At 42.1% G+C, this 144,179-nt stretch overlaps 2 protein-coding genes, 2 long non-coding RNA genes and 6 pseudogenes across 10 annotated transcripts in view; 4 read left to right on the top strand and 6 right to left on the bottom strand.

The window, feature by feature from the left end:
* Positions 1-98: 98 nt before the first annotated feature.
* Positions 99-611, bottom strand: ZCCHC13 (zinc finger CCHC-type containing 13; the record flags this gene model as incomplete). Its single annotated transcript, XM_080910939.1, has 1 exon — positions 99-611. One exon carries the CDS (start codon positions 609-611, stop codon positions 99-101), a length of 513 nt encoding a protein of 170 aa, XP_080767065.1.
* Positions 612-58,811: 58,200 nt separating this feature from the next.
* Positions 58,812-59,915, bottom strand: LOC308414936 (kelch domain-containing protein 3-like; annotated as a pseudogene). Its single transcript has one exon. The product of its transcript is annotated as a kelch domain-containing protein 3-like (transcript).
* A 1,382-nt stretch (positions 59,916-61,297) lies between these two features.
* Positions 61,298-120,785, bottom strand: LOC308416014. Its single transcript, XR_013974897.1, has 3 exons — positions 120,659-120,785; positions 115,844-115,920; positions 61,298-62,562 (listed from the first exon to the last, which is right to left on the bottom strand). It is a non-coding gene; the product is annotated as an uncharacterized lncRNA (long non-coding RNA).
* Positions 82,852-84,132, top strand: LOC308415720 (evolutionarily conserved signaling intermediate in Toll pathway, mitochondrial-like; annotated as a pseudogene). Its single transcript has one exon. The product of its transcript is annotated as an evolutionarily conserved signaling intermediate in Toll pathway, mitochondrial-like (transcript).
* Positions 88,700-89,305, bottom strand: LOC308415730 (large ribosomal subunit protein uL13-like; annotated as a pseudogene). Its single transcript has one exon. The product of its transcript is annotated as a large ribosomal subunit protein uL13-like (transcript).
* Positions 90,980-91,974, bottom strand: LOC308415788 (small ribosomal subunit protein uS13-like; annotated as a pseudogene). The gene is made up of 2 exons: positions 91,929-91,974; positions 90,980-91,503 (listed from the first exon to the last, which is right to left on the bottom strand). The product of its transcript is annotated as a small ribosomal subunit protein uS13-like (transcript).
* On the top strand, positions 92,352-93,170 carry LOC308415616 (structure-specific endonuclease subunit SLX1-like). Its single transcript, XM_080910668.1, is given in 3 exon segments — positions 92,352-92,758; positions 92,760-92,906; positions 93,021-93,170. Coding segments are annotated over 3 exon segments (528 nt in total). The 5' UTR covers positions 92,352-92,390; the 3' UTR covers positions 93,034-93,170.
* Positions 100,028-100,576, bottom strand: LOC308415787 (ferritin light chain 1-like; annotated as a pseudogene). Its single transcript has one exon. The product of its transcript is annotated as a ferritin light chain 1-like (transcript).
* On the top strand, positions 110,184-110,844 carry LOC308415786 (ADP-ribosylation factor 1-like; annotated as a pseudogene). The gene has a single exon. The product of its transcript is annotated as an ADP-ribosylation factor 1-like (transcript).
* Positions 120,786-127,653: 6,868 nt separating the features above from the next.
* The window catches only part of LOC308414418, a 20,912-nt gene continuing 4,386 nt past the window's right edge, over positions 127,654-144,179 (top strand). The window contains exons 1-7 of the long non-coding RNA XR_013974877.1: positions 127,654-136,374; positions 138,822-138,914; positions 139,034-139,159; positions 139,895-140,106; positions 140,320-140,475; positions 140,805-140,959; positions 141,427-143,227. This is a non-coding gene — a long non-coding RNA (uncharacterized lncRNA). The remainder of the gene's footprint in view (positions 136,375-138,821; positions 138,915-139,033; positions 139,160-139,894; positions 140,107-140,319; positions 140,476-140,804; positions 140,960-141,426; positions 143,228-144,179) is intronic.

Here is a 144,179-nt window from a genome sequence, read left to right as displayed (position 1 = left end):
TGGCATAGGAGTAGCTTCCGTCTATCATCATTTTGGTTAGTAAAGAAATGTTAGAGACAGCTTAACTAAGTAGTAGAGGAGAGGGTTAGGGGAGGGTATTAAGCGGTAGCCTCAATTGGGCATTCCCGGGCTAGGTGTCCAGACTCGCCACAGCGGTAGCAGCTCATTTCGCTTGCTTTGCTGCAGTTCCCCGCCATATGGCCATTCTCACCACATCTGTAGCATTTGATTTGGGTACAGTCTTTCTGGATGTGCCCAAATTCACCACAAGTGTAGCATTTCTGTTCTTCTTGTCGATCGCAATCCCGAGCCAGGTGACCAGGTCGGCTGCAGATGTAACAGCACTGTTCCCTCTCTCGCTTAGCCTGGGTACAGTCTTTAGCAATATGGCCTCTTCTCCCGCAATTGTAGCAGGTGTCCTGGACGAGATCGCAGTCCTTGGCGTAGTGACCAGTTTCTCCACAGCGATAACAGACATCGGACTGGCTGGCAGAGCTGCATTGGGGACCTCTGACACGACCTCTTGCTGTTCGCCCTCGAGTTCCTCCCTTAGGACACTCCCGGGCCCAGTGGCCACAGCGTCCACACTTGAAGCAACTTTTACTGCTCATGGGTGCGGTGAGATCTTCCTGTGAGCAGACCCACACACCGCTGCCACGGAAGCCCGAGGCTACCCCCCTAGGATGGCTTAGATGGAAATGGCAACTAGTCCTTGCGGGCCTTTGTGACGTTACCTGAGCTTTTGCACACGGCCTCAACAGCCACGTCAGAGGCCTTTGAGCTTTTTTTTTTTTTTTTTTTTTCTTTTTTTTCTTTTTTTTTTGACTTTTATTTTAATGTTGTCAGTTTAGGTTGGTTTACTTTTGGTTTTCTCAGATATCCCGATATCATCTCACCACATACTCCAGCTTCGTCTTGAACTCAAGATACTTTTGCCTGGGCCTCATGAGTGCTGGGGTTACTTATATGTACCACATCACAGCCTACCTTTTTCGGTTGGTTTTTAACACTTGAGTTTGAATCTCTTTCTTTATTTTTTCTTACAATTTGTTTTTTTAAAAAGATACAGGTATAAATTTTTAAAGCATTTTGGCATAAAACTATATGAATATATTTTTGTCAGTACTTGATTTTTTTTTTAAGGTTGAATCTCTTTCTGTTGAGGAATTGTGACCTGTAGAATGTTTCAGTTTGTCTCTTTAGAGACTGATGGCACAGGCCTGTAATCCCAGGCTCAGGAGGCTTACACATCAATGTTGGGTTCATAAACATGAAGGCTGTAGAGATGTCTCAGGAGTTAAGAGTACTGACTGCTCTTCCAGAGGTCCTGAGTTCAATTCCCAGCAACCACATGGTGGCTTACAAACATCTGTAATGGGATCTGATGCCTTCTTCTGGTGTGTCTGAAAACAGCTACAGTGTACTTATATATATATGTGTGTGTGTGTGTGTGTGTGTGTGTGTGTGTGTGTGTGTGTGTTAGAAAAAAAACTTGATTACTTCCTAGAATACTTTTTATGCTATATTAATTAATTACTTCGAAGCAGGGTCTTGCCATGTAATACCTGGACTCACTATGTACAATAGGTTGGCCTCAGACTTGCAGGAATCTTCCTGCCTTAGCCTCTTGAGTACTGAGTTTAGTGGTGTCTGCCATATCCAACTTTGATTACTCATGTTTGATCTTAATAAGATATGTTTATAAAAATAAGAAATTGACAAGCGCTGGGACGCATGGACACATCTACTCTTCCACCTCCAGAGCTGAAAACAACACATTAAAAAGATAAATATTTTCTAATAATCCACAGTGAAATTTGCTCACAGTTTAAAATTTTTAAGAATTATTCATCTTATGTATATGATTAGTACACTGTAGCTGTCTTCAGACACACCAGAAGAGGGCATCAGATCCCATTACAGACAGTTGTGAGCCACCATGTGGTTGCTGGGAATTGAACTCAAAACTTCTGGAAGAGCAGTCAGTGCTCTTAACCACTGAGCCACCTCTCCAGCCCAACTTTTTTATTATTTTCTTGCTGCAAGCATGACTTTTTATTTTTGTGGGAATGGGGGCTTTTCAAATAGCTCAGCTTGCCTTTAAAAGACTGAGGAGAAACTTCTGATCCTTCGGCCTCCATGTACTAGGATTATACAAGTGGGCTGTAATGCCTGACTTGCAATCTTAACTTTCAACATAAAAGCACTATTTAGGTTAGTAAAGAAAATTGTAACATTCAATATAAAACCAATGTTATTGCTAGAAAAGTATATTCAACTAAAAGGAGTTGAGATACAGCTCACTCATTTAAAAAAAAAGATTTATTTATTATATGTGAGTACACTGTTGCTGTCTTCAGACACAGCAGAAGAGGGCATCAGATCTCATTACAAATGGTTGTGAACTACCATGTGGTTGCTGGGATTTGAACTCAGGACCACTGGAAGTGCAGTCAATGCTCTTAACCACTGAGCCATCTCTCTAGCCCTACTTACTTATTTTCTTAGGACATAGGTTTGATCTCAACAAAAACAACACATTACTAAATACATTCAAATATTGGATTTCTTTCTCATAGGTGTTTTCCAGACTTTTAAAAAAGGACTTATTCACTGTATATAAGTACTCTGTAGCTGTCTTCAGACACAGCAGAAGAAGGCATGAGATTCCAATACAGATGGTTGTAAGCTACCATGTGGTTGCTGGGATTTGAACTCAGGACCTCTGGAAGAGCAGTCAATGCTCTTAACCACTAAGCCATCTCTCCAGCCCCACTCACTTATTTTGTTAGGACATGGGTTTGATCTCAACCAAAACAACACATTAGTAAATACATTCAAATATTGGATTTCTTTTCTCATAGGTGTTTTCCAGACGTTAAACAAAAGAAAAAAAAAAAAGATTCACTTCTTTCTTATAAATGAAGTACATACACTATAGCTGTCTTCAGACACACCAGAAGAGGGAATCAGATCCCATTACAGATGGTTGTGAGTCACCATGTAGTAGCTGGGAATTAAACTCAGGACCTCTGGAAGACCAGTCAGTGCTCTTAACCACTGAGCCATCTCTCCAGACCCACTTGCTTTTTTTCTTAGGACATAGGTTTGATCTTAACCAAAACAACACATTACTAAATACATTCAAATACTGGATTTCTTTCTCATAGGTGTTTTCCAGTTTTTTAAAAAAGGATTTATTTACTATATATGAGTATACTGTAGCTGTCTTCAGATACAGCAGAAGAGGGCATCAGATCTCATTACAGATGGTTGTAAGCCACCATGTGGTTGCTGGGATTTGAACTCAGGACCTCTGGAAAAGCAGTCAGTGCTCTTAACCGCTGAGCCATCTCTCCAGCTCTTCTAGACTGTTTATACCTTCTGTATAGACATGTACACTTAAACTAATACAGAAATATTAGGGCTAAGAAATTATTCATCTTTTAATTTTTTTATGTTGTTACTTTGTTGGTTGGTTAGTTTTTGAGTCTGGCTTTCATGTAGCCAAAGGTGGTCTTTAGCTTTATCCTCCCTCTGCTGCCTCCCAGTGCTAGGTTATAGGCATGTGATACCACACTCACTTTACATGAATGTGTGTGTGTGTGTGTGTGTGTGTGTGTGTGTGTGTGTGTGTGTGTGTGATACTGGAGGTCTAGGTCTCACGCTCTCACGCATGTTAGGAAACATTGTACCACTGGGCTATATCTCGAGCCCAATAGTCTTTCTCCTTTGTTTAAGTTTTTTTAAGGTTTATTTATTATAAGTACACTGTAGCTGTCTTCAGACACACCAGAAGAGGGCATCAGATCCCATTACAGATGGTTGTGAGCCACCACGTAGTTGCTGGGATTCGAACTCAGGACGTCTGGAAGAGCAGTCAGTGCTCTTAACCACTGAGCCCTCTCTCCAGCCCATGGCTTTCTTTATTTTAATGATCTTTTATTAGAGTGTGTAGCTAGGACTAGGTAAATAATCTTTCTGCCCTAGCCTCTTCAAGGGCTAGAATACATGGCACTCTACTATCTCGACCTTCATTGTATGTATGTATATAAGTATGTATGCATTCATGTATGTATAAAAAATAATATCTAATGGTTCATTTTCAAAATAACTCCTCAAGACAGTCAGCTTTGGTAGAACTAAAGAAAAACAGGAAGCACTGGGGCCCTTGGAATTGAAGCCTGCTTAAGTTAGCTACCCTCCTTCAAGTTCTGCTAGTATAAGCACCAGCTTATCAATTAAAACTCTAGAGTGCAAATTACTAACAGCCAGGCTTGCCTGGTAAACTCGAAAATAGCCAGTATATAAAACAGAGATGAACCTATTCATGTTGTTTTTTGCTGCTGAGAAAAGACAAATGTCAGCATCAAAGAGAAAGATGAGACCTACACGGCATGGAAGGTTATACCCTCCTAGCGACTTAGCCTGAGAAGAAAGAGAAGAATAGACTTGTTGTAGAGTTATAAAAATGGTTCTCTGCACTCTATCAGCATGCTAGATGGCCACGCGCTTTTGTTTTGTTTTTTAGATTTGTTTATTTTATTTATATGTAATGACACTGTAGTTGACCTTCAGAAGAGAACATCCCATTACAGATGGTTGTGAGCCCCCATGTGGTTGCTGGGATTTGAACTCAGGACCTCTGGAAGAGCAGTCAGTGCTCTTAACCACTGAGCCATCTCTCCAGCCCCACCACAGACTTTTTTGATAATTAACAAGCATTTTTTTAAAACTTGGTTATTGTCTCCTATTTAAAAGAATTGATTATAGCAATTGGAACCATTAATTTACCAAAAACAAACTAACAAAAGCCCAAAGACCCAAAAACCTATTTGCTAGAAAGAAAGAAAGCCAAGGAGGCAGGAAGGAGAGTGCCTGTGATCCCAGGGCTGGCAGAGGACCGGGGCTAAAGAAAAGTGGATTTCTGGTTCCGCACATACCAGTTTAACCAAAACAATGAGTTTCAGGTTCACTGATTGACCCTGTCTGACAAAATAAAGTGAACAGTTGTTGAGGGATACATCTAAAGTCAACGACTGGCCTATAAACACAACACACACACACACACACACACATACACACACAGAGGAATGAATGTAACTGCACACACACCAGTATGCACATATATACACACACACGCAGTGTAATTTAAATGAATTTGCAGTTTACATAGCTCAGTGGTAGAGCATTTCTTTATCATACACAAGGCCTGCCTTTGAACTCCTTCACCAGGAAAAAAAGAAGGAAGGATAATTTGTTAAAAGTATATACCTTAAAAAATTGGAAACAAAACTTGTTTGCTTTTCTTATCCACGATCTGTTATAATGTTAATGAATGTGCTTTTGTTTGTTTGTAGTGGCCACAGTTTGTCTTAAGTACAGATATTAGTATGGTATTGGTCAAAAATGCTGATAATCTACAAATGTCATATGTGTAAACATTAACTTTAATTTTTTTCTTTTTTTCTTCCCTTTTCTCTTCTTTCTTTCTTCCTTCCTTCCTTCCTTCCTTCCCTTCTTTCTTCCTTCCTTTCTTTTTCTTCTTTCTTTGCTTTTGGGACAGTCTCATTGTGTAGCCCTGGCTGTCCTGAAACTCACTCTGTAGACCAGGCTGGCCTCAACTCAGAAAGATCAGCTGCCTCTGCCTCCTGAGTGCTGGGATTAAAGGCATGTGCCATTACACAGCACATGGCTTTTTTTTTTTTTTTTTTTTTTTTTTTTTTTTGAAGCAGGATTTTATTCTATAACTCAGGCTGGCATGAAATTTACTATGTAGCCTAAGTTAACTTCAGATCTTTGATCCTTTGGCCTCATTTCCCAAGTGCTGAAATTACAGGGTCACAAACACAAACTAGCTTTCGGCCACCGAGCTTCAGTGCTGCATCCCCAGCCCCAAAGCTGGCTTTGGTCAGGATGTTACACAGCCCAGGCTGGTCTTGAACTTTCTATGTAGCCGCAGATGACCTTGAATTTTGATCTTTTGCTGTCTGTTTCCTGAATGCTGACATCGCAGGGGTGTGTGCCACCATCTAGGTGTCAATAATGCTGGGGATATGAAGCCAGAGCTTTTTCCAACTTAGGAAACTACTCTCCCCACTGAGCCGCATTCTAAAACCCCAAAATACAATTGTTCATAACCCTTGTAATTAAAAATATCAGAGAAATTAAAGTCTAGGAAAGAGATTCCTTGGCAGTTTATAGATGATTTCTAACATTTTTATTTGTATCTTCAGTTTGCCAGATGCAAAAATATGTTGTTTTCTCCTGATGGTAATCAAGAAAATTCTCCTAAATGGAGTCTTCAGACAGAACTAAGCTAGTTTTACAGGAAAAAAATTTTAAAAAGACTTTGTTTTTTTAAGGATTAATTTATTTTTATTTATATGAGTACACTGAGGCTGTCTTCAGACACCGGAAGAATGCATCAGATCCCATTACAGATGGTTGTGAGCCACCATGTGGTTGCTGGGAATTGAACTCAGGACCTCTGGAAGAACAGTCAGTGCCCTTAACCACTGAGCCATCTCTCCAGCCCTAGTCTGAACTTTTTAGGTACAACCTGTTTTAATTCTGTATGAGTACAACTTTGTTCTGAGATGCCAGCTAACACTTTTGCAGTGAAGTGCAGGTGAACTTAGCTTAAAGACTTCTTCTATTGCTCAAATTTGGCTGAAAAGAGCTTTTCCATTACATTCAACTTCCCCTCAACAAAAAAATAAGCTCTTTCAGAAACAAAACAGGGAATTGTCAAAGTGGGGATGGATGTCTTACTAGAGCTGAAACTAGGAGCTTTGTTTTTTTACTTCATGTTTTCTATATGTCCACTAGGTAGTTCAATATATTAGATGGCCCTGCCTTTTTTCAGCTTCTATTCTGCTCATGTTTGTTTCAGATGCAGGCATGAGACTGCTTTTCCTTTCCTCCTCTTCCTCCTCTCACTTCTCCTCCTCGTTCTCCTCCCCTTTCCTCTTTCTCTTCCTCCTCCTCTCCCTCCTCCTCTTCTTCCTTCTCTCCCGCCTCCTCCTCTCCCTCCTCTTCCTCTCCTCCTTCTCCCCTTTCTTCTTTCTCCTCCTCCTCCTCCCCCACTTCTTCTCCCACCCATCTCAGCTCCCTTTTAATTGTACACTTCTGGTGCTCTGGTGCTGTCCATGAAAAGCCACATTTTAGTCATAGATCCATAAGCGCCAGTCAGAGGACCTCTCAAGATCCAAGGATGAATAAGAAGGGGGTGGTAGATCTGAAGGAGACACTTAAAAACCAGAATCCCCACAGTAAACAACATGCTGCGAGTGAAAACAGTCTGCCCTAAGAGCTCTGGTTCTAGGTATTAGTAAAAGACTTATTCCTCAGTCTCAGTAACTTGGGCCCACAATTAAGTCTTCATACACATATTTCCCTACTCCCTAACCCCGCCCAGAGCGTTGGAGGCTTTCTCTCTCTCTCTCTCTCTCTCTCTCTCTCTCTCTCTCTCTCTCTCTCTCTCTCTCTCTCTCTCTCTCTCTCTCTTCAGGATCTTTTGTGGCCCGGGTTGGCCTAGAATTTGTCATGTAGGCGAGACTGTCTATAATCTGGAATTGCAGGCACTCATCACCGTGGCAGTATTTTTGTATTTTCAAAGCACTTGAAATTTTAAACACAAGAAACCCGAAAGGGCGTAGCAGAGCTCCAGAGAGGGCCAAAAACTGTAGGGTGGACCAGAAAGGGCATAACAGCAGTAGGGAGATTTGATGGTAAATTAGGAAGGATGGGGGCGTATTGATGACAGACGGGGCTGAGGAAGGGATGGGTGGTGGACGCCGTAAGCAGAGAGGTAGGGAAGGAAGGATGGGCTAGGGAGCCGAGTGCAGGGCAAACGGGGACGCTCAGTGGGCTGCTGGAGGCTGCGGAGGGGCGCGCTGAGGGAGGAGCGCGGCGCATGCGTTGCAGCGCAGCGCAGCGCTCCTGGAGAGGTTGTGGGTTCGTGGCATCCGCGCAGCGGCCGCAAAGGCAGCAGGTTCCGTACCTGGTGTTCATCGCCCCGAAGTCGTCGCGGCTGCCACCGAGGCACGGCTCTATCCCTCCTCTCCCTACCCTGTCGGTGCTGCCAGCAGGAAGGATTTTGGCTCCGACACTCGCTTCAGCAGGAGGTAAAGGAACGACGAAGGGCAAAGATGTAACATGGAGGGTGGAGGAAGGAACTTGGGCCAGGGAGATCTTTAATTTGTGCATTTTCTCCTTTGACGGGAGGGAGAACTGGAGACCAATACGAACCCCCAGGCCTCCAAAAAGGATGTTTAGCATTCCTTAATATTAGGAAAGATTTTTAGACTCTCTAAGCAGGTTTGAAGTACCTGAGCATCACTGTTTTCTTTGACATCTCCTATTTAAAACAAAACAAAAAAAAACTTTCCAGTTTTTCATTTGCTACGGGTGAATCAAAAGGATGAGCCGTTAGGATTAGGCTTCATCCGCTTTTTGTTTTCCTTGGGGGTGAATTTATATAGTTCGAGAGTGACGGCAGCAGGCCTCGAACTCGCGGCCATTCTCCTAGTAAAGCTGGGATTACAGGCGTAAATCACCACGCCGAGCTCTGATTCAGTGGTTTAAGGTTGGAGGGTTTTTAACTGTATTAAGAAGTCCGTGTACCATGTAGCCTGTCCCTTAGGTTGCTGACTGATTCCATCTGGATTTCGAATATGCTTTATCACCAACGACGTCTTTTTAATCCCATATGTAATTTAGTTTTTCAGTTAATCCTGTTAAGGAATGTTGTTAATGTTATAGTTTAGTCACTGGGGCACAACTTTGGCGAGAAACACGTGCAGACGCACCCAGCATGAATATATACGCATATTTATATGTAATATATATTTATATGTAATATATCTATGTTTAAGTAAAATCTTCGTGGTTACTGCGTTCTGCTACTCTGGTGAGATGAGTCTGTGGAGAATATATATATCATACACGGGAGGGGAGAATAGTAAAGATCGGCGCGCTTTGCTTGGATCCCAGAAGAGTAACTATAGCACCAGGCGGTGGCGCTCAAGTACTCTCGAGAGAGCCTGACGTGAAGGACAGAACTGCGCTGGCACGGGAGATCGTGACCCCTCAGGCGAGGGTGGGGCAGTCAGGGGAGAAGGTGAAATCACGCATGCTCACTGCAAGCAAAAGAAATCTGCGCGGGAATCAAAACGCGCATGCGTAAGTGGGACCTTTTTGCCGGTTTGAGTTTAACGCTAGGGATAGAGAGCTGCGCGTGCGTGTTTGCCAGTGACTTGGCTGGGAGGGCGGTAGGCGTGCAACGTTCTGGTAATTATGATTGCGAAATAGCGAGGGGCTCGGTAAGTTGTCCTTCGGCCAAATCGCCATTTTAGGCTGGGAGGGCCTTTAGAGAGGGAATTCTACCATTCTAAAGTTGTTGAAGGGATTAGTCTGAGTGGAGGGTGTGGCCAAACCCACTGAAAAAAAATCACTCAAGAATCCCTGGTCAGTCTGATAATGGGGATTTTAAAATGCAGAGGAGATAGTGAGACTGTGAAGGGTTGCTGCCGTAGCATGTTGCGCTTACAGTCCAACCACATTCAGACAAAGCCTATGCAAAAGACTCCTGAGTAATCCTAGCCAATATTGGCTCTCCACAGACCCATCTCACCAGAGTAGCAGAACGCAGTGACCACAGTGAAGTACATTACCACTGCACGTCTGCCCCAAATCCCTGGGTTTTTCTCCCCTACAGAACGTACGGGAGAGAATTTCGCTGTGTTTCTAAGTGCTTATTATACTGGTTAAAACCTAAGATCTGAGCAAACCGCCTCCTGAAACTCTGACATGCAGAGCGATGTCAGAGTCAATACACTGAAAAGTAAAGGCAGTGGTGATCATAAAATGTCCTGGGCTTAAGTGTGTTGCCCCCCCCATCCCCTTTCTCTTCTCTAGAACTTTCTGCGTGATTTGGTCTGAGGTAAAGCTGGGAGATTGGAGGTTGGTTGGTTTTGTTTGGCTGCTGAACTGTTGTGCCTTTGAGGATTGCTAGTGAAAAATCTATAGTGAATTACTTAAAGCTAGTAATTTAGCATTCAGAGAGAGGAAAGGGTACAGAAGTTTAAAATATTTTTTCTATTAATTCTGCTAATCTTTTGCAGTTTCAGTTTCATTCTCTGGGCCCATTTATCAAATAATTCATGTACTGGTCTTATAGTACTTGGTAGCACAAGAGACCAGTATAAAGGTTTTACGTAAGATGCTAACATTAACTTATTTCATAGTCTCCAAAATCCTATGGAATAGCTAAAGTCTTACTCATCTTTCTACAGATGAGAATTTTGAGGAACACAGATTAATTTGTCTAAGGTTTTCTAGCCAACTGAATGTCCGAGGCTGGGTATTTCTCCAAGTTTTATTGCTCCATAAGTCTGTTCTCAAACATGCTTTATCCCTTATATTGAAGAGACACATTTAAGAGAGTTATTTCAATTTTTGTTTGAAACCATAAACCTTAACGAAAGCATTAAGAAAGGAGGCTGTTTACTGTTTTTACCTCAGTGCACAGTATTTGGTCATGAAATGGGAGATTAATAAGTGAATTGTTGGTGTGGAACTTGTACAGTTGTCTTCTGTGTTTTGTTTTTGTTCTGCAGAAGGTATAAAATGGCTGACGGCAGGATGCTGGACACACTCTTGTTTTTGCTTGATTTGTGATATGGTCCAAGGATTTAAGGCAATCACACTTGCTGCAGACAGATTTTTTTGGAAAACCTTATATTGATAATGTATTATGTTGAATCATCTAATAGTAAAGATTGGCTTTTGTTGGTAATATAAGAAAGAAAAATTCTAGTTAAAATTATTTAGTTAGATCCATTTACATGAAATTATTATATCAAATGAAATGAACATTTTATCACTTGATCAAATAATTGCCAAATTCTTCCCCAAAAGGTTGTGTCAGTGTTTACTCAGAAGTACAGCCTGATGGCTTTAGATAAATTTTGCAAAAGAAAAAAAAAGCATTTTTTTAAATTGCTAAAATTAATTTTTTTCTTTGTATGTTTCCTAATTTTTTTATTCATGTGATATTTCCTATCTTAATATCTATAGAAATATTAACTTTTACTGTTTATTGCCCATTAGTGTTCTGCTCAGATTTCTATAACCTGGATTAATAACTACGTGCTGTTATTGACATCTCAGTGTTTTAAATTTGGGGGGAAGATTTGAGATCATGTGATTAGATTTTTTTTCTTCCATACTTTACATTTGAGTAGGTCTCCAAACAAATTAAATACTCACAGTGGCTTTGTCTGCGGATAACCATTCAGAGGAAAAAGCGAATATTACTCAGAGATAGCGTTAACTAGTTTTCTTTCTTTTTGTATTCTTCTGTATAGTTGACATTTCATACCATTTTCTGTTTAACATTATGTCTATATTTACACATTTGTCATTCACTGGTTTTTGTGTGTGTATTGTGCAATCTTTTTAGTAAATGATTTCATGAAAGTCTTTTAGTTTTTATTCATTTCTGGTTTGTTTCTTTTTTAAAAACTTTGCATATGTGCCAGGGCATGTGGAGATCAGATGTCAACTTTGAAGTTGGTGGGTTTCAGGAACTGAACTCAGGTTGGTCACCAGGTTATGTTTGCCCTGTCTTTTTTTTACCTCCCCCTCTTTCTTCATCAAGGTCCAGAATTGGAATTACTCATTAACGATTGGAATAAATGCCGGTCATAATTGCTTTCCCGAAAATTATGTCATACTTTGCACCTAGCCATTTAAATAATTTTTTCCATTCTTCTCACTTAATATGTAAAAGAATGATGTATGAAAATTATTTTGAAAAAAAAGTATATGTATTTTGTTTGAAGACAGGATCTTAAATATACTGGACTGGCGTCAAAATGGGTAATGTTGGGGAGGATGATATAGACTACTGAAACCCGTGCCTCCCTCTTTCATTACAAATGTATACCACTAGTTCTAGTTCTTGTTTTAAAATAAAATAATGAACTCATAGATATAGTGGGTCCCCAAACCCGGGTCTCCGTGTAACTGCCCATAATATACTATTGCCGTTTGTTGGAACAAGCCTAGAGCTTCAGCTCAGTAAGAGCTAAAGGTGCTAAGTGGCCTAAGCCTGACCACTGTTCAAACCCAGATCCACAGGGATGGATGAGATCCAACTCCTTGAATTCTGATCTTCACATGCACCTATATGCAGACACACAAATAGATGCAACAGTGATAAGAAAAAGCCCAGGCCATCTTATTTTAAAAGTGGTGTGGAAGGGTGGGATGATAGCTATCAATTGGTAAAGTACTTCACCAGAATGAACAAAGCCATGGGTTCAGTCCCCAGTGCAGCATAAAATCTGATAAGATGCACATCTTTTTTTTTTAATATTTATTTTTTATTTATATGAGTACACTGTAGCTGTCTTCAGAGATGGTTGTGAGCCACCATGTGGTTGCTGGGATTTGAACTCAGGACCTTCGGAAGAGCAGTCAGTGCTCTTCATCGCTGAGCCATTTCTCCAGCCCAAGATGCACATCTTTGTAGTCCTATCACTCAGGAAGTAAACATAAGGATTAGGAGTTCAAGACCATCCTTAGCCACATAATTCACTTAAGTCTAACCTGAACTACACGCACCCCTTCCTTAACAGAAAAAAACAGTGTTGAAACCAAGCATGGTGGCACATGCCTATCCTAGCACTGGAGAGAAGTTGGCTACAAAGCAAAACCTTGTCTCATAAAACAACAACGTCTCCCCCACCCACCCCACCCCCAAAAAAACTCCTCTATTGGACACAGAAAATTTCCATCTCACCTTTGTAAACCATCTGAACAAACCAAGAAACTTTTTGGAGGGGTTGTTTCAGAATAACAAAATTTTTACTATTAAAGATTTGCTGTTTCAGACAAGTTGTCCAGAATCATTACCAGATTTATTTATTTATTTATTTATTTTGAAGGGAAGAATCTACACTTGACAATAAAGGCTGTGGTTTTTAATATTCCAGTTTGAGTTCAGTCAAACTTGCTTGTATCTGCAATACTAAGTACTTAAACCTGCCTAGAGAGAATATTTATAAAGAATTGGTGAGATGCTTTTAAAACATATAACTAGAGCACTGTAAAGGGAAGGAAGGAGGCCAAAACAATTAAAAAGTACCTTCCCCTTCAAAACAACAAAAATCCTAAAGCAGAAGACCCATCGTCCCTGACAACTGCCTTTATTGGCAATGTTTTATCCTTAAACCACGATAGGGAAAGTTAGTAAAATCAATAAAAGTAGAGAGTCATTGCTTTAAAAGTTGTGCAAAATTCCAGATGATACATCTTTTGCTGTAGATCTTCTGGGTTAGGAGCATTTTTTAAAAAGCTGTGCAGAACTATGGGTGTGTCCAATACTAGGCACTGCTTGCTGATCTTTCAAAATGCTTAAACACTATCCTCAACTTGTCTATATTAAAATATACAAATTTGGTCAGGAAATACAATGTCAGATGCTGCCAGTAGTTATTCTGGGTCCTTTCAAATTTAAAGTCCCTTCCCCAGAGGTGGAATTCTGAGGGTCAGTACTGACCACATGAAAGTAACGCTTTGTTCTCTGGCATCTGAGGTTATGCGGGTGGGGCTGCTGAAGTCTCTGGGGCTGACTTCCATCTTCCTATGCAAGCCAGAAGAACAAAGCTTGATTTTAAGGTTTTCACATCCTAAATGCATGTTCATCTGATTCTGGTTTAAAGCCGGAAACTTGCTCTACTAGCAAACTCTGATTGGTCCTAAGATCCCTCCCTGGTGGAGTGCTCAACCATTTTGTTGGCTCCAGCCCGCTCGCCTCACGCGCCTGTAAGAGCTAGGATCCATTTCCGGGTGACATCACAACCACGGCCCCTAGGGAAATGTAGTCTTAGGTAGTGCGCGGGCTGAGCCAGCATTTCCCCCCCCCGCCCCCCCTCGCTTCCCCGCCGCCGCCCAGAGGAAGCTAGCTTCTTTTCCCGCCCGTCGCTCGCGAGCGCGGGTGACAGAGAAGGAAGTGACGCACCGGTAAGGCCCTGACTTGGCGCGGGTGGGGGGGGTGGGGGGATGGGGGGTGGGGGGTTAGCTGGCTCCTTGCAGCACTTGCTGCTGTGGCTGTTCCAGATGTTGGGACTCACAAATAACTTTACAGTGGTAATCTCTCCTTAAAGAGACTATTACTGTTACCCGGCTTTGAAGAAGGAGTGAAAATGTGTTACTTGTTTCATTCTGGTTTTTAAAATACAAGCGAACCAGATGTTCTCTGACACTGTCAGAAGGGTGGCCAGTATTCTTTTGATTCCTGAACTAAGTTGATCCTGATCCATATACGCTTTGCTTACTTAGGTTTATTAGATACAGTGGTCTAACTTATTTTTATTCTATATGTATGTTTTATCTATTTTGCATTTCTTAGTCTTTGTCCCTGTGCGCGTTGTGTCCCGCCGTGTGTGTGTGTGTGTGTGTGTGTGTGTGTGTGTGTGTGTGTGTGTGTGTGTGTGTTGGGGGGGTGTGAGTGCGTATGTGTAATGTAGTTTAACATAACCGTTGAATGTCTTGTCCTCCTGCCTCCACTTCTCTAGTGCTGGGATTGCGGGTGGCTTTGCTGTGTCTGGTTTTTACTTATTCTTTTGCTATTTTACATATTTCTCGATTGGTGCACATGGCTCAGGCTTGCTGCTAGTCGTAGGCATCGGATCGGTCTGCCTCAGTTCCATGTACTAGGATTATAGACCTAGCAAATGGAAATTGTTTAAAGTCGAAGTAAGCTGTAGATTTCGGGTTTTAAAGGTGCTAGGTGAGTTTAACTGCTTTCAACTACATCGTTACACTGTCTTTAACCTAGTTGTAACCTCTTTTCCGTATTTTTCTAGCTGTGGGTAATATTAAATAAGGTAGTGAGAAGTTGGGGTGGGGCCATGCTTTGCAAAAGGTTGATGGGAAACATTCTTTTTGGAGCTCTGTGCTTGTCTTACGCATTCTACCTCATGCCAGAATCTGTTTCTTCAATAGAACTAGGATCCGAATTAAGAGAAATTTGGAAATAATAATAATAATAATAATAATAATAATAATAATAATAATAATAATAATAATAAAGCATTTTAACCCTGTATTTTCCCATCTCCAGATGTTACAGCCTGGGAAGAAATTTTACAACAGCACGTATAATACAACCTGCATTTAGTCAGACTGTATTCTGTCTGCGTACATATCTGCTTTTCTATGAAGGCAGGGAAGTATTTCCAAAGCTCATTCTAGCATATTAGTAGGCCTCAGTAGATCTTTATTGGATGAGTAATTAATTAGTCCATCAGCAAGCATCTGTGTGCCTGGTAAAGTCACCTCTACAGGTTCTTGACTGTCAACTGTATTCAAATGGTCAGACTTTCCATTTCTTTCTAGTTATTTATTTTGTGGGCGATTTCAAGAGACAGTTCTGGTTTTTGTGTCTGAATCTCTGGCCTCACTATTTGCACGTTTCCATTGTTGGTACAGCTGACATTTACTTTTTTTTTTAACGCACTTTTCACGGATTTTATCGGCTGCAGACACGCCCAGCGTGGTCTTGAGCTCCTCTTGGAGGTGGTTGTGCAGCTGCCAGTGGCACAGAATGGTGCACATCTTCATTTCGCACACGCTTTGCGCTCTAGCTCCAAAATCTCGGCTGTCGGGTACGAGATTTTGGAGCTAGAGCGCAAAAATCCATCCAGGTACACGGGCGCCCGCGTGCCCACCCACTGTTCTTGTTGCCCATGCGCAGCAACCGGTGAACGCAGCCCACGGGGAACTGCCGGCCGGCGGGGAACTGCAGGCCCGCGCACCGTTAAGTGCAACTGGGCCTTGGTGCGTGCACCTCACGCCCGGACCTGCTCCACCCAATAGCTGGAGATCCCACCGGCTCAGGCTGCACGCCAGCCCTTTACTTGCTTTGATGGGACCCGCATGCTGGATCTGAGGCTGGTCCTCACGGCCCAGTGTTTGCCATATGGCTTTTTCTCAATAGACCCCTGTCGCCGCTGCCACCACTGGAGCCGTCTTGAGCTCCAGGGACCCTTATTTTTTTTGTAACTGCTTTTCTGTCTTAATACATTCATACTTATTCCTTAACATTTTCATTTCCAGCTGCTTTGGCAAAAGCTTTTGCATTCACTCACTTCATTCACCAGGGATCATATTACCATTTAGACACTCACTAAGCAGCGTATTGGTAATCACAGCACTGGAAAGTCGAGGCAGCAGGATCACCATGGGTTTGAAGCTAGCCTGTGATACCCTTCATCCACACCTCCCACCCCCATCCAAAAGGAAAAAGAAAGAAGCACCTTATTCCTTTTGCAAGGTTTTTGTTTTGTTTTTAAGATGTGCTAGGAGCACTAACTCTAGACATTTTTTTTTCTTCCAGGCAGCCTAGTTTATTGAGTGCACTGGACGAGGATGGCCTGCTCTCCCCCTTTAAAAAAAAATCCTTAATAATAACTTGAAGCATGTGGATGTGGCAAAACCTAAATGTCTTTCCCTTTGCCTCCCTGCAGTAAAAATACAGACAGGAAGGACTTTGGAATAAGGCAGAAGACTAGGCCGAGGCAGTATTTAAGTGCTGGTCTCTGCAGTTCTTTTGTTTGTTTTGGCAATGTCAGGACATAGAAAGTAGGCCTTTGAACATGCTAGATGCTAGCTGAGTGCAGTTCCGAATTATAACTGTATCTATCACCTGTTCGGGATGGGTACTAAAGTGTTTGTTTTGTTTAGATCTGGTTCCGTAGAACTGTGGCTGTCTGGCTTTACACTAGATATGTACTGGATGTATCCTCTCTGCCTTAACAAGTTCTTCTGCCACCAGTCTTTGTTTGGTTTTGTTTGTTTGTTTGAGACAGGGTTTCTCTCTGTGTAGTCTTGACTGCTCTGGAACATGCTCCTCAGATCAGACTAGTGCTTCCAACTGTTAAATGAACAGTCTATCACCTGAACTACCTTATCACTCCCCTGCTCCTTTATAATAGAGATTACTTTTGAGCTAGGGTCAGATGTAGACCAGTCTGCCTTTGAACTCCTGATCCTCCAGTCTTCAGCCTGCAGAGTGCCAGGATTGCAGGCATGGGCTACTGGGCCTGGCAGTTAATTACTACTAGTTTCATTTTTTTGACCTTTATTTTTATATGTATTGATGTTTTGCCTATAGAGTGTGTTCGAAGGTCTAGAAGTGCCAAATGACACCAGAAAAATATGCCAGAATCCCTGGAACTGGAGTTAAAATAGGTTGTGAGCCACCACGTGGGAGCTGGGAAGAGCAACCACTGCTCCAAACTGCCAAAGCCATCTCTCCAGCCCCTAACTTTTTGTGTTTTGTTTTGTGCAACAAGGTTTCTCTGTGTAGCCCTGGTTGTTCTGGAACTTGCGCTGTAGACCAGGCTGGCCTCAAACTCAGATCTGCCTGCCTCTGTTTCCGAAGTACTGAGATTAAAGGCGTTTGCTACCACTGCCCCTAATTTTTTTTTAATGCACTACTCTGTTTTTAAATCAAGTCAACACTTATTATCAGTTGCATGTTTTAGAAATGGTTGTGAAGAATTGGGTTAAGGTTGTAATTTAAAAAAAATTTTAGGGCTGGAGAGATGACTCAGTGGTTAAGAGCATTGTCTGTTCTTCCAGAGGTCCTGAGTTCAATTCCCAGCAACCACATGGTGGCTCACAACCATCTGTAATGGGATCTGATGCCCTCTGGTGTGTCAGCAACAGGATGCTCATAAACATTAAATAAATAAATAAATAAATAAATAAATAAATAAATAAAATAAATATAATAAATAAATAAAAATTTTAAAAACTAGTTGTTTTTGTTTTTCTATTCTCTGTATGTGGTTGTGAAGATGTCCCCAGTTCAGATGCAGCAGCCACACTTGTCCAAAACTTCTTTGTAGGTACACCCCTGGGCACTTCCAGCAGCGACTGTTCTTGCAGGAGCTGGTGCAAGAACAGGATTCATCTGTGGCCAAGGAGCAGTTGGTGTCCACTGGGAGCGGAGGCAGCAGTTTGGAGACAGAAGAGAGACCAGAGCCGGTATGCTAGGAGAAGACCTCATCTAAGTTTCTCATTTTTAGCAAGAGAAACCAGGAGTGTAAAGCTACTCACTTACCTAGATTGATTCTGCTCACCAGCTGGAGTAGAGAAGAGCCCCACCCCTGACCCAAGAGCAAAAGCACTGCTTTGGTACTCTGCCTAAGAGCTTGTTATGATTCATTTTTCCAGGACGAAAAGTAAAAGAGCTATAAGTCAGACACAAGAAAGGTTTTTTAAAAAGCGAAATAAAATGAAACAAACTCTGCCTCATGGTACAGCTTTGTGGGAGTCCAAGGCCTGGAGTTCGCTGCCTATCTCCAAAGCAAGCATTCAAATAAACAAAGCCCCACCCTAATGGGGGTTAAGGTCGAAGATCTGGGCCAGTGTTAGCTTAAGGGTATAAGGGTTTGCTCAGTCTCATCCCCTGCACCAAAAGAAACCCAGGGACATTGCTTAGCCTTATTTTTGTAATGAGTTCATGCTGGAGGTAAAATGGTGGGGTGGGCTTCACAGTTTGATTTTTCAAACTACTTTCATGTACCCACATAGAACTCCTAATTCCTAGATTTGTAGGGGAATTTTACCGTATTTGCTTTATCTTATTAATTTCTTTTTTTTTCCTCTTTCAACCTTATTTTTTAAAAAGATCTTATTAATTTCTGATGGGCTTTTTAAAGAAGTTTATTTTAATCTCATTTGTATTTGATTTATCAGGATGCAGAAAAACCGCTTCTTTTAATACTTATATATTCCACACTGAGATGAATATTAGTCAGCAAAGTCTATCTAAATACATAAGCAAATTCACCCAGGAAGAGATGGTGGTAAGCAACCACTTAGCTTTTGAAAGAATAGCTTCTGCTCATAACTTGCTGAAAATCAGAAGAGGAAGGAAGGTTCCATTTTCCTTCTCTGCCTCAAGTACTTCATGCTGGTTAATTGTCTACAGCAAAAGTCAACACTGAAATGCCAATGAAGGTAGAGTTAGCATTAGCATAACTTTGAAATTCTAGTAATGGGACTTCAAATGCACACTGCCGGTAGTTTATTGGGTAAATTAGAGAAGAAGACAAAATCTGGGTGGCATATTTACACCCAGGTCTCAGGTATGGTCAGAATGGCTTGGGGCTTCCCAGAGAAACCCTGAATTGAAAACAAACAAACACAAGCAAGATACACCCCCCTTGTTTATTTTTACCTGGAACTCTGGTTACCTCTGTTTTGCTACCTTAATTGAAGTGAAAGGGCGGAAACCATGTCATAGTCCTCTTTATTTCCCTTAGGAACGAAGATTTAAGGATTGGCGTGTTCACAGTTTTGGTCGCAGTAAATAATAGAAAACTCTGTTCATGAGTAGGAAGTCTGTTAACTAAAACTTAGTGTATTTGTGCACAATAACAAAGCACCTAAAAATAAAAATATTCCCAACAGTTGAGAGGCAGAGTTGACGGCTAGTGAGGTCTACGTAGCAAGATCCAGACTAACCAAGACGACATTAGTGAGACCGCCTCAAAAATAAATAAATCAATGTAGAAGGAGCTTTAAAAGTAATGAAGCTAATGTAATAAAGAATTTACTATTAGATTTGCTTAGGAGACATCTAATCACAAAAGTAAAATTAGAAAACGGAGGTCTGCTTCTAAAGTTCCGCAAAGATGAGTAGACAACCAGGCCTTTTAGAAATAAGCATTTAGGATATACTAGGCATAAATGTTTTTCTGCCAGGATTGACCAGCCTTTAGGCCCATTCACATAACAAAAGGAGACAACCTTGGCTTAAAACAACTATTAAGTCCATTCTCAGGGAATATTACTCTAGCAACTCAAAGGGGGCAGTACAGGACCGAAACCAATGTTAAGTCCTGGCTTGTTATAAAGTTCTTGGGTTTCTTTTGCAAAGGCAGGAGCATAATTATGTCAGATGAAAAGATCACCCTGGGGAACAGCTATTTAAAAGGAACAACACTGGTGTGCTTGAATGATTCTGGCTAGCCTGGCCTTGGAGGCACGCACCTTTAATTCCAGTACGGAAGAGGCAAAGGCAAATGGATCTCTTGAGTTTGAGGCCAGCCTGAATGAAAGCAAAAGAAGAGGGAAAAAACAAACAAACAAACAAAAACCCAGAAATTGTTCTGGCATTATCTTTGCTGTGTAATTCGATCTGTCACAGCGGCAAGACTAAATCTCCAGTCTCTGTTTATTGTTTAAAGTGTAACCTGGGCTCCAGGACATAAAAAAAGGTTTAAGGATATGTTGAATGAGTGAGCCTAAGGTGTATATATTTTCTTTTCAAGGCCCCTCTGGCATTAGCCAGAGAAAGTGGAATATTTTTGTATAACAAATAAATAAAAAGGGCCATCAGAGCATGGTGGCGCATGTCTGTAATCCTGGCCCCTGGGAAGGGGAGGCAGCATGATCAGGAGTGGAGTCTTAGCTACATGGAGTTTAAGGCTTGTCTGGGTTACATAAGACCAACTCAAAACAAAGAAAATGTCTGAGATGAATATTGACTTAGATTACATGATAGTAATTGAAGAAAATGACTATAAAATAATAAACATAGTTGATGTGATTTTTATAGAACCAGAGCTCCTACTTGTACTTTTACATGAAAGTAATTAGAAAACATATATTACATGTTGTGGACTTTTTGGGTGGTTTTGGTTTTGTCCTTTATTAATAGAGTTGTGATCTATTTTGTCCTCCTTTACAAGGGATTGAACAAGGCCTTATACACATTCAGCATGGTACTCAACACGGACCCACATCCTCAGCCTCTACTCCCCATGCACTGAGGTTTCATCATGACTTGGTCGTACAGCGCTAGGCATCGTATTAATAACTCAGGGCCTTGCACTCTGGGGGACTCAAGTACACAAATCTGTACCATGAAGCAGTGTTTAAGACTTTAGCATTTTTGCATCTGACGTAAGGCTCTTACTCTTCAATGAAGTGCCCTCAACAGAAGTGGAGTAAATAAAAATGGTCACAGGACTTGGAAGGTGACAAAATTTGTTTGGAAAGGAGCTGGCTTGGTGCATAACTGAAGGGAGCGATGGAAACAAGGTCATTCCTTTCAGAAACAGGCACTGACCAATAGACAAGTACAGGCATTTTACAGACTACAGTTTATACTTAACATTCATTGCCCTGTAAGGTCATGTCCATTTTCTCTCACCCTTGGCTTGCCAGATTAAACATGGGATTATCAGGAGTGGCAGCAGCTACTTGTTGCTACATAGATCTTGCTCTTGTAAATAAGCTTTAGTTTCCCATCAGCGGAGACACCAGACTTTCCCCACCTATGGTGAGAGAACTTTGTGGTTCTGTGTGCATCAGTACACTAGAGGACAGATAGTATTTGGATGGTGGATGACAGTATGCAATCTAAGCACTGGGAATCTGCTTCTTGACTTTCCTGAGGTTTAAGCTGAGAATACCTTTCCTCTTTCCGGGAAACAGGAAACCTAGCAACTTTTGCTGCTGCTGCCCACCGCTAGTAACAGGTTAATAGCCTGGGGATTGGGTCATTGCTGAGTTGCTGAATTTTGGGTTCCTTTTTATATTAAGCAGTTGAAAAGCTATAAACATACAAGCAATACGATGCCTTTTCAGAATCATGGATACGCCCAGGTTCTTTGACTTCTTCTGTGACGTCTCACCTACCAGTTATTCCATCAACGAAGAGTCTTGGAGGTAGGATACTCGTGACTGCTGATAGTAGCAGCTGCTATTTTTTGCTTACTATGTAAGTGCCATGGTGATGGAATTGTGAATGGTAGTGTTTGGTCTAGAACCCAGTTTTGTGAATCACATACTATCTTATTATTAACTAAATGAACGTTTCGTTACCTTGTAGGGACTCTCTTTGTTCCTGAGATACGGTTGCTAAGGCTGGCCTTAAACTTTTTAGTCCTTATGCCTCAGCCTTTTATGTGATTAAGATTGTGTGTGTGTGTGTGTGTGTGTGTGTGTGTTCTGTTGGGCTGTTTTCGTCAGGAATATGGATTTTTAGAACGCTTGCCAGAGTCACACTTTTCTCCTATTCAAAGACAGGACCAATGATTAGACATTTGACAATTTGGGGCCTTTTTTAAGACAGGCTTGCATCAGAGGTCATCCTACCTCCTACACAGCCCTGCCTCGGTCTCTGGAGTGCTGGGTTGTAGGTCTGTGCCATCTTGGCTATTTAAAATTCCACAATGCAAACAAACAAACAGGAAAGGAGGGGGACTTCTGGGGAGAAGGAGTACAGGGATTAGAGAATAGGTAACTGGATAATATGATAAATTATTCTATACATGCATGACAATATCAAGATACAGTTTTTTAATGAAAAATGGGGAAGATATGAGAAAATCATGGGCCTGGAGAGATGACTCAGTCGTTAAGAGCACTCACTGCTCTTCCAGAGGTCCTGAGTTCAAATCCCAGCAACCACATGGTGGCTCACAACCATCTGTGATGAGATCTGATGCCTTCTTCTGGTGTGTCTGAAGACAACCACAGTATAATCATACAAACATTTTTTTAAAAGAGTAAAAATACTTCTTTTAGTTCTAAACATTTACTTGTGCTAAGGAGTAAATCAAGGTCTCAAACTACCCTTGAGACAGGGGAAGGAGGGAGTAAAAGTGATTTAAATGACAAAAGAGGAAAAAGTAATGTTAGGATTTCCACCCTGAATATTCCTTGTGAATTTGTTTCTTTTCCTATCTCCAGATGATGCCTATCAGAAATCATGCTGCTTATGAAGAGATAAACTGAGCCCTTTTGATTCCATGAGGTTATTAAGAAATGTAGTTTTCAAGTCACAGTAAAATCTTGGTAAGTGACTCAGTGACTCTACTTGGCTTGCTCAGTTAATGAGAGCATACCGGAAGGGGATCTTACTAAGCATCAAACAATTACTCCACATTTACCCATTAACTGAAAACAGACTGAAATACCCTAACCTTTTCTTACGTTACATGTTTATAAATGGTAAAACTGGAAATTGTCTAAGATGATAGCTCTAGTAGAAGGTTGATATATTCCCTGCTAAAAGATTTTTATTAAAGGTTATTATTGCTTGTTTGTGTGTGAGAGTGTGTGTGTGTGTATGTGTGTTATGTTCTCAATATGGAGCGAGGGCTGATATAAGACATAGCAGTCCTTCTGCCTCAGTCTCCCTATCCTGGTAAAAGCATAAGCGATCACTCTTGGAGTATAACAGATTCCGAGATTATACTTTCCTGATGATGGTAATTACCATGATATAAAATATTATTTATTACATGATAAGTCTTCTGAAATGCTTGTGGCTCATACAGATTGCTGGGAAGTCAGACTTCTGTCATTGGTCAAATCTGTCCCTTACTTATACTGAGGTTTTCTGTTCAAATTCAACAACACACCAGGGTGAATCATTGTTTTCATGGACAACTTTGGGAGGCAGTTGAAGGCCTAGATAAGCTGTCAATAATTTTGGGTGAAGTTTCTCATTTTGTAACAAAAGGAAAGTGGTCACATGTGGCATTTTCTGCCTTCAATAGATAGTATGTGCTTACCTGATATCATTTTAGGTGTTAAGAAAGCCCTGTCCAAAATAAAACAGAAAGAAAGCTGTGCCCTTTTCTTTTTGTGAGGTAAAAATGGGACTTTCCTTTTTGTGACGTAAAAAAGAGAGAGAGAAATATTAAATGTATAAAGTATCATATGTGTTATATTGTTTTTTCCCTCTATGATATGAAAAATTACACTGAATAAAATTACCCAAGCATAGTGGCTCAAGCCTTTAATCTCAGTAAAGATTACCAGTTTGAAGCTATCATAGTCTACACAGCAATCTCCTGCCTCAAAACAACAGCAGATGCCTGATTTCATAACTGAAGCAGTGTCGTCTGTTGTCCTCTCTTCTTTCTATTGTTTATTTTTTAAAGTTGACAAGGTTCCTGGAGTCTGAAGCATTAGCCCAGCATGGCCTCAAAGTTGGTTGTTTTCTGCTACCACATCCTGAGTACTGGGACTCCGAGTTCGCATGAACCTGCCCATCTCTGCCACCGTTACCGCCTGCTGTTGCCTCTTCATGAAATGATGGCTGACCTGGACGAGTGGGAAGATCAGAGGTAGTGCAGGACATTTTTTCCTTGCCCCTTTTTGTCTAGATTATAAATGGCCTTTTCTTTCTTTTTTAAACTTGTGGTGCTACACAGGGTTTTGGACATACTAAACAATTGCTCTACTACTGAACTGTATCTTTGGCTCTAGGAAAGTTATTTTTGAAAAATGGATTTGAGTTTGCCAGATCCTATGAGTGAGTGACCTCAAAAGAGAAGAGGAGGGGACTCCTCCGTGATAAAGGTAACACAGTAAGCAAGGTAAGTAAGGAAATAAAGGCTAACGTTGACCTCACTTTTGACAGGGAGACTCTGAGCACAAGTCATTTGACAGCACATATATCCTCCTCAAATGGTTCGGGTCGATCATATGCTTCCCAAGCTGAGGGCCAGAAGAGCTGAAATGGCTCCCAAGGAAAGCTAAGCTGGCTGTCAGAAGCTCTTGGTCTGGTTTGGTTTTGTGTGGAGGATGTTCCTAATGCTCATATTTGCGCTTTGTCACTGAGTTACATCGCCAGCCCCCAAGGCCCGGCTTAAAATAGAATGTTTCCTTCAAACATGCTGGATTCCATTTAGCGCTGTCTGTGGTATTTTGTGCTACTGCATAGCTGGTAGAAAAATGCTGCGCTCTGTGAGCCTCATATATTACCATTCGGCCTTCTTAGGAAGTTTGGCCATTGCCAGCGTAAATCCTCTTCCCATGTTATTTCTATGGTATTTGCCTTTACAACTGATACTACAAATTGAAATCACCTTGCTTCTGAATTTCTTCCCAGGGGAATTAAGACCAATAATGTCCATTTGGGGCTGGAGAGATGGCTCAGTGGTTAAGAGCACTGACTGCTCTTCCAGAGGTCCTGAGTTCAATTCCCAGCAACCACATGGTGGCTCACAACCATCTGTGATGGACTAGTGTCCTTCTAGCCTGCAGGAACACGTGATAGAAGAGTGCTGTATATATAATAAAATAAATAGATCTTTAAAAGGGGGTATACATTGACACAGAAGGGTATGATCATGCCCTCCTGTGATCGCAGCATTTGGGGACTGACTTCAGGAAGAGCAGGAGAACAAGGCCAGCCTCAGTAACACGACACCCATTTGAAAAAATACAAAAGCATTTTCAGACTGGATGTGAATACAGAAAGGCTCTCTTATATGCCTCATAGTAGTCAACTATTTTATTCTATATGACTGTCCCCTTTCTTTTTCTGTTCATGGATGACATTTAAAAATCCAGTTCTTGCTTGTTTGCTTTCGGTTTTGACACAGTGTTACACAACATAGCCTTAGCTGGCTGGACTTCCTATGTAAACTGTTTAGTCTCAGAGAGTCACTTCCCTCTTGCCTCTTGAGTGCCAGGATTACAGTTGTGCACTATCACACCCAGCCTTACCTGGCTTCTTAAAAAATGAAGGAATTATTGTAACGTGTGTATATGCACATGTAATGTGATAGTTGAGCCTTTTATTACTTGGTGCCTTTTATTGAGCATCTACTATGAGACTTGGATATGTCTTTTTTTTAAAAAAAAGATTTATTTATTATATATACATGAGTACACTATAGCTGTCTTCAGACACACCAGAAGATGGCATTGGATCTCATTACAGATGGTTGTGAGCCACCATGTGGTTGCTGGGAATTGAACTCAGGACCTCTGGAAGAGCAGTCAGTGCTCTTAACCACTGAGCCATCTCTCCAGCCCAGATATATCTCTTCTGAATTACTAAAACCTGGAAGAGTTACTGCTTCCATCTCCAAATTGAGTTTTTCAAACATACATACATATATATATATATATATATATATATATGTATGTATGTATGTATGTATGTATATGTATATGTATATATATATGTGTATATATATATATATGTATGTATATGACATTAACCTAAACCACTGCTATAAGGTTTGGATTTTCTTCTTTTTTCTTTTTTTTCTCTTTTTTATTCTTTAATTGTATTGTGCCATGTAATGCAGACTGGTTCAAATGATTGTGGCTTTACTCATAGTAGGACTACAAATAGTGAGTACACAACACTTTGTGATTGGATTGGGGTTTTTATTGCTGTCACTTTTTTTTTTTTTTTGAGGGAGTCTCCTAGTTCTGCTTGTCTTTGAGCTCACTGTGTAGAGCAGGCTGGTGTGGAATTCATAGAGCTGTGCCTACCCATGCTTCCTGGGTACTAAAATTAAAGGGGTGTGCCACCATGCCCAAGGTAGGATTGAATTTTTAAATGTCCTTTGAAGGTTCATTTGTCTGAGGCTTCGTTTCTTGCTATGACATGGGAATGCTATGGGGATGGCTTTTTGCTTCCTTTGGAGGGGCAAGGAAGTTGAGGGTGTAGCCTTGAAAGAACCAGTGGCTGTAACTCCCCCTTCTCAGCTATCCCCCACCCCCACCTCCTTTTTTCTCCTGCACAGCACAATGACTTGTTCTCTTTGCCATGATGATTTCTTTCTTGCCATAGGTTAAAAGGAACAGAACCAGCTGGCTGTGGACTGGAACTTTTGGAACTGTGAGTCAAAAGAGACTTTTCTCCTTTGAAGCTGTTTGTCATAGAGACAGTAGGTTAATAGCCACAGTCAGCTTTCTAATTAGTGATAGAATTAGATGTTAGGAGCATAATTAAAATTGCCATTTTCTTTTATCCTTTTCACCCCATGCCGAGATTTGACTCGGACCTTTTGGTGAGCAGCGCTTGCTTTTCTCACTGAGCTATCCAAGGCCACTTTTCCCCTGCAGTTCTAGAAACTGAACCTACAGTGTCACAGAGAATCTAGGCAAACAGTCTGTCACTGAACTTGGTTCAAAGCCTACTCTACCAGCCCAGAATGGTCAGATGTTTGTCCATGTGCATACCTTACCAGTGAGCTATGCCTACCGCCTTCTCATTTTCTTTAAAAACATTGTAAAATAGTTATTTTCTGTGTATGTGTATCTTGATTATATGCATGTGTGCACCACAGGCATGTATAGTAGAATCCAGAAGAGGGGGAAAGACCCCAGGAAGAACTGCCAGTATTCTTAATCACCAAGCCATCTTCAAAACACCCCCCTACCCCACCACATTCTTTAAGTTAAGTATTTGAAGTTTTAGAGTGGGGCTGGAGAGATGGCTCAGTGGTTCAGAGCACTGACTGCTCTTCCAGAGGTCCTGAGTTCAATTCCCAGCAACCACATGGTGGCTCACAACCATCTGTAATGGGATCGACGACCTCTCCTTATGTATTTGAAGACAGGGACAGCATACTTCTATGCAATAAATAAATAAATAATTTTGAAAGAAGTGGTAGTAGTTGTTGTATTTGTTGTTGTTTAGGGGAGTTTTTTTCTAGTTTGGAGATTGACCCTGAGGTCTTCTGCATGTTAGGCAAGCACTCTACTGCTGATTCCCCATTTTGAGACAGGGATCTCAGTTAATTGTCCAGGCTCCCATTAAATTCACTCTGCAGCCTCAGTCTTTCAAGTTGCTGGGTTACAAACTGACATTTTTTTATTTTCTTGTTGACACCTAAGACCTTAGGGATACTAGACAAGCAGTGTACCACTGGACACCAGCCCTATTCTTACATTTTAATAATATTAGAATTTGGGAGCTGGGGAAGATGGCTTAGTCCGTAAGAACGCTTGGTATGCATGTGCGAAGACCTCCGTCTCAGTTCCCGACACATTGAAAAGGCTTGCTGCTCTGCAGTGGATAAGAGTTTGCTCCTAATACCCATGTCACACTCCCTATAACTCCAGCTCCAGGGGACCCAATACCCTTCTGGCCTCCATGGACACACTCATCATGCACATAAAAAATTAACTCCCCAAAACCAAACAAGCAAACAAAAAAGTCTGGCATGGCCATGAGTGCCACTGAGTCTAGAGTCTAGCTCCAGATTCAGTAAGACCCTGTGTCAAAAGACTGACAGAGAGAGTCCTCTGGCATCCATGTGAACATTCCCATGCATACATATGCAGATATATACATTACATACATGCATATATATACACAAATATGAATTTGTCCTTTAATGAGCAGGAAATAGCAAAGTATAACTGAATTATTCAGAAATACATCGCTGCTAACTGGAATCAGAAAGCCGGTTTTGACATGTTCCTGTATAGTTCCCTTTCTTCTTCCCAAGCATATGACTAGCCCTACCCCAGACCCTGTGAGCCAGAGTGACCTGCCGGTTTTCTAACACTACTCCTAGCAGTTTGTCTCCTATACTGCCTTCTGTCAAAGGCAGCTATGTACACGCTTTCTAGCACTTTTGTTCCTCACTTTATCTTTTCTCCCCCTTAAAATCATTTATTTATTTATCTTTCTGTGCATTTGTGTTTTGCCTGCATGTAGGCATGTGTACCATGCATGTATCTGATTTCCACGGAGCTTAGAAGAGGATGTCAAATCCCCTGAAACAGGACTTGCTCACAGTCATAAGCAAGCAAGTAGGTCTGGAGAACTGAACCTCTGCAAAGGCAGTAAGTGTCTTTAACAGCTCAACAAACCCTCTAGATCCTGGCCCTAATGTTTTCAAAACAGTGAACAGTTTTATGCACAAGCAAAGAATTAGGAGTATATCCCCCTCAGCCTTTTTTCTGTTTTAATAGCTAATAGCACTAGGTGACTGGGATTCTGGGAGATTGTAGGAAAATTTAAATTTATGTTCACATTTTAGATTTTTTTCTCTTTTTGTTTTTTCTTTTTTGAATGCAGGTTTATTGCATAGACTAGCCATGAATGGTTAGCCTGAAACAATCCTGCTTTTTGTCTTCTGTTCTATCTGTGTCTTTGTACAACGTTTCATTTGTGTATTTGTTTTTGTAGCTTGGTTAGAAATCTGTTTCCCTGTTGATTGGGTGGCTTTAAACTCACTACCTACATTGCCTCGGCCTCTTTTTACCCCATTTACAGAACTGACTTTCCCTCACTATTATGATTTCTGTGTGCAGGTATATATGTGCCTTTCTGTGTGTCCATGTGTGTACACATGAAGGTCAAAGGTCAATCTGGAGTGTCTTCTTGGCCTTCTACCTTGTTTGAGACAAGATCTCTTTTATTTACCAGTGTATACACCAGGCTAGCTGGCCCTTCAGCTTCCAGGCCTTCTGCGTCTCCACCTCCATCTCAGAGCGCACTGGTTTCCTCAGGCTTACCTAGCACATGCTTTTAACTACTAAGCCATTGTCATAGCCCTGTCTTTTAATTTTTGAGTCAGTCTGTTTTAAAAACTGATTGTGATCTTTCTGGCTCAGCTTTCTAAATGCAGGATTATAGGTTCAAGCCACCATGCTAGCTTATACATAGCTTTCTTTTTTTTTTAAGGTTTAGTTATAAGTACACTGTAGCTGTCTTCAGCTGTGAACCACTGAGCCATCTCTAGCCTCACATAGATTTCTTGATTGTGTTACTTGTAACACCAGGGAAAATAGTCAACGTTGGCTTTGTCAACTGAAAGAGTACAGTCAAGGCAAATGTAGGACACATAGAACTATATCTTGCCTCAAGAAAATCTAATAATTAAAATTAAAGTCCTTGCATTCTTTGGGATCCCACACCCCCCCTTTTTGGTTTCCTTGAGGCATGCTATAGCTATATAATGTATCCAGACTGACATTAATATCCCCCTTTCTTTTTTTAAAAAAGATTTATTTTATGTATGTGAGTACACTGTAGCTGTCTTCAGACATACCAGAAGAAGGCATCAGACCCCATTACAGATGGTTGTGAGACACCATGTGGTTGCTGGGAATTGAACTCAGGAACTCTGGTAGAGCAATCAGTGTGCTCTTAACTGCTGAGCCATCTATGCAATCGAGACCCCCTTTCTTATTTTTTTAAAGATAGTGTCTTAGTGTATGTCTTAGCCTGGCATCCTGAGGTCTTCATCTCTCCAGTGTGAGAATTATAGACTAGCCTATGCTTTGTAATGCCGGACTTTTTTGTTACTGGTTTTTTTGTTTTATTTTGCATGTGAATATCAATGTGTACCTTGTTTATTCCTGCACACAGAGGGCTAAAGGAAATATTTAATCCTTTGGAATTACAGTGTTACAGATGGTCACAGGTGCTGTGAAATGAACTATGATCCTTTGGAAGAACACGAAGAGCAAGGATTTATTTGGGTTACAGTTTCAGAAAATACAGTCCATCATGATGGGGAAGAGTTAAGGCTTGTTCCGCTTCTTGGGAGCTCTGTGATATGATTTCTGTATCTTGAGGCAGGAAATGAGAGAGATAGTAAGGCTCAGTTATTACCTTCCAAGGGTCTTCCTCCATACCTCACCCGCCCACAACTTCTCAAAGATTCTATAGACACATCACTCCCGCCAAATCACGCTTTATGTTGTTTATTATACTGTCCAAATAGTTAAATTCAGGTGGTTTGCTATGTCAGCCTTTCCATTTGACTTTCAGGATTCTGAGGAGTAAATGTTTCCATGACTATCTCAGAAGGAGACGTGGACAAAGGAACAGGTATCCTACTCCTCGGGTAAGTGATTGTTGACTAAGGAAGAAATATTTAACCGGTGTAGAGGTTCGTGCCTGTAATGCCAGCCCTTGAGGTTGAGCCAGGAGGATCCAGGCAGGGCTACATAAGAAAACTTCTCAACAAATAAAGAAAGGGGCAGATCTCCTCTTTCTTTCTTTCTTTCTTTCTTTCTTTCTTTCTTTCTTTCTTTCTTTCTTTATTTCTTTTGCTGTTGTGTGGTATTTGCTACACTCAGTAGTTTTTTTTCTTTCTTTTTTAAACATTTATGTGTGTGTGTGTATATATATATATATATATATATACACACATACATATATACATACATACAGTAGCTGTCTTCAGACACACCAGAAGAGGGCATTGGATCTCATTACAGATGGTTGTGAGCCACCATGTGGTTGCTGGGAATTGAACTCAGGACCTCTGGAAGAGCAGTCAGTGCTCTTAACCACTGAGTCATCTCTCAAGCCCCTCAGTAGCGTTTCTAAGACTATGCTAGTCTTACTTTTCTGGGAAAACTCCCTACTTTTCAAAGATTCTGAATTCAATTTGTTAAGTTTGCTGTTTTTTGAAAAAAATTTTTTGGTTTGTTTAATTCATTAGTGGTTTTATTTTTTTCCCCTAGGTTCAAATTGAGTTTTCTGGGGGATGGTTGACAGTGTCAGGTTTGGATGGAATCACTAATGGTTTTTGCCCATTTCAAACTAAGATCTCAACCATGTCATGACACTCAATGTGCTTTAGTGACATTGTTTTACAACTGACACAGTATCTCACTGTACAATTATAGGACATTAATTAACTGCTTCCATCTCTCCAGCCCCTTACATTTCCATACTCAGCTCAGTTTCTGTTCACCCTTCTACCTCTTCTCTCCTATGCTAGAGATAGAACTAAAGACGATTCAAGCTCGGCTATATCTCCAGTCCAAACTGCTCTCAACTGTATTTCCATAAAGCAAGCTGCAGTAATTAATTCCTAAAATCGGATGAAGTAGAATTCTGTCTAATAAATAGGAGAGTAGCCATATTTCTACATTGATACCAGTATACTATAGTAAGAGTTTTTGAAACATTCACCAATCGTAAGCTGAATGTACTGGCTCATATCTGCATTCAGGAGGCTGAGGATGAAATATTTCTACAAGATGGAGGCCAGCATTTTGTCCTGTCTGACCCTATGTTCCAAAATGCAAATAAAAGGGAAGAGAAGCATTGTCTTACTAGTTGGAAAAGCAGAACATAATCTCCTTGAGTGTTTTTACTTTGTGTTCCCTAATTCCTAATTAAGGAAAACAAGGAAGAGTATTTCTTGGCTCATTATTTCAAGTGTTTTTCCACTTGATTTTTTAAAATTATTATTTACTGTTTGTTCCTGGGAATGACTGAGTGCGAGTGATCACACGTATGGAGACAGCAGAGCATTTTTAGGAGCTGATTTTCTCCTTATGTCTTATCCAGGCACTTTCTCATGTTTCTCCAGCTGGCTAGTCCTCACTTTTACTGCTGTGCTAGTTTGCCTGGGAGCTTCAAGGTTCGGTAGGGGTGCCGAGGTTACCGATGGCTCCCACCAAGTCCATCTTTTTACATGGCTAGCCCATTGACCTGCTGAGCCATCTTCCTGGGCTCTCTTTACCTACTTTGCAGTGTATGCTCTCACGTATATTGCAATTAGAGTTCATATTCTGAGTTGAAATTCTGCTAGTTTGGATGAAGTATTTTTTTGTGAGTTTGACTTTTTTGGGTTTAAGGGATGGAAAAGATCACTTTGGGAGTTAATTGTTTCAATTTGGTTTCTTTGCTTGTTGTTTGAGACAGGGTATCATAGTCTAGGGTGTCTTGGATCTCATGTATTCCAGACTGGTCACAAACACTTTTTTTTTTCTTTTTTTTAGGATTAAGCCTTGAACCACTAGGCTTAGCCCATACTGGCCTATCCTACAAATATTTATGTGGCTTAAGCATTTTTTTCTTTGTGACACTTAGTATTTTTGTTCCTTTTATTCTTTCTTTGATACAATACTTTTCGATATAATCAAGTCCAGCCTCAAATGCAGAATCCTCCTACGTTACCATAACCTCCAGGAACTAGGATTACAGGCCTGTGTTGCCAATATGCCGAATTTGTATTTACTTATCATGAGACGAACAGAAGTATAATTTCCTATAGTTTCTAATATATCTATTATATATTTTTTGTTTTGAAATATTTTAATGATATTTTTAGCAACAGGGCCTCAATATACACTAGGTAAACACGCCACCAATTTAGCTATTCACAGCCTTTACAAATGTTCTATCATAACTTGTCTCCTGTGGACACTCCCTATACATGCTACTGAAGTAATTAGGAGCCTACCATTGAACCCTATCATTTCCTTCTCTATTTTTTAACATTTCATTTTTAGATCTCAGTGAGTCGCCCAGGCAATGATTAAATTCAGCTCACTCCTATAGCCTGCAGTCTTGAACTTGGGATCCTCCTGACTTCGACTCAATTCCACACCCCAATGCCTGCAGTTATAAATGTGTGCCATGTTTTGTGACTTATTTCTTGCATGCAATATATATGTTTTAGATTTACTTGATATGGATTAGTAGTTTGCGTACACACGTGTGTGTATACCTCATGGATGCCAGGTACCTATGGAGATCTGACAAGGGTATTGGATTCCTTGGCACTGGAGCTGCGGAGGGTTGTAAGCCTGCGTGTGGTTTCTGGGGATGGCGTCTGCTTGCCGGTGTTTTTCCTGCTGAGCCATCTCTGCACCCTACTGTAGATAGTGTGTTCATGTCAGCACACTCGCCCCCCCCCCCGGGGGGGGGGGAGTGCCAAGAGGATCTGTGAAGGTCTCCTAGTCAGCTTTGCTAACACTGGCTTTATGCTCTCATAGAGATTTTTGAGTTTTCATATTGGGTATGACAGTAGTTTAGGTTTCCTGGGCCGTATGGGTTCTGCTGTTGGAACATGAAAACAAATATAGGCCATGCATAGCCGTGAGTGCATTTGTGTTCCAGGAAAAGGACTTGATAAAAAGTTGGTGAGCTGTATTGTGTCCAGACGACAGATTGCCAGTGCCTGCTTTATTACATTTTGCTCTTATACCCTCTGTATTTCTATTTCAAATGATCCTCTGCTGTAATATTTTTATATGATTCATTTATCTTCTCTGTATGGGTGCTTTGCCTGTGTGTAAGTGCATCACATGTGTACAGTAACCACGGATGTTAAAAGATGGGTGTTAGATACCTAGAACTGGAGTCCTGTCCAAGAACAGGAAGTGCTCTTAACTGTCGAGCAAACAAGCGTATTAGCTAACCTAGATGCCTTCTCTTTCCTTCGTCCTGTGTAGGCCTTCAGAGCGATCGGTTATGTTAGTTTAATTCCAAGTAGCTGCATTCCTTTTGTCCTAGCGATAAAATATTGACCAGAAACGTGGGGAAGGAAGGAGCTTATCTAACGTACAAGTAAGAGGATAGTCAAGGCAAGAACCTAGAGGTAGGAAATGAAGAGAACGTGAACCCGTGCTAACTGGCTTATTTCCTGCATTGCTCAGCTTTCTTTGTCATACAGCCCAGGCCCTCCTGCTGAGAAGTGGCATTTACCACAGGTCGATATAATGGAGGCAGGTCTTCAATTAAGGTTTCCCATTCACAGGTATGATCAAAGCAAAATTAGCTATCACACCATTTGAAGAGCTTTCTTCTCAGTCCATATTTCATTGTAAAAATGAGCTTAAGTTTTTGGAGCTTGTCTCTAGTGTAGTATCATGACTGTTTCCACCTCTCTCTGGTTCTTTATGCATGCCACCTTGCTTTTGCTGTACACTGGTGCCCTCATAATGTATCCTTTACCTCCTGTTGACTTCAGTCTTTTCTTTTTAACTCCTCCCTTGAGCTTTTGCGGTCTGTGGGCCTGGCCTTCTGGTTACCTGCATCTTTCTCTATGTAGACTGTGCTGTAGCTGTCCTTGGCTGCCTAGTCCCCTTAGTTGTTAAATCTCATTCCTCTTGGGTTGTTACATTTCTGAAAACATAAGTGTAGCAGATCCTATTTGTCAGGTCCTAGGATGTTTTCTACTATTTCTTGTATATGTATAAGTCGAAATTGCTTAAGCCCAAAACAATAAAGCTAATGTAAATATAATTAGTATTATTTAATTACTTTAAAACATTAAAGGAAGCACAACCTTGGAGTGGTACCATATCAAACTATCTTTGGACCTTGCCCATCACACAGATAATTCTGAAACCACATTTTCTTAGCATTGTCTTGCTTTCTTCCTGCTGATAACAGACTTCCTCATCCTGTTTTCCTACTGTGAATGAATGGATTCTGCTCATTCATAGCTCTTGAGTCATTCCTTTGCACATTGGTTCATGACTTGATATTAGCTCTTTTACGACTATTCCAAGGAATTTAGTATTTTCCTTCATATTTCCATTTACACCATTAGCTGAGTTTTGTTTATTTGTTTTGTTGTTGTTTGTTTCTTCTATTTTACTTTTGAAACATAGCATCCTGTGGCTGGCATCAAGATTGCTATGGTAGATGAAGCTAGTCTTCTAATTCTAATAATGCTATATCTGCCTCCCAAATATGAGGTTACACGTATACACTACCATACCTAAGTTGTTTGATGCTGGGGATTGGACCTCCCTCAGCTATATTCCAAGTCCTTGTTTTTTGAAATTTTAAATTATATAAAATTAATAAACTTATTCACTTAAAAAATATAGAATTGTGTCACATTGTCCTTGTTTGAAGAAAACTTTTGTGGCATGACAAGCCTTAGGCTCTTGACCAGCTTATGGATACATGACCTTGAATCTGAACTTTTTTGTGGTGGTGGTTGGGTTGATGCCGGGTGGGGGAGGGTAATCTGTCCCTGGCTTGGGAGGATGCATAGTTAGACTCAAGAGTGCTTATTTGATTGTTTCTCAAGTTTCCTTGCTATTGAACATGGGGAACACATATTGATTATTGAATTTTGAGTAGATTTAAATCATATCAATTAGACTGATTTAAAACTTCACATTGCAGTAACTTGCAGGTCTCTAAATGATTTATGTTCTAGTGCGCAGAAGTTGTTGCTTCTTTTCTTTGGAATATCGGCTTTTTTCCTAGGCTAGTCTTACATTCACCTATAGCCCTAGTTGGCCTTGATCTCCTGAGTGCTGAAATGCTGCCATATAGACAGGACTCCCATGTGTCACAGAGGAAGATAGTGCAGAGCTTCCTCCATCTTGTTTTCTTGCTCAGGCCATTTCATGTTTAACAAGAATTTTAATAGATAATCCTATGGAAATTCTTGGAACCCAAGGTCAGAATGTCCTAGCTAACTTATCTTCACTTCTGTTATATTGACTGCGCAGGAGCCCCTCCAGCTAACTGCTTATCTCAGTTTCTCTTGAATTTCCTGCATATTCAGCACACCTTCCAGGTAACTGCATATTTTAGTGACTGTTAGGTTAAAGTGCTTACTTCCTGTGGACCCCACCCCGCCCCTGGCAACTGAGATGCCAGAGTATGGTTTTTTGCATTCAGAAGCCTTGTTCTCTGGACTCTCACAGTTCCTGGGTGCCCAAATACTTGGGTATAGACCCAGCCAGTAGGATTGCAGTCCTTCAGTAGACAATAAAACTCAGAGTAGTAATCTCTGGCTCACCCCGTTTGCTTGCTCCATTCCTCTTTCTCCCTTCTTCCCTGGCAATTTTTTTTTTTAGTCTTCACATGATCTTTTGCAATATTAGAAAATGAGTCCTACATTTCCGCCAGAGACTGTAGCTCACCTGGTGGAGTACTTGCCTGGTATCTGTGAAGACTCCAATTAATCCAACAATGTTGGGATTAGGTGGTAGCAAAAAGATGGACAGGAATGGTTTAGAGGGTCTGTCTTTGCCTTTGTCCTTCTTTCCTTTCCATTTTGTTTTGTTTCTCTTTCTAAGGCCTATTTGCGTATCCCTATCTGGCCTGGAACTTCCTCCTTAACTCCTGCTGGCCTCCAACTCTCAATCATTCTGCCCCTGCTTTCTGGGAACTGGGGTTATAGGTGTATGCCACCCTCAACACCTGCATGGCTGTGGCTTACCAAATCGTCAGAAAAAAAGGAATCGAGTGCCCAGCTCCCCCACTTTCTAGCGGTCCGACGTCAGTCGCTGGGTGCGGGTTCCCGTGTCGTGTCCATTCTTCCCTTTTCCTGACCCTCTCTGGTTTTGTTTTGTTTTGTTTTTTTTAAGGAGGATTCTTTTTATATCTAAATTTTTTTAAGCCATGTTCCCACTGGGAGGCTGCACTGTTTTTGACTCCTGAGTGTTGGGATTACAGACATGAGCCACTATGAGCACTGTTATTCTTCTTCTGATGGATTCCTATAATAACCTCAATAATATAATAATCTAAAATATATGGTTTTGGCCCTCCTGTCATAGGGAGATGATGGTGGCTGGGCACCATCACGTAGGAATGGTGATTTGGACTAGAGACACTCTAGGAAATGGAGTAGCAGATTGTCGATGCTGTGGCCATTCACATATTCCCTCGCAGAGCCACCGTGTCTCTGCTTAGTCTTTGTGTTTTAATGTCTTCAGTTAGGTTCCAGCATTGTTCTGTGTTTTGTTTGTTTGCTTGTTTGTTAAGTTTATGTATTTGGATAGCTTTTGTATTGCTTCATTGATCCCTTCTGTTTTGCTTGCTTACACTGCCTATCAGCCCTCACAGCCTCACCTTGTATTGCGTGTTGGCTTTCACTGTAACATTCTCCTTTACCTCCCTTTACCAATTCCCATGAATAACCCAGTTCCAGTAACAGAACTCATTGCTAGACCTGTCCTGATCCAGGTTAACAAGAACCGTTTGTAGATCTTGGTGTTGTTTTTTGGTGAATATGATGCTGCCTCTGCTTTACTTCTTATGGTTTCTAACGTACAGTTAACAACTGACTTCTTCCATCCTCTGTTTCAGGGGTTTCAGTTGCAAATGCCTGCAGGATCCAGATGGGGTACATGTCTGAGATGGTTCTGGTATTCTTTCTCTTTCTCGTGAAAAGCTGGGGTTTGTGGTGTTTTTCTTTGTTGTTCCTTAATTTATCATAGAGATTACCGGATGCCAAGGGACAAAAGGATGGGACAGTATTTGAGACCCTGACCCATTTAATGTACAAAATGCATTCAAAGAGGAAAGGCTAATTTTTTGCTGCTGTTGATTGTCTGGAAAGGTGAATCCAGGATTGCCAGGACTTCTGGCTCACTACAAGGGAAACTTGAGTAACTTCAAGGTTAAAACTTCAAGGTTTTTGTTGCTTTTCATTCCTAAGGACAATGAAATATGTTCATAAATGCTCTAATAATCTTACAATCTCTGTCTGTTTGCAGTTGTGTTACTGTGATGTAAACTGTTTTTATACTGTTAACCAAGGGTATGTGGAACACTTCCTGTTTCACTCAGTTGAACCCCAGCTGCTTTCTTTGGGCAGAGTTTAGAACTGGACCACAATTTGGAGACATCTGTGTAAGTTAGAATAAATTAATCTAGGAAAAGAATATGGCTAGTGAGATGGCTCAGTGGTTAAGAGCACTGACTACTCTTCCAGAGGTCCTGAGTTCAAATCCCAGCAACCACATGGTGGCTCACAACCATCTGTAATGAGATCTGATGCCCTCTTCTGGTGTCTGAAGACAGCTACAGTGCTATTCATTTATGTACATTAATTAAATAAATAATTTTGAGAGAGAGACAGAGGTGTGGGGGGAACAGTAGCAAAGAAATGCTGGTTTTGTTTGAGGATGTAGACCTTGTCCCAGCTCAGCGAGCTGGGATTCTAAGCATTTACCATCATGCCGGATAAAATCTTGGGCTTTTTTTTTTTTTTTTTTTTTTTTTTTTTTTTAATGTTCTTCTGAAATATCATGCAGGTCTAAATTTCCAGAAAGGAATTATTTAAATTAGTAGAGTATTTGGCCACTATATTTTTCTTTGGATCAATCTAGCAGAGTGAGGGATGGGAGATAAGCAAGAAAGGATATGTCTGTCATACAGGCTGTTTCTACTGAGTCCAAGCTATAGTGCAGCCATTTTAAAAGGACATTTAGAATTTACTACATTGTATGTCAAGCTGTTTTACTTTTTATGACTTTTAGCCTTTTCTTGTATATGTGTGTGTGTGTGTGTGTGATGCTTGTCTGTATTTTGTCCCTATGTGGGATGTTTATTCGATTACCAGTTGTCTCCTCAGATGATTAAAAGCTCATATATTGAAGCAGAGTCTCTCAGTGAGACCACTTATTCTGGAAGATCCCCGTTCCCAGCTTTTAAGCACAGAAATTGCAAGTTGTCTGTCATGTCCACCCTAACTGGCATTCAGTTTGTGCTGGGGATCTTAAGCTGGGTTCTTAAATGTTACCAGTAAATACTCTACAAACTGAGCCATCTCTTCAGCCCCAAGTTGCCCTCGCCCTCCAGTTATTTATTAGAGGGCAGAGAAGGATGGAGCGGATGCAGTGTGAGATAGGAATGAGCACTTGGGAGAATGCTTGATCTGTGTGTGCATGTGTGGAAGGGCTGCAGCAGGCTTCTGGAGACTCTGCTGAAGGTAGAGTCTGTTCTCTCTCCCATCTATGTTCTTGCTGTCAGCATTGTGGCTGGTGCAGTTACTTGCTGAGCCATGTTACTGGAAGCCAAGTTTGTTGTTTTTGGGGGTGTTTCTGGTGTCCTTTTTTGCTAGAAATGGAACTCAAGACCATCTACTCAGTATGTGTTAAGCAAAAACATTCTGCTCTTGACTTAGCTCCCTGCACTGAGGACTACTGGGAATTACACATTTTCGGTAAACATTCTATCTTTGAGCTATGCCCATGGTGGCCTTTATTCTCCTGCCTCGGTCGTCTGAGTAGCTGATATGAAGGGCCTACACTCTCAGTGCACCCAGGCTGGTGGAGAACACAATCCTGCTGTTTCTTCATGCAGAAGGATAAGATTGCAGGTCTGCCAAGGCTGAGTCAGCTCTGTCATTTTAAATCCATGCTGTTTTATAAGAGTTTACCTAGAAGTTGATTATCAGTTGTCTCACAGATAGTAAAGGATGGAAAAGTTTGAGACGTTCATTTCTCCAAAATTTTTCTCCTTCATAACTAAGTCCATTGTATGTAGCCACTGATTTGGGACTCAGTGCCTCGTGTCCATTGATTTCTACGTTGCCGTGGTGTTGAAGTCTTGTGGCAGTGATCCTAACCTGTTTTAAATGCATTTTACCCTGGGATTTTCTCGTTCCTTGGTGTCTAATTTTTTTCTTTATTATTCACTAAAGTCCTGATTTGTCTTTGTAATTAACTCTGATAGAGTATTTCTCTGGCTGCATCCCTCTGAATGTTGATAGTTGATTCTCAACGCCCTCAAGTGGCAGCTAAAAATGTCCTAGTATCAAAGGGAGACATAAATCTTTGATCTGTCCACTTAAAGAATACTATTCGAGTAAAGCTAAATTCTTGAATTTAAGGGTAAGCCTGTTGAAGCAAAGTTAACCTTAAAGTATTTAAACACAGAGAAGCGAGACAGTTCCAAGGCTCCTTCAGAGCTGAGGTTAAATGTATGTACAATGTCTACATACACGGTCCCCTGGCTTTTGAAATTATGTCACGCAGGATTACAACAAGAATTAATTTATCAAAGCTTAAATTTTCATGTTTAAAATTTTAAGAAAAGTACTTGGTTTACTTAATTTATGTCTTTAAGAATTTTATTAAAAATTGTGAGGCGTTTCTATGAGGTAAAACCCAGTTACAAATATTCTTGCTCCTTTTTCTTATTTATAAAGTTCTTGTATGACATGTCTATTTCTGTGTTGAAGCCCTTTCCTTTTAGTGCACTGTCGAGGCAGAGAGAGTCTGCCTTCAGAGCCCCTTCATTTCGCCTTTCTGCCCTGTCCTGCCCACTAGCACTTCACTGTATCAGCTAAGGAATTTACTGTTCTGCATAAGAATCTTTAGATCTCTCCCAGGAATTGGATTTCAGTTTATCTTCTTTTGTACCTTATTTTAATGGTTTTGCCTAGTTTCTGCTTCTTACCAATTCGACCCTAAATCACCCTTTCTTTAAGAACACTTTTCTTTCTTTCTTTCTTTTTTTAATATTTATTAATCTTATGTATGTGAATAAGTCCACTGTAGCTGTCTTCAGACACACCAGAAGAGGGCATCAGATCCCATTACAGATGGTTGTGAGCCACCATGTGGTTGCTGGGATTTGAACTCAGGACCTCTGGAAGAGCAGTCAGTGCTCTTACCCACTGAGCCCTCTCTCCAGCCCTTAAGAACACTTTTCTACTTGGCTTTTATAAGCTTGATGCTTTGTTTTTTTCAAGTTTCCTGAGGATGAGAAAAACAAAAGCCCTTCATTTACCTCACTGCTTTCTGCTTAGATAAACATGACTTCAGGTTATATGATGTGCTCGCTCAATCCATATTTTCTTTTGAGCTTGTGCTGAAAGAAATGCCTTTTGTGACTTATGTACTGAGTAGAACATTTTGGAAATATGTTTTTTGTTTGTTTGTTTGTTCTTAAAAAGATGGACATATTGGCACAGTCCTTTAATCCCACCACTCAGTAGCTAGAGGCAGTATCTGTGAGATTGAGGCTAGCCTGGGCTTCAGTAGGGAGACCTGTCTCCAAAACAGAGAAAGGAGTGAGGGAGGGAGGGAGGGAGAGAGAGAGAGAGAGAGAGAGAGAGAGAGAGAGAGAGAGAGAGAGAGAGAGAGAGTCTCCAACTTACTCACCTAAAGTGTATAACACGTGGTAGAGCAGGTCTGTCCCTCAGCTCTACCAACTCATGCTTTGTGATTCCAACACTCAGGTTACTGAGGCGGGGCAACTGTTCATTTCTGAGACCCTTTCTCAAAAAACCACTCCTTCCCACCTAAAAAAGAAAGGATCTAACAGATTATAAACTGTGCATTTGTGACTGAGATTTTGTCATAGCTGTGAGATCTCTTCCAGTAGTCTAGCACAGGTATTTCAGCATGAGATTCATAATAAAAGCTCAATTTTGGGGCTTTTTGATAGTTTCATAGTCTAAAGGAAAGAATGTCTCTACCTTCATTCTTTCAGGCCTTTGGATAATATGGGGTCCTGCGGATCATAGTCCTGATTCTGCTGGGTGGCTCTGAAAGCCTTTTCAGTCCTTGGATTGTTTAATAGTCAAATGTTTGGAGGAACTGCTGAGTCACTGAGTTCCTCTTGGTCATGAGGTGATCTGGCTTTAGGATCCTAAGATAAGAGACCTGAGGCAGACTTTCAGGCACCTTTCTGGGGTCTGGCGTAGGGTATTGTAAAAGGTAACAATGAAATTCCTTAGGTTTATCTTTGTGCTTTCAGCCCAGAAGATAGCTTAGGCATCTCCAGTTTTTAGATAGATAAACCTTGAATAATTAACCTAAGGCTTCTGATCCAAAAGAAGTAAACAGAAACTAAAGGCAGATGTTCTAGGCTTTTGTCCTTGTTCTAGTGACCTTGTAGACCCAGATAAGGACTAGAGCCATGGCTTTTTTTTAGCAAAAGAAATTCGAAGTGATTGTTATTAGAACAATGGGTTTGGTTTTTTCATTAGAGTACATATACTAGACGGTATTATGCATTGGTGGACATGTAGACAAGCAGACATACACACTCAAGTTAAAATAAACTTTTTTGTACAATTTTTAAATCTTTTTTTCTACATCGCTACTCTTAAGAAGTTCTTTCATTGTTTGAAGTTAGGTTTTTCTATGTAACTAATTAGCCCAGTCTGGAACAGTACATTTCCTGTTCCAGCCTCTTTGGTCCTCAGTTGACACACATGCACCACCATGTCCTTCAAGGTTTTTTAATTTATAGTGCAGAGTCATTTCTTACTTACTTTTCTACCTGGGATGTCAACAAAACATTAACCGGGTCATCATTCTCTAATTATTAGCATATGTTAGGTTCTTTAGTATAGTGCGTTTGTAACACTCCGGTTTTTAAGGATAGTACATTTGTGACATTCTTGTAGGCTTAAATCTGTCTTACATAGTTTATACAATATTTTTCTTTTGTGTCGGACAGACAACGGAGCATGCTCATTGATGTTAGCTATAGGAAGGTATCAGGACAGGATTGGTTACATCTTAGGATAATATCCTTGAAATTGACTCTTAAATGTGAAGATATAGTTCAGTTGGTGTTCCACTTTGTGAATATGCTTTTCCCTTTTCTTGTTCTCGTGTAAAACTTTAACTGAGCCTCTGTATTTGATTTTTTTTATTGCCTGTTGAGGATTTTCAAAAATCATTTGTTAATTTAGTATGCAGAAATTATAAAGTTATATGCTTATTTCTATATATTTGACAGAAGTTTAGAACATTAGGGTCAGGTGATGGGGTCTCATTATGTAGCTCTGTCCTAGAACTCCCTGTGTATCCCAGGCTGCCCTCAAACTCACAGAGATATGCCTCCCTCTGCCTTCTAAATGCTAGGACTAAAGGTGTGAGTCACTATGTCAATCCAACTTTAAGACACTTTTTAAAAACATATTTTAATTTCATCTCTAGATGTAGTTATTTATGCGTGTGCTCACGCCTGTACATAGCAGAAGAGTCTGCCACGGAAATGAACCCAGGTCATTTGAAAGTATCCTTAGCTCTTAACTGCTGAACCATCTCACCAGCCTTGATAATGGTTTGAAATGTGTTTTGCTTTTTTTATTCATTTGTTCATTCACTTGTTTATTTTTAAGATCTATTTACTTACTTTATGTATATGAGTGTTCTATCTACATTTGAGAAGAGGGTATCAGGTCATATTGATAGGTGTGAGCCACCATGTGGATGCTGGGAATTGAACTCAGGACCTCTGGAAGAGCAGTCAGTGCTCTCAACCACTGAGCCATCTCTCCAGCCCTTTGTTTTTTTTTTTTTTTTTTTTTTTTTTTTTTTGGAAGAGAATCTTGCTGGCTGAATAGCCTATGCTAATGTTGAAGTCAGTATGTAGCCTATCTTGTCCTCATTTGCCATGACTTCCCCTTCCTAAGTGATGGGATTATACATAAGTGGTCATCTTTCCGAGCTTTGAAAACATTCTGGAAAATTTTTAGGATCCTGTTGGTAGGAAAATGGTTGTTTGATAACAATGGGTAACTTTTTGTGGCAAATGAGTAAAACTATGGTCAGAGTGTTTTCTAGTCTTTCAACATAAATTCTAATGTAGCTTTTTCTGATTGGGCAATTAGTATTACTATCCCGGAGTAAAAGACAGTCTTATTCTTGTTAGTCATGTTAAAGCTGGAAATAATAATGAGGTCCCCTGGAGCATTTAGGGATAGTAGTAAAAGAATGAAAAACTCTGTAACATGCTGGTAAGATTTGCTGCAGGACCTGCCTAGTAAAGAACCTGAATATGCCTCACAAAGGCAGGAAGACTCAGCAAAAGCTCATGAGGACTAGGGGCAACAACACTAGGGGGTACAGACTCTAGGAAAGATAATTATACTATCTTGTTAAAGGACTAATTATTACTCCTATCACTTTAGTGTGGCTTAAGGTGAGCCCACCTTCCTGAGTGATTGTCCCCTGGCCAAGCCCATGACGCATCCCAACTGGATTAGTTTGTAAGGGAGGAGACAATGGCATGCCTGCACCCAGAGGTAAATTCCATTCTTTCTGCTGGTAGATAACCGACTTCCTTTAATGTGCCTCAGTACTGCTGCTATAACATTACTATCATTTTCATTATACTTTCTAGACAAGTCATCCAACTAGTAAAGTTCAAATTGTGCTCAAAGAGTACCTTCTCTTTTGTTCTCCTGGTTTTGTCTTTGGAACTTCATAGTCTTGATGTTTTCTTGTATTTTCCCCCATGATCAGTCTTTCCTAATAACTTAGTCTAACCACACTTACAAATGATATTCCTTACCATGAGGCTTTTTCCAAAGTGTAGTATATTTCCAGCCCAGTATTTAAAAAAAATATATGATCATCCCCTTGGTTACGGACTTCAACGCCCCTGACCTTTGTGTTTCTGCTGTCATGAGCAAGAAAGCCTTTCTGCTTGGTTTTTGACTAGATCAACTCCCACCTTTTTCTTTTTCAGGATTGCCTTTTGGTCCATTACAGAACTACAAAGACAGCAAAGGTTCCTCCGATACACGCCCTACATTGCCTGTTTTTTCCAGGCCCAGTGCTCCTAGGTCTAGGTTTTCTTTCCCTACAGCAGTAGGTCTCAACCTATGACTCTTGACCCCTCAGCAGTTGCCTATGACTATTGCAAACACAAATATCTACAATGAATTCATAAGAGTAAGAAAATTATATGCTTGAAGTACCAATGAGAATAATTCTATGGTTGGGGGGGTCACCACAACATGAGGAACTGTCGTAAAAGGTCACAGCATTGGGAAGGTTGAGAGCCACTGCTGTATGGAAATTTATAGAAAGTATTCTGCCCCAAAAGTCACATGAATTAACCCTGGTCCCTGAGCCATGCAAATATGAAACTTGAGATCAATTTTACTCTGCCATTTAATCTCTCTTAATGTGCTCTCACAGGAAAACTTGAGAAGAATCTAAGAGATTCCTTTAATTACAAGATACAAATGTCTGTTTGGCATTAGATTTGCAAAAGGGGCAACCTGCTGTCCCTTTGGAAGGTGTGCTATGTCTTTAGAAAATCTGTGTCCTTTATGCCTGTTGCTAACCCCAGAGTCTTAAGACAGGGTAAGTAGTTTGAGATAGGAATACAGATCTTTATATTAAAGGTTTCCTGATTAGGCCCTGTTGACTTTTATGTGTGAGTATTAAAATGTGTTATTCAGGTGCCTTTCTCTCTGTGGGCTGGTAGACTGGTGGCCTGATTCAAAAATAAGGGAAAGCCTCCTAGTACTTTAATAGCTTGGCTTGTCATCTATTAAGGAACAAATGAAATCTTAGGACTGTAGTAGGAAATGGTGTATGGATATGGGTGATACAGATACATGTGATGGTTTAGGACAAGGAAGAAAGGACATCTTTCCTTTTGGTCTAGAAGGATGTAGTTCAGCTTGACCTGTTGATTTTCTTTTTAATGCTGCATAAGAGCTAACGATCCCGGAAGAAACTATTGTAAGTGTAAGTACATAATCATACCAGTTCTGCTCCAGGTTACTGGCAAAGCATAATCTTTATCTGTTCCGCAGCTCACTCTAATTCTGCCTCCTCCTATCTTGGAATTTATTGTTTGTTCCATGAATTCCAAGGCTGATTTTAAGGGCTGCAAGAGGAGCCACTCATTTAGGCCCCATGGACAATGTTGAAAAAAAGTTCTTCTGTGGCCTTCTATGTTATCAAGGGGCTATCAAGCAACAGTGGAGCAACATGTGAGAAAAAAAAAATGAATTTTTTTTAGCCAGGTTTTCTATGTAGCTTTTTGTCTATCGTCAAATTCACAAATTTCTGGCCTTGCTGTGCCTCCCGAGTGTTGAGATGACAGGTGTATGCCACCACACCTGGCTTCAAACATTCCCTTCACATGAGTAGGTAAATGATTTTGTAACCCAGTATGCCGAGGTATCAGGGGTGTTGGCAAATGTATAGGTCACCTATTCAGCCACTGCAATCATTTATGACAATGACTTCTTCGCTAATGAAGATGTGCAGTCTCCATGTTTTTTTTTTTTAACTTGTAGACTGCTCAGCATGTTGAAATAAAGTTGGACCTTCATCTTCTTATTATCCCCCTTCCCTTTTTGAGATTTTTGTACATACCTTACATGACGGTAGCCAGCATTATAGTACTTTTTCTTTATCATTTCTCTAGCCGTTGGCCTTATTGGGGTTGAGCAGCGTATGTCATGGATCCTGATTATTTACTTTTTGGTCTCTTTTGTTTTGTCCTGGAACTATGTAGATCAGCCTGACCTGAAGTTGGTATGCCTTTCCCTCCTGAGTGTTTAAAATATAGAACATTTAAATAACACATAAATGCAACCATTAGAAGCCATTTGCTTCAGCAACTTTAAGAAAAAGTAGAGTATTTTAAGAAAAGGGTATTTAAGAAAAGTGCAGAGTATTCTAGAACTCAGTACAGGCCAAAGTGTGTAGTGTTAGATTGTACTAGTTAGCCATCACTCACAGCCTACCAATGTGACTAAGCACTTACTTTCTTTCTCTTCACACATAAGGGTATCATTTTCAAAAGTTAATGTATGAAGGATTTCCTTGATATCAGATATACTTCAGGAAAGGGGTTTCTTTTAAGAGAAAATTCGAGGGTAGCAAAACCATTTCCTCTTTTGTTCCTTTAATAAAATACCAAGAAACTCATTAGTAATCTGTATATCCTAGTGACATACAATCTCTTATACATACTTTTAAAATATTTATTTATTTGTTTATTTGTTTATTTATTTAAGTACACTAGTTTTCAGACATACCAGAAGAGGGCATCAGATCTCATTACAGATGGTCGTGAGCCACCATGTGGTTGCTGGGAATTGAACTCAGGACTTCTGGAAGAGCCGTCGGGGCTCTTAACCACTGAGCCATCTCTCCAGCCCCACAACTTTCTTATTCATAAACTACAGAAGTTCACTCTGGTTTGCTGTGGTTTTCACTAGAGTAAGACCCAGAGGTGTCCATGTAGAAGCTATTATCTGTTTCTTTTTGAGACTGCCTTTATTTAGCCTTTTAGATTAGTGTTCTAGTATGCATTCAGGGTTTAAGCTTTAATTCAATGGTGGCATAGAAAAAAATTAGGACTTTATTTATATGTGGCCATGATAATGTCATAATGTGGGGGTGTTGCCAGCAAGGAGCATGTGCACATGAACCTTTAGAATGTGAGTGAGAGAATACCTCCCTTGTCATCAGGACGATGAATAAGCCTGAATGTACTAGTGTTTTTTGTCTACCAAGAAAAGTAGACATTTTGGTTGTTGTCATGTATGATGGCTGCACACAGTATTCAGTTACGGCCTTGGAGAGGAGGTACTTTTCTTGTCCTCAATGCTTTTCAAACCCCAGTATCACTGTCTAAAAAGCATTCAAGAAAAGAATAATTTGTTTGGATTAGAGATTCAGAAGTAACACTGTTAAGGTTGTCCTATGGCTTCCATCCTTATTTTGTGTGCATCTGTACTCGCATATCACACACTCAGATTAATTAAGAATAATGGCACGTTCCCATTTCCTCTGAATTCCAGTCACCGAGGCAGGTCGATTGCTGCTTTAATTTTTGAATTTTTGATTCTAGCATATGAAATATTGCCTCAGCAATGTTAAAATGCAGTTTTTGACATGGAATATTTTTCAGTTACGACTACTGAGAAATCAGAATTGCGCAATAACCTTGTCAAAGGTCAAGTAGCCAGGAAATGCAAATGCCTTACCGCTTATCACTAAATGCAAAGCAGTCCTTAAAATTTTGGGATTCCTAAGCGGCCCTGCCCTGCTTGTAAGGATCTGTTATCTAGGAAGGTCCGATACAATTCTCTTTGGTAAGCAATGTCCTTGACCTTTTCGAAGTACCTGTTCCTCCATTGATAAATCTCAAGGTCTTCTTTTTAAAATGAACAGGGAGGTTAGTAATAGCACTCAAACCCTCAACAGGTAATTTTCAGTTTTGGTTTAATATTTTCTCTTCTAAGCTATGCTCTATTTTTTTCTATTTATTGTGTAAGGTCATCTAATGATATATTGAATCACACTATCAAGCTTTTAAAATATGGTTAAAGAGACTGAGTTCCAATGTACAGCTACGGTTTTCTAGTAGTTTCTCATTAATAGCATAGGAATAATTTGACTGCGTTAGGGGGTTTATTAGCAAAACTCTTTTATGGTAATTGTGGAACTGCAGCAGGAGTATGTCTTTATGGGAAGCTGAAGTAGGATAACTCAGAAACTGTTTCACTGGACTTTGTAAGCCTGCTGAAATTGAGAAGTAGCGATTTGTGTCATTAAAATGTCTTCTTGTAAGCTTCTCTGTAGAAGGGACAGGAGTCCAAAAGTTGTGAGGCTATAACTTTAACCTGAATATTTGCTGCAATCACTAAATAAATAAAGTCTATGGAAATTATGTTTTATATATAAAGCAGAGGATAGCAGTTTATGTGCTCTGTTTTCTCAACGTGTTCACATGTGTTTTTAGCCTTTCAGTCCAAAACATTTTTTTAATGAATTGGTAAATAGTAGTAGTTTTCTTTGTATTTCCTAGCAATCTCCTAAGGATATGTAAGAGTTAAGTTTATAGGAGATTTAGACAGTCTCACACAGCGCCAGTGGGCTTCATTTAATGCCAGATCTGTGCCATAGAGGGTTCTGGGAAAAGTGATCAAGTTACAAGATTTGGAAACTTAGTGAACAAACTTCAAGAGTGTGCAGATTACATGCTGCAAACTGATTTTATTGTTGTTGTTGTTTTTAGTTTTGTTTTTTGGTTGTTTGTTCATTTGGGGTTTTTGTTTTCAGTTGTTTGTTTTGGTTCCTTCTCGGGATAGAGAATTTTATTAGGAGCCAAATTGGTGAGGTAGCTTATTTCTTTAACCTAGCTGACATGGCGGTAACTGTTGTCTCTTTGTAACCACCAGGTGGCTAGGTGAGGGGAAGCTGCCTTTAGTACTCCAAATCTCTGGCTTCCTACAATACTGAGCTTAGTTGTGGGACTTTGTTTGGGTGTTTTATTCGGTATCTTTAAATATCAATGGTATGGGCATCATTTTTGTCTCTACTTCCTGCTCGGGAAGGGAGCATCGTGCCTTTGGGGTCTGAAGTGTGATAAAGGAGGACACCTGACTTCTTATCTTGCTATTCAAAAATATTCAACTGAAATTGTAGGGCCTGCCTTTAATCCCATCATTCCAAAGGCAGAGGCTGGTGGATATGTGAGGTCAAGGACACCCTGATCTACATACAGAGCTAGTTCTAGAACAGCCAGGACTACACAGGAAAATGCTGTCATAAACACAACCAGAAAGCAAAAAACCATCTGTAACACAGATTCTCAGTTATTCCATTAATTTATGCTGTGATACTGAAGTCATGAGCTTGACTGATGCTGTTTATCTTTGATATGCATTTCCAGTGCTCTTTAGTGTCCTGAATCGTCTTACCCTACTTCAGTGATGCTTATGATATGTCATGAAAATCATACCATGTACTATTGAAAACCCGTCAAAATAATTTGTTTCTCGTTGCAATGTTGTAGGATTATATTTTCAGTATCTTGGACTATGTCACCTTACTGTCGTGTGTTTCACTTTCTTGCCATTCGTTTTTGATTTATGGATTGAATTTGTTTCTTAAGCTTCCTCATTCGCTCTCCTTCCATCGTTATGTCTCCTAACTGTCGTACACTTTGACTTTTGTGTATAATACTTGAGACTTATTAAAAGTGTTGTTTGAAATGTATGTTGCCTTATAACTTATATAATTATCTTTTGCGATAAGTGATGTTGAAGATTTTCCATTTTCAAGTCATGAGTACATAGTGTGGCACTGCCCTTTCCTTGCCCTTGGATGTTTTGTGATTTAAAGTGCTCAGTTTTAACCCAGGAGCCTTCATGTTCTGAGTAAGTGCTGTTCCTTTACACCCTAATCTGGAAAATCAACTTAACTCTCTAATGTCTTCAATGGCCTCAGTTTGCCCGTGAAACTTTGTTTCTCTACTTGACATGAGTGCAATTAATGACCCCCACCACTGCCTTCTGAGGCATCCCAGAGAGGTTTTAGAGGCAAGTATCTTACAACAAAGCACAATCATACGAATTTGGTGCATCAGGAAGACGCCTACTATTGCATATCTAATTTATATGTAGAAAACCAGCTCAGGAACTCCGGGCATCTGGGACATAGCATTTTGGGGCTGTTGCTGTTGTGAGCTCTGTCCTAGAGCGCTTCTCTGGCATGTGTGGTGCACAAGGTTAAACGCTAGCACACACGCACAAAAAGAAATATTATTCGCTTCGACCAAAGATTATTCACTTTGACCTGCTCGTTTTGTTTTTGGAATAGCTGACTATGAAAACCACAACCAGTATTTTATAAAGAAAATCTGAATAATGGGACTATCACATCGGGGATATGTTCCATTTGTCTGCCTTGAAGTAACCCAAGGCCAGCCTTGTCTACAAATCCAGTTCCTGAGCGGCCAGGGCTACACAGATAAACCATATCTCAACAAGGGGAAAAAAGAATGAAAGAAATATTGATACTTTTACTATGTTAAGTGATGTATCATTGTTGTACCTTGAATCAATTGTTCTGAAGCTTTAAGTTTTTAGTAGCAGATTGTCAGAGAAATTTGTATCCAGACATGTTTATAGGCCTTGAATCCATTTAATGGGATTTTCTGTTCCCTGTCTAAAGGGTTACAAGGGAATGGGTTATATTGCAAGTTTGTGTTGAGTTCAGTGTGGGTGAGAATCAGGCTCCTGGCACTGGAGCTGTGGTTCATTTTCTACATTGCCTCAGAGAGATGACTATTTACAGCACATTATCAATTTTAAACATGTCTTAACAGTATAAATATAAATAGACATTAAATGTCTTTTATCTCAAGTTGCTTTTAACCCTATAAACGCCTGCGTAAGATTATTGATAACACTGGCAATAGATGGCTTTAATTCACCAGTAACTTATAGGGGCCACAAGGGACTTTTTAGAGCCTCTTTTCCTCTCAGATCACTTTTCCGTGTCACCCTAAATGTTTTTCTACAGTCCAAGCCACATATTATTGTTACTATTCAATTCTCTCAGTAGTTGGGACACTGAATTATTTCCAGATCAGCCTTTGCTTAGATAACTATAGAAATTTGCTTCATATACTCTTGAGGGACAATATGTGAGAATGCTTTCTAGTTTAGATGACAGATGTCCAGATCTGTGTGTTAAACCTTTAAGTCTGACTAGCTAGTGACTAAGAGGTTTGCGATGGGATATCTAGACTTTTACAGGGAAGGATTTTTCTGTCAAGCATGGTTACCATGCTTTCGTTCCCTAGATGTATCATGTTTCTTCTCAATAGAAGACATTATTACATTCTGTGTATGTGTGTGTTTTTTCCCTTTCTTTTTCTTTCTTTCTTTCTTTCTTTCTTTCTTTCTTTCTTTCTTTCTTTCTTTCTTTCTTTTTTTACACATTATTACATTCTTGAACAGCCATATCTAGGACATGCCACTCCTAGGTGAGGCAGATAGCCACAATCCGGTGGCCTATCCTCGTCCGGAATTTTCTTCACTGGCAGCCTTTCTCCACAATTGTATTGTTCTTTTAAATAACGTGTGAAGGCTTTTGAAGTATTTAGAGACTTGAAATGCTTATTGCTTTACTTTGAAATATCAAGTATGCATAACATTTATTTCTGCCTTGGTGATCTCAAAGCATTGTAAAGCGAAGCATGTTGGTACATGCCTAGAATCCCAGCATTCAGGGTACTTATACAGGAAGACCATCTTGACTTTGAGACCAGTCCGAGTTTCTTACCAAATCCCTGACTTAAACAACTACAAAATTCATGAATATGTTTTTTACTTAGACCTACAGTGTTGATCTTTACTATTCAAATAATGCACTTATAATGAGAATAATTTTATTTTATAGTTTCAGTAACTTGGATGACATCAAGGGGAAATTTGGGAAAGGATGCTCTGTGTGCACACAAATGGAGACTCTAGGGTTTGGGGCTTGTCATTAACTAGCCTGCTAGCCAACTACTTCCACTAAATGCTATCTCAGTCTATGCGGGGAAACTCGATGACTCTTCTGCTTGTACTCTTCAGGAGTGATCTGTTGCCTTCTTTTTTCTAAGTTAGAAATTGTTGAGAAGTTGTATTTTAGCTGAATAAAGGTTTTTGTGTAAACACAGAAAGGGCTGTTTGGGAAATGGTCACTGCTGACCTGAGGCTTAATCCTAACTGGAAACTAGCTATGTTAATTCGTTAGTTCTTAAGACAGTCAACGCAGGAGAGCAAGACTCAGCAGATGGCCTTGGTGATCAGGAGAACTTCCCGGATCCAGCAGCAACCTGGAGTGGTGTTCCTCTGAAGAAATCCTACTCGGATGGATATAATACAACCTGCTAAGTGTTCTAGCACTTAGCACGTTGTATTATCATTGTCCGAGTCTTGGCTATCGTCTGTCAGACTAAATCCGTAAGGGCAAGGATGGTGACGTTGTATTCACAGTGCCTAATCCGGTGCACACTGTAGGCCTCATTAAATGTTTGTTGAATGAGAAAATGAATCATCAACAGACATTAATTGGGCGCCTGCTCTGTGATCTACATGAGCTCAGCTTGTTCCTGCCGATGGCCTTCAACGTGCAAGCTCTCTACAGCGTGCTTACTTCTGAAGTTCATTTCTGTGTTCTGTGTAGTGTAACGATAGTGAATATATTTAATCTTTTTATTGATAATGTGTGCCTCTACTGTGTTTAATAAAAGATTGCACAGCCAGATCTTTTCTATACTGAGCGTATGGAAGGGGTAATAGCTCATGTGCCATGAATGTAATGTTTTCTATGAAATACTGCATTTATATGCCTGTCTTTTGGAATTGCCTGCTTGTAAATGTTGTACAGCTGCTGTTGTTACTATAATTGCTACCAATTACTCCCTAGGTTGGACCACAGTAATCATTGAATAGGAGCTTCATCTTTAAAATCGGGGTGTGCGGTTATGGTTGGTATTCATTTCTTCCTTTACCCAGCCTTTTCCATACCTCCATTTATAAGCACCGATGCCCATAACTCAAGAAGGATATAATATTGGGCAAAGAAAGCAGGGCCTCTGTGTGGTAAGCTGAGTGAGAACAGGAGGTGAGGCCACGGTAAAAAACCCCAGTCTTGCCCATTGAGGAAAACCTTACTTGAGGTTCTCCTTCTGTAAGGTCCCATTACATTCCCAAATGCTACCTCCAAGTGGGATATGAGTGTTCCAGTGCATGAGCTAGGGGCACATTGCTTCAAAGCACCGCAGGGCGGAATGTATACTTCCGGTAAAACATAACTTTCCGTGAAAGGAGCCATCTCTTTAGGCAGACAGAGATATCAAGAAGACAGCTTGGAGCTGTGTAAGGATTGGAGGGGAAGCACCAGTATGAATAAGATTTGTGCTTTTCATGTTTTGTTTCTTGCTAGGTAGTCCGCGCTGTCTAAAAAGTTCCTACCTAGATCCAGAGGGCCCAATTCTGTACCAGAAGCCTCCCAACTGTTAACGACTATAGACATGTGAACATGTTCAGAAAAAAGGTGTTTTATTGTTCATCTTTTATGACAAAGTACAGGAGAATGAAAGTTAGCTTATTACACCACCACTAATAAGAACCATTCTAGGATCAGGAAACATCCAATTTACTGACTCATGTAGAATTTCCCTCAACTTAGGGAGGACAGAGAGATGCAATTGAGTTTTTAGGAGGTAAAACAGACTAGAAAGTCTTAGGAGTCTTGGAACCTTGCTGCATTGTAGCCACAAACTACTTTTCTCCTGCGCCAGATGCTGAGCTTAGGTTGCCTGGTGTCAGTATTTCAGCGCTGACATAGAAATCATTGTTCTCATGATAAGTCCCTTAGAAATCTGGGCTGCTTTATATTCTGCCCTAGGGCTAATATGAACAAGGCAGAAAAACAAATCGGAGAGCAGTGTCCGAGTAGGCCACAGCCACCAAGTCACCCATGCTCGGTCACATGCTAATGTCACATTGTTATGATTTTGTTTATGTGGCCCATTTCTTTTCACAGTATTCGTGTCTTTACACACAAAACATAGAGATCTTTGTTACACCCCCAACAGTGAAAAAAATCCCTTAGGCCAAAATATCAGAAGATAGCACCAAAATACCAGCTCAGAATGAAAAGGGTGGCCAGTGGGTTCTAAGGTAGATGCACACTTTATTGGAGTGCCTCCTTCAATGCAGAACATTCATGTTATTAGTCTGATGCCAGCAACTAGGGAAGCTATGTACAAGGACAGGAACTCTGTGAGAAAATATTGTAGGAATTATGCTCTATGTGACAATCGTGGGCACGGGCAGTCTTGGTTAGGTCCCTCGAGGTGGGTAGGGTAGAACATAGGTGAAAAAGGTCTTTTGACTTTCAGTTATTTTCTCTTGGATTCCTAGAACACCTTGAGTCAAGCTTTCTGTGTCATCCTTGGGCTTGTCTTTTGTGTGGGCTCCTCAACTCCCACCTCTCTGTTTCCCCACCTAAATGTGTCTCAGCAGCCTTTCCTCTTTCCCTGCCCAGAACCATATCTGTAAAAAGCTGCATCATGAATGAAAACTCAGTGAATGTGTAGAGTGGGACCTGTATTGCTCTCTGGATAGAACAACAGGAGTCGTTCCCCAAGAAGATGAAAGAGAAGTTATGCAGTGCCATGGCCAGATGACAAACGCTGACGCGTTGGGAGATATTGTTTCCCATAGGAGCAAAGTAAGAGACAGAGTGAATGCCATGTCTTTCTTTCTCAAACTCTTCTCGCTTCCTACGTATTACTCCTTCTTTCTGTTTACCCACTCGGCAAAGAAAGCAGAATGTGGTTTCCATTACATTCTGATACAGCCAATAAAGACTCAGGGACAAGGGATAGCACAAGAAATAAAAATGTACACTATGTATTCAGTAGGCACAGGCTCCAGACTGCCTTAGAGCTGCCATAGCCCAAAAGGTTACTCTGAACCTACTAATTGTCATTTGAAATGCGTGGGGGAGCATCCAACAAACAAGCAAGAGCTACTGAAGGGATTGAGTATAATTTTTGTCATGGAAGATGTTTAGCACAAGGAAGCTCCCTGTGCATTTACACTTTAGATATTTCTGTTCAAGTGACTCTGACGGATGTTCCCGCTTTCAGGACACCAGAAAAGTTGAACTTAATTTGTTATAGTCTCATAAGTTAGTCCAATTACTGAAGGAGAAAGAAAATGCCCAGGTGACAGGAATATGACCTATTGAATTTTTGTATTCATTAAAAAAAATTTTTCCCTTCAGTGAAAGTAGCATGATCAACATTTTTAAAGTTATGAACATGCATATTTCTATAAGTCAGAAAATAATTACTTTTAAAGTATAAATATGGTTTTCCTGTAAGCAGCCAGAGGTGATGTGTGAAGATTGTTTGCTATTCTCTTTGCCCCGAAACCGCCGCAAGATCATGCAAATCAAGAGGTGCAAACCTTTGTGTTTACTTTAAGAACACCCGGGGAAACTGCCCAGGCCATCAAGGGTATGCCTATCCGCAAAGCCACCAAGTATCTGAGGCTGTCACTTTAATGAAACAATGTGTGCCATACCGGCGTTATAATGGTGGAGTGCGTGGGCAAAACAGTGGGGCTGGGCACAGGGACAGTGGCCAAAGAAGAATGCTGAATTTTTGCTGCACAAGCTTAAAAATGCCAAGAGTAATGCTGAACTTAAGGTGTTAGACGTAGATTCTAGTTATTGAACGGATTCAGGTAAAGAAGGCACCTAAGATGTGCTGAAGAACCTACAAAGCTCATGGCTGGATCAACCCATACATGAGCTCCCCCTGCCACATTGAAATGATCCTCACTGCGAGGGAATCGATTGTTCCAAAGTCAGAGGAGGATGAATGTTGCACAGAAAACTGAAGAAACAAAAGCTCATGGCACAGGAATAAATTCAGCATAAAATACTGCAGATACAGTAAAAGAAAAAAAATGGGTACAACACAATTTCATGACAGAATGGCCAGCATACTGTATAGTTTTTAAAAGTGTATTTTTATTTCCTATCCTTTGCTTAATCTACATTGAATATGCACTTTTGGATTTATTTAGATCACATCATTGTTCAATTTGGCCTTTCCGAATTTTTATACCAAATGTAACATACACTGTACATTAATATTTATGTGTCTTGTTTCTTGAGAATTTCTACAAATTATTTCCTTTTGAAAATTGGGTATCATAAAACTGTTGTTGAATTATTGTAAATATACTTGTACAACTTGTTGCTGGTAGTGATTAAATGTGAGTATTTCATTAAATATTTGATATTCAGCATTCTCTCTTTGTAAGGTTCTGGTAATATCTCATGTGTGGTTCTATAGATTATAAAAAAATATGTAGTTGCCTATCTTCAGTTCATGCAAAATGATTTTGTAGCTGAGGTTTGTTTTCTGGAGGGGGTCTTTTTTCCTACACTTTCTTGATTTTTAGAGTGGAATTGAGTATGTGCCATCGTGAAGAGCAATAGGAAGTCTTTTATATTCAGTCACCTTTTGCCCTGATGCATGGGGACCACTAATTTTAACTTCTAGAAAATGAAATCCATTGAATCATATACTGCATTTAGAATTGGGAGTCTGGCTACCTTCCTTTCCTACATGTAACTGATATTTACCCATGCTTATGGGTATTAGACCATTCTCTAGTTATTTAACATGTGATATCTTTCTACCTCTGACAGTTATGAGCAAAGTTCATAGGTACTCTTAGGTAAACGTTTAAGATTCATTTTAATTGTCCTGTGTATTGTGTATGAGTTCATGTGCTTATATAGGCAGTCGCTAGAGATAATCAGATTTCTCCTGGATCTGGTATTACTGGCATTTGTAAGCTACCCAACATGGGTGAGTTTCTTTTTCTTTTGGTGTTTAATTCTTCCCACATACCAAATGTTAATCCTATCAGAAGAGCTTCCATTCTTTATTTTCTTTGCTGAACAGAAGCTTTAAACTTCCACGTGATCCCATTTTTCAGACTTTGCTATTATTTCTTAAGTTGTTACAGTCCTTTTCAAGAATTATTGCCCATGATTTTAATTCAAAGTATTCTTCATTTTTCTCTACAAGTTGTAGTTTGTGGCTTTATTTTAAGGCCTTTCATCCCACACTATTCTTTATATACTGAGAAAGGCAGGCATATTCTATAAGGGATGTCCTGCTTTTTGTTGTTGTTGAAAGTGAGGAGACATGCTTGGTGTTTACAGCTGAGCTCTGCCATTTGCTCCCGTCCCGATTCACTGAAGTTGGTTCCCACTTTGATAAGCAAGCTGAATCATAGCTATGGCTTTTAAACATACTAGATAAATGCCCATGGTACCCAATGTGGTGATCCACATTGCCAATGTGACGATGCAAAGGAAAACTGTCTGAAAGTGATAGGGCCAGTGAGAAAACACCTTGTGATAAGGGCCCAAGGCATGGGTTTGTTTCCCAATGAGACTTCACAAGCACCATAGTTGTCAGTATTTATTTAGCCAGGAAAGGAGGCTGAACTCACCATTACAGGTTCCTTTGTCAACCATCTTAATAAATTTATTCAGATGGGTGCCTGGAAAAATGGCTCAAACCCTTGGTTGGATTCCTAGCACCCTGTTGTAGCTTCTGCATGGAATATGCACATATGTGGAATATGCGTTTATTAGGGTGAGCATACGATTTTTCTGACTTGGTTCTACATATGTGATATATTTCATTTTTTGTATTATGAAAACATTTTAAATGAAACCAATTGATTAGGCTAGCTATGTTCTTTTCATTGTTGTTGAATTTAGTTTGCAAGTATTTTATTGAAGATTTATGATGAGGTCCTTTCTGTTATATGGGAGAATACAGCAGTGAGTATGAATGGTCCCGAGCTTTTCTTCATTTGAAAGACATAGTCTCGTTGCGTGGGTGTCTAGCATTCAGTAGTGTGTCATTGTACACACCTGTATCCCCGGCACTCAGAATAGCACCAAAAGGATTAGCAGTTCAGTCATTCTCAACTTCATAGCCAATTGAAGCCTTGAATATATGACACCCTTTTTATTTATTTACTTATTTGAGGTTTTCCATTTTATAAAGTCAGAGCTGGCTGAGCTTCAGGGATACAGCAACAACTCAAGGGTGAAGCTGTCTGTTGGTCCCCACCTCCGAGGGTTGGGGAGGGATTCATGCCAATAGCTGAGGGTGGTCACGGGGAGAGAGAAGCTCCTGAAACTCCAACACTGTCTTCTCCCCACTCCTGTTTTTTTCCTGCACAGCCTGGCCACCCCGCTGGCCTGGGGCAGAGCAAAGGCCCAGGAGTGGTTGAAGGAGGTGGATAGGGACAGAGCACCAAGAAAAGGGGCCTTCAGCCCAAGGGAGGAGGGAAACTCCCTCCCCCCCACCAGCTCCCCACTGAATTCACAGCTTGGAAAACACCTCTAGTCCATCAACTCCATAGGGAGGTATACTAAATCCAAAGGGGCAGGCAGGGAAGGTGGGGAGGGGCAGTAAAGACAAGAGCACCATGGGAGGAGACAATGGGCTGGCTGATATTACTCTTGGTGGTCATGCCATTAAACTCCCTCCTGATGTCATGGGGCAAAAGGAACTGGTCCAGGTTATACTGAATTGTGGCCACTTTGCAGAGTCTTTAGACTAGGACTAAAATCCAAGATATGTAAGTCAGAATAATGCCAAATTCGTCTCTCGGGCCTTCCTCGGGAGAGGGGCTGGTGCCCCCAAAGAGGACAGTCTTATCGGGGACACAGCCCCTTGGCTCAGTCTTCTTCCAGGTAAAGCACCCAGGATTAAACTTCCAGAGGTCATGGAAATGCCGATTCAGCCTGGCGTTATAGCGGCCAAAGATATACAGCTCTCTGTTGTAGCCAAAAGCTCCTGCGCCCCTCAGGCAGCACTGGCGTGTGAGGACAATGGAGCCAGACCTCGAATTAGATCACAGTAGTTCTCATTGTTGGAATGAAATGAACCAAAGCAGTCAGCCTGGCCCCCCGAAGACATACACGTGATGGCCCAGCACTGTGGCTGAGTGGAAGTCCCTCCAAAGTACAGATTGTTCTTTGTACAAGCAAGGGTCCATGTCATGGTGCCGATATCCAGTCTGTGGATGTCTTGGGAAAAGCAGTCAGCCAGTTGTCCATATCCCCTTTGCCCAGGACACAAGCTGAGTGTCCATCTCGGGCCCCAGGAACTGTTCCTGACACTCGGATGTGGAACACTTGTGAGTTTCAACATCAAAGACATAGAGTACATTGCGGACCTCTTCGGTGTCATTGTGCCCACCCCAAAGAAAGACCGTGTCATCAGTGAGGGCAGTTGAGTGTCCATACCCCATATAGAGCATGACAAGAGCTTGTCCTCGGACGGCAGACCTCACTGGGGGCAGCTTTGTCCAAAACGAGGACATAGCATTGAGAATGTGCACATCTATCTGCCGTAGTGTTTCATAATCTTCACCAGAGCAGTAACCCCCGAAGGAGTATATATGCCCGACAGCCACTGCAGCACGGTTCACCCTGCGTGAACCCTCCAGATGCACTGTCCATCTTAGCATCTCCTGGACCACAGGTTACAGGAACATGCCCTGCCCCTCGCTCAGCCTGCTACCTGCCAGTCCAGGGTGGGGCCTCGGGTCCTCGGGCTGCCAGCAGCCTACAACCCGTTGCCCGCCAACCATGACACCCTTTGTAAAAACCCTTGTGTGTGTGAAGAACCACAAAGTTCACTCATAGGTAAGAAAAAAAAAACTTTGCTGGTCAAAAGAAAATAAGTTATTCATGCTCGCCATTTATTATTTCCCATCGACTAGTAGATTTGTCCAATTCCATGAGTTGTCCGGATTGTTTCAGCTCTTTTTGATGTTAGAGTTTATTGCTGTAAGCTTCCCTTTTAGAATTACTTTTCCTCTGTATCAAAGCCTGAAATGTGTCGTGTTTACATTTTGATTTCTGTCCAGATAGTTTTCGCTTCCCTTTTGATTTTTTTTGTGTGACCCGCTGATTGTTTAGGAGTATGTTGTGTCATTTCCTTATATTTGTAATCTTTCCAAACTTCTTCCTGTTATGATTTCTTATTTCATCACTTTAAGGTCAGAGGCGCTACATGAAATTATTTCAATCTTCCTAAATTTGTCGAGACTGTGGTTGGCCCTGACTGTGATCTGCAGCAGTTTTTGTATGTGTTTTTCGTGCTGGAACCTTCTGAATGCTTTTAGTTCATTTGCATTTGCATTGTTCTTTCAGTATGTCCTTGCTAATGTCTTCCCTCTGCCCGATCCACGGTTGAAAGTGACATCTACTTGCTCTGTGTGCTTACATCTTCTCGGAAGCATAGACGGTTCTATATCCTGATGGGCTTCTTTGTCTCTTGTGATAGTGCTGGCCTAACATATCTATTTGCTTTTATCTACCATTTATGTCAAGTATCTTTTTCCATCGCTTTAGCTTTAGCATATATGTAGTCTCAAAATATTTATATTTAATATGACTGTCAATAAAACTTTTTAGTTTTAGTTTTGTGTAAGATTCATTGGTTTCTCTTTTTGTTTCTTGCTGTTTTAGTTATTGTTGGTTTTTAACCCTGAGCTGCCCTGAAACTCACTATGTAACTAACCTGAACTTGAACATGTAGCACACCTCCTGTCTTAGGTTCCCAAGAGCTTCCTGACCCCAGAATCTCCCCACCCTGGTATGCATGCTTTAAAATGCAGTTAATAATGCTGGACATAAGATGGTCCTCACTGGAACTGATCCAAAGAGGAGGAGGTTGCATAGATGAGAAAGATCCCAGAAGAAACTGAAGACTCAAAAACTTATATCATAGGAATAAATCCAGCACAAAATAAATGCAGATAAAAATTTTAATTTTAAAGCTCAAATGGCCAACATCCTTACCAGTGAAATGCAGATCAGAATAGCTAAGATCAAAAACTCAGGTGACAGCAGATGCTGGTGAAGATGCGGAGAAAGAGGAACACTCCTTTATTGTTGGTGGGGTTGTAAACTGGTACAACCTCTCTAGAAATCAGTCTGGCGCTTCCTCAGAATATTGGACATAGTTCCACCTGAAGGCCTAGCTCTTGTACCTCAATATACCCAAAAGATGTTCCACCATACACCAAGGAAATGTGTTCCGCCATGTGCATAGCAACATTATTTTGTAGCTTTAGGTTCTACTTTCTGTGTTCTTATAGGGTTCAAATATATTGTAAATTCCCAGACTGCATTTCCTCGTCTCAATAGAAACAGTATCTGGAGATATCAACATTTTTTGCACGCACTGGAAGGGTGAGCCATTCCCTCTGAGTGTGACCCTGCAGGACGGCTCTGTTATTTTTCCATGGGTCTGACAGTGGTCATTGAGCTGCTGTCTTGGTGGCAGTGCTAACAATGCACATTTACTTGGAGCTTTACTCAAGCTTTCTCCAGTCTCCACGGACCTGCATCCCCATTCCAGTTTTGTGGGGTTTTGTTTTCTTTTTTCTTCTCTGACTATAATGTCGACTGAACTGCACGTCGAATGACCAAGCCTTCTGTTAAAAGTTTCCAGTTCAGTTAACATTAAGTGCATTAATTAATTCATTTGCTCTTCTGATTATTGAACTTTTTACTTGATTTATGACAGTAAAATTCTTGATGGAGAAGCTCAGGGAAAATTGCCAGTTTAATCTGGGAACCTGAGGTCAAGATGCCCAAGGTAACTTTCCCTGTGTTAGCTGCCTGTTAGTACAGACCCTTCTCCAGAAAGGTACTTATTTTAGTTCTGTTAGATTTCTTGCTTCTATTAACCCCTCTGCAGCTGCTTAGCAAGGCACTATGGATGTTGCCTTCAGAAAGCCTGTGCTGTGGACATAAACTTAAGACCCAAAGACCTAAATTGCGCAGTGTGCTGCCAACTAGCTTAAATAATGACATTCTATTGGCTATGAACCGTGTCTGACTGGTTATCCGGGTGGGGGTCCCCCATCATAGATACATGTATTGTTTTCTTGATTTCATTATTTTCTCTGTCTTACTGCAGCTGACAGAGCTTCTTTAAGATGGCTATCCTGCATTCTTCACAGGTAATACACAAACCTGCATGTTTTGCGGATGCTGGGAGTTTATTTTGCGACTCTGGTAGTTTCATCCTTTTCATGACTTTGTTTCTTGTAGCCTTGCTTGGGCAACTGTCCATTTGGAGAAGCAGCCTCCTCTTCCAATCTTCCAGATTGTTTTAGCATGAAAAAAAAAAAAAAAGAATCCTCAGTCAGACTTAATAGGGTTTCTAAGAATAGAAGCTATAAAGGACCCACAAAATGACTCATAGACATCTAACTTCACATTCGGTAACTTGATGTCCCTTTTGACCTCTGTGTTCACCTATTCACACGTGGTATGCATGCGTAATACACGAGTACATGCAAACACAGAAAACAAGAATTTTAGAAGATTTTTTTGAAATTTGTCAAACTTTGTGTAGGGGTGTGTGTGTGTGTGTGTGTGTGTGTGTGTGTGTGTGTGTGTGTGTCCTTCATACCTTTCCGCTGTGGAAAAATGTAATCATGTGTCTCTTGCCAATTCCACATTAGTGCTCTAAACGTTTTGTGCCACGTTGGTACACCGAGATGAAAAGATGGTGCAAGTTTCTCTTATTCTCTTCCTCCTGATAGAGCTGTGTCAGAATCATGTGGGGTCTCCCACTGCCTTGCCCACTGTGCAGTTTCACGCCATCTGCAGAGCAACACTGGCTTGGGAGAGCCGTGCCATTCACTGAAAGCCGGGCTGACTGCCAGCCAAGCTTTGCACTGTAAATTGAAAGTTGCTGCTTGGTGCTCAATACGGACACCATGTCAGCTGCTGTTCACGAGTGCTAAGTCTGCATAGTTTGGAGATGTGCACACTCTATGCCTTGCTCTACTATTCAGTGAGTCCCCACCAGCTGAGGTCTACGCCCCTGAGTACAGCCTTGGCTGCTGGGGGGCCCCGTTCCTCCCAGTGCCCTTCATTGTCCTTATGATCTGGCATTATTGCTGTATTCCTACCACTGGGAGTGAAGTGTCATTGAAGAGTGTTCATGGAAAGGCTGGAGATGATTGGCGCATGCTTGGATTCTTCCTCCTAGGACACATATCAAGCCCCCAAATTTCTCTCTGTCGAATTGCACCAGTGTGAAGAACTTGCTGGCTTTGGGAGAGTGAAACTGCTCTTCTTCATATAAAATGTCCATTTAGATCGAAAGCCGAGCATTGCATGGTGGCTCGGAACACTCAGGAGACAGGGAGGTGGGTCTCTGTGAGCGCAAAGACAGCCAAGGCTACACAGGAACCCTGTGGACAGGTCCTTGGTAATGCACTCCTCCAGAAATACATCTTGTCCATGGTAATGTGCTCCTCCAGAAATACGTCTTGCTTCTAGAATACGAAGTTGTTCTATGCAGGATGGATAAAGGCTAACTCATTGTCACACCCATCTGCTTGCTCCTGTCCCTTCTCCTCACCTTTGAGCACTTAACATTTCTCTCCATTGTGGACTTGCTAAAATGGTTGCTAAGGAGAAGCTCCTATCCCGCTGTCCCGTAGCCCCAGCCAAGAGTCTGCCAAGATTTTTCTTTAGCTTTCTGTAATTTGAGTATGATGAATGTGCTTATTTTCTATTTCATCTTGTATTTTGAATCTTTTTAAAAACTGAGACCGGTTCTGTGAGGCTTCTGGATCTGTGACTGGGTATCTGACATGATCGGAGAGATTGTCCCATTGTTCTGTCCTCTTTCTAGTGACCTCATTATATATTTATGTATTCTGTAGTTGTCCTAGTTACATGATGTTCTCTCTCTCTTTCTCTCTCTCTCTCTCTCTCTCTATCTATCTATCTATCTATCTCTATCTCTCTCTTTCAGGAGATAAAAGCATCTGTCAGTCATGTGATTAGGTGACAGAATCTAAACTCTGGTCTACATTGTTAAACAGCAAGTACTATTACGTGCAAATGCCTTGCTGTCCTGTCTCTTAGGAAATTTGTGATATATTCTCAGTGTCAGGGATTCTTTGACTTAGTTCAATGTGCTATTAAGCTTATGAAAGGCGATTTTGATGTTTTTATCTGTAGATTTTGTTGTTGTTCTGTTTTTCATGGTTTCTCCGTGGCTATACTGGAACTCTATATAGACCAGGTGGCCTCAAACTCTCAAATATCTCCCTGCCTCTGCCTTCCATGTTCCGGGTTCTGAGATTATATCCCTCCACTACCCAGCAACATTTATTTCATTCTTAGGATTCTTAAGATTTGCCTGCACATATACCTGTGTCATGTACATTCCTGGTACTAAAGGAGTCTGTCACATTCTCTGGAACTGGAATGACAGATAATTTTGAGTTGCCATATGCTGCTGGAAATTCTGACGAGTAACCACTACTGTTTTTAACAGCTGACCCATATCTCCAACCCACAACAAAGGTATTTTTGTTAGGTTTTTGTTTGTTTATTTTATTACTGTGGTGATCCTAAAATGAATAAGAGAATGCCATATTGTTTTGTGTTTGTATTTTGAGACAGGGTTTCACTGTGTGTCCTTGGCTATCCTGAAATTTACTCTGTAGATCAGGCTGGCCTTGAGCTCACAGATATCTGCCTGTTTTTACACTGAGATTAAAGGTGTGTGCTAAGACCTCATGGCCAGATGTCTCTTTAACGGACTGACTTTACTTCCACACTAGTTTTATGATTGTTTCTTTCTGTATCTTGTGAAGAATGTTGGTTTGGAATTTGGGTGCGGGGAGATGGTTTTCAGAGATTTTTTTTTTTTTTTTTAAGATCATGCTGTCTTATTCTTTGGTTAACAAAATTTACCATGTTTTAATGTTTTATAAAATTGAGGGCACAGCATAGAGCACATATGAGGGTTAGTGAACACCTTGGATGGCTTTGCTCTCTTTCTGCCAATTAGGTACAGGGGTCAATGTCACGTGTCACATAGGCCTGAGCTTGAAGTATCAGACCAAGAAAAGCAATTCATTTGTATGTATCCAGCACACAGTCCAACCTACCCATGAGGTTATAAGGGTTGAATTTCGTTTTGATACCACTAAATTAGAATTGGCCATCCCTTTCTGGGGCTACCAAAGCTTCAATCTTTGTCAAAGCCACAAATTTCACAGCTGATGTCCTACAATGTTCCCAGCTACCAGCTCAGCCCAGTCAGTACGTTTATTATTTTCCAATGCATAATCCAGTCAGCCAAAGCTTAATGTAAAAACCTCTTGTAAAAGTTTTATGAATGATAATCACCAGAAGATTTGGAAAACAACTTCTTAATGTGAGGATTATATAAGGCCTCTTACAATGAAAAAGGAAATAGCAAAGAAGAAAAATGTCTTGACTACCAATTTCTTTAGCACAGTAAAGAACCAAAGGGACGCTAGGCAGTCCAATGTTCTAGAAGGGCTTTTGCCAGGGCTTTGAGAGCACACATTGCCAGGACAAGCCTGGATCTAGTGTGGGGCTCTAAATTGCTAGGGGTTTGAGTTAATTGAGACCTAGATGCTCATTCCGGAGGTTGGATCGCAGTAGGAGCAGATAAGAGACTAATGACTGTTCCTGGCAAACAAAGCTATTTCGAAAGATTACTGAGAAATGCTGCGTGTTTACTGACTGCATAGGATTCCAGCAGGAGCTGAGGACAGGGAGGTGCCGTTTGATACTGTGCAGCTCTTGGTGAGACATGTAAGACACAGAAGTGGATAAGACACTTTTAATTTAAGTGGAGCCAAGGGGTAGATTCTTTTCTTTCATGCAGCACTCCCTGATTCTCTGCTGCGAAGACTGAGTGTCTTATCTTTCTCTGATGTCCAGGCAGTGGCCTGCATTCAGTGTCTAAAGAAAGTTGCTAAGGAATAAGGTACATGTGGCACAGCTTCAAGCTGAACAAACCTGACATGCATCAGATGATCATAGTTTCCATCACCAAGGGGGGAGCTTTACCATGTGTCTCTGCTGTGCTACACAGAATGCAGAACTTCCCTCTGTGAGTATCTGGGGACGCCCTGCAGTCCAGGGAGCAGCTTCTCTCAGGGTTTAGCTTGTGTGCCTCTCTGCCTCCTCAGAAGCAAGAGCACTGATGGCCTGTGCTGGTTTGGTTTGGTTGGAGACAGGCCCTCACACCCTGAATGTCAGCACACCCCACCCCAGGCTGAGGTTGGGCTGGAGCTCATCTTACATCAGCACACCTCCCCCCCCCCCAGGGCCCGGATTACAGTCATCTCACTCTGCTGAGCTCTAGCTCTGGGCACTTCAGGGAAGTCTCAGGTGCTCTTTCTACTTTGCATCCCTGGGCTTTGGAAAGCCCCAGCTGTACACGCCCTTGTGTACCGGGGCTGCCTGTGCCTTGCTCTTGCTCCTGCTCCTTCCTTCCCTAGTGACAGTGCCTCTCTCTGATAGAGTGCTGAAAGCTTTGCTCTGTAGCTCTCCTCTGTGTGGAGGCTTCCCCTTTAAGAGAGACAGGGAAGCTGCTCTGCTGAATGGTGCAGTCAGCCTGCCTGGGGAGCTGACAGCTGCAGCTGCAGCTGCTGCTCTGGCCTCTGCTGGTGGCTGCAGGGTCTCCTCAGAGGGTCCCCTCAGGCCTGACTCATCTACCTGGATTGTGCTCCTGCACTTAGGCAGCAATAGTAAAAGGCCTCATTGCACACGCAGAAGGCCCGCCCCTCCCCCACCCAGGCCAGACCCATCTTTTCTTCCTGGGCAGGGATGTGACAAAAGGCTTCACCATGCCTGCTCCAACTCTGTCACCAGCACAGAGGGGGAAGCCTCATCTACATATTTCTTTTCAGGTACTAAGGACACCTTTGGGAAGTCTGACTCAGGGTTCCCCAAACCAAATATTGCTAGAACCGAAATTATGAATCACTTCGGTTATGAGGCTAGGAGTCTATCTGCTGGGTGGAGATGCTGCATCCGAGGACCTGTGCCAGGAGGTGACGGGGAACAGTTATCCCCCAGAAACCTGGATGTGGCGCTGGACATGAGGGACATGAGGGACAGCGGGCCTACCTGGGGCTTACAGGCCAGCCCTGGCTAAACCGGACCCTGATGTCAGGAAGGAGAAGCCACCAGAGAAAGCGCTGTCTTCTTGGGCTATCTGTTTATGCAAGGATATTTGGAAATGGCGTTTGGAAAGCAAAAGGAATACTGCCTGAGCACAACCTCCTCCTCCTCCTCCTTCTCGGAGAAGCTGGGAGACAGGCTTTTTGCTTTCTCAGTTGGTCCCAGTGAAGCAGTGTTGTTCCTGTGCTGAGGGACACACTGAAATCTGTGCATCCAGCAGTCTTTGTGTCCATCCACAGCCTCATGCTGAGTCAGCATTCTAGCTAGGCAGGTATCTGGGGCCTGTGCCCTGCTTTTTTATTTCAAAGCTGATTCTCAGTAGTGAGGCTCCTCAGCCACCACTTGGGTGGGCTCAGAAGACAGAGGATTAAACAAAATGCTTGTTTTCTCTTATCATTGTACTTTGTGTGCATGTAGGTAGGGAAAGTAGGGAATCATTTCAACTTGTGGTCATTTCTCTTTTTCTCCCCTATGCGTCCTGGATATTGAGTGCTACTCATCAGGCTTGGTGGTGGGTCACAAGTCCCATTATCCATTGAGCCATTTCACTTGTCCCAAACAAAGAGGACATTTGAGCCTCAAAATTGAGCAGATGTTCTCATGCTACATTTTGACTTTTAATGAAAGCTGGGATTATAATAGGAGACATTCCCCAAAAGATCATGTATCCTAGCATTCAATCTCCAGTTGTGGTGGTGTTGGTGAGGGTTGTGGGATTATCCTTGGAAGCCCTGAGTTAAAGTGTGTTGTTGACACAGACACCGCCATGTCCAGGAACATAGGCTTAGCCCCATGGATTGACAAGGTTGCATCCTCGTACCGTTCAGAGGGATCCTAAAGTCTTCCCTTGGGGTCTGAGTGCAAATGTTGGTGGAGAATGAAATCTCCACCACAGCTTTCTCCACTTGAATATTTATGGCCTGAAGACTGGAGCCCTATAGACTGTGCCTACTGAGACTAGATCAACTTTTCTTCTTTATCGGCCGTATACCATAATCCCTACCTTTTGTTTATTACCAGGTAATAACCCACTACCGCACTGGACTCTATCATAAACGTGCTTCCCTTCCAGGCTGCTGTGGTTTCTCCATCAGTAGTTTATGAGTTAAAAAAAAAAAGTTAGGGACCAACAGAGCAGTAGTAGTGTCTATCTTCTTGGTCATCTACTTCCTGTGCCGGCCAACATGAGTTTTGTGTGTGGTTGGTCAGTTTCTTTGCAGGCCAGCCAGGGGCTCCCATCACTCACACCAACTTTTTGACTAAGGCATGGCTTTGATGAAGAAGGGGTCACTTCTGTGGGGTCCCTAAGAAAGAGCATGAAGGTAATAAATACTCTGTCCTACAATGTGTAAAAGCTGTCTTAAGATGAATAAGGTAAAACTCTGGGTTCCATGCTTTCAAATCTTTGAAAAGAGCAAAGAACCTCTTTTTTCTGGATGGTTGGACCTAGAGTTCTGTCTCACACAGAACTCCATCATTATGTCTTTCTGAATATTTACATCTTAGCTTAGGGAAAAGTCAAGAAAATGGCAATAAGGATTGGGGAGATGCCTTAGTAGTTGACAGCCCTGGTTGCTCTTCCTGAGGACCTAGTTTCAATTCTCAGCACCCCCGTGGCAGCTATTATGCGTTTATAACTCCAGTTCAAAGGTATCATATTACCTCTCTTCCAGCCTCAGCTGACACTTGTATGCATGTGGTGCACAAAATATATCCGAACACATTGGAGGGTTTGGGGAAGGGAAGGCTATCATGGGACCAACCTCCATAGGCCTCCTGGTTTCCAGGCTTGCTCTCTTTCAATAGCTTGCGTTCAGAAATGATGTTCTGGAGCTATCATATCTCCTTGTAAGATGGTTAGTTTTACTATAGGGTTCTTGTATGAGTTGAGAGTTAAGGTTTGGGTGAAATAGGACTTCATTTGGCACTCCAAAATAACCATTCAAATGGGAAAGTAAAAACCCTAAAACTCTCAGCGACTGCAGGATGCCAAACAAGAGAATTTAGAATGTTGTAGCTGTAAATCGTTGAGCCCCTGGGATGTCAGCAATGGGCCCAACCAAAATCCACAGATATTAGTCTGACAGCAGTCCTTTGAAGGAGTCCAATGAGGGCAGGTCGAGGGTGGATACAGAGGTGGTGGATGTTAAGTTTCTGGGCAGCTCAATGACAGGAAGCAGGGAAAGACATCCATATGACCTCAGCAGATGGGACTATTTTATGTCAAATATCAAAGGGCAGAGGTGGGAAAGGGGTGTCTTCAAAAGAGCAAGGTATACTTGAGTTTCTATAGGAGGTTCAGAGAGTACAACTACTGCGTCCATAGCATTTGCAAGCCTGAAGTTCCTCCCTCCTGGAGTTGTTTGTCCATACAAGGCTATTTTATCTTTAGAAACTCTCTTGGCCCTGCCTATTAGGATGAGTGTCATAGTGGGCAATAATGGGGAAGGGCTAGAGTTTCAATATAGGGTCCTGATCAGGGACTAGCAACGTTTATTCAAGGTTTATTAACAGTGAGTTTCAGGGCAGGAAGAAGTTACCAGGTGGAAGCAAATCTCTGGTACAAATGATAGAATCCATAAAGCAAGAATGAACTCCCTGCTTGAAATAAGGGCTAAGTCACAGCAGGAACAGTGGAAACTCAAGATAGGGGCATGCAGTGTGGTGTCTATAGCAGGTCTCGGAAGCCCTCAGCTGCTGGTTCAGTTGGAGTCTAAAGTCTTCAGAAGAGCATCTAGGAGTCCTGCACTGAAGAAAGCTGGTTGGCAGAGAGCTACATTTGGAGGCAGATTGCAGCTGGGCTGCTAAAAAAGCTGCTTGTATAAGCTCAGGCAGGCCTGTGTGTGTGTGTGTGTGTGTGTGTGTGTGTGTGTGTGTGTGTGTGTGTGTGTGTGTGTAAAATGTAGTGTAGAATAAGGTCCATTGAGAAGAATGGCTGTCAGCCCAGGAAGTGAAAAAACAGAGAGGGCTTTCAATCCAGGCCACTGTATGTCCCCTCTCCTCCCTCCTCCCACCTCCCTCCTCTTTGTTGCAAGAGAAGGAAGTGTGGGAGGAGAGAGAAGAGCTGAAAGCTGTATTTTCACATCTGTTCCCACTTTGGATTGCAGAAACTAGTGGTTGGCGCGGTGGGGGTGGATGTCTGACTGCCAACTGGAAGCTCCTGTCTTCTGCTGGCTCTAATAATTTAGGCTGTCAACACAGTGTTCTGCAGGCTCTCTTCCAGAGAAGGCTCAAGGTTTCATCTCTGTGAAGCCCCAAACGTCGCTGTGCACCCCTCCTATACTTATCATTAGCATCAGTACTTATTCCTGAGCCTCTGCCTCCAGTGGAAGCAAGTATTTAGTCAACCCCCAGTCCTCCTCTACATCTGGAACTAAATAGAAATAAAGAGAATGCTTTTGAGGACTGGGCATATAGCTCAGCTAGCAGAAGACTAGCATGCATAAAGTCCTGGATTCCATCCATAGCAATGTGAAACCTGGATGTGGTGATGTGAGCCTATAGCAGAACTGAGAAGGGGGTAGGAGGAGCATCAGTTCATGTTCATTCTTGGCTGCACACACAATGTGTGTGCCTTGGATCTGTGAGATCCTGCCTTAGAATAAAACTTTGGAGGGAGGGAGAGAGAGAGAGAGAGAGAGAGAGAGAGAGAGAGAAAGTCTGCACAAAATAAGCAATAAAAGATAAAAGCCACTTGTGTGTTGACTCGTCATGGTAGCCCTGGTCTATATCCTTTTTGGGAGATAGTAGAGAGGTAACATGTTTGGAAAACCTAAAACGAAAGTGCCAGGCATTTCACCTGTTTTCCAAAAGATCTTGGGTTAAAGGAGGTATACAATTCATTTAGGACACATATGCACATGGTAGAGTGAGACTGGAGGATAATTCACCACTAAAATAAAAACTTCTAAAATATACTGGACTTAAAATGTGTTGCCACTTTTCCTGGGCAGAGATGAGCACACATCAGTTCATGCCAGGAAGGGCATCAACAACAGCAGAAATGTAACCCATCCAAGTCTACCTTTGTGGTGCAATGAGTTTTTGGTGGGGACAGTTAACATGTGACAGCTTACTGACAGTATCTCTGGGCTCTGCAGAACTCATAGGTAACTTTGGCAATAAATCTGAGGCTCTAGAGAAGAGAGTGGCAGTTGTTTACAGTTTTTATAATTTGGGGGATGGGTTTTACGAATCTTCTAATTTCTGAACTTTCTCTGTTTTCTGAACCACCCTCTTCCCTCTAGACAGAATGTTTGATTCAGTCCTGAGGAATACAATGTTACAGTGTAATATTCAGTGTGCCAAATAAATCCCATTCAAAGACATCCTTAATCTAATGCCGAAGAAGAACAGATGTCATGAAACTCATATGCAAATACGAAGAAGGTGGCTCGGGACCCTGTCTGCGGCACATCCATGTCTGCATTGGAATCCACAGCACTGACCTGGAAAGGACAGCTATCTAATCCCAGCACGAAAACAGGATGAATCCTGGAGCTCAGCAGCCAGCCTAGCTGAATCAGTGAGAGACCCAAGACTCAAAACTCAATAATAATAATGATAAGGTGGAGCTCATTGAGGAAGACACCCACACAAATGTACATATGTCAGTGACGAAGCAAAGCAGGGGCAGACTCTTCATGTACCTTCAAGTATCTTCCCTCTATTTTCTGCTAAAGCCTCATGGTTCAAGATCCCCATGCCCATAGGCATTTCCGTTCATCTCTGGAATCGTTGATATATGCTCTGAGACTTTTGAGCTACACAGCAAAAATATATCTACTGTTTTTTCCTTTGAAATTATAATCTTCAACTGAGCTAAGACTAGAATGTATTCCTAAACTCAGCATGCTTAGGAATCAGTACACCTCTTCATGACTGAGACCCCCCTGGGTTGAATCTGTATACTTCTCTTGTCCATAGAGAGATCATATTGGAAATGAGTCCCTTTTTTTCTTTGCCTACTGAATAAAGGTAATAAATATTTATCCACTCTTTTGTGTCTTAGCTGTGCTTATTTTGGCTTTGCATTCAACAAAATGTGAACCTATTGTGTTTAATTATACATACACCACACACACACATACACATGCTATTGCTACAAATTGATATATTCCTTCTTGGAAGGAAGCTCATTAAGCCTCAAGGAGTTCAAAAGGGAGGTTCGTTAGACTCAGGAAGTCCCTGAAAGCTCCCCAGATGCACCGTGGCCCTCTCTCCCCACGCTTATTTATATAAGTAATAAAGACTGCTTAGGGACATTTTTGGACCAGCCAAACTGCCTGGAAGAGGCAGAGCAGCCAGTCTCTCATCTTCTCTAACCAGTCAAGCAGCTTGCATGTGGTGCAGTGAGCCCTAGCATCCCAGCTTTCATGAGCTGGGTGGACTTTGGTGATGCAGCTGCCTTTGAGTCGGGCCTGATCCTGTAAGTAAACCGTCACCCATACTCCTGTAAGTAACTTCAGTAAAACCCTATGCTTCAGCACGTAGGACTTTGGTGGTGTCTGTACTTTGTCTTGGATAATTATCTCAGGTGAATAAATATTTGTTCATATCTTCACAGAACACACATCCACATGAATGTCCACACACATATACATTCACAGGTGTATGTGAATATAATATATATATATATATATAATAAAAAATAATGTGTGTGTGCAAAGTTGTTGGGACTTACTAGACAGTAGGTAGAAGCCTGAAAGGCTGTTGAAATGGGCACTGAACAAAACTGGGTACATCTGAGAGTCATAAGAATTGTTGATTATATATGAATGGGATTGGTAATAGTATTGACTGCTATTACTATATTAAGACTGTGGGCCCATCTATCAAGATTCCCCTTCCAACAGCCTTACGGTTATACTAGAGATGTCCTTTAATTTACATTTGTCAGGAAATGCATGGGTACACTTTAAAGATTAGATGCATTGATCTTTCCCAGTAGAAGCAGTGGGATAATCACCCCTTTATCACCTACATTTTATCTAATAACTTTTAATTCTTACAATCCCTGCTTTAACTGATTCCGGGTTTTCTTTCTGTTTTAGACATTTTCTTCTTTTTTTATTAGATACTCTGTGTATTTACTTTTGAAATGTTATCCCCTCCCCCCTCCCCCTCTACTTGTCTTCACAAAGGTGCACTAGCTCCTTAGACATTTTCTTACTTTGCAGCCCTGACTAGCCTGAAACTTGCTGTCTACACAGGTTGACCTTAAACAGTGATCTGTTTCACTCTCACCGCTGTTGGGATTGAAAGCCATTTTATAAGTGCCAAAGACTTATGCCAACTTTTATTATTCATGTGAGAACATTCATGTGCCATATAGACATTCTACTACATTAATGTTCTAACTCTGGAAATCTTAGTCAAGGAAAGAGCTAAAGGTCAGGGTTTCAAGCACATGCTTATTTATATTATATTTAGTTACCACTTAAAGATGAGAGGCATCAGAATAGCTATATACTTCAAAAGTGTCCGAGGACAAAATATTTGAGCAAAGATGTAATTATTAGTCCTGTGACTTTTGTCAACTGGAGGAGCTTCACATGTGTTAATTGAGTTATAACGTACATTGTAAAGACACAAAACCCAGCAAAGGCCCGGAATGAAACTTGGTGGGGACCCTACTATCAGTCGCAGTTCCCAGCATGGCACGGAATAGAAATCAAAAAAACAAAAAACAAATCAACTGTGCCCTCTGTTTCTTATTTGGTGGTTTGTTAATAAGCTAATGAGTAACCTGATGTGCCTGTTGAATTTGTTCGCTCTGGTGTTTACTCAGTAGTTAAAGTTCAAAGTTCTCTTTCTTTACCTGTGGACAAGAAGCTGCTTGAAGCTGCACTTAGTTTTTTAATTCATTACTTATTTAAGGTCTGAAGTTTCTGGCTGTTTCTAAGCAGAGCCAGAGCCTTCAGGAGTAGCTTCCCAAAACAGAATAATGGGCTCCACTCCCTCCTTTTTGACCTATGTTTTCTGTGAATTAATTTTTTTCTCCTCTCTCTTTCAGTGTTTACCTACTACATTCCTGTGATTCTAGGTGACCCCACTTATGAGTGGTGACCTCTCTTTAGTTCCAGTCTACCACCTTCTCAGTCAGTGAGGCCTCCTCTGTTAAATTCCCTAAGAACTTGCACCCTTGTTTGAAACAGACCCACTAGCTCAAGGAGGCAGTATTGCTTGTAACTTCTCCTAAGCAATCTGCAGAGCCAAGGGGCACTGAACAGGCATTGTCCATTTCTATAGCTGGCCAAGCGCTCCAGAAGTCTCCAAGGGCACTCTTGCATATGCTTAGTTGGTGAGGAGAATCTCTTCGAAAGAGAATGAATCTGGGGAAAGGTAAACATCATTAAGAAGCAGGTATGGGAGCTCCTGTTTGTAATTCTAATACTCAGGAGACAAATGCAGGATTATGGCAAATTCAATGCCATCTTTGGCTACATAGCAATTTTCTGGTCAGTGGGGCCTTCATAGAAAAAGGCCTTGATTTTTAATGTGCATATATATATATAAAAGAGACACCTTTAAAAGCTGTTGACCATACCTCGTGGATAGCTTAGAGAGAGTGTGCTTTGTCCCTTCAAGGGGACAGTTGCAACTGGAAAGCTGAACAGAGCAGGTGAGGAAGTCTATTCTTTAAGATTCAAGACAACACAATGGTTAATTGTGAAGAATGCAACGTGTAACCATAATGGGGACCCCACTATGGGTAACTTGATGAATATTTGTCTAGGTCCAGCTGAGCAATTGTTAACATTCAGCTATCTGTATCTCATGTTAGTAGTGCATTCAGAAAACTCAGTTGTTTTTTTTTTTTTCTTGTTTGTTTGTTTCCTCTTTGGGTTGGGGTGGGGGCAGTTTCAAGATAGGGTTTTTCTGAGTAGCTCTGGATGTCCTAAAACTTGCTGTGTCGGCAAGACTGGTCTCAAATTCACAGAGATCAGCCTGTCTCTGCACCCTGAGTAATGCCACCACCACCCAACACCTTTAAAAAAAATCTTGAAGTTTCACAAATTCTTTTCTATATAATTCAGTATGTAAAACATGAATTTCCAGTTGAACGCAATTATGTACTTTTCTAAAAATTAAATTACATGTTGATGCAGGACTTGGCACATAGTATGAAAAGGAGCCTACAGTGAAAACTACAAGTTAAATTCTGTATTTTTGGTTATCCAATTCATGATTGCTTAGACAGTTCCTTCCATTGAGAATTTGTTCTTCTCAAAGCCTTGACCTAGGATCTCTGCTTGAGCTTGTGAAGAGTACTAGGTAGGTTCTTGTTTTTATAGTATGTAGATTTAGCTCAGTTGAGACTAGCTTTGCTCGTGTGTTTAACCCTTTCTCCCTTTCCTGAAGAGCATGCAGACTCTAGTTCTCTCTTTCTCTCTCTTTATATAAATATATATGTTGGAGACAAGGTTTTTCTGTGTAGTCCTTGTTGTCTTGGAGCTCACTCTGTAGACCAGATTGCCTCAAGTGCTGGGACCAAAGGCAGGCACAACACTACCTGGCCTCTATTTCATTCTGTGGCTATGAAACCACTTCTTCTGCTTACATGCTCTAGTAAAAAGTACTGTCGAGTTATTTCTGGGTATCTATCTAATTAGGGAAGAAGACCTAGACTCTAGAGGGAGGAAAGACCAAGGCTCCCGAGCGCCTTTCTGCATGGTATTGGAAGCATCGGACCTGATGATCCTACTGTTTGCTCTTTTAGTCTATTACTCTTGCTTGCTGCATACTTAATAAATTTAATCATTCCAAACCAAAAGCACAGCTATCATGGATGAAGCATTTAAGGAGCTGGGCAGTGGTGGCTCATACCTTTTGTCCTAACACTCAGCAGGCAGAGAGGCAGGTAGACCTCTGTGAGTTCGAAGATAGCCTAGTCTATAGAGTGAATTCCAGGACAGCCAGGGTTACACAGAGATACCCTGTCTCAAAAAACAAAACAAAACAAACAACAACAACAACAAAAAAACCAAAAGAAACAAAACTTAAAGGTAAGAATGAAGTTGATAGGAAGGAATAAAAGTTGAGAATTTAGATAACCTCAAACAAGTAGAGCAGGCTTTATTTAATACAAGAGGTATGGTATCTCAAGTTTCAATGACATCCTGATCAGTGACCCGGTCACTAAGTGACAAAGATTTCAAGAAAACACAGCATGTATGCTTTAAACTGGTGTTTATATATAACTAAGGCTAGTAAAGGGGGAGATTTCATTACTGGCAGAATGAGTAAGTTAGCTGTTTGCCCTAGACAGCTGTGTTTGAATCTCCCTGTCTGCTGATTCTATAACCACGGGGTGTCTGAGGTCAAGATCAGCTGCCTTTCTTCTGCAAACCCCAGTTTTGTGGTCTTTTGGGAAGTGGGGAGTACTTTATTCTAGACCCTTTATATAAAAAGGAGAGGGGGCTCACTTTTCTCTCTGACTACTTCCCGACGGTTGATGGGGTCCAAGTTTTTCTTTGGGGAGGGGGTGCCTCTGGAGTGATTCTAAGAGAGGTATTGTTTTGACTTCATCTTGTATGATGACTGAGAGACAACACTGTGGGGAGCCAAGAGGGACCTCAGGAAAAAAATTGAAAAGACAAGTAAAATGTAAGTGTGTGTTGTGGTAAATATTAAAAAGAGGCTTATCCTTTTATCCTGCGCCAGTGCTAGCTCCCACATAGGTCCATCTGGCACTGCGGGGATCTCTAACTTGGCGTTCTATGCCACCTCTAAGAACTCAGGCACGGTCACTCTACCACTCCTGCTGCTTCTGCTCCGGGTGGATATGACCACCGTGACATGTTCCTTTTCTCCACCACTCAGGACAAACATCACTCCATACATATTAAAGTCTCCTCCACGAACCTTACACAATAAGCTTACAACCAATAGACAAAGATATAAACTGCCCTTCTCTGAGATCAATAGACCCATAGAAACCCTTAGAAATAATAATAACAACTCCATCAAGCTAGAGATGTGCCGAGAGAAATGTACACATCTGCCTCCATCTTCATTCCTCCCGGACTCTCCTTCCCCAATCTCTGCCTCCCGCCTCCTCTTCTGCTCCAAGACCTTTCCCCACCTATCTCCTGTCCAATCATGTATCACCTTAACATAAACCTACAAATGTGAGGATAAGGAGAAAGGATAAGAAGAAAAAACAGTATGAGGAGGAACCATAATGGAAAGGTACCAAGAGCCCATCCAGAAAAAGAGACTTGGTAGATTTTTTTTTTTTTTAATGCCTGGTCTTTTAAGTCTCTGAGCCATGACCAAAACTGGTTTTGATTTATTGGTGTGGTAACAAGATTGTTTCTGTAGGAGAGAGGACAAAATTCTTCTATGGGTGTCAGTCAAGAAGAGGACCAAACCTCACAAAGTGGTAAAAGTTGTTCTTGAATGGCATCGATCTGACCTGAAACTTCTTTAAGAAATTAAGTGAGTTTAGAACACTAGGCCCAAGTAATGAACCAAGAACAATCCAGAAGAAAGTCTCGGCTAAAGGTGTCATTCAGATCCATCTACAAGTACAGGCTGTAAATCACTAGACAAAGGAAATAATTGCTCAGTATACTGTCATTTCTGGTATAGCAGGGTAACATAGTTTTTGTGCCTGGCTCCAATTCTCAGGAGTTGTGACAGCTATGAAAAGCATTAGAGTCAACAGTACCAAGTATCCAAAGGGGATAAGGGGACACTGGAATCCCCATCTCCAAATGTCCCCTGTGGAATTTTCTGGAAGGTGTTCCAGAGGGGCTGGTCTGGGTAAATTTCTACGGTGCAGGTCTCTCAGGTGATATTGTTTTCTTTAACCAAGTGTGTTGGCTCCTGGAGATGACACCCATACCTTAGTATTGGAATGAGTATCCATAGTTCAGTCTACTGTAACAACTGACCCTATGGTACCTATATAGGTATTTGTATTGACTGGTACGTATACCCTTACGGTAGAACTTAAGTATTGTATTTATTTAGAAAATTCCTGGGGGATTCTTTATAGAATCAGGTATTAGCTTCTCATCCCTGAGTATAACTTTGCTGCAAGGAAGAGAACTGAAGACCATGATAAGGGGCACAGCCAACAGAACTAGTATGCAGGTCCCGTAACAGTCAGGTGATCGGCTTAGCTTCAAGGTCCATCTATTTATAGCTTTATGTCATTTTTCAAGACATTGAGTGTAGAGCAATTGCTACTTACCTTTCCATTGCTCAAGACATTTAGGATGTGTGTACAGACTCAAGAGAATCTGTCCTCTTGTTTCGTGAGACGTAATAAGCATTTCATATTCCCCGTAGAAAAAGAGAATGCTTCTCTGGTTTCGCCTGCATATCTGGAGACAGAACTAATAGATTCTGCCAGGTCTTTTTTATTATTATTATTTTATTGTTTATTTTATGCACATTGGTATTCCGCTGCTTGTCTTTATTTTCCTAGTGGATTTCTCTGCTGTGAGAACTACCCAACCCCATACCACCTCTGTTTAAGACCTGTGCTCTCTTGTTAGGTACCTGAATCCTTTGGCTCTATCAGGTTGCCCAGAGAAACCAAAAACCGCCACCTGTCCTACTCCCCGAGTGCTCCTTTGTTGCTTGACTCTTGCTCAGTCAGTCCAAGTTACTGTGTGGAGGCATCTAAGTGGAGTGCATACAGGTTGGGAGAAAGTTCCCAAAGCTTGTCACTCCCTCTGTTCCTCACCACCGGCTCTAAGCAGCCCCAGAAGAGGGGAAAGTGCCTTAGGACTGTGCAGGAGTTCGGGTGGAGTGAGGGTTGTTCACACCTTCCACTTTCATGATTTATGTCTTTTCAACCAATGATCTAATAATTAGAAAACTCAAAAGCCATCATTCTCTGAAAAGGAGTAGAAAAAACTGTTCTCAAGCCAGATGGGGCTCTATTGCTGCCAAATAATGCAGACTGCATAGGACTGATTTCCCTTCTGTCCAACACCAAAGTCTACTGACTTTAAACACTTTTCACTACTTTGTCCATGAAACAAAAGACATTACACAGGCCCACCTGTCAAAAGGCTGAGGTGGCTACTGCTAGTCTAGTGAAAAAGAGCCCACACGTTAACTCTAAGCCATGATCTTTCAACAGTGACTCACACAGCTGAGGTCGCCTTCCAAGGACCACCAGAATTCTGGTTATCTAATACCCATGTGACTTAGTACCAGTCCCTACTCCCGGACCACCCTTGAGTCTAGTTTGAGACCCACTACCATCAAACCTAATATCCTTTTGCCTGGTGATGACTATGGTGTTCATCTGTGACTGTCTTGAGATGTCATCCCCCTGAAAGATCTCAATACAGAGCTATACTTTGATAGGACCGACTTCATTTAAGATGAAAACTACTCGTTACAGGCCCTCCAGATCTCCATTAAGGCTTTTAATCAAACTATCTGAGAGACCCAACAGACCCTGCAACAACATTCTCCTGAATGGCCCATTTTTTGAATCTTAGAAAACAATGGCTTGGAAAGTGAAAAGGGATAGGGATTTCAGTCCTGAAATCCCTTCTTCCAGTCCTAGGGATACAGTTGGATGTCCTGTGACCCCATCCATACAATGGTTGTTAGTGCAAAGACTATGTAAACCAGCTGTAACTGACAAAACATTGCCATCGTCTCAAAATAGGATTACTGATGAATGCCTCAAAACAGGCAAGTCTGGCAATGGTAATTCAATCTTAGGACAAGAATAAAAATGTATTGTAAATGGGAGAAATTGTTGGAAACAAAATGTACTAAGTTTTTTTTTTCTATCAAAGAGTGAAATAAGACAAAATTCCAGTAAAAATTAATTATGAAGAAGCCACTTGGCAGAAACTCAAATTCCTCCAGAGTCAACACTTCTCGAAATAAAATATGTGCTTAAAACCAGACATTGTGACTCATGCTTTTAATCCCAGCATCTGGGAGACAAAAGCAGGTGGACCGCTGGGTTTGAGGCAAGTCTGGTCTGCAGAGTGAGTTCTGGATATAATGAGAACTTACCTGAGAAAAGAAAAGTCAAAAAAATACAAAAAATGTGCTCTATTTACTTCTCCCAGGAGACTGTGCTGCTCTGTGTTGGCTAATCATAAGAATTATGATTTTATGATTAGTAGTACACCAAAGACTCCACAAAAGACCCACAGAATCCCCTAAGCAGGGCTTCTACGGGCTCACAGAGACAGCAATCTGGGGGCCTGCATGAGTTCGACCTAGGCCCTCTGTACGTGTTACACTAGTGTAACCTGGTATTCTTGTGGGACCCCTAAGAGTGGGAGTAGGGGTGTCTCTGACTCCTTTACCTGTTTCTAGGACCCTTTTCCTCCTACATGGTTGCCTGGTCCAGCGTTAATATAAGGGTTTGTGACTAGTCTTATCCTAACTTATTATGCATTGTTTGGTTGAGATCCCCGGGAGGCATAGTCTTTTTTGAAGGGAAAGGGAGGAGGACTGGATCTGGGGGGAAAGAGGAGAAGATGTGGGGAGGACTCTGTTAGGAGAGGGGGAAGGGTAAACTGTGATCTGCATGTACTATATGAGAGAAGAACAAATAAAATAAAAAAAGAAAAGGAAATTTTAAAAGAGGAAAAAACCAAAACAAACAAAAAAGAATGTAACTACTCATAGTAAAGCAAACGACACCCTTTATTTACCCTAGTAATAAAGACCAGGACAGACCCCCGCCCCACTGGGTGTGCTTTCCTGTTGGACTTGGCAGAACTGTGGACCCTTCAGCAGAAGTAAAATGTTTTGCTTTGCTGATACTTTGGATTGTATGGCCATTTTCTTGCATGCTGAGAGCTGATTGTGGATGTAGTTTGTCATTCTCTGGTGATAACTGTTGCTGAGACCCTTCCCCACACCTGTCTTCACTTGAGAAATGTCTACTTAGCCCCTTCACTAAATTTTTAATTAAGTTGCTTGCTTTGTTCTGTTTCAGAGTTAGTTATCCAACTTCCTAAATATTCTAGATATTAACTCCTTAGCAAATATGTTCTGGCAAAATTTTCTACCAATTTGGAGTCTGATTTTGAATTTGTTAGCCGTGCAAATGCAAGACAACTCCAGTCCCTCCAATGCACAAACCCTAATCCCTATCAAGGAGAAATACTGACATTTTTCCCCCTAGGAGTTTGAAGAGTTCAAGATCTTAGCCAGGCCTAGTTGCATAGCCTGTAGCCCCAGCTCCTCCTGAGACCAAGGCAGGAGGCTTTCCTGGGCTACAGAACCAGATGAAGGACACCTAGGAAACATAGTAAGAAGGTGCCTTACATTTTTTTTTAACTTTTATTGGATATTTTTATTTACATTTCAAATGTTATCCTCTTTCCCAGTTTCCCCTCCAGAAGCCCCCTATTCAATCCCCATTCCCCCTGCCTCTATGAGAGTGCTCCCCCTTCCATCCACTCCCTCCTCACTACCCCTACAATGGGGATATGAGGCTTCACAAGACTAAGGACTTCTCCTACTATTGATGACCGACAAGGCCATCCTCTGCTACATATGCAGCTGGAGCCATGGGTCTCTCCATGTGTGTTCGTTGGTTGGTGGTTTAGTCTCTGGGAGATCTGGCGGAAGGGGTCTGGTTGGTCGATATTGTTGTTCTTCCTATGGGGTTGCAACCTCCTTCAGCTCCTTCAGTCCTTTCTCTAACTCCTCCATTGGGAGACCCTGTTCTCAGTCAGGCCAGGTATGTTTACACATGCCTTTAACCCCTGCACTCCTAAACAGGAACAGGCAGATTTCTACGTCTCTGAGTTCCAGGTACCTAGGGAGTTCATAGAAAACCCTTGTCTCAAACAAACAAATAAAAAAAATGTAATTCATTGGTAAAATGTTTGTTTAAGATGTGTAAAGCCCTGGGTTTCATGATCAGCACAACAAAGACTGCGGGTTGTACATTCAGTATTTTGAGTTTGCTTGTCTATATGTTTACAAAGCTCCTAATAGCAGGACCTTACACGTATAGGCAAATGCTAAACCGTAGAATCACAGCCCCTGCCCTGTTTTGCTTTTCTGAGTATATGTGGGCTAGGGTGACCCCAAACTCGTGGTAATTCTTCTGCCTAATCTCTGGACCTAGATTTACTGGCAGAAGCTACCGTGCCTGGCTGTACATTTTGGAATATGAGAGATACATCCTGTGCCCTGTTACTTGTGCTCCCCTTCTGGGGGACATATCCCCCCAGTTTGCTTTCCATCCCAAGAGTACATAAAACATTCTATTCATATATTGCTCACAGCAGGGATCTAAAGCTAGTCAGGACACTGTTCAACATTGTTCTGAGATCTAGTCTGTATACCCAAGGAAAGTGTGGTTAGGTATTTGGTGTGTGAAGGGAGGGACGGTTTATAAAAGAATCTTTGGGCCGGCTGGGGTGTGTGTCTGGCCCGTGTGATTGAATCTACAGAGACATGAGCTGGGTACAGTTCAACTCGCTGGCCCAAGGCCTCTCTAGGGGCTGGGGAGGCATCTGCAGGACTGCCCTCTCAGGAACTCCCTTTGCTCAGGTGCCCACTGTAGTGCAGTTACACACAAGGATGAAGTGCGGTTGGTTCCTCGACCCACAGAGCCCTAAAGGAAACCCATTAAGGTTCCAGCAGTGCACGAAGACTGTTCAGGTCATCAGGAAACGGAGAGCAGGACAAGGCAAGCTTCCTGAATGCAGTACGCGGCTTTGGGGCACACAACGTGCGCAAGCACAGCCATGTGGCCTTCATCTACCAAGCGCTTCGCAAGATGCCAGAGTTTGGCATGGAGCGGGACTTGTCAGTATACAACCTGCTGCTGGATGTTTTCCCCAAGGAGGTCTTCCAGCCCCGCAACGTTATCCAGAGCATTTTTGTTCACTGCCCACCGCAGCAGGAGTGTGGAGTTGCCGTCCTGGAGGAGATGGAACTACACAGAGTCATGCCCAACACAGAGGCGGAGTTCCTGCTAATTCAGATATTTAAGCACAAAAGTTACCCCATGCTCAAGTTCCTGCGGTTGAAGCTGTGGTTTACCTGCTTCAAGAATATCAATCCCTATCCAGTGCCCCCGAGATCTTCCCCAGGACCCTTTGGACCTGGCCAGACTAGGCCTGCAACACATGGAGCCTGACCTCAGTGCTAAAGTCACTGTCCACTAGATGTTTTTGCCCAGTGACTTGACAGGCACGGAAGATCCCACACAGCCTCACATTTTAGGAATCCAGAGTCCAGACCAGCAAGCTGCCCTGGCCCGCCACAACCCATCCAGGCCTATTTTTGTTGAGGGACCCTTCCCTCTCTGGCTTTGTAATACGTGTGCCTATCATCACATTCTAAGAGCTGACCTGCCACCCCCTGAGGAAGAGAATGTAGACGAGATCCCAGAAGAATGGAACCAGTACTACCCGATGAAGCTGGACCCAATCAAGGAGTGACTGGGACAACTATAAATTTGATGTGGATGAAGTGACAGAAGGCCCCATCTTCGCCATGTGCACGGCTGGTGCCCATGATCAGGCAACATTGGTCAAACGGATGCAAGGCTTGCAGGAGACCAACCCAACCCTGGCACAGATCCCAGTGCTATTCTGTCTGGACAAGCCCACAGGAGAGCTCTTGACAACCTCAAGGTTGGAGGAACCGTCCCCTCCTCACAGTCCTCCCAAGGGTTCTGAGGAAGATGATGAGGCCATTCAGGCCCAGCAGCAACAAGGTCAAAGTTGAGTCCAAGCAAGCATAAGGAGAAAAGACTGGACTGGTATGAAATAATATGGAGGGAAAAAAAATCAAAACCTCAAAAAAAAAAAAAAAAAATCTTTGGGAAAAAGATACATGGTCCAGTCACTAACAGAGAGATCTGGGGAAGGTATCTCTATTCCTTTCTTTCTTTACCTGTAAAATGAGATAATATTTACCTAAGGTATTTTCTTAATTAATTAGTAAGTGATGATGGAGGGCCCAGCCCATTATGGGTGGTTCCATCCCTGGAATGGTGGTCCTGATTTCTAAAAGCAAGCTGAGCAAGTCATGAAGAACAATCCAGTAAGCCGCTGCATCAGCTTTGACCTCTAGGTTTCCGCCCTGTTTGAGTTTCTGTCCTGACTTTGATGATGGACAGCAAAGTAAAAGCAAATAAACCCTTTGCTCTCCAAGTTGCTTTGGTCATGACGTTTCATCATAGCAATAGTAACCCTGGGTTAGATAGAAATAAACAGGACTATTTCATCTGTTTATACAAAAAGCACAGCTCTCATCTGAAAAGGAATAAGAGCTAGCTTATTTTGGAGCTCTTTTGAGTAACCACGGCCAGGAAAACAAATTTCAGTTACATGAAATTCCATGTTCTTCTATGGAAGCAGTTTCACGAATGTTTATAGCTTTACGGGGCAGAGAAAGTTAAGAATCACGGCAAGTTTAAAATACATTGGTGGACACACCAGTAAGACGGGCAAAACAAGATGGAGGGTAATAATCAGAGGCCCAGGATGCTGTCTGGTAGCATTCTTAGCCACTGAATTGGCAGAAGCTAGTGTCCTGCTGAGGTAATACAAGGGCTTGGCAAAAAGCTAAAAGTAGCCCAAGACAAAGTAATTAACCTCTAAACCAGCAAAATTCCAATCTCCCCACAGGACTGAAATTCCAATTCACCCATTAGTCTCTGCAGACACAGACACTCTTTCCAGACGTTATTTTCGTTTTCATAGCAAGACACAGCTTCTTCTCAGAAATTTTTGTTCACAGATGATATGAATACAGACATGTAAACACATACATGTAAACACCCACTAAACAGAACTGGTTTGTCTCATCGATAAACAACATTGTGCCTGAAAATGCCAGCGCATCTCCTCCCTGGGTAGTAACAACAGCTTCTGCCAGCAGGCTCACACTCAGAGAGTGCTTATGGGCATTTATATTTACCTGTAAATGTCACAGGTCACAGATATTTTACGGTTTTGACTATAGAAAAGGAGCCACTGGCATCCTGACAGGAAAAAGGTGCAGTGGGGAAGGAAGTTGGGTCTTTCAGCACACGCTTGAACTGCTCTGGGATTACAAACTGAGCCAGGGGCAGTGTGGTGTTTACACCCACTCTGGCAGCTGACTCAGCATGAGGCTGTGGATGGACACAAAGGCTGCTGGATGCACAGATTTCAGCGTGTCCCTCAGCACAGGAACAACACTGCTTCACTGGGACCAACTGAGAAAGCAAAAAGCCTGTCTCCCAGCTTCTCCGAGAAGGAGGAGGAGGAGGAGGTTGTGCTCAGGCAGTATTCCTTTTGCTTTCCAAACGCCATTTCCAAATATCCTTTCATAAACAGATAGCCCAAGAAGACAGCGCTTTCTCTGGTGGCTTCTCCTTCCTGACATCAGGGTCCGGTTTAGCCGGTGCTGGCCTGCAAGCCCCAGGTAGGCCCGCTGTCCCTCATGTCCCTCATGTCCAGCGCCACATCCAGGTTTCTGGGGGATAACTGTTCCCCGTCACCTCCTGGCACAGGTCCTCGGATGCAGCATCTCCACCCAGCAGATAGACTCCTAGCCTCATAACCGAAGTGATTCATAATTTCGGTTCTAGCAATATTTGGTTTGGGGAACCCTGAGTCAGACTTCCCAAAGGTGTCCTTAGTACCTGAAAAGAAATATGTAGATGAGGCTTCCCCCTCTGTGATGGTGACAGAGTTGGAGCAGGCATGGTGAAGCCTTTTGTCACATCCCTGCCCAGGAAGAAAAGATGGGTCTGGCCTGGGTGGGGGAGGGGCGGGCCTTCCGCGTGTGCAATGAGGCCTTTTACTATTGCTGCCTAAGTGCAGGAGCACAATCCAGGTAGATGAGTCAGGCCTGAGGGGACCCTCTGAGGAGACCCTGCAGCCACCAGCAGAGGCCAGAGCAGCAGCTGCAGCTGCAGCTGTCAGCTCCCCAGGCAGGCTGACTGCACCATTCAGCAGAGCAGCTTCCCTGTCTCTCTTAAAGGGGAAGCCTCCACACAGAGGAGAGCTACAGAGCAAAGCTTTCAGCACCCTATCAGAGAGAGGCACTGTCACTAGGGAAGGAAGGAGCAGGAGCAAGAGCAAGGCACAGGCAGCCCCGGTACACAAGGGCGTGTACAGCTGGGGCTTTCCAAAGCCCAGGGATGCAAAGTAGAAAGAGCACCTGAGACTTCCCTGAAGTGCCCAGAGCTAGAGCTCAGCAGAGTGAGATGACTGTAATCCGGGCCCTGGGGGGGTGGGGAGGTGTGCTGATGTAAGATGAGCTCCAGCCCAACCTCAGCCTGGGGTGGGGTGTGCTGACAGTCAGGGTGTGAGGGCCTGTCTCCAACCAAACCAAACTGGCACAGGCCATCAGTGCTCTTGCTTCTGAGGAGGCAGAGAGGCACACAAGCTAAACCCTGAGAGAAGCTGCTCCCTGGACTGCAGGGCGTCCCCAGATACTCACAGAGGGAAGTTCTGCATTCTGTGTAGCACAGCTGAGACACATGGTAAAGCTCCCCTCTTGGTGATGAAAACTATGATCATCTGATATAACTTTAATTTTTCTTCCAAAGTTATTTTTAGTGCTGGTTCAAATGCTTCAACCTCCCTTGTAGCCTACCATTCACCCGAGCTAGTGGGAAAGAAAGGGCACAGGGAAGTGGACCTGTTTAAACAGGTTCTCTGGAGCAACTCCCTTTTGTGTTGTCTGGAAATAGGCAGTTTAATTTACAGGTTGGCAGTGGCAGCTGGACTGATCCACTTTCAAACACTTCACAGATAGAGTCGGGATAGCAAATAGGACTGGGCAGCAATGGACCTACGGAGCAGAGGCAGCCAGGCCTCAGCATTGGCACAAGTCAGCAGGAGGGACGCCAAAAGAAGTTCCCGCCTGTGCATCTCTCAGGGAAGAAGATCATTGACAACAAGAGACACACAAGCATTGCACAGCTGGCTCTATTAGCAGGCCAAGCACGGCCCCATCACTGTCCATTAGGTCCTGCTTATAGCCTCCAAACATCATGTGTCCTCCATGGGTGTAGCCTCAGCACATGCATCTGTCTCAGCTGACATCACTCTGCCAATCAGCCCAAGTCCATGGAAGCAGCAAAAACTAGAGCACACCATCTGAGTTTTTTTTTTTTTTTTTTTTTTTTTTTTTTTTTTTTTTTGATGTGTTTCTTTCTATGGAGTACTGACAAATGCAGCTCAACTACGCAATGTAAGACTGACCAATAAGTGAGTGTTATTGGCAAAGACTCCTTCATCACGTGTCTTCTCCCGTGTTTGCTTTAGCAGAACATCCTTTCTCCTGTGTCTGCTTCAGCTGGATATTCCTTTGAATGTTTACCCCAGCAAAACAGCATCCAACCAACTTTCCCAAGAAACCTTAAGTTCCTACTTCAACCTGGTTTATGCCAGGTCTGTTCAGCCTGAGAGAGATGTACCCCACACCTTAGCAACCCTCCGCAGACCCTGGAAGGAGCTTAGAAGGATGGTTAAATCAGCTTCTCTGACAACTAGAGGCCAACCTAGTATACGGTCCCAGACCCTGTGTGGAGAATATCTACAAGCTGGGATTCAGTATTATCTGAGTTCAAGTTGTAACTCTGGGTGAATGAAGGTTTGCCCTCACTGAATTCCATCTGATTTAGCAACAAGAAGGTAAAGGGACAAATTGGAGACAGAAGAGAGTAGCAAGAAATGCTGTTAATGTAGTGACAAATCTTGGTCCGTATGGAAATTCCATGTGGAGATTTTGAGTGTAGCTTTTTAGAAATGCCTACATGTTCTTTTTAATGGAAAGGTGGAATTTTTTTGGTAAAAACCAGTACTTAAGTATATATTAAGAAATTAGAAATGAAACAGTAAAGAAACGAGGGCTAGATCTGTAGCTCAGTGCAGAAGGCCCTGGATGCCACCTTTCTTTGCAGTGTGGAAGCACACACAGACATACAGACACACACACACACACACACACCAGCCCGAATGCATGCAGGAAGGAACAGGTATTTTGAAGCATGAGTTGACTTTTGGTGAACTTCTGGTTTCTGAAGAAGGAAAGCATCCCATTCGTTGTAGCCAGGGCCCAGTACCTATTTGCTCTAAAATATTCTGTCTAGGTGTTTATAGCAAAAGGAAGTAAAAATCAAACTTAAATGTTCAGCAATTATACTTAAACTTAATTCAGTGAGTATTTTTTAAAATCTCCTACTAACAGTAGTTAATATGGCTAGAATGAGTGGCCCAGAAATTAATGCTCATGTGTGTGGTCAGGTGATTTTTTTTTTTTTTTTTTGAGGCACAAACAGTCTTCATTGGGTTCACACCAGTAGTCCATTGGTCTTGAGGACCTCTGTAAACTTGCAGATTTTTTCCACATTCTTTTCTGCCTGTTTCTGTAGCCTCGGAGCTGCTTCTTCCGATAGTGAATTTTGGCCTTTTCCTTTCTTTTCTCCTCCAGAGTTGCTATCACTGCCTGGTACTTCCACCCGACCTGGTGAGCCAGACGACCCAGGTAAGCTAACTTTCTGGTAGGCTTCAGTCGCACAACCTTGACAGCAGCAAGGACCACCATCTGCTTTTTCTTGTCATAGGGTTGAGGGATCCGATCCAACACCTTGAGGCGTTCCAGGGCAGCCTGGCCTCCCTTGGTCTTGTGGGGCAGCCTGCCTCCCACAGTTCGCCAAAAAGTTTGGCTCGGAGCTCGGAAGTGGTAGGGACCTCGAGAGGAGTTGGTGTTCATCCGCTTTCGGAGAAAAGCTAGAATACTTTAACTTGTTTCTGTAGAAATATTCAGAAATGTCGATGCCCTCACAGTGTACAACCACCACCTTCCGGCCCAGCAGTACCTGCTTGGCCACAATGGCCGCCAGGCAGCCCAGAAGATTGCCCGGGCCATAAAGTATTAGAACCTGTCCCTCCGCCATCTTCGGCAGCCGCCTGGAAAAGAAAGCCAGGTGATTTTTTTTTTTTTTTTTTTTTTTTTTTTTTTTTAACTAGAGTACCAAGACAACTTAACTTTGGGAAAAGAGTAATCTTTTCAAAACAAAGGGTTTGGGCACAGCTGCGCATGTTTATACAAAAACATGATATAAAAAAATGATCCAAAAGATCAGGGAGATGGCTTGGTAGATAAGTGCTTGCCATACAGAAACAAGGATCTGAACTCAGACCCCAGCATCCACATAAGCCTATGCTGGCACACGTATGTAGTAACATTGTTGAAGATGCAGAGTCAAGTGGATTCCAGAGTCACTGCCAATCAGTGTCACTGAACCTATGAGATTCAACATTAAAGTGCATGGAATGTCACTGAGGAAGATATCTGATACCAATGTCTATCAACTAGTCTAATCTCTATGTGCACATGTGCAGATAGGAACACACATACCCTGACATCACAAACACATACACTCAAATAGAAGGAACCAGGAATACATCAAAGACCAAATAGACCAGTTAAAACTATAAGTGCTAACAACTAACAAATATATTAGACTTGGCAGTGACTTTTTAAAAAAGTTCCAAAAAAGCAAAGGAATGGGAATTTCGGGTCCTCGTTACTACAGCACGGATTACATTAAGCTCTGTTCCTAAAAGCAAAACCACACTTTTTCAAACAACCGTGTGTGGTGGTGCGTGCACACCTATAATCCCAGCACTCTGGACACAGGCAGATGGATTGCTTACCAATTCTAGGCAGGGTTACGTTCCAGACTGTCTCAAAACAAAACAGCAACACAAAATAATGAAAATGCCCTGGCAATGGTGGCCTTTAATTCCAGTACTCAGGAAACAGAGTTAGAGGGTAGCTTGGTGTACAAAGCAAGTTCCAGGATAGCCAGAGCCACACAGCGAAACTCTATCTCTAAAAAGAAAAAAAAACTAACAAAAAAATCATGAACATGGAACCTATAGTTAAAAAGTATTTGATAGCCCTGTTACTGATGATTAATAGCAAAAATATATAAATGGCTACATAACAATGAAAAGAGCTCTGAAAAGAGAGGAGACCCAAGAAACAGTTGTGGTGGCACACACCTGTAATCCTAGAGCAAGTCCAAGGCTAGTCTAGAACATGTCACAAGCACCAGGCTACATTGAGCTGCAAAGCAAAATACTGTCTCAAAAAAAGGGGGGGGAGGGAAAGGGGACATATACGTGTGGTCTTCAAATAGCAATCAGGTTTCCGTACTGTACCAATATATCATTCTTCAAAATAAATAAACTTACGAGTTTCAAAACAGGAATTTCATACTCCCTGGCAAAAATAATTATTTATAAGTACAATTTACCAAAGGAGCATATATTTGGTGCTTAATTGGAAATCATTATTCCTTTTCTATTTTTTTTACACTTGATCTTAGCCAAAAGGCCAAGCAACGATTATTTATTTATTTATTTATTTATTTATTTACTTATTTATTTAATGTATATGAGCACACTGTAGCTGTCTTCACACACACCAGAAGAGGACATCAGATCTCATTACAGATGGTTGTGAGCCACCATGTGGTTGCTGGGAATTGAACTCAGGACTTCTGGAAGAGCAGTCAATGCTCTTAACTTCTGAGCCATCTCTCCAGCCCCCGATAATTTTTTCATAGGTACATAAACTTTTTATCAACAGCAAAGGCCCTGAGACATTTCTTCTTGGATACACCCACAGCACGGCCCCTGCGGCCATACTGCGGTCTTGGTGTGCTGACTGCAGACACGAAGGCCCCAGAAATGGCGCAGCCCACTATGAGCTCGAGTTTTCTTCAGGCGCTCCAGGTCCTCACGCAGCTTGTTGTCTGACCGCTGGCCGGAACCTGGCTGTATTCCCCTCCTCCACATCCTTCTGTCTGTTCAGGAACCAGTCTGGGATCTTGTCCGGTCGTGGGTTCTCCATGATGGTGATCACACGCTCCACCTCACCCTCCGTGCGTTCTCCAGCCCTCTCGGTGAGGTCAGAGTCTGCTTTCCTCAGCACCACATGAGCACAGCTCCGCCCCAACCCTTAATGGCAGTGATGGCGAAGGCTATTTTCCACCGCTCATCGATGTTGGTGTTGAGTACACGAAGATGTGCTGGAACTTCTCAGGGTTCACTAGAGACGAATAAGCAGCGGCGTGTAGGCCTCCTGAGGAAGAGGTTTTGTTGGCTATTTAAAGATATACTTACTTTCTACGTGCATTGGGTGCATTGGTGTTTTGCCTGCCTGAATGTATGTCTGTGTGAAGGTGTAAGATCCCTTGCACAGTTGTTTAAGAGGCCATATGAGTGCTGGGAATTGAGCCCCAGTCCTCCAGAAGAGCTGCCAATGCTCTTATCCACGGATTCATCTCTCCAGCCCAGAAATCATTACTTCCAATGCCATCATCACATGAGATCCAGGATCCAGTTCAGTGCCACGTGCATAAATGAAGGCAGACAGAATCTTAGGCTGAAAAGGGATTTTAGTGAAGTTTTTTTTTTTTAAGTTTTATTTATTCTCTCATACCATATATCCGGACCACAGCTTTCCCTCCCTCCAGTCCTTCCTGTTCTCTCCCAATATCCTCCTACTGTGAAGCATGAAATCTCTGAAAAGGTTGGCGAAGGCCTTGTACATCGCAACTTGTGATTGACTTAGACAACAATTTTCTAAGACGCCCTATAGACCTTCCTCATTGGGCCCACACACTGCCTCACCTACTCCGTGCCCGGCTTCTTCTCCTTTACCTAGTGGCTTGTGTTTTGGCCTCCTTGCTCCTCTCTGCCCTTTCTGGTCTTAGGGCTTGAACAGTACCCCCTGCTGTTGCCTCTCTGTTCTGTTCTGCTCCTCAAAGCACTTCAAGGTCTTCCCTTCAAGGTCTCATCGTGACTTAGTGGTCCCAGAGGGCAGCCTGGATGCTTCCAGAGTGGAGGGGGCAAAGGCCTTATCACCCCCACTCCAGGCCTCTCTTGTAATTGCCACTGCGTTCTCGACTGCCAGGCAGAGCAAAATCAGGTGGCGCCTGGCGGACCATCAGACCAGGACCCTGGGACATGGTGCTCATCGTACACGGTTTCCCATCTGCCGTGGACGTCCTTCGGTTTGAGTGGGCATGGCAGCACGCTCAAGCGTCACAATGTCTGACTCACGTGGATCCGCGCCTGCGCAGCGAGGCTGCCTTTGCCTTCCACCTGCGCGTGCTGGGGCTCATGCTTCACGGAGTTCCTCCGTGGGTGCGCCTCCCTCTCACACTGCGGTGGCTGCGATCTGACTTCTGCTATGAACTCTGTCCAGCGCCGCCACCACACATGCCCATTGCCTTTGGACCCCCACCACTCCAGCCCTTGGTCCCAAAACGACCCGCCACAAGTGAGGCTGACAGCGAACAACGACTGGACCTAGGTGCCAAGGCCAGTTGCACTCTGTGAGCATATGCTGCAGGATGACGAGCGTCCCTTGTGCTGTCCCCACCCTGGTTGTCCCCTAAGGGCCCATATCATCTGCTTGGCAGAGGAGTTCCTGCAGGAAGAGCCTGGGCAGCTTCTGCCCTTAGAGGGCAATTGCCCTAGGTGAGTCCAGGCCCTCTTCCCAGCCTGTGTAGGCCTAGGGAGAAGGTCCCCATGTGCCAGCCCTGGCTCGATGAATCCTCACTCTGGCATCTCCACCAACTGCACCTTTGGCAGCTGCAAGAAGTAACTACTTTGGGGAAACCTGGTTGGGCAGTGCCACATGGACACCGAGGAGGAAGAGAATTTGGAATTAGAGGAGAAACACTGGACAGATTTGTTGGAGACTTGATCCTTAGTGTTCCCAACATTCACCTCTGCACCTTTTCTGCCTCTCTCTTCAGTAACTGGCAACTTTTACTTGAGCACAATAAAAAGGCTGAGTTAAAACAAAACAAAACAACAACAACAAAATATTGACTTTTAAAATTCCTTAGAATTCCAAGAACTGTGAGGTTGAATGTTGCTCCTCATCTTGGCGATGAATAGTTGACTGTTTTCGCTTTCAAGTTGGTTGAGATTCTGCTGCCTGAGATAGCTTCAGTGGTCTTCCTTTTGGAAAAGAACATAGCAGAGGGCCAAAACCAGTCTTTGTGAAATTGCACAGTAAACCTACAAAGACTGCTTTTCTCTCTCTCTCTCTCTCTCTCTCTCTCTCTCTCTCTCTCTCTCTCTCTCTTTCTCTCTCTTTGTGTGTGTGTGTGTTGACATCAAATTTTGAAGTTATGTTATTCAGTTCTAAAAGGTAGGAATTACCATATTACAGGAAGAAAATGTCTCCAGTACGGTGAATGACTTAAACCATAAACCTTCAGTGTAGTAAGACTTCTTAACATACATATATACTTATACATATACATATATATGTATATGCAATTAAATATATATTAAATTACTTGTATATGTTACACACACACCATAGTTACTACCCATATGTTACTGGTGTAGTGACATCACACAAGATCCCCATAGAATGATTGCTGATACCTTGTGATGACAATAGTGCCACCTTTCTCTTTTAAGATTTATTTGTTTTATGTATACAAATACACTGAGTTGTCTTCAGACAGATCAGAAGAGGGCATCAGATCTTATTACAGATGGTTGTGAGCCACCATGTGGTTGCTGGGATTTGAACTCAGGACCTCTGGAAGATGCTCTTAACCACTGAGCCATCTCTCTAGCTGTGGTGCCACCTCCTGAAATAGCAAAGTTCCATTTAACTCAGGAGTTTCTCGTCTACTTTTTGTTTCTTCAGCAAGTCACTTTTACTGATAGAATTTTTGCTGTCTGTTTTTCTATTATTTTTGTCACTGGGATTAAAAAATAAGGCTATTTTAAGCTAACTTTAATGTAGAGACTTCAAATTTTAAAACTTCTTTTTTTGGCCAAAAATTTCACATCTTGATGCTTTCTAAACAGTATCCTTCAAGCTCTGTTTCATAGAAACCGTTTAAATTGTGTGTTGGCAATTTTAAACACTGGACAAAGAATGGTAATTGTAAAGAATATGAGAACTGGCTCTGCATGGAAGCACATGCCTATAATCTCGGTACTTGGGAAAAGAAAGGAGTTCAAAGTCTCCTTCAGTTACATGAGGGGGGCACTATGGGGAGATGCTGAGCACTTTAAGGGTGGGGGTGGGACTGGAGCATTAGGAGCGTGAGCTTAAAAGTGGACTGTGATACCCCTATTCTCTTCCTATGCCCATAAGTTGAATGACCCCTTCCATGCCCTGCTACCTCACCACTGTCTCAGATCAGCAGGAACAAGCAAGCAATGGACATACGGAAACGGTGCCAGATGACTGTCTCAGTTATTTGTTCCAGCAATAGAAAGGTAATTAACACCATAGTCTTGCATTTAACGTTGACACTACAATGAATGATTATAATTGCATGTGGTTGTAATTTCATTTTGATATAAATTGGTCTCTCTCGGGGATTAGGAATGGTAGAGACGTTTTCTACTTCTCTGTGTCTCCTTCCAGGTCTTCAGTGTTTTGCACAACACTGATGCCCACCTCCCTCTGGAGAGCTTACACGCACTTGTCTCACCGGAAGACCTCCATAGCTGGCATCCATTGCTGCCGATAGCCACGAAAAGGACCTCTTAGTTACAGCACGGCCCCACGGAGCAGTGGCATCCATGCCTGCCTAGTTGTTTGTGCTATTTGGGTTTTTGTTTTGTTTCCATTGTTTATGTCTATTTTCCCCTGTGCACTGGTTGAGCAGATGTGTGTGTTCTACACGGGGCTCTGCCCGGCCTGCAGGTGTTATCTTTTCTCTTAAATTTAATACAAACTGATTCTGTTACTTCGTGCATGTGCCTCTGTTCGTTTTTGTACTGCCCCTTTGGTGTTGTGCTGAACTGGCATGTTACAAAGAAATTCTCTGGGTAAAGGCTTTTGTAGACAGTGGCTATCTTGGTAAAACTAAAGTGGACCCAAGAGTCCCAAGAGTGTCTTCCACAGTCACAAACGCTGGAGCTCCATCAAGGCAGGGCTCCAGGGACACACCTCAAGTTCAACTTAAAGGGAAACAAATATTGAGGATATCATGGATGTGTATGCCCCTTGAGCCGAGAGGCACAATCTGTGCTCACATTCATTTTGGCTTACTGTCTGGCCTTCCCACTTGGCTAACACTATGTGGGAAGGCTTTCTCGGGTTTGTTGGTGTGTCTGTGTTGCTGTCTACTGATGTCTGCTGCATTGTCTTGGCTAAATCTTACTCAGTCCCCAGATAAATTGATGGGTCTGAAAAGGTCTAATTTCCTTCTAGGATCCAGTTTCCGGGGTTCCTATCTCAGTAAGAGTGAGCACGTGTACTATTGGTCAATTTGTAACGGAGCCACTGGTAGAGTTAAATTGAGTCCGTCCTCCAGGTTCTGTCTGTGCTGCAAAGGCTTGTTCTAGCGAGGCCCAGGGGAAAGGCTGAGCTCTGCTAAGGAGCGATCAGGTAGATAATGGGCTGGTGAAAGGACTAGATGACAAGAGGACTCACATCCTGAGCATTCACTAACTTGGTGAGGAGGTGAATAGGCTAGAATTTTCAGCCTGGCAAAACAGGGGAGCCACGTTCATTAGGGAGACAAGGATCCTCACTGGCCACTGTGGCAATGCCTTCCCTTCCCCCAACCCCCATTATCAAAAGATTTAATTCTTCCAATTAAAAGGTAGAAATTCCTCATCCTCGCTCCTGCCCCAGGGATCCTGAAGTTACAGGATGGAAACAGCTTGCGCAGTGCCCTGTGCTCTGCAGCGTGCTCAGAAAGTCTAGGGACCTTGTACAAGGATCCTGCCCTCTGTGCATTAGGGGATAGCTGACCTAAACCAGGTGAGACCCACTGGGTGCCCCTGGAGAAGGCAGAGGCTGCCTAGGATTGGATGCAGGGGGACCCACAGATGGAAGCCATCACACACTGGAGGAGACCCTGGAAACCCTAGGAAGTTGTTAGGTGGATGGCTCAAGACAGGAAATATTCTTTAAAGTTACCTAGATATAGAAACTACTCAAGATTTTGCCTCAAAAGGAAATACTTGTTCTTTTTTAATTCTGTGATTTTTGGGGGAAGGGTCACAAGGACACTTCTGCTTGTGGACACCAGATCCCTTCCTGTCCTGCTTTTCCTCTTAGGAACCTGGAAGATCAGGGAAAATCTGCAGTCCTTAGGCTAAAAGTAAGGAGTGGGGGATGGGGGACACACAAGGAACTCTACAAACCTAAAATACTAACAAAGGGAAAATTCCTGCTATTGTGGCCTCATGTCTATGGGGAAAAAAGAGTAAGTTCAAACTTTGATCACTGAGAAAACACCCCTTGTGGGGAGCACAGTGCCCCTCCAGATTACTTTAACAGTCTATAAGCAAACCATGAGAGGAGACAAATGGAAAGGTTAAATCATAGCTACACAGCCTTTTAATATTAGTACATGATATACTATGAGTCCATAAAATAGAAGTAAATTGTTAAAAAGTTACATACTTGGATTCAAAGTTGGATTGGGCGCTTTTCAATTTGAAGAACCAAATCAAGCAATGAACCCGAGATTTAAATCAGATCTGGCCAATGCTGAGGCTCACATGGCTTTAGTTTAGCAATACAAGCCCTACAACTCAAACTTCACCAATTGAATCAGCAACTGATGCACCACCACATAATAATAACCCATTTTCCAGGCCCTGACTATAGGCTAATGGTCTACTTTGTTTGTGAGATAAGGGATAAGGGTCTTATTACTGAGGCTCACTGATTAGTTGGTTTGGCTGGCTATCTGCTTTTTTTTTATGTGGTACTCGGTAAAGGGTAAAGGAGGCTAGGGGTGGTTGAGCCAAAATAAAAAAAAACTGTAGCTATGCCTTGCTCCTTTTTCCCAAGGGTGTTGGATCTGATACAATTTGCTAACTGAAGGGTTGGTCAGGACCAAAGAGGAAGAGAGATCTGCCTGCTTTTGCCTCCCTAGTGCTAGATTAATGGCTACCACTAGCCAGTTTGAACTGCTTGCTCTTTTTGTCGCGATCTTTCTTTTCTTTTTGGTTGTTCAAGACAGGGTTTCTTTTGGTATAACCTTGGCTATCACAGAACTCACTCTTTAGAGCAGGCTGGCTTTGGTCCACCTGCCTCTGCCTCGAAGTGCTGAGATTAAAGGAGTGTCCCACCATTTCCCAGCCTAAACTGCTTTTTCAATGGAAGTCATTTCTAGGCTTTATCAGACCTGAATGATGATATGAATTGACTATCTTTTTCTGACTCCATTTTGTGTCTTCTTTGATACCCTCCCCCAGTAGCCACATTCACTTTGGCAACACTTGGGGACAGTTTGTGACTCGGACCATGGTTCAGATGTATGATCCAATATAATAAATGCTTATGTAAGATAAAACATAGAAGTCAAATAGTTAAAGAAAATCTAAATCAAAACTAATTGTCATATTGTATCTGAAAAATACTAAGCTCTGCAAAAAGACAGATGTTGCAAGGTTATTCCAATCCCCTAACCCCCTTGAATACTAATGTGGCACCAAAAGACATTTTGGCGGTCTTAGCCTCTCTTGGTCTGGCCATTATTAAAAGACTCATATTCTTGATTGGCTTAACTAGGGCAGTTGTCGATAACACTCTGGCATAGATAATTTCAGATAAAGCTTAATCTTTTTGGTTTGGGAGGGAGTTTCATTGTTTGTTTGGTTGGTTGGTTCTTTTCAGACAGAGTTTCTTCTCTGTGTAGTCTTAGCTGTCCTGGGACTCAACCTGTAAACCAGGCTGGCCTGGAACTCAATAATCTGCCTGTATCTGCTTCCCAACTGCTGGGATTAAAGGTGTGCACGACCACTGCTCAGGCTACTCCCCTCCCCAGGGTGTCATATAGCTTGGGCTGGCCTCAAACTCATTATGTATCTGGAACTAGCTTTGAATTCCTGGGATTACACAGATGTACCACTTGTGAGAGTTTTGATCTTGTTTTAGGAAGGACTGTATACATTACACAGTACCATAACGCACAAGAAATTTTCTTTGAGGTAGTTTCTTTAGGGCTTACTTTGAGTAGACGATGAAATATAGACTTCTTAAAAGAAGCAAAGACAACCCAAATGATAGGGAACAGGAGGAATGGATAGGGGTAGTTAGGTTCTATAATGTAACGGCACATGGTATTTTAGATTATGGAAAGGAGTTGCACATATATGTTAATGGATTAACTTATATTCACTGTTAACCATTTGTTCTGAGTTAACTCCCTTCTCTGAAGATACAGGCCCCTGGAGAAATGCAGATTGATTGTTACAGGGAAAACACCCTGTGTCCCCCAGACACAGTTTATAGCAATTCAAAGTCTTGATTCCAGCTGCTAGGACTGCTCTCAGGTATTCAGGGCATAAGTTTAGCCCTGAGCATTTCGAGAAAAAGCTTTTAAAACAAAACTCATCCTGGTATCATACTTGCGGCAGCTGCAGGGGGGAGGTCTGCACAAACAGGCAGTTCAACTGAAACTAAGGTAAGTTAGGACATCCTCATTCTTAGAATAGAGCTGGGTAGTTTCCACAGAATTTTCCATCAAGGAAAGCAAATTCTCGTTAAACATGGAATGGTCTCAGCAAGAACACAAGATGGAGGAAGCTCTGCAGTGTCTTCCCCTGTCATATGATACCAGAAAAAACTAACTAGGCTGAGTGTCCATGTGCCTGAGCAGAAGAAATCCAAAGAATGAAAGAGAAAATGCCGGGGGTGACAAGAAGACAAGCCCAGCCATCACAAGTCTCAGAAATGTGGTTGGCCACCTGCCCAGAGGCGCTCTGGGTTGACAGACTCCTTTCTTGCCCTTTACCCCACTTCTTCCTCTACAGTGTGCTCCAGTGAGAGGCCTAGGGGACCAGGGCTCTTTTTGGTTTGGTTTTTTGTTTCATTTTTTTGTTTTGTTTTGTTTTGAAGATCTTCTACTTCCTCAAGACTGCTGGCTCTTTAAGTAAAGCACATCTAAGATTCCATTCCTGCCTCTGCTCAGTGGCCTTCGTGGTGACAGCTAGCACAAACTCCAGTATTCTGGTCACATAAGCATGGGTGTTAGGAAAAAGATAAAGAGAGTGGAGGGAAAACATATTCTGTGGGGGTGTGGTGAGGTATGGGGGGAAGGGAAATGCCTCTGGTGGACCCATGTTGAGGCATCTCTTCCGCCTGAGGGACCAGACACACGGCATAGTATCACATGGCATAGTATAGGATAGAGTTTATTCAGGGAATGGGGAGGGGACTTTAGAGGGTAATAGGGGGAGAAAGAGAGAGAGAGAGGAGAAGTAGAGGCTGGACATGAGCACGTGGAGAGAGTGGGGGGAAGGGAACAGAGGGACAAAGAAATAAGAACAAGAGAAGAGAGAACAAGAAAGTGACGAGGGGGCAGGCAGCCCCCTTTATAGTGTCGGGTAACTGAGGGGCGGAGCATACCTGGCTATCCCCCCACCCCCAAAAAAATCATAATGTTGGAAATCAGTCATAATGTTGGAGACGATGTGGTTTGTTTTGTTTTGTTTTGTTTCAAAAAGTTTTATTTTTTTCTTGGTCCAAGACTTGGGAGAGGCTCCAGGGCGGTTACAAAGCGGCCTAGTGGCTTTAGAGGTTCTTTCGGGTGGAGGTCCTGAGGCTGCTGGTGCAGCAGAGGAGGGAGCCCCTTGGAAGGCACAGAGGCCTCCTAGTCCTGCTTGAGAGTGAGACCCTCAAAGAGATACTCGCCCAGAGATCCCTGGGGCATGCCAGTCTGCACTGGCTGTGGCCCTGCCAGCCAACAGGTTGGTCAGGTGGTTGCCCATCTTCTTGATGAGCTTCACCTCCTTATCCAGGAAGTGGCTTTCTAGAAAGTCACAGAGATGCGGGACTGGGCGGGCAGAACCCAGGACATGCAGATCCAAGAGGCCTGGTTCAGGTTCTTCTCCAGGGCCAAGGCAGCTTCCATGGCCTCCTGAGTTTTGCCCTTTTCATCTTTAGATGGCTTCTGCACATCCTGGAAGAGTGACTGGCCCCCACGATCGTTCTGCAACTTGAGAAGCCGCTCGGCGCACGCCTGCTTCTCCTCTGCCAATTTGCGGAAGTGGCCTACGCCCTCCTAAGCCACGTCATCCCGATCGATCGAAAAAGAAGCCCAGAGAGAGGTAGGGTAGGAGGCCCGCAGATGAAAGCTGAACAGGCGGTTCACGCCAGCTTCCACTTCGGTGGAATAATTATGACGAACCTGAGAGGTCATGGCTGATCCGGAATTCGGGGCAAACCATGGCTGGTCCTAGGAGCCAAAGGCAGCAAGGAGATAGTCCGGGAGGCTGCGACTGGAGACTTGTAAGGCAGCTGGAAGCTAAGAAAATGGGAGTCCCTGGGTCTGTTCCCTTCGAACACTGTTGAAGCAAGACACAGATCCACGGGACCTCAAAGGCGCTGCTTTGTTTCTTCTTTCTTTTGTAACCTCTCTGCTCCTACATATTAGACTTTTCTAGGGCACCTAGGGTCTCACTTTAGATTAGTTTTACATAAGGATGTGTTGTGGGTAGCTTGATTTAATATTCCAACCGATAAATGTTTCTGCATACTATATTGGCAATACAAATGGCCATTTCAGTTTGTTATCATTCATATGTTCAAAACTTCTTTTTGTTGTTGCTATTTCTCTAAGACAGAGTTTCATTTCCACAGCCCAGGCTGGCCTGGAATTTGCATTTTAGTCCAAGCAGGCCTTCTATTCATGGAAACCTGTGGTGCTCAGTGCAGGTATGAGCTATAACTCTCTCTCTCTCTCTCTCTCTCTCTCTCTCTCTCTCTCTCTCTCTCTGTGTGTGTGTGTGTGTGTGTGTGTTTGGTACACACTGGGGATTGAACTCAGGTTCTCAAGCTTGCCTGTCAAGTACTTTAACAGCTGTGCCATTCCTCCATTCCCTATCTCAGATACCCCCCAGACTCCCAGCCCCCCAGCCTGTGTGAAGCCTTGGCTGCCCTGAAATTCAGAGAAACCCCATCTCAGATTTAAAATGCCTTCCTCACTAATCCTAGTCACTTCTTGCTTTTAATTTAATTTAAAGATACACATCTCTTCCTTTCACTCAAACTTAGAAGCTACTGGGGGCTACAAATTACCCTAATTTAATATTTCTCTGTAGCAGGGAGTGGGGAGGCCTGAAAAATGGACAGATGTTGGAATAGCTGTTTAACACTACAATCAGCCACACATTCAGTTATTAAGTTCATAGTAGTGGAAAACTTATCACAGCATAACTTCAAAAATAACAGATCATATTCAATCTGGACAGATAGGAGAAAGTTTGAAATATCATAAAACCATAAGAACACGATTCAAAGAAAAGAAGTGAGCGTCATGCTGGGGAACTGATGCCTGATGCTGACGAATATTCAACCACACAATTAAGTATTTGAAGAGTGCAAGTGAGATGAAAAGGAAATGAAGTGTGCCTGGATTTTCATAACCCTGAAGAGTGGCAGAAGTCAGCAGGGGGTCTGTAGTTTCATAAGTAAGAAAGGACAATTGAGTTGTTTACTTCCTGAATATAGGGAGCTTAAGGACTTTTTTTTTTTTTTTTGCACAATGGATAGTTACTGAAGGCCACCTCACACCCATTAGTCGGGATGAGTTAGAATCTATCCATTTTCCTGACTATCGATAGAGACATTAGGAAACATCATTTTTTCGCATCCTTACCCTCTAAACAGGGTTAAAAGGAGATTTTACCTTACCTTTCACTAGTGACAAAGGCCTCACTACTGAAACTTAGCTCTGACCATGTCAGAAAACTTTCCTACAAGTCAACATGAGGTTTGTAAAACAGCAGTTGTTCAGAAGGCTAACTAGAAATCCTCACAACTAATACACATTTGGAAAGTCATTCTTTTTCTTTAAATAACGCAAAACTTTGAAAAAGTACATATTTTTATTACCTTATTAAAATTCATGATCATATTTTTTCACAAATGCAGTGCAAATATAAATTTTGTATAAGGAAATAATAGCATATTACAACCAGCAAAAAAAAAAAAACAATCTTTTTAACTCCACAGAACACATAGAACATGAAATTATAACACTGCTTTAAAAGTACTTTTAATATTTATTTATTTATTTATATGTATATGAGTGGTCTGTCTTCACACATACTCAGAAGAATCAGATCCCATTACAGATGGTTGTGAGCCACCATGTGGTTGCTGAAAATTGAACTCGGGACCTCTGGAAGAACAGTCAGTGCTCTTAACTGCTGAGCCATCTCTCCAGCCCCCTTAAGAAGTATTTTTAAATTTTAATTTCAGCACTTTAAATTATTTATTTTTATGTGTATTGGTGGTTTTTGCCTGCATGCATGTCAGTGTGGGGGTGTCAGATCTTGGAGTTACAGACAGTTGTAAACTGCCATGTGGTTGCTGGGAATTGAACTCAGGACCTCTGGAAAAGCAACCAGTACTCTTAACAGCTAAACATCTCTCTAGCCTTCATTCATTTCTTTTTCGTGTATGTGTGTGTATATATAGTATATGTGTGTGGATGCCCACAGAAGGCAGAGCCCCTGGAGCTGGAGTTGTGAGTCACCCAACATGGGTGCTGGGACCTCCACTTGAGTCCTGTAGAAGAACACAAGTTCTCTTAAACACTAGGCCTTCTCTTCAGCCTGTGCTTCACCATCTTTGATCATTCAACACTACTAAATCATACGTTTTGAATATTTTGGAGAACAGCTTTCTCCTCCGGATCTATCCGGCAGTAGGGTTTCTCTCAGAGTCTCCCTCCCATAGCAGGCAGACATATAGAAGTGTCTGGGCTTGTCATTGCCCTGGAGGACAGACATCCTTACAGTTACAGAACAGCAGCAGCAAAGGTCACACCCGATCAGGATAATCATGGCTACCTATCCAAAGCCATAGACTCATTTATAAATGTAAATGCTGACCAGTACCATCTTTTGTTTGCTTCCTAATTATATCCTTGGATAGTCATAATGAGATGGTAAAATCTACTATAATCTTAGCAGTGATGCTGTTTATCTCTGGACTTTGTGTACTCAACTGCTGTTTAATATTATCTTTTCTTATTTACAGTTGTTCCACACTCAGATGGTTCTATAACAATCCACCTCCATCTGTGTTCTCCAATTATCCTCCAGTGCCTGGAAGTCAGCAAGAATGGTGACCGTAAACCCCTTTACAACACCAGTATCATCTGGAAGCAGGTAGATTAACTTGATGTTCACATTCTAAATAATTTTAGTGTCTCTAGTTTTGATGGGAGAATGTTAGGTAGCTAGACATATTTTAGCAGGTTTGGAGGCTACTGAGGAAGGTTCTCTCACACAGAACCTTTCTCCTTCAAAATTTCTGAGATTGTCCCAAAGACCCTTTTATGAGTATGCCATTCTCATCCAGAGAAGAAGAGTCTCTAGGATGACAACCTGCACATCATCCCCTTTCCCCGATTGTGAGAAAGACTTGCTTTACAAATGAGTACTGGAGGGTTTTAGAAGAACAAAGTTGGGTGGGTCGGCAAGGGGAAGTGGATCTAAGAGCAGTGTGGAGTGGGGGGTGAGTATGATCAAAATAAATTTTAAGGAAAAAAAACTAATAAGAAAGAGTGGAGGAAAGAGTGTTGGAGACTCGAATGAAAGCAAAACAGCTTATTACTTTGCATCAGCCTGGAATGTCAGTTGGGCTGACACAGCACATTGAGAAATGTACACACTCTAACACATGACCTTTCCTCCCCTTCCTCCTTCTCTTCCTCCTTCTCTTCCTCCTTCCCTTCCTCCTTCCCTCCCAACCTAACTTCCTGCTTCCTTCTTTCTTTTTTTCATAATGGGGGGAGGTTAGCACAATCTTAACATTTCGTCTAGGCATTACCTTTTCCTATACCACATTTATTTATTTGTTTATTTATTTTCTCAACAAAATGGGTTCATGTCTACATGTATTGGTGTATTTGGTGCAGCTTATCAGGTGCATAGCCAAGCGAGTGACTTTAGCTATGAGTGATTTAATTCTCTACATTTCTAGATGGGGGTGAAAGGTGTGGTTAGCAGAGTTTGGGGGACTAGGAAATCAGTAGCCTAGCAAGCATTAGCAGAGACAGGTGTCTTCTGCTCATTTGTAACTGAACTTAAAGCTTAATGCACCTTTGAAATGAATCTTCTCATGGCATTCTAAAACCGATCTAATAGAAAAAGTCAGGAATGTTCGTCAGGGCCATGCTACTTCCAGTAACTCGTTTTTCTACATTCTTGCTATCTCCACCCTCATAGCTGACTCAGTTTATGGGCCCCAGGATAACACCTTCTTCCCTCCCAACTGCCGGCCAGGATGAGACAGCAAGCATGGCCATCAGTGATGTGCTGTAGAACCGTACCCTTCCTCTAAAATGGGAAGGGACCCTCACTTTGCCATTCGGGCCTTATCTTTTCACAGAGCATCTGCCATATTGCCCTATCCATCAATGACATTAATAATCTCTTAGTGAAATAGAAAAAAAGGTATCCAGAGTTGGCATGAAAGATAAAGGTCTGTGTGTCCTTCACAGTGCAGATTATCAGCAGCAACCAGAGCCAAGAGACCTCCACTGACTCTCAGAAAAGCAATCATTTGGAGTCTTCAGAAGAAAGAGAAAGAGGGGATGAAACAGATGACCGGCATGAATCTGCAAAAGAGTGGGGTGACCACCACTATTTTCTAGAGTCCATGAAGCTCTGGTAGCCATCGGAATAGCAACTGCCCTCTGAAGCATCTCCATCAAATCAAGGACCTTTGAGGTGATGCTCCAGATGTTTGACTGCAGCCAGTTACCAGCAGGATGATGAGTTCTGAGCAAGAGCAGGTCAGGATCCACCCATAGAGTTTGCAGGCCAGGCTACAGCCAGCATGCTTGGCAGTGTGCACCGCAGACAGTAGCAGAGTACTCCTACGAATGATACTTTATGCTGATTCTGCCCTAAATCTTTCTGTTATGTGTACCTTTATAAAACACTGTAGTAATCATTTTAACAGCTTTGTTTTGAAATGTTTGTGTGAAAACTCTGTTAATACATACCTCTATGATTTTACAGTCTTAAAAATCTGAATGTATACTTAACTTCTGTAAGGAAAATTCTAAGTTTTTCACTTTTATGTCTTCATCTTTCCATTTGACAAACTCCCTTCAGCATTTTATTTGTTTTAATGAATAATGAGAAAGTAGAGCTGTTGTTTGCACAGAAACTGTTGGAACAACTTTTCCATTCAGTTCAGTATGTGTTTCATTTATTTTAAGTTCTGTCTTTGTTTTATTTAAACAATGGTCTTTAGGAATCATCCCTAGGCAGTGGTCCCATTTTGGAGTCAGTTTTTTTTACACTAATCTTGTTATTTTGTTCTTACTCCTCATGGCCTCCTACTGCTTCCCACTGCCCCCTGCTGCCTCTCACTGGCCCCCACTGCCTCTCACTGACCCCCTACTGCCTCCTACCACCCCCCCACTGCCTCCCACTATCCCCTACTGCCTTCCACCACCACCCCAGTGCCTCCTCCTGCCCCATACTGTCTCCTACTGCCCCCTACTGCCTTCCACTGCTTCCCACTGCCACCCACTGCCCCAACCACCACCCACTGCCCTCCCACTGCCACCCCCAGTTCTAAGGATGGAAGGCCTTGCTAGCAAGCTCTTTTCTGCTGAGCTAAACTCCCAACCCCTACTAATCTTCTCTTTTCGTTGTTCAGATCGATATTTCATTTTTCCTATTATTTGCAAATGGTTAGTCTCCTATATTCAAATTTTTAGAAATTATTTATTTTTATTTTATATACATTGGTGTTTTGAGTGCATATGCTCGTATGAGGGTGGCCTATCAGGACAGTTGTAAGCTGCCATGTGGATGAGCCTGGAACCTCTGGAGTAGCAGCCAGTGCTCTTGACCTCTGAGCCATCTCTTCAAACTGTTTTCTTTAACCTTGATGATTTACATTTGCACATGTTATGCTAGAAAATTATTAGTATGAGGCAAAAACAATAGCCATCTTTCAATCACCACCCAGATTTTCCTATGAAACCACATTTCCCACTAATTAAGCACAATGCCCAAGCCATATTAACATTGCATGTTGCCATATGCATAGACCCGTGTAATGCGCACCATAATGGAAAGGCAGCATCAATACAATGACATCCCTCATGCTATTCCTTTACACACGGCCTTTCTTTGCAATTTGTGATAGATGAAAACTGTATGGCTTATGACGTTAGGATAAGAAAAACATGAAAGGCCTGGAGAGACAGCTCTGCAGGTAAAGGCGTATGCCACCCTTGAACACATATGAAGATGGAAGGAAGGAACTGAGCTGTACACATGGCACAGCAATGCACACAACACTAATAATAGCAATAATGATAATAATAATAAGAATAAATTCAAAACAACAAAGAATGAGATCTATAACATTTAAAGAATATTGTCATGAAAATGATGGGACAGTCAACAAAATGTACATTAGACAGAGGGTTAACATCGACAGGTTTGGGCTGGAGAGATGGTTCAGTGGTTAAGAGCACTGACTGCTCTTCCAGAGGTCCTGAGTTCAATTCCCAGCAACCACATGGTGGCTCACAACCATCTGTAATGGAATCTGATGCCTTCTTCTGGTGTGTTTAAAGACTGACAGTGTACTTGTATATAATAAATAAATAAATCTTTAAAAACACTGACAGGTTCTTTATAAAGTAATTAAACCCTTCAAAACCCCACAAATGATCCAGCCAGTAAAGTCGAATTATCAAGCCAGCCATATGCATGTAATCCCAGCACTCAGAAAACAGGCAGGCTGATTTTTGGAGTTAGAGGCATATATGAATGCAAATGCTGTAATGAAACCCACTGCTTTGTTTGCTAATTAAAAAATAATAATTTCCAAGCGACTTCCTGAATAGGGAGGTAGCATAATGTATTTATTATGCTGTTATATATGTAATAATGTGAATATCTTGCTTGTGATACTAAATCAGTTTGCAAGGCTGTGACGGTTTGTGCCTGGAAGGTGAAGCCAGGACCACAGAAATTCTGGGAGCTTAAATTTAAGGCCAGCCAAGGATATATAAGACCCTGTCTCAAACAACAACACAACCAACACCACTACTACTGCCTGCGCTGTTGCTGTCGCTGTCCCTGCCAGTGGTGCAGGTGCCCCCATTAACACCGACACCAACATTAGCACCACAGCTAGCAGCAGCAAGGAAAAGAGCTAATGTATGCTAATTCCATGAGTTATTTTATTTTACATGCAATTGTGTTTACTTCCTTAATACTTGGAAACAAGTTGTATGCTGTACAAAAATAATAAACTTAGGCATTGCAAAGCAACTCAAAGTAGAAATACTGTATAAAGAACACATTAATAATCTGTAAGAAACATCAAAGGGTACAAAAGACATTCCTTGGGTACCAAAAACAAAGAAATCAAAGCTACTACAGGGAAGCCAAGGCAAGAAATGTGGCCAAACAAGCACAAAGGGGAGTTGAAGGAGGAAGGGCTGCCTGCGGGACGCCAAGACATCTACCCAGAAAGAAAGTGATGATTCACAGCCACACTGGCACCACAAAAAAGGGCCTTTTCCTATCACCATCTCTGCTGTGGACTGAATTTATCCCAGTCCAAGACATGAGAAGATGCTACCTAAAACCACAGCTTTCCTTTTGTTAGTATCCTTTTGGTTCCCTGACTTGTATATAGTCAACTTTTTGCCTAATTACCTGTTTTTCTTTTTAATTAGTTAATAATAACAACAGAAATGGGAGAACATTTAAAGAATAACTGAGGATCAAATAATTTTTAATAATTTTATTCAGATTATACGATTGAAAAATAAGAGTTGAGGTGATTTTTTTTGTTTGTTTTGTTTTTGGAGACAACGTTTTCTCTTTGTTTAGTCTTGGTTGTTGTGGAGTTCATGCTTTAGACCAGGTCGGCCTCGAACTTAATTAGTTTGAGACCATAATTACAAAGGCTTTATTGTTTGTATGTAGTATTTCTTAATAGCAATTCTGAATTGTGTGTGGTATAGCTTATCATAAAAGTCGTTATTTTAAGCTTATATATTTGAATATATCTTTAAGAACTTCAGTTTTAAAAACTTACTGCAGCCAGGCATGGTAGAGTAATTAATCCCAGCACTCAGAAGGCAGAGCAAGTTTTCAACTGTATAGTCTGACTAAAATTGACAGATAAGGCTTATTTCAGACAAAACTGTAGTATTATGAGGACTAGTCATAAAACAAAGGAGTTCAGAAAGACAAGGTTAAAAAGTCTATAGAGGGTGAGTAAAGGGACCTGCCAAACAAACCTGACAATCAGATCTGTATCTGCTCACCCAAAAGCTATGAGGATTGATGTGCAATGAGATTGATATTTTCATGCCACCTAATAACACAGTCTACATTTCTCAGCCGATGCTTCAATGAAGGAGTAATTTTAGTTATCAAGTTTAATCATGAATTACATTTCTCCTTTTTCTTCTTTTGCCCCTCCTGGGGATTGAACCTAAGACCCCAATCATGTTGGGAAAAGCACCCTGCCACTGAATTACAAACAATAAGTGTATTATTACACTTCATTTGTGATTCATGGGAGGATTGAGTGAGACAGCAACATGGGGGTTTGATGGTAGTAGTGCAGGACAGAGCGCATGCATAGTGTGTCTTATCAACCTTTGCCCAGAAAAGAAATGAAAACTAACAGGAGTTTGGAGGAACTTGCTTCCAACCTTGATGGGTGATCTTGGAGGTGGCTCAAGATTTTAGTAGAGGAAGAAACCTCAGATGTGGTGAAAATATCAGAGTAGAGTTTGGAAAGGAGTCTAAAGCTGTTAATTGGAGGGATGGCTCAGCAGGTGAGAGCACCTCTTCAACAAGAGGACCCAGGTTAGGTTCCCAGCACCACGTGGCAGCCAACAACTGCCAGGAATGGCATAAGCTGGTTGATTCAGGATGAGCTCTGAAACCAGTTGTTCCTGAAGTTGATAACTACTTCTAGTTTTTGGAATGTAGTCAGCTTTGCTGCTGCAACCTGACCTGGCCAGAATGAATTACCGAAAAGCACCACTGCCTTTCCCCAAAGAGACCAAGTCCCCTTTCCTCTTGCCAAGAGATTTAGCTCTCTTCTGTTTCAGAGTAAGTCCTGCCAAGAATCCCACCTGATCCCAGACCCTGTTTTTGTTTTTATTTTTAAATGTTTACTTTACACATTTAAGTGTTTGGCCTGCATGCATGTGTATGTACTGCAAGAGTGCCTGGTGCCTGCAGAGGCCAGAAAGTTGATTCGGATCCCCCAGAACGTGAGGGGTTGGAGTTGCAGGCAGTTGCAGGTGCTGGGAACCAATATTCTCTGGGAGAACAGCACGTGCTCTTATCCTCTGAGCCAACCCTCCAGGCCCAATAGACTCTTGTTAAACACTGAGAAATGTCATCAACGATTTCTTGTATGTCTCGGGATAAGGAATAGTGGTGCACAAAGTATACAGTTGGACCTATTCCTGTGCCAGCATCTGTCTTTAACCCTCAGATTATGAGGAAAGGATAAGAATTAATCTCGTATCTTCTATCCTGCATGCAACCAGTCAAAGCATTGGTTATTGGGAGCAACATATATTTTTTAGGGGGGGGTTCCTAAGTATATCAGGGTGGAAGTTCCAGTCTAGCTGATGAGGAGACACACATCAAGGGGAAGAATGCCTATTTGATTGAGCATACAGATGATGAAGCTAAGGGAGAGAAAATTAAGAAATTGAAAGGGTCCCGGGGAGCAAAACCAATGCCTGGCTGAGAGCAGCCGCCGGAGTTCTCTGGCCACCTGTCCACAAGCATGGGAAATATTTTTGCAAACCTCTTCAAGATCCTTTTTCGCAAAAAAAGAAATGTGTATTCTCACGGTGGGCCTGGATACTGCAGGGAAGACAGCAATTCTTTTCAAACTGACACTGGGCGAAATTGTGACCACCATTCCCACCATTGGTTTCAACATGGCGACTGTATCAGCTTCACCGTGACAAAAGTATCAGCTTCACCGTGTGGGATGTGGGCGGCCAGGACAAGATCCGGCTGCTGTGGCGTCACTACTTCCAGAACACCCAAGGCTGGATCTTCGTAGTGGACAGCAATGACAGAGGGCGTGTGATCGAGGCCCGTAAAGACCTCGCTCCGAGATGCCATTCTCTTGGTGTTTGCCAACAAGCAGGACCTCCCCAATGCCACGAATGTGACTGAAATCACATACGAGCTGGGGCTGCACTCTCTACACCACAGAAGCTGGTAGATTCAGGCTACCTGTGACACCAAAGGAGACGGGTTCTATGAAAGATTAGACTGTCTAATCAGCTCCGAACTAGAAGTGAACCAGACCCCTCCTTCCCCCTCACTTCCTCTTCTCTGCCCTCAGCTTCCTTCTCATGTCACAAACACGCCACTCTGTAGTCCTGTGCTGTCCATTGTGCAGATGCAGCCAGGACTTATTTAATGTAAATAATTTCTGTTTCCACTGAGGCAGTTTCTGGTACTCCTACGCAATATTAGCATTTTTATTGTAAAAAGAGAATCAACTCACTGTCAGTACTCAGAAGGGATTTGGGAGTAGGGGCACCTGGCCTCCGGGAGCCATTGGGCGGAGGACTGGTGTCAGCAACCATTTGGCGGTTGGCTTTTAACCCAAACTCAGTGCATTTTTTTAAAAACACAGTTAAAAATACAGGACAAGAACACTTGAACACATAGCACGGTTCTCACCAGCAGCCTGGATCTCACCAGCAGCAGTGTGTGCAAGGTGGGAGGGTCAGGCCATTACAGACTCCCATCCTGGAGTGCCCCCATCTCCATGTGTGAAGTAGTTTCCTCCCTCAGCCTGCAAGGGTCTGATTTGCCATCGAAAGACAACCTCTACTCTTTTTCTTTTGTATTTTGATTATTAAACACTGAAGAAGCTGGAGCTGTTGAATTTATCTTTGGAAATCTCAGAACTGGTTTATTTGGTGTTGTGGAAGCTCTTGCTGCTTTCAATACATAATTAGTAATCAACTGTTTTGTATACTTGTTTTCAGTTTTCATTTCAACAAGCACCGTAATTATAGCTATTAGAATAAAGTCTCTTAGCTATTAAGAGGGGGCGGAGAGGGGGGGAGAGAGAGAGAGAGAAAGAGAGGGGGGGTCCCAATTTGAGATCATTCTACCAGACTGAAAAGGTAAGGGTGTTCTCAACCAGTTTGCATGTTAAAGAGTCAGGGTCAGTTCTGCCAGGTTAACTGGCCTGCAAGCTTCTGGCAGATTCTTCCTTTGGTCAGCCAATCTTACTGTTGCAGTACTGGGATTATAGATGTGTGCCTCTGGGCCTGGACCTAAGATCTTGAACTGGGAGGCATGAGGTATCTGCTTTTCTGCAAACTAGAGTAGGTGTACTATAAGAAGGGCTAGCTGACTCCTGAGAGCACACACAGCATGAAAAACTATACAAACTTGTTTTAAAAGCTTCCAAGAAGTAGACCCATGAAATTTTGGTTTTTTTTTTTTCTCTCTCTCTCTCTTCCTCCTTTTTCCTCCCCAACACTCTCTCTTGACACATGGTGTCATATAGTCAAGTTAGCCTTGAACTCCATACATAGATGCTTATGGCCTTGAACTTCTGATCCTTATGGCTTTACCTCCTGCTAGGGTTACAGGCAAGTGTCCCCAAACACGATTTGAGAATTAATTTTCACAGAGATGCAATCATCATACAACCAGGGAAGGGTGATCTTTCAAAATAAGATGATGAAACAAAAAACCTCTCATTCATTATACAAATGTTTATTCAAATGAATACTAGATTTAAAGGTGCAAAAGAAACTATATAGCATATATGAAGAAGGGTAAAGGAAAACATCTGCATTGTTTAGAAATGGCTTGGAAGGAACAGTCCTGATTCTAGCTGGTAAATCTGGACTTTTCCAGGAGCATCTGCAGCCAGGAGACCACTTTACACACCTAGTTAAACAAAGAAGTGACTAACCATTCCAGGACCAGTTTTCCTATTGTCAGAGGAAAGTTTAAAAAGAAAAAACAAAAATAAATACTAACGCCATCACAGAGCCCTCTGTGCATTTGTGTTTACTTTCATAAATTCCACAGACAGCTACATGCTGAGATAATTAACTAGGCATCAGAATTACTATATACATGTATTTTCTAGGTCACTGCATAATCCAAAAGCAATGATGTCACCAGTTAAAGTGCACTCACGGCACTCTACCTTCTAAATCCATTTTTCAACAGAAAATACCCAGGCTCCTCAAAGCAATGGTTTAGGATGGACTTAGCAAAGGCAAACTGTAAGGTAAGCATTACCATCTTATAGTACAGAAAGCATTTGAAAGACGGTGGCAGCAAGAGCATGAGTTCAGGCCATTCTGAACATAAGACCCTATCACAAAGGAGAGAGAAGTAGAGAGGTTTTAAAGGGTAAATTGATAATTAGGGGCTGGAGAGATGGATCAGTGGTTAAGAGCACTGGCTGCTCTTGCAGAGGACCTGGGTTCAATTCCCAGCAACTACATGGCAGTTTACAAACATCTATAATTTCAGTTCCAGGGGATCTGACCACCTCTTCACTAAGACATCAAGCGAAGTGGCTGGGACATGTGTTAACAAGCATAAAAATTGAGGAGTTTCGCTCAGTCTTCAGCGGATTTCTTCATTTGTGTGTTCAGGGCACACAGAAGGCTGAGGAAAACACAAAGAAATGACCCCTGGACCACACATACTTTGGGCATAACCGGTGTAGAAAGAATTTGCAAAAGTACACACAAAGACACACACACACACACACACACACACACACACACACACACAAACCCTACCCAGATCTTCTCTTTTACAGAACAAAATTCTTATTCCATATGAGAAGGGCAACAAATACCTCAGCCTTGGGCCAAGTGTAAAAGCCATCTGAGCCCGGTGAGTAAACAAGAAGGGGTTAAACAAAACAGCTCTGGGTGAAAGTTAGAAATAAATACTCTGTCTAAATTTAGGGGTGGGGGCAGGGAGCAAGAAGAGTATTCCCTGCCAGTCACAAGGCTAAGGAAGGTGATAAGGCACTAAAAAGCATACCACAGGAATGAAGACAGTTAATGGAACAAGACCTCTGAGACACAGCACAAAAACCACCTGAGGGTGATATAGTTATGAGGCAATGACTCATATCAAACACCCTACAAAGATGTATCACTCTGGACCCTCCAGAATGCAGTGGACAGAGATAACTTGTAGAGCCCGCCTGTAGCAGAAAGACAGGCCATCAAGTGAGGGATGAAGTTGCTCATCCCACAGTCAAAACTCTGACCCATAACTGTTCCTGTCTGAAAGAACTGTAGGGACGGAAATAGAGTGGAGCATGAGGAAAAGGTGGTCCAGCAATAGGCCCAAAGTGAGATCTAGCTCAAGGGGAGGCTCCAAGGCCTGACACATTACTGATGCTATCTATGGAGCACTCACAAAAAGGGACCGATCACGACTGCTCTCCGAAAGACCAAAGAAGCAGCTGAAAGGGTCAGATGCAGATATATTTTTACCCAACCAATGGACAGAAGCTGGTGACTTAAGTGGTTAAATTATGGAAACACTGGAAGAAGCTGAGGAGGAGGGCCACCCTGTAAGAGGACCAGCAGTCTCAACTAACCTGGACCCCTGAGATCTCTCAGACACTGGATCACCAACCAGGCAGCACACACCAGCTGATATGAGGTGCCCAACACATATACAGCAGAGGACTGCCGGGTCTGGGTTCAGTCAGAGAAGATGCACCTCATCCTCAAGAGACAGGAGGCCACAGGGACTTTAGAGATCTGGTGGGTTGGGTGGGGTGGGAGCATCCTCGAGGAGACAAGGGGGCGGGGAGGACGTATGTGATGTGTGATGTGGAACAGTCAGAGGATGGACTGAGAGGGAAATAAAATCTAGAGTGTTAAAAAAAAAGATGTATCACTCTGAGAAAAGCAAGCCTCAGTTTCAGCTCCAGAGCAGTGGGACAGAGGCTTAGGCTGGGGTGAAGGAAGACAAAGCCCAGAAAGACATCCTCAAGAAAACTGATTAGGAACACAATGGGGGAAAGCAAAAGCCTAAGGATGCTCCTAATCACAATAGAGAGGTTGGTGGACAAAAATAAGAAATTCTAACAAGCTGAAAGTATTAAACTAAAGAGTAAGGACCATAGACTAGTTTAGCAGAGAAAACTAGACTGGCTCATACTCAATGTGCCTTATATGAAAGCTCACTAGTAGGAAGTGACAGATCGAATAAGAATAAATCTTGCAAATTAAAGGTCCATGAGCCTAACTTAATTTAGAAGCTTACATATAACCCCATTTTCCACAGGGGTGCAGGAAATTGATGTTAACCCTTTAGGTGGGAGTAATAAAGTCATTTTTATGAGAATTCAATAAACTTAAGAAACAAAATGTGCTAGGGCTTTCTGTTGAGCCTATAAACCTGTGGTACTCAAACTACCATGGGTGACAACCCCTTTGGCAAACCTTTATCTCCAAAAATATTCGCATTGTGATTCATAATAGTAGCAAAACTACAGTTATAAAGTAACAATGAAAATAATTTTATGGTTGGGAATCACCACAACACGAAAAACTATTAAAGGACCACACACAGAATTAGGAAGGTTGAAAACCATTGCTCTAGACAGACAACAACTATTTCTATGCAATATTAAACAAAACCTAAGAATAAGGCAATGATGTAGGACAAAGGTGTATCTAGGTATATATAGTTTCCAGTCTTACTTCCTCCGACACAAACCAGTTCAATGAAAACCTAAGGAAAAGCTAGGGATGGTGGTGCACGCCTTCTGAGTTAAGGACCAACCTGATGTACAGAGTGAGTTCGAGGACTGCCAGGGCTACACAGAGAAACCCTGTCTTGGGGAGAAAAAAAAAGACAGAAAAGAAAAAAGTAAAGAAAACTTAAGAAAAAGAATAGAGGTAATTATTCTATTCCTCAGCAAATTATTATATTTCTCAGCAGGTCTGAGCCTTAGAAGCAGACCGGGGTAGAGTTTCTTAGTGTCTTCTACTCTGATTTGATACAGTAAGTATAGTAAAGCACCATGCTGGGGAGTGTCCATTTTTGGACTCCTTCATAGGCTTCAAGTGCTATCTTTACAAAAGAACATAAACTTATTTGAATCATACTTTTAAACAATATTACCAAGAGCCATGGGAGATGTGGAGGAGATAGTACAATGTGTAAGGTGCTTGCATGAAGACTCAAGTTCAGATCCTGAGCACATCGTCAAAACTAGGCATGATAGCGCAGTGCAGCACTTGTGGGTAGAGATAGACTGCTCCCACATAGCCAACCGGTCTTCCTGAAGTGACCAGCTCCAGTTTCAATGAGAAACCCTGTGCATCAGTCACTTTTCTGTTATTATGATAAAATGTGGCCAAGGCAACTTATAGGAGGAAGAGTTTATTTGGGCTTACAGTTCCATGATGGGGTGGAGGTAGCAGGCAGCAGGCATGGTAGCTGGAGCAGCAGCTGAGAACTTGAACATCTTCAACTGCAAGCATGAAACAAAGACAGTGAAGTCAAATTGGTGCAGATCTTTAAACCCTCAAAAGCCTGCCTCCAGTGACATAATTCCTTCAACAAAGGCAGTACCTCCATAGCCTTTCCAAACACATAAGGTAGGGTCCCAGGTTCATTCCCAGCACCTACAAGACACCTATAGACAGATGTTTTACTATCAACAACTTCATTCCAGGGGATCCAGTTCCTTCATCCTGCCTCCCCTGAGCACCTACCTAGCACACAAGTGGTATGCAGACATATATGCATGCACGACACCCTTACCTATGAAATAAATAAATTTAAAAACTGCTGAGCACTGGTAATGCATAACTTTAATCCCAGCATTCTCTAGAGGCAGAGGCAAATAGATCTCTGTGAGTTTGAGACCAGCCTGGTCTACAGACTGAGTTTCAGAACAGCCAGGGCTAAACAGAGAGACCCTGTCTCAAAGAAATAAATTAAAATAAAAAACCAAAATAGAAAGGAATAGAGGAAGATACTCGAAGTCAACCTCTGATCACATGACTCAGTGCACTCACAAACACACACATACACACACACCAGTGCCTGAGACAAAAACAATAGATTACCATGTAATTAATACAAAGTAATGGTCAGCTATGATAACAAGAGCCAGAGATTAAGTTCAATGCTGTTCCCCCTTAGGGTGACACCGAGGATGTAGTGTAAGTAATAAGCACATTAGCTGAAGTCCTGTGAAATCATTAAATTAAAAAAAAAAAAAAAAAAAAAAGACCAATCCAATAAGCCCTAAAAAGTAGGAAGACACACTATTCAAAATCTCTAAGATGAGTGGAGTGTAGTTCATCAAGTCGATACCCCTGCATTCTGGAAGCTAAGAAAGAATATTGCTGTGAGTTTGAGGCAGGCCTACATCTAGACATCTAGTGATCCCCAGGCTACACTGCAGAGTAAGGTCTTGTCTCAGAAACAGCCTCCAATAAAAGAAATCACTGCAACATATTACCTAAAATTTTCAAGTTTCAACAAAACCTGCAAGATATATGAGAAAATGGAAGGGTGACATTTGTATGAGGAACAGAAAGCTCAGTGCTAGAAAATGACTGAAGCAAACACACTTCACACCAGATGTCTGGGAGCTAGAAACTGCTCACACCGTTTAGGGTATGAACCCTGAAAGCAACAGCTCTGAGTTCTATCCTTGGCCAGAAGCTGGGAAATGCCCTTGCTCCTGTCTGGGCAAGAGACCAGAATGCAAAAATGACCACTATCCTAAGAGGAAGAAAATATACTTTATGAATACCAGCAGTTAAAGAACAGCTCCTAGAGTACCCCACACTAAATCTGATCAACGGACCCTGAAGGCAGTGGTGATGCTAATGTTAAAGAAGTGATTCCTTGGGAAACAGAAATTATCATAGTTGGGTGATATGACAAAGATCAGCAGAAGCAACATTTCTCTATTTTAGAAACCAAATTGATCCCGTAAAGGCCTCCGCCATGCAGGACACATCATCAGGCTTAGTCTCCTTTCAACAGCAGCTCTTCAGGCTTTTGTTTGTAACTCGTGCAAGAGGGAGGCTGAGTCAGGAGGGGTGCTGCAAGTTTAGGGACCACTCAACATAGTGCATGTCATGTAGCCGGAGCTACAGAGGAAAACTCTGTCTTAAAAACAGAAACTATATATATATATATATATATATATATATATATATATATGTATGTATGTATGTATGTATGTATGTATGTATGTATATATATATATATATATATATATATATATATATATATATATATATATCCTCTCAGCTAAACAGGAACAGAAGGAAATGCTACCACACATAGCATATGCACATACAAATCACAGAAATGATTAAAGTTCGAAACTTTTCTCTTAAGATTATAATGAAACAAAGAAGACCTTTACCGCAAGCTTAGAGCAGTGGTGGTTCCTGTTCATTCAGTAATGTTCAAAGATTAAAGCAATAAAAAATGAGAAAAGACAGAAAAAATATTCAGAAGACTGGTCAAAACTGGAGCCACAAACTCAACTGTCTAAGTAAACTATCCCAAGGAAACTTAGGTGCAGTGGCTCATCTCTACAGGACTACCTGCCTCAAAAAACAAATAAATAAAAATAAAAAATAAAAATAAAAAAAATGTGACAGCTGAGGGCATAGCTCAGCAGAAGAGCGTTGCCTACCCTGTTCCACTGTGAGTTCCACTCCTAATAATGGGGAGGGGGTGTTTAGAAAAAACGAAAACCTGAAAGAATATACAAAAGAATAACAAATCAATAGTAGATTGCTTCATCAAACTGGTACTATCCAAGGCCAGTAAAGAAATATCTACGTGGAAGCTGTGTGGAGTGCATCTGCAATCCCAGCACTCGGAATGCTACAATAGCAAAGTGATAAATGTAAAACAAACTACATCCAGCATCTTCTCTATGCTGAAAACTAAAACAGAGCAAAGAAAAAAAGGGCCTTTATGAAATGTGATGTTCCCAGAAGACCCACAGATGTAAAGCAATCCAAAACTCCGAGCAGAAAATTTATGGGCACTAACTAACTGTCAAAAATGTATAGCCAATTTCTGGTTTATAATACATGCCTTTAGCCCTAGCACTAAGCAGGCAGGAGTAGAGAGGCAGATCTCTGTGAGTTTGAGGCTAGCGTAGTCTACATAGTATGTTCCAGAACAGCCATGGTTATGTAGAAAGATCCTGTCTCAAAGAAATAAACAAACAATACATAGTATGTTCCAGAACAGCCATGGTTATGTAGAAAGATCCTGTCTCAAAGAAATAAACAAACAATACATAGTATGTTCCAGAACAGCCATGGTTATGTAGAAAGATCCTGTCTCAAAGAAATAAACAAACAATAAAACAAGCAAACCGCCAAAAAGCCTGGGTGGGTGCAGGGAGAGCAATATCGTGGACAGTCCAAAAATTCTTCACACATATGACTCTTTGAAGCCATGGTTTTCACTGATGCCTGACTGATTGATGGTCAGTACCTGAGTCAAGGTCCTGAGCCACTGCTGCTCTGCGGAAAGACCCATCAACACAGAAACGTTGGACACAAATGGAAATAACATTCCAAATCTGTGTCTCAGGCACTATATTGTTTATTATTCAAAAGCGCCATCAGTGTTCCCAGGAAAACAGCATTCCCATGTTTCAAATATGTGACTTCCTTTGCCTGCATGCAGAACCATGGAAAGTCACTTGTAGTGGATGCTTTAACTTATCAGTGCTCTGTTCAAAGACTCCTTTGTCTATGCAGTGGGAAGAGCTGTCCTGTGTTCATAATTCATAAAGATTAATCGCTGATATGGACTCATTATTCTGGTCTTAGTAATATCCTATGCAAATAAGAATGATTGCTTTAATTTTTCTTCTATTAAAAATTTTACATTTATTTCATTTCATGTGTATGAATAATTCTCTTGCGTGGATGTTTGTGCATCATGTACCTGTATGAAGAAAGTCAGAAGAGGATTTGGATCCCCTGGAACTTGAGTTACAAAACGTTGAGAACTCCCATGCAAAATACCAGCCATGTTAGAATTTCATATGTCACAAAAAAAATTAAGTGGAGAAGCTGAGCTTTTAATCCCAGCTATTTGGGAGGCTGAGGCAGACACATTACAAAATCAAGACCAATCTGGGTTAATACTCTATGGGATGACAAACGAGCGAGACCCAATTGTGGACAGATAAGGCAAACCTTCAACTATGTTAGTGTTTGATTTCATTCTCTGTGTTTGCATTTGTGTTAATGGGTCATAATATTTAAAGCTGCCAAACAATGTTTTAAAAAACAAAGTTATATATATGAAAAATGAGACGGTATTCTACAACTCATTTTTAATGTAACAAGCTATCATATCATCTTTTATACCAAAGAGTCAAAATATAGAAACCTTTTAAATATCCTCCTATGGATGGATACACAGGTTGTTTCTTTATTGCTTGTAACAAAAAGAGAGCTGCACAATTATCCTCCTTTAGGGACCCTTCTTTATATACTGATGCTTCTCTTTCTGAAGGATTGAGCCTTAAAAGTCAGAATACTGAGTTCCAGACATTGGAACTCGGTATTCTATATACTTTTTTATTTCTCTAAATATAGCTACATTAATGTTTTCAAATGGTTGTAACAATTCATACTTAATCCAGCAATGTCTAACTAAAGTACTGAAATTTCTTTTGATCAAACAAGCATCCAACAACAAAACACAGATCACCTTTTAAGTGTTGTTATAACAAATGCTTCCAGACCATATATTCAGTAACACACTCGGGTCTTCATTTGGAGTACACAAGAAAGGTATAGGGGGAAAAGAGTGTATTATACCATAATTATTGTTGCAAATAAGCTAGTTTTATCAACTACTAAGTTTTGATGAGAAAGAGTTGAGGCCGTTCGTGGATGCCTCTGGCCAGCTGGAATAAACACTCCATTTTGGAGACACGATCAGTCAAACCTCAATTAGACAAAGGAAAACGACGGAAACCTCCAAACACCATCTCTCCTAGGAATTAGCCTCCCCGGCCTGACGGGTTCATCTGTGGAGGTCCGGTGATGCGGGGACTGACCACTTATCTATTGTGGGCGGAACAGTGGAGAAATTGGGTGTGCCAGCCGGCTACTCTTCCTGCTCCCTAGACCATGCGGTCGGTCGGAGTGGTGACCGCTGCCGGCCACCTCTCTGGCAGCGCGAGACCCGGCACTCACCAGGGCACGTTCATTAACTGGCCAGCTTCTCCAATCTCCTTATTTAGTCATCCTCTAGCTGCCTTGCTAATCCCGGAAAGGACGCATACATGTGGACGCCGCCATCTTACAAGTTATAGAAGCCTGGATTTCTGGCGCCGCGGGGGAGGGGGGGTCAGGGGGGGGGGGAGAGCATGCGTCACAGCCAAACGGTCTCTGCGCCTCGCGGCGCCGCGCTGTCACGCTCTCCCTGAATGGCTGCTCCTGCAACGTGACCAGGACAGTCAGCATTTGCTTCCGCAGAAGACTGAGCGCTTGCGGTTCCTCCCACGGCTGCCTCTGTTAGCTTCTTTCACATACTCCCGCTCTTCTGGCCGTCTTGGATTAGTTTTTCTGTTCCTCTCTGTAATTCCTTTGCCTTTCTGTCTCCATAGCCGACGAGCTTGTGTTTTGCTCTTCTATCAGAGCCGCTTCTGTTTTTAGCTGCCAGCATTGCTGTAGCTGCTATAACTGCAGTCCACGTGTCACAGAGGTTAGGTGGCAAAGTAAGCCACAGACCTGGGAACGTCTCGTGGTTGTAGATAAATAGACCTTGTCGTATCTCTATGGAACAACTCACGGGACCCGAGGCTGACTCCTTTGCTTTTTGGTCAGTCACACCAATACTGGTTACTACACAAATTAGAAAAGGATCCTGCATTATCAATAAAGGCAGAGAACAAAATTCCCATTTTAAAAAGAAAAAAAAAAAAGTCTCATTTTACCCATTGCCCCAAGACGCACAGGGGAAGGAGAGATTGCTCAGTGGGTAACAGTGCTTACTGTTCTGGCAAAGTATGGAAATTCAGTCAGTCTCCACCAACCATGTGGGTGGGGGCGGGGAACTCACAACTGCCTCTAATTCCAGGGGAAGCTTGGTAAGTTACTGAGGCGCCTCGGTAAATATCTGAAGTCACTTTAGGAAGGCTTTGCTAAGGCAACCTGGGACTGCTGTCATGGAGCTGAGGACTGTCCTCTCTCCAGAGGGGAGCACATTCTCCCTTACCCTGGCTTCCCTCTAAGACAGCGAAGCCCTGTGTCCTCTTCATTCCACTGTAGGTAGTGCTTCTCCTTCGCTGGGCCTCCTGGGCCGGAACCACAATTTGCCTTTTTGGAATCATCTTTCTTCTGGAGCGAGTGTTTCTGAGATGACAAGTTTGTGGCAATGATTACCTTGCACCCCTCCCCCCAAGACAATCAATTTGATATCTGCCTGTGGCTATAATCGATTTATTGTGCCACAATTCTACGACTGAACCATATTGCTGACCCCAAGAAAAATGTTCTTTCTTCTTTCTTCCTTCATTGTTATCTCGAGACAGAGTTTCTCTGAAGACAGAAGCCCTGACTGTCTTCACCGAAAGCCCTGAAACGCACTCTGTAGACCAGGCTGGAACTCAAAAATCTTGTTGTCTCTGCCTACTGAATACTGGAATTAAATACAACTATTCTTTAATATTCTAATGAAAATCAAGCTGAGCAAGGTGGTGCACTTGAGAAAGTTAGGAAGGAGGATCAGGAGTTCGGCTTGTCTTCAGCAACACAGTAAGTTCCAGATCATCCTGAGGTACATGCGACCACATGAGAGGTGGGGCGAAGCTGCATATGAAACATGAGACGTGTCTTTGAAACAGACCTGTTTTCTTACAACTTAAGTTACACTGTTGTTAGAAATGTTTGTCCTGTCATAACGGGTTCTCAGAAATTGCTCATGCTAAAAGTATTGATGGCCTAGCTGGCTTCACAAGGTAACCAACCACAGTATTAAAGACTTGAATCTCTATCTTCGTTTTGAGTCTTTTTCTATGTCTAGAACCACTGCTTGCCTGAAGGAGTGTTTTTCTAAATTATTTCTTTCCCCATCAAAATTAAATGCTCAGAAAGAACTTACTTTTCTAAATCTTTAGTCAACTTGAACTCTAAGAACAGCAAAACCTCCAAGGGCAGGCCTTCCCCCATTTGAGGGCAGTTATCCATGATGCAAAGCAAAAGTAATCAACTTATGTTTCAAACATGAACCACCCATACAAAAAACAAGAACTCTTTCAAGGCACAGTATGGCCTTAAGCTCAAAGCAATTCTTCTACCTTACAACCTTGAATAATAGGATTACAGGTATGTGCAACCATGGCCAACAAAAATGAGGGCTTCTGTGGGCTATCTTGCATGACATAATAATCAGATGACACCTTGGAGAAAATTAATTATTATGATTACTCCTTATTCTCTATCACAATGTCTCTCCTATTTTTAGTTTAAACTGTAAGTCAATACTCCAGGAATGGGGACAGGGTCATTGGACCCTTCTATTTTTCTTATCACTTAACCACCTTTGTGATCAGGTTATGCCACTCTAAGACACTCCACGTTGTATAAAATATTAGCTTGTCAGGTCAAACTCACAGTGGCCTGCTCCTTAAAGACAATTGAATCCCTTTTCACCTCCATTTCTACTGAATGCCAACAATTCTTTAAAGTTTTCTTCTATGGCTTTCTGTGTAGGCAATTCCTTTTGTGGGGAATGGTGTGGTGGTAGGAGTTGTCAGAGAAGGTTTCTGTGTTCCTCTTAACTATGAGTCTACAGTCATCAATACGACTGCAAAGTAACTTTCTTGCCCTTTATGGTCAACAAAACAGATTACATACTTCTGTCACATGGTTTCTGGTGATGTTACAGATCATGGACATCCACATGGTCTCCTGTGGCAGTAGACCACAAACATCAAGACAGCTTAATGACCTAGCATGAGCCATTGATACTATCATAGCCCTCAGGGGCAGCAATGGTGATGGACATCAACATGACCACCCCTTCCTACCCCCACTCCTGCAGCTGCCCCTGACTGTAGCAGGACCATTGGTTCCAGCATGGCCCTCTGCAGCAGCACAACTCAAGAACATGCCCTCAAATGGCAGCACAGACTGCTCACATTAACATGGTTAGTCAACACAGCCGGCTGATGTATTTTAAATGTTTATGTAGGCACATACTACCTACATACACATACACACACAGAGAGACACACTGGGGAGGAGAGGATAGTCTGTGCATAATTCTGTGTTCATGAACTGTTAAAAATGCCCACACTATGCTAAATAATCTTAAGTCCAATGGATCTCTATGAAACTATTTGTTTGTTTGCTTGATTATGGTTTTTCAAGACAGGGTTTCTCTGTGTGGACCAGGATGGTCTAAAATTCAGTGATCCATCTACCATCATTATGACTCTCAAATGCTAATATTAAAGACACTGTTTCCATGTTATGTTGTGTTCTACATGTAATTTATGCTTATGGTAACTAGTGGGATTTCAATCCATGCTACCAAACCTTAAAAGAATCAAGTACTGACAAAAATATATTCATATAGTTTAAGGCACAAATGCTTTTAAAAAATCTGTACATGTATCTGTTTGTAAGAAAAAAAAAAAAGACAGGGACCACCTTTTCTTGTCAAACACACTATTCTTATTCATAGTTAATTGGTTTTTTCAGGTTTATTTATTTTATTTTATAGTTTGAGTGTTTGATTCATATTTGTGTATGTACACCACCTGTGTGCCTGATGCATGTGGTGGTCAGAAACAAGATCTTCTGAAAATGGAGTGACAGGTGGCTATGCATTACGGCTTGGTGCTGGAATCTCGAGGAGTTTGCTACAAGATCAACCAGTGCTCTTTAACCAGTAAGTCATCTCTCCAGCCCCTCAAACAGCTTTCTAGAAAGGAGAGGGGAACACTCATAAGTCTGAGAAAGCAGTCCTGAATTTCTCCCTTCCCCTGGTTTTCAGTCCTCATCTTCTGCAGACAGTTTCTTGAAGAATCCATTTCTTGGAATTTCCCTTCACTTCATGTTCTCCCTGCTTTGCTTCAGGTAATACACTTCTGTTCCCAGATTTCTTTTTCTTGCTTTCCCTTTATCATCATCTCCATTTTGGGGGTGAAAGTTGAACAGATATTTTCCTGGTCCACAAAAGCGTGCCAGCCACCCCCAGTTGCATAAGACCCTGGTGCTCCCTCTTCGTTCACCACTACATTCGCCCAACTAATTTCTTCTTGAACACCTTGGCAACTTGAAGCACGTCAGGTCGTGAGTACAGAGAAGAAGCACTGTCTGGCCACCATGACCAATTGATGTTGGTAGGTTCAAACTTGCAAAAGCAATTCAACGAAGTAAAGTCTTCTCAGTGCAAGATTTGGAATAAACCACAGGCACAGGCAAAAGAAAAGAAGAATCAAAACAAACACCCTTTACAGAACTGACTCAAAATGGAAATTGCATTTTTAATAGCTATGGGGATTCACAGGTGGCAGGAAGAAAGCCAGCCACTAGGCAGGACTTGAGCTTCAGAAACTTCAAAGCCCACCCCCCTAGTGACACATCTCCTTCCTAATCCTTCTAAAGTAGTTCCACCTCCCCCACCCCCTGATGGTTCAGTGGTCAGTACCAACATGCTAAAGATTACTTGGCAAAGAGGCCAAGGTCTCCTACAAAGGATCTTTGCACCTTTGTTGAAAAGTGCTAGCTAGGCAGCCTGCCGCTCAATCTGGTCTCAAAATCTTTCTGATCGGCTTGCTTCCAACTCCCAGGGATTAAGATTCACAGGAATGAGGCACCAACCATGCATAGTTTTGTCAAATAACATGTAAACAGGTCTTTTGACACACCCTACATTACTTTTTGCTCAGTATTGACTAGTTAGGGTTTTAACTATTTACGCGAAGAATGTTGTTAGACTTTTCTTGCCCTAAACCCACAGATGGGTTTTTTTATTCAATTTAGACAATATTCTGTTGATTCATGAAGTTGGGAGTGTTTCTTCAATCGTTTAATACAAAAATCAACACCCCGTTCATCATATACTTTCGGATTGCAAGCAATGTGGATTTCCTGAAACTGGTGGTATGTGGTTGCCATTGATGACTGATCCACCTATTGTTGTGGCTCCAACTTTCTCTCTGCTCAGAGCCAGCAGTGTTGAACATTTCTTAACGCCCCCTTTTGTTTGTTGATGCTTTTTAGCGGACCTGACACTTGTCTCTTAACCCATCCTCCTTCTCCTATTCTACTATCTTATGCCAGATGCTCCACTAAAGCAGTTTTAATCTTAATGTGCAGAAACTGAAGCTTGTTTTTTAAATATTTAATATGAATACATTGTCAGTCTTCAGACACACAAGAACTCATATTAGATCCCATTACAGATGGTTGTGAGCCAGTACCTGGTTGCCGGGAATTGAACTCAGCAAGTCTGGAAGAGCAGTGTTCCTAAGGGCTAAGCCATCGATCTATCCCAGGAATGAAGTTTAGCACAGATTCCTTCATTTCTTCTGATGAGACTAGAAATGGTCTCTGAAACCCAACATACCTTGAAGTACATGCTGTTTGATAGAATAGTGAAGTTTCCAAGAATTGGGACTTTGTAGAACAGAGACTAAATCAAACTTTTATTTGATAATTCTCTCTAGCATCCCACAAAGTTTGCATCATCTGTGACCAGTCAGTACCCCACAAGTTCTAAGGTTGTGTTTCTTTGCCCAGCTCATTTAGAAGTTCTTGTCAAAGCAGGCATGGAGACAGCTGTTTCAGCTGTGACGAGCCCTTCCTTGGGTCTTCTGTAACATGTCCCTGTCTCTTTGACTACTTCTCGCCAGTAAGGGTTCCCAATGTGCCTGTTTGATCCTGATTGCTCTAGCAAATTTTATTTTAGCATTATTACGTTGAAGTAAGACAAAATGACAAGACGGTCTCTTTTAATTGTAGGGAACTGAATGTTTTTCTTTTGCCCTTCCTTCTGTTGCCAAAGTTAGACAAAGTAACCTTTGGCTTTCAATTCAGATGTAATCCCGCTGCACTCCAAATTTGGCTTCAAATCCCTTGTAAAGATTCATGCCGCCACCTGCTGGCTTATTCAGTCTGTGTGTATCATTACTTCCTGGTTATTTTTTCTTTTGTTGAAACACTTCCCTTATTTTGTGGCACAGACGTTCCCTCCCTACCTGAACAACCCCCCCCCCCAGCCCACCCCCGATAGTAAGATTAGTGAATTGCAGGTACTTTGATGGCCCATAGCAAAAAAAAAAAAAAAAAAAAAAAAAAAAAAAAAAAAATTGGGTCCTTTATTATTCATTGGACACCCAAAGGGAACCTAGAATAGGATGTGAATTATTTGTCAGCGTGAAGCAGCAAAAACATATCCTTTGATTTTCTAATACCTTGTTGTCTCTTTCATGTGGATATTCATTGTTTGGTCAGTTAACAAAATTTGACAGTTCTCTAAGTTAACAGTTTCTCTGGGGCAAGTACAATACCACGGAGCTATTTATTCGCTCAGGCTTTCCTTTGGCATTTAGGAATTATTTTCCATTACTGCTAGCACGTAACGTTCTTCAGTGCATTTTTGTCCAAAGTTTTGGAGCTATCAGCCTCGCGATGAAAGACTAAATTGTCCAAGACCCCAAACCCCGATCATAAGACCAGCAAATAGGTCACAAGCAATACTCTGATACTTTGGGAACCACGGAGCCATTTTGGAACGCATTCCCACCCTTTCCTCTTCTTGATCGAGCTCACCAGCTAAACCATGATAATTTTAGTTTCCAAGACTCAGAGCTCTACAAGGTGGGATGTCCAGGTAGAAGATACGTTAAAATTTTGCATAGACATGGTATGTGACCTAATGTACATTACTTAACGTGTGTGTGTGTGTTTTCCAAATGCTGTAAAATAGAGAATAATGCTTCATTAACATAAAAATAATGGAAATTCGCGCATTCTGTCCCTGTCCTCCGTACAGCCATCTTTATTCATTTTAATTTTTAATAATATAGTTGGAACTAAAGGTCCAATAAGATGTCGGATTTACAATCTTTGTGGCCACTCCTCTTCTGGTCTCTCCGCCTTCAGCGCCCCGGTCAGTTAAAGGCGGGCAACTGCTTGCTGCAGCCATATTTGCTCGTCTCCCGTGGATGTGAGGTTCCTCAGTGGTTTCTCTCCATCCAAAGAGCTTTTGGGGAACATTTTTAATTCCCCTACCACCATGCCTTATGGTGTATTTAAGAAAACATATCAAAATTACATAAGATATTTTTGACGTTTTGATATATTTTGGTTAGGTTTTCTTGACACGTCCTCCATACTTCTTGATATTTTTAATATTTTTAGTCAATTTTTCATTTTTAAGAAATATTTTTGTTTTGCATTTTGGTTGACACCTGTGTGTGGTGGACTTACCTTTCTTTAACTGTTTCTACGTTTTTTGCCCATCGGGGCCACGGATACCTGTGTGTCCTCCCCGCCATTCCATGCCCAACGGGGCTTTGGATACTTACCTGCCTTTTAATTCTTTTTTTCTTTCTATTTTTCTCCTTCTATTCTTGCCCATCTGGGCTGTGGATACCTGCTTTTATTCTTTTTTTTTTTTTTTCTTCTCCTTAGCCCATCGGGGCCATGGATACCTGCTTTTTACCAAAAAAACCCCCTTATTTCTCGGTCCATCGGGACCTCGGATACCTGCGCTAAGTTTTTTTCCCATGCCCAACGGGGCCTCGGATACCTGCTTTGATTTTTTTTTTCTCTTTTTCTTCTGCCCATCGGGGCTGTGGATACCTGCCTTAATTTTTTTTTTCACGGCCCATCGGGGCATTTTGGTGGATGGAAATATGGTTTTGTGAGTTATTGCACTGCCTGGAATATCTATGCCTCTTTTTGTGTCCGTTTGCTGTTGCTGCTGATCGTTGGGTGCTGTGTGAGTGAACCTATGGCTTAGAAAACCGACTTTGCGCTTAAGTCGTGTGGGTGTTCTGGGCGTGGAGGAGAGCCCGTGTCCGCCATCTTACTAATTCTGCGTGACACGGCTATTCTCGGGCCAGTTATGCCAACAATTAGGACGCCGAGAAGCACAGGGGACGAGCTAGATGCAACCATGTGCACTGCGCTGCGCTGCGCTAAAGGCTTTCTTTATATGTGTGGGTTTGGACTTGATTTGTGGCAGCGTTTGAGGAATCGCGCTATCCGGAAGTAGAAAGCCAAGCGCTCGCTTTCGTGTGCGGTGCGGGGTGGAGGCCGCAGAGGGCTGGGGGATGGGCGCAGGATGGGCGTTTGCGGGCTTGCGGGCTGCTTAGCGATTCGTAAAATGGCGGCCCGGGTACAGTACCCGAGGCTGGACAGCCCAACCTCTGCTCTGAGGTGTAGCAAGGGAGATAGGGCATTTAGGTCATACAAGAAAAGATGGCGGCTTGAGCTCTTTCTGCAGTATAACGCAGAGAGCTTTGTTTTTCACATGTCAGCTTCATGGCTGAGTTAGCCTGGGGACAATGTAGCACATGCTCTTGAGTGTGTCTAAGATGGCGGTTGTCATGTGACCAGCCCTCTAGGGGTTTCCTTTGGTGAGTTTCTTGGCGGGCTCTGGCCACTTGGCGGGTTCTGCCCAAGTGTGGAATTGATGCATTGTGGTAGGGAGTGGTTGGTTCTGCCGTGGGCCACTCGAAGCTGGGGTAAAAGCTAGTTGGAAGTGTTGGTGGCCGCCTGACGTAACTCGTCAGAAATGGGCACGAGTTTGGAAGTGTTGGTGTGTGTTTGTCTTAACGAGTCAGAAATGTGCATTATTGCTTGGTGGAGAGGATGATTTAGACGGTAACGATTCACTGTCCCATAAGGACTTGAGTTAGATTGGAGCCTCACATCTATGTTTAGTCATCGTTATTTCGAAGTGCCTACCCTGTTGGGAGCACATGCTTGCAATTCTAACATTGAAGTGTTGAATGACATCTGATCCGATCTGAGAGACTTGTGACTGCTGGTTCATGAGGTCGATCTGAATCATTGAAACCTCACCTGTTAAAAAAAAAGAAAAGTCTCTAAGTCCATTTTAACGACATTTGAGCCATCGGCTTGCTTTCTTATTTGTCTAAGATCGTCTCTATACTGGGCGATGCAAGCTGAGCCTCACCCCATTCCTTTGTTGGTTCAGTGGCCTAAGACTAATGCACTCCTTGGCCTCTGACTTATTAGTCAGCACTGTGTTACCAAGCGGTTCTTCAAGTCTACTGTGGGCACAGTGGTGACCTTGGCCAGAGTCATAGTGGATCAGAAATCACTGGCTAAGAGGTAGAATCTACCCCATGACTATTGCTGGGGTTGAATTTTGATTTACACGAATAAGTCTGATAGTGTGGCTTGCTAGTGTTTGAATTTAAGACTGAGGCGATTTTTTTAAAAATGCACTTAGGAGCTTTGCTTACTTTGGAGAATGCATTTTAATTAGCTTTCATTAATTTTTTTGGCAGATGATACTGAAATTATTCAGCACTTAAATGTACTTTCTTTCAGACTCATCTATCGAACTACTCTTAAAATTTGAGTCTTATGACAGATATTGTTATCGTAAAGTTAACTTTGAGTGGATATCAAAAGGAGTATTTGAAGCTCTCTGCCAGTCCCGGCTTTGCTTTTGCTGCTGTCCTTCATGCCGTACTGACTAATGGCTTGACTTGTTAGCAAGAAACTGAAATTCTAGTGCTGTGTGCCCTGTCCGACTTACTATTGTAATAGTAATATTAACGTCCACATTTCAACTTTCTGTATTTTCCTGCCTTTATGGCATCTAGTTTCTCCTCAGACTCAGCAAAAACTGCTATTTCTATTGCTGCCCCAGCCCCAGCCCCAGCCCCTGCCCCAGCCCCAGCCCCTGCCCCAGCCCCAGCCCCAGGCCCAACCCTAGCCCCAGGCCCAGCCCCCACCCCTGTCCCACCCAACCCAACCCAGCCCAGCCCAGCCCTGTCCCATCCCAATTCTAGCCCCAGGCCCAGATTCTTCCAGACCTATCCCCAGTTCACTTCTGCGTAGAGAAATTCCAATCTTAATGAATTCAGTGCTAAAGTGCACTGCCCATTACTCAGCCTATAAGACTGAGATCCTATCTATACCCCCCATGCTGACTTCCTGAGTCACTGCATACATTCCTAGTGCTAAAGTGCACTGCCCATTATTCAGCCTATAAGACTGAGATCCTATCTATACCCCCCATGCTGACCTCCTGAGTCACTGCATACAGTCCTAGTGCTCAGCCTAAGACCGAGATCCTATATAATTCCATGCTGACCTCCTGAGTCACTGCATACTGTCCTAGTGCTAAAGTGCACTGCCCATTATTCAGTTTATAAGACTGAGATCCATATAGCCCCAATGCTGGCTTCCTGAGTCATGAGTTTCACTCTGCATACAGTCCTAGTGCTAAAGTGCACTGCCCATTACTCAACATATAAGACTGAGATCCTATCTATACCCCCCATGCTGACTTCCTGAGTCACTGCATACAGTCCTAGTGCTAAAGTGCACTGCCCATTATTCAGCCTATAAGGCTGAGATCCTATCTATACCCCCCATGCTGACCTCCTGAGTCACTGCATACAGTCCTAGTGCTAAAGTGCACTGCCCATTATTCAGCCTATAAGACTGAGATCCTATCTATACCCCCCATGCTGACCTCCTGAGTCACTGCATACAGTCCTAGTGCTAAAGTGCACTGCCCATTATTCAGCCTATAAGGCTGAGATCCTATCTATACCCCCCATGCTGACTTCCTGAGTCACTGCATACAGTCCTAGTGCTAAAGTGCACTGCCCATTATTCAGTCTATAAGACTGAGATCCATATAGCCCCAATGCTGGCTTCCTGAGTCATGAGTTTCACTCTGCATACAGTCCTAGTGCTAAAGTGCACTGCCCATTATTCAACCTATAAGACTGAGATCCTATCTATACCCCCCCATGCTGACCTCCTGAGTCACTGCATACAGTCCTAGTGCTCAGCCTAAGACCGAGATCCTATATAATCCCATGCTGACTTTCTGAATCACTGCATACAGTCCTAGTGCTAAAGTGCACTGCCCATTATTCAGCCCATAAGGCTGTGATCCTATCTATACCCCCCATGCTGACTTCCTGAGTCCTAAGTTTCTTACTTTGCATACACTCCTACCTTTTTGTCCATGGACTTGGTGTAAGAAGAACTCTTGTTCCTCATCTTAACATGCACCAAGTGAACAAGAGTTTTGTATCAATGACTTGCCACGGAGGTTTCATCTCTCCAGTCCCCTTTCCTTAAGGAAGAAAAAAAAAACATTCTGTCATTGCTGCAGTAGTCACAGTCCCAAGTTTCTGAGCAGTGTTCGGTCGTCTTTTCTTACGGATTGTCTATCCACTGAATGATTCTGTCCATAATTTATCCATTGGATTGGACCCTAGCCAGTGCAGCATTTAACAAAAGGGGAACAAGTCTGTGATCGGACAGTTAAGGTGCTCAGTCCCAATTCTCACGGTTTCAGCCATTAAAAGGGGTACTATCACCCCAAGTCACATCTTTTTAATTGGAAATGCATTTGCTTGTTCATGATAGTGTATACTAGTCCCATAGGCTCCCCTTAATTTCAGCCAAAATCCTCTGCACTGGGACATTTTATGTGAATAATCCTGACTAGGAACTGATCAAGGTCCTAACACTACATTTGCTTTATGGCAAGAGGGTGCTGATTACCTATAAAGCCTCTTATACAATTGTATAAAACTGCAGTTGCTCAAGTTGTTTATGTTACTAACCAAGATCTGATACCCTCATACCCTAATGGGTGATAATAAAGGATGCCAACCTATAAGACCACTTCTCTGTTCTGGGCTTTTTGCTATGCTGAGGGATCAAGTCTTGTGCACGCTGGTAAAGTACTGCCACAGAGCAACAGCCCCACCGTGTGGTGGTTAGAGAGAACAGAGTCTCTTCGTGGCCTGGGCTGGGCAGGTACTCAATCCTTCTGCTTCTCAGTCCCAGTTATGGGAATTACGGGCATTGCCACCTGTAATGTAAACATTTGTGCCCGTTTTTCTGTGTGTGCACAACTGCATTTGTCCCTCTTCTAAGTCATTTCCTTTGTATTCAAGAAGACCTTTGAACTCAGACTCTGTTCTGTTTTTAATTTGCAGACTGGCCTGGAACTTCATATATATCCCAGGCTGGCTTTGAGCTCAGGATCTAGCCTTTGCTTCACAAGTGTTGGCGTAACTGATTTCTACCATTATGCGCTGCAGTCTCGCACATTGCGAATGTGCATACTTCATTTTACTGTAGCAATATGTATCTGGTAAACTTTCCCTTGTTTGTATTGCAGCAGGAGGTGCCCAGAACTTCTGATCCTTAACATAGTAAATGTGCACAGTGTTAACTGCCTTGTACATATGCTTATGTCCACAGTTGTGCCTTTTTGATCAGGACCCCGGTACTTAAGGGGCTCACTAATATAAAGCCTCTTTCATGAGACTATAGATTGAAATGATTCCAATACTGTCAATGGTCCTTCAAGGTAAGCCTTCTGCTCATTCATATCCTCTTTGCTTTGTGGAACTATGTGCTGTTCACTTGAAACCCCTTTCAAACTGTTATGTACACACTGGCAACTTTAGTAGGGTCAGTTTGGCCCTCACTTTGAAGTACAGAAGTGGTGCTGACGTATGAGGTCCCATTTTGTGGCTTGCTAATAATAATGACTGATTGTAGTTGTCCTTTCTGTTCACTACAGAAGGAAATCACTCCCTGCCCTTATGCATTTCCCTTTCACCAGGGAACGCACATTATCAAAGACACTTATATTCGAACAGCTAAAGTGTAAACTAATAATGGCCACAAGCATGGACCTTGGGTATTAGTGTGCGTTAACTGCACACATCTCATTCCATTTGGATATGATTCTAGTCTCAAACCCTTTTGCAGTACAGCAAGGGTCACTAATCTTTTGGTTTCCTCATTTTCCTGGACACTGGATAAGGATATCCTTTCCACTCTTTAATTTCCAGGACTGTCTATTACTTTAAGGACTTATTATTTGCATAAAGGGTGTGGTTTTAATTGATCACACTATGTCCCCTGAACATTAATGTACCTGACAGGGACATGATTCATTCATTTTAATAAAATTACTTGGGCAGGTAATGAGCAAAATTACAGTAATCCACAACCATATTATTTTCAGGACCATTGTATCTCTTTTGCACTACTGCAAGGGATACTGCTTATCCCAAGGTATATACAATGAATTAGTTTGTCTCTGCCAGTGAACAAAGGTGACTCTTCACCTTTCATCTGCAATATATCAGGGTATGCTGATCAACCGAGGCCACATTCTTTTGGACTGTTATTATATATTATATGTGCATATGCATTGCCTCCTGCTCTGTGCACTAGAAAAGGATCCCACTCACTTCCTTAAGGCCTTCAGCAGGAAGTGTCACCGCTCAAGACTTTCATTTGGAAAAAGCTTTATGAACAATGTCTAAGCACTACTGTACCCTCTTCTCTGCTTTAAAGCAGAAAGAGGTTTTTACCAAGAGCTCTTCATATGGACTTCAAAGGGCATTAATGCAGTTGTCCGTCATTACCTTTGGAGTAGGATTTTACATCCTTGTACTCCTTGGACCCCAGAGGCCGTTAATTAGTTCTGAGCACTTCTCTTGTCAATATTACTATGTACCTTACACATATGGACCTGTACAGCAGAAGGTTCTGAAATGCCTACCTGTTGACTGGCTATTGAGGAGTAATAACTATTCATAATAACCTCAGCATTTGGATGATTATCGTGCAAAATGTCAAGGACCTCTGTCCTCTCTCTGCATACCATCAAGGTTACAAACCAAGCCCCAGAACTGTTGGTATGAATATTCATCACCGTGAAAGCCTGGAATACTATGTCCTCATAACCCCCTTTACATTATTCCAGAGCTTGCTGAGCCACCTAAAATAGCCGGGACTGTCAATGAGCACGGTGACTCTGACAACGAACGTCTTGCTTTCTTCCTAAACTTATTTTGGGACTATTAATAGGCACAATGGCAGTTCTCCGTGGCTGATTTTCTACTCTGACTTGTTGACCAAATCCCCTCTATTCTCCCACTGATAAGTAAACATAGTAAAATACAGCAGTATGTACACCCAACAATGACCCATATTTCGACCCATTTTTGCATTGCTTTAGTAAATGAAACACTAAATAGTCACAATCTCACACCTTTTACCCACCCGGCCCCTAGCTTGACCATGGACCACTCTTCTGGACTATAATTCTCACAAGCCCATCATTAAGACTTGAGCTTGAGTTATTTCCGGGTTCCATCACTCCATCCTTTTTGCCCTTCTCTTGACTTAAAGTCAACACACCTAGAAGCCATCACTTTACCCACTATAATATATATAATATATATATAATGCAATGTCCTTGCATTCTCCTTGGTCCCGTTGAACAGAGACTCCCCACTTCTTGCATTATTCTGGGTAATGTTAATTACCCAAAATGCCCTATTTGTCATTTAATAAACTTGGATGTATTTATACACTAAATAGCAAAAGCAGGCCAAAACTAGGTTGATGAGCCTTCTTTAACTTGAATTTCTAAATTACTCCAATTCAAATTGCTGGCACTTTCTAGGGCCAGGAACTATTCTTGCCTACCTTTATTAATACTTAATTGTGCAAAATATTTCAGGCAAGGAGCTCAGCCCACATTTTATTTGGGGCTTTCCTTATACAGTATCAACTAAAAATTATCTCCCAGAGAAGTTTAGCACTTTCTCTCTATTCTTAGTCCCAGAGCCAAGTGCCTGCTTAAGAAACCTTAAACTTGCTTTTGTATATTGCTACTGTACAGTATCAACTGCCAGGAAAGTTATTGATCGTTTTGTTCCTTAAGAAAGGCATTTGGATTGCAAGGTTGATTGGTTGTGTGATCATTAGCTTTTCTGAAGTAAAAATAGCCATTTGTATTATGTATCTAATGACTAAGCAGTGTTTCTCAGTGTACTGAGGGTGGTGAGTCTGTGGATAGACCACTGCAACTATTGCAGAATGTTTAAGACAAGTATCTTGCTTTGTCCATAGTACAAGCTTAAAAAACAAAAAGAAAATCAATCTTTGTGTGGCCTTTGGTATGTAATGTTTAGAAAGACGACCTAAACCTAATCTTTATATCTAACTTTGTCTGACATTGATCACCAGCCCCTACTTATTTTTAAAAGGTGGCTGTGGAAGGACTAAATTCGAGAACAGGTCAGGTCGCCTTGAAAGTTATAGGCCATCACATTTTAATTAATTCATTCTATCCACCATTTAATTCTGGCAATAATTTGAAGTAACTTGAAAAGAACCACCCTAAAGTGGGAACTTATTTTAGAGACTATGGAACATGCTTCCCCACTTCACATTTTAAAATATGTATGCCAGGATCTAATTATTCCTATAAGTGTACACTTCAAGGAGAGCTCTGCCTAGGAAGAAAATAAGCTTTCTCTAGTGTGAAGGGTGTTTTGCGGCCGCCGAGTTCTTAAGGTGTGCTTTAGAAGCTATTGTGTATGAGTGTGTATGTGTGCACATGAATGTTCCTACAAGTATTCATTCACACGGTGATCAGACAATGGGAACTGGTTCGTCTGTCTTACCTTGTGGCTCCCGGAGATCAAACTTGGATCATCAGGCTTGGCAGCAAGTGCCTTCACCCTCTGAGCCATCTTGCCATCCCCCTGCTGAAGGTTTATTTAATATGACATTGCTGATGAAAATAGTCATCACAACAGCACTTCTGAGAAGGATGTCAAGCAACTCATCCAGCTGAGGATCCAGGTTGAACTACATCAGACTCTGGCTGTTTTGTTTAGACTACAGTAAGTACTTACTACCTTGTAGCTATTAAACAATGTCTTCCCCATTTGAGTTCCTTTTTGTGCTACCCACTTAAGTCAAAGTGACTACTAAGAAGGCACTAGCTCTTCTTAACAAGTGTATGTGCCAACAAAACTGTAGAATTAACATTGTGTACCCAGCCTTACTGTGCCAGGGTACTATAAAATGAAAAGCAATTTTACAAAATTTACAAAATATTTTACAAAAATCTTTGATGATTGTGTTAAGACTTAATATAATATAAGCACACTCATTTTAGGAAAATCATGAGGTCTACTGGGGTTGTAATTTGATGACTTCTTAAAGAGCGAAGTGTGCTTACTTTGCCCTCTTGATCCAAACTACTACTAGTACCATCTGGAGAGTCTGCTTGGTTTATTTGAATGCCATCTGTTTTTACCTCTTGAAAGCGTGGACAGAATAGTAAAAGTAAAAGACCCCAACCAGTACCCTTGGCTACATGCCAAGGGCAGCAAGGGATGATTTATTTACTTCAGAAGCTTGAGCTTCTGGATTAAGTTTAAGTATTGGGATTGCCAATTTGATAATTTGGTTCTTCAACCATCTTTACTGCATTTCTGCCCAGAACAGACAGATGACCACAGCTCTAACAGCTCAGAGAGAACTTTTTATATTACAATCTTTTTACCCAAAGGGCAAAGAAGTATGTTTTATCTTACTATGAACTACTTTATGTATTCTCCTTGCTTATTTTTATTTTTCTTTAATTAATTAATTTGTTTTTGTGACAGGATTTCTGTGTAGCCCTGGCTGCCCTGGAACTCTGTAGCGGGCTGGCCTCAAGCTCAAGAGATCAGCCTGCCTCTGCCCTCCACTTAAAGCCGGCAGGCCACACCGGACCCCTACCAGCACTTTTCAACAGGTAGTTTAAGTTAAAACAACAAACACTTGACTTCTGTGTAGAAAAAGGTCTAGCTGAAAAAACATCCTTGCCCCCCGACACAGAACATTTTTGCATTCGTTTTCTTGTCTTGATATATGCAAATGACCCTCTGGTACTCTAACCATTTTAATTCCGTGGTAAATTCCTGCGCAGCATGCTTCCCACACTCAAAAAACAAAGTATTGTCTGGCTGACTAGGTGATAATGCATATAGATCTATTGAATCCTTTAGGAAACAAGGACCATTGTTGTACGAGTAACAACTTCAGCAGGAAAACACTAGCTAGGAACAAAGCTTTCTAACTAACTCCAGTAAGCTAGAACTTCTGCCTCACCTTAGCACTTAGGCTATTCTGGTGCAGGCAGACTGAACCCATCCTTGCTTGCCTAGGCACCCAGAGCTTTCAGCCTGCCTCCTGCTGACCTAAATAGAGGTTAGGACTCAGACTCCAGGCAGTGACCCTGAGGTACGGCTGGTATTCACAATAAACCCACTCTCACTGACAGTTTCTTATTCAAATGATCAGGTTGTGTGAGCAGGTGGCTCATTGATCAGGACCAATTTCTTCATGGCAACCTAGTCCTTCCTACATGACCTCAATGGCACCATATGGTAATAGGTCATGTAATAGGACATCTGAAACATGAGCTTGTCCATGATTAAGAGATGCCATCTCACAAAACTTAGGATCTGGAGGCCATCTTAGGTCCCCATGATTGACTACAAAGAGTTACCCCCACAATCGACCCAGCCCTCACTGTCAGTAATCATGAAAATGGAAAGCCAGCAGCCAACACCATCTTCAGGCTGCCTGGACTACATTAAGAATGAGCTTTCTTCCAAGCTGTTCAATGGCCTGACCCAGACTTAGGACTTTATACACGTCGGTTTGAAAATGCTTATGAATCATACTTCCATCAAGTGATGGGGTGTGTAAGTAGTAGATTTTGCCAGCTGATTGTGCAAAAGCCTGTGACAGAACCAGAGCAGATCTCTGCACATGAACTGACATAACCTAGCCCCTGCCCTCCCAGTCCAGTGAGCCTGTTCTGCCTGCCCCTTAAAGTCCTCTGGCTCGTCCCAGGGGAAGATGGCTTTATTTGTGTAATCATCAGAAAATTTTGTTACTCAATTTTAAAAGGAGAGGGCTGGAGAGATGGCTCAGTGGTTAAGAGCACTGACTGCTCTCCCAGAGGTCTTGAGTTCAATTCCCAGCAACCACATGGTGGCTCACGATCATCTGTAATGAGATCTGGTGCCCTCTTCTGGCACATAAGCATACCCGCAGATAGGTAGTTAAATATAAATAAAAAGGGAAAGAAATGAAAGGACTTTGAGAATGTAGACATTCTTCTGATTTCAAAGACTTTTTCACATCTCTTAAGAAATTAGGGATCCATGAGAACATATCCACACTTTGAGTTCTTACCACCGATTGGTTCATATCACCAATTCGAGAAACACTGCTCTGTGTGCATGTGGATATTATATTGCTAGTAATCAAATTATCATTTGTTTTCTAGGGTAAAATTTGAAGTTGGTTTTGTGCCCCTGCCTCAAGAAGAAGGATTGCCAGGATTTACAGGAGTAAAGAGAGCAGCAGGAGAGCGCCCAAGGTACTCCCATTATTTGGTTGACTGAGAGTCTGCCCTTATACCTCATTGTTTTCTTTTGCCACAGTGGATTTTTCTCCATAGTCCTTGTAATCTAATGATAGCCTTGTCTTTCTTCACAGGAACAACTCCTATGTGAGACTCCAGGGATGCCAGCGGCTGATGCAGGCTACACTCCATTTCAGCAGCTCTTCCCTTCAAGCCCTAGCTAATGTGAACAAGCTTGCAGGCCACACAAAGGAAAAAAGGTACTTTGGAGAATTTCCTTTCTGGGGGGTTTCTGTCTATTTGATCTCCAGTTCATCAGAGAATGAATGAGAGGCAAATCAAAGCCTCGTCTCCTGACATAGTCATTTAGCCAATGAGACACTTCCCTTCTGACTAACTAGGCCTTGGAATGATTCCCACCATTCTATGACCAACTTGAATCTGTAACATTTCTGCTTTAAAATGCCCAAAAGAGTATCAGAGGAACGAAGGCCCATGGAGGCTAGTTTCTGGCATCCTAGACTTTTGTACTTGATAGAGTAGATATGGCTGTTGTCACATTCTGTCATAATTCTGGTCTCTGAATGTCCTCTAATTGGACCTCTAACTGAGGTCCAGTGCTACACCAGTTGCTAAAGACAGGCGTACCATAAGCATTGAGCCAAACACAATTCTATTCACTTTGCCAGTGTTCTGGCATAGTATTACTTAAAGCACACATTAAATAAAAGTAATGTACAAGGGCTTTGACAACCGATAATCTAAAGGAACACTCAGTAGTAGGTAACAGAATAAAAGCCAGAAAGAGCTCAGATAGGGCAATTCTTATGTCTCTAAGTTAGCGTTAAGATCTACAGATCTGTAAAGGTCCTCTCACCAAGCCCGGCCCCCCAAAGTCTACACGATTTAATACAACTGTTGGTGACTATGTAATGAGACAACTTTCCCAGTGTTTTTTGATTTCAATAATTGGTTTTCTTTTACCTCTTTTTCAGATTTCCCCCAAGAAGTATGGGCTTGTTGCTTTGCAGTGCTGGTGACCTATTCCCTTTGACGATCCCTAGGTGGAGATGGGGCATGAGGGTCCTCCAGGGGAATAGCTCACAACCACTGGGCAACAGGCCTAGCCCAGAATTTAGTGAGACACTTTCCTGAACCCAGCAAGAAAGACAAAAGCTCAAAGACAGCCACCCTACATAAAAAATAGGTAAGTTTTCTGGAACAGTGTAATATTAATTTCCATTGTTTTCCGTTTATAGTTAGTCTTTTACATATACATATAATTTTTTAAATGTCTGCTTTGTTAAGTATAACTTCCTGACTACCAGGGAAATATCCCACTGTGAAAGAGGGTGTGTAGGATAGTCCTGCCGGAAGGTACTACGGAAATGTAACTAAATTGTGCAAATGTTTCCTCTAGGAGAAAAGCTGCCGCAATCTAGGCACTGACCTCACGAGGAAGCCATCCTGCTCTATTTGGTTCTGAACGTCTCCCCTGAAGCTAGGAGAACTTCGCCAGCTGTTTATATACTTCAAGATGCACTGTGCTACCCTACCCATGTGATATAATACACAAGTGAGTAACTTATCTACCTATTGATTTATGAGTAGGTTGACACACCAGAAGAGAGCATCAGATCCTGTTACAGGTGGTTGTGAGCCACCTTGTGGTTGCTGTGGGAATTGAACCCTGGAAGAGCAGACAGTGCTCTTAAACTCTGAGCCTTCTCTCCAGCCCGAGTAGCTTATGTTTTGTACGCTAACATTACAGATAATGAATGCCTCTAACTACAAATGAAACCTGGCTGAAATCAATACAGAAGAATTTACCATTAGGCAGAACCTAAAGAGCCAGAATGTCCCAGTCTTTCCTGACATTTACACAGCTTCTTTTGTTCTCTGTAGTGCCAGCTGCCAAATATCACCCTTCCCCAGAGCAACGCAGAGCACTATGTCTCCAGCACTGTCAAGAAACGTGAACACACAGAAGGAATCCAGCTTTACGTACCACCCGAGGATCAACATGTCTGACTGCAGTGCCTTAAGAACAACAGAATGAGGTAAGTCAGCATTGCCATCCTCTGAGGGTTTTCATTTACTGGGAGGTGGTGCTGGGTGGAGAGTTAATTAAAATATGCAGCTGCCTGTAGCATTTCTCACTTACAGAAGCTGTTAATCCATGTAACAGAATGTTGAGATGCTCATTCTGTGTTTAAATGTGATACTCCTTAGTTGTATGACCTTTGCCAATTTAGTTCTGCTAAGACCTGTTTATTTGTGAGTGTCAAATGAACTAGAATGAAAAGTGTTCAGTATAGTTCCTGGCAAGTAAAAGTATATGCCCTGGAATTGCATGACTAGGAGTTGATGTGCTTCTCTATGGTCCTATGTTAAGAAAACCTTTTGCTTAAAGCTATCATAAATAGGGGAGTAGTCAGTGTAGATAGCCTGGCACACTGTACTAATGGCAACTATTTTTTTTTCCTTCCCCATGTCATGTTTCATGTTAACCTCCTTCAACCATTAGTGTGTTGTGTTGTGTGTCTCTTTCTTGTTTTATGTATCTCTTCCTTGCTCTGTGTATCCAACTCTTGTTTTATCTATTTCTTCCTTGTTTTGTGCATCTATCTCTTCCCTGCTGTGTCTAATTGCTTTAATATCTATTTCTTCTGTGCTTTGTATGTCATGTCTTCCTTGTTTTATGTATCTATTTCTTCTGTGTGTCTAATCCTTTGTTACATCTATTTCTTCCTTGCTTTGTGTGTCTATGTCTTCCTTGTTTCATGTATCTACCTCTTCCTTGTGTGTCTATTCTTTGTTACATCTATGTCTTCCTTGCTTTGTGTCTTAAGTGTCTTCTGTCTGCAGTGTCTTACCTATTCCTATGTTTCTCTTGCATGTCTTTCCTGTAGAGCTTTGAGCTTCGCTTCACTTTCTCTGGTGCCTGTGTAGTCTGACTTGTCTTGATTAACTGTGACTCTGTTTCTTCTGGTTGCTATTTCTCTCAGCTCTTCTTTCACTCCTACCTTTCCTGACTCGCCTTTGGGTCACATGTTGTATGCGTTCCTCTTTTTCTTGTGCTCACCCCACTGGTCTTTCTCTGTATGAGTTCTGTTTGTCACTCTTTCTCTTCATTTCACATTTTTATTTCTGCTGGTTCTATCCTCAGCACATTCTTGCTTACATTTCCTTCCTTTGTGTCTCTTTGCTGTTGGTGATTTCTTATCTCAGCATCATTCTGTTGCTTTGTGTTTGCTTGTGTTTCTAGTACTTTCCTCCTTTCTGCTCACTTTGAGCACTTCAGTCTGAGTCTGTGTCTCTCTTGTTTTCTAATGTAATCCTCTCTTGGATATTTCTTTGTGTGTGTACATGTGTGTGTGTGTGTGTGCATGTGTCATGTATGACATAGGGGCTTTATAGCCCCTTTCCAATAGGTCCAGAACATCACCTGTGGAGCCGTTCCTCACACCAGACTGCCCTGCGGAATCTAAGACAAAATACATCATTTCATCCCGTCAGGACTGAAGTGGATCTGAAGGAAATACATGTCCATGCCCAAAGTAGAAGATAGATGTTTTGTGACTTGAGACTTAAAAAGACTAAAATACATAGATGGCCCATCTCGAGCTGGCTGGACAGAATGCTGACAACTCAAAGGAGAAGGACTGTTTCTACAGGACACCTGTGAAATCTACAAACCAAGAACTACGCCATAAGACACAAAACCTGAGCTAAGTCTAAGCATAAGACCTAAGGACCCAATCCTATATGGACAAAATGTCTAAGAGACAAGGGCCCAGGGCCAAAAACTCTGGAAGGATAGAAACTCTAAGACCAAGAAGGGAAATCCAAAGATGAGCCCTAATCCCATATAAACTGGCTTCGCTTGAGGATATAATTCTCATTGTTGTCCTTTTCCATAAAGGAATATGTTTTTATGTTGATAGTATTGTGCAGGGTCTGTTCTCAACTTGATAGTAACCATTTGTTAAATTCTTGATGTTTTACAACTTCCATTTCTCCTCACACCTGCTCCACTTGAGACAGAGAACAAAATCCATCCAGCCAGTGTATATAGTTTGACTTTTGATACTCCCCTAGGAACAAGCATCTACACAGATACTGTACTTCCATCCTCCCCATTCCAGAAGCCCTAGGCTGACAAGAAAAGGAAACCATCAGGCTGTTAGGGGAAAACAATGTCAGGCTATCTAGAGGAAATATGAAGAGTTGTTCCAGACCAATGAGAAGAATTAGACAAGCAATATGCAGATGTGCCAACCTTCTGAGAAGCACCAGCCAGCATCACCTTCCTTCTTTGGGCTTAGGTGAGCAGGGTGTGAAATTTCTAATAATGGTTTGGGGGGAAATGAGGTCTGACCCCACTCCTCTGCTCATGGTAGTGGCCAAGTAATTTGGTGCATTTCACCAAAGGAACTCCTGGGTTTAACACCCACCTTTAACCTTGATGAGAGAATGGGGGGACTACTTAACAGGCTTAATCCTTGTCGTGCCTTCCTCTTCCCTGTAAAAGGGAAGCTAACCTAAACGACATAAGATGAAAAAGTAACATGCTCATAGCACATTGGCAATCATGCACAGCTAGCATCTGAAAACGTAGTTTTAATTTTTTTCTATTAGGCATCAGACTGTAATTACCTGAAGCTCTGTGGGCTATTGGTCTCTGTCGCATACTCTTTCTTTTTAAAAGAAAAAAAAATCCCTTTTCAAAAGGTAAAAATCACCTACTGGCCCACTGTCTGTCTGTACTTGATCAAGTGCTGATATAAATGCCAGGGAATGTCTGAGTATCATTAATTTTCTTCTCTGTGCATATTTTTATGCTGAGTACTAAGGATGTGGGGCTTAACCGTGGTCACTCTCAGGTAACAAGATGTTACCAGGTAACCTAAAAATGTATAACCACGTGAACCATGAAGCACACTACAATTTCCAAGTCATTGTTGGAATGAGTGCTTATTACATAGTAGATGAATTCTAGGGCTCTGTGTGCTATAGGCACAAAAATTGCTGTAGGAATAACGAGTAGAAAATATATATACAAACGTTATATATACACATAACGAGGCTTGAATAAAGAATAATGCATATACTTCAGGCCACTGTGTTTCTTCTGCTATGGTGAGGCTCAGTAGGTTATATTATACCAGGTAGCCGAAGAGAAGGCACATGGAAACTAATTTTTAAACTACAAAATAGGCCACAAATGCAGGTGATTGATTACCCTATTCTGATCACCTTCTAATTTCTGAATACCAT

Source organism: Micromys minutus (genome assembly GCF_963924665.1).
Source record: "Micromys minutus genome assembly, chromosome: X".
Classification (NCBI taxonomy): domain Eukaryota; kingdom Metazoa; phylum Chordata; class Mammalia; order Rodentia; family Muridae; genus Micromys; species Micromys minutus.
This window is presented reverse-complemented; position numbering and strand designations above follow the sequence as displayed.